The sequence below is a fragment of the Anguilla anguilla genome, chromosome 11 (genome assembly GCF_013347855.1).
Source record: "Anguilla anguilla isolate fAngAng1 chromosome 11, fAngAng1.pri, whole genome shotgun sequence".
Classification (NCBI taxonomy): Eukaryota; Metazoa; Chordata; class Actinopteri; order Anguilliformes; family Anguillidae; genus Anguilla; species Anguilla anguilla.
Window position 1 is genome coordinate 43697045 of NC_049211.1, and position 144179 is coordinate 43841223.

General features: G+C 44.1%; 1 protein-coding gene across 1 annotated transcript; it reads left to right on the forward strand.

The window, feature by feature from the left end:
- Positions 1 to 57928: 57928 nt before the first annotated feature.
- LOC118208066 (extensin-like) lies at positions 57929 to 114981 on the forward strand. Its single transcript, XM_035382334.1, has 3 exons — positions 57929 to 58145; positions 110191 to 110744; positions 114976 to 114981. The coding sequence occupies exons 1-3, from the start codon at positions 57929 to 57931 to the stop codon at positions 114979 to 114981; spliced, it is 777 nt and encodes a 258-aa protein (XP_035238225.1).
- The last annotated feature ends 29198 nt before the right edge of the window (positions 114982 to 144179 follow it).

The following is a 144179-nucleotide window of genomic DNA, read 5'->3' on the forward strand; positions in this document are numbered from 1 at the left end:
ACCTTTTCAAATGACAAAGTTTCTAATGTTTTATGCACCAATATCACTGTTATTGTTTGCGTTTGGTTTAAGTGGCCAGAGGATAGGTCTTGGATATGGTTCAAAGTCAATCCACAGCAGGGTACAATGGAATAAGTGTGATTGAATCAAGGTGCCAGTGTACTGTATAGCATAAAAGGTGAGAAATGAGTGCAGAGTACAAAAAGGGTTATGTGCATAGAACGAATACAAAAGGTACCCTTGTTGTTGTATAGCGTCATTTACAAACAAGTTGTCACACATTCAGTTGGTCTGGCAACCACAGTAGTTTTTAGGACAACATTAATTCAACAATATTCCTTACAAGAACAAAAATCCCTCAAGTAAGGTATAGATTTGGACTATAGGGGACAGGTGTTAAACGAAAAGCCAAAGAGGTAACTTGGAGTCTTTAAATCTAGACTCTGAAATTGCCTTTTTAGCCCCTTTCAACACCTGTCCCCTACGATCAAAATCTGTGCACCACTGGAGACGGTTCTGCTTCACACAGGCCGTGGGGAAGGCTAAGGCAAGACTGTGGAGTCCTGACTAAATGAAATGAATGGAGGTGTGCACAGAACAGTCACCCATTGAAACGACAATACTGGCCTCTTTTCACAAGGAAAATAGGCTACATTTGATTAGTTTGTGAAGGAGACACGCTGTGCGCATTTCCATTAAAGTATTACGCTCTCGCGTTTGCATTTTCAGACACTTGACGTGCGTAATCCTGTGCGGTGCAGGTAGAGAAGAGAGGAGAGCACACGCTCGGAGGTGATTGGCCAGGGTTTCCTGATGGCTCATGGGAGCCTGCAGGCCTAATTTCCTGCCTCCTGCCGTACTTTTCAAACCTTCGTCCCACGCGGCCGGCGCCGTTCGGCCGCGGCGGGCCCCGCTCCTCGCCGGGGACCCCGGATGAATGGGGACCCGGCCGCAGTGAGGCCGCGCGACCCCTCGGCTTTGTTCAGCTCCCGAAGGCCTGCTGTTCCCCTGGAGTTCCCACAATGCACAGGAACACTAGCGGCGCTGCGGGGGATGTCTGTACAATACAGCAAAACAAAAAATTATTATTATTACTGCCTCCAGCACGTTCTCTCTCGCATTTTTAAAAAATCGAAATTATATTAATAACAATATCTGCCTGCCGCCAGTGCACATAGGCGGTCTCGTATATTTCTGCCAGCCATCTCGAAATGGAGTGCAGCAGGATCAGGAGCGACTTCATGTCTGGTGTGTCTCATGCAGGGACAACAGTTACATAGGCATCAGAAACATGGCAAACGGAACGTCATTTTATGGTCTGCATAGAAAACATATGGAAGGAAAAGTACTTTCTTGCTCTAGATAATTTAATTGTTGAAACCTGACAACAGTCATCGATTGCAAGGAGTCGCATGAAGTGAGAAATCTGTCTTCGGGGGAACCGTCTGGAGCCCTGGATCAGATATTTCATTTTAAATCTTCACCATTTAGACACGAGCAGAACTGCTGCATGTTATTCTGATAGTTTCATTAATTTTCACCAATTTTTAGAACACAGGTCTTCTTTCATATATTGTATTTGGTAACATGTTGTTGGGTCTGCAGAAGTGTTTTCAAATTTTACCAGCATAAAAAAACATGCACTTTCTGCTCCTGAAAGAAAAACCATGCTCAGTGTTTTGGGGTAGACACTTAAAATCAAAGCACACTTAAATCAGAGCATACTAGTCTTCTTTTGCTAAATATCTACCCTCCACCCACCATCTAAGCACCGCCCGCTGCTAACCAGTAGCCGCAGGTGAACAGCCCTGTTGCAGCTATTGGGCCCGGTCGTGTTTACCTACCATGGGCTCTGAATTGCAGCTGAGCAAGCTATGGAACCGGGCCACCTCTCCCCTACTGAATCTCAGTAGAGTAAGCTATGGAACTGGGCCACCTCTCCCCTACTGAATCACAGTAGAGTAAGCTATGGAACTGGGCCACCTCTCCTCTACTGAATCACAGTAGAGTAAGCTATGGAACTGGGCCACCTCTCCTCTACTGAATCACAGTAGAGTAAGCTATGGAACCAGGCCATCTCTCCTCTACTGAATCACAGCAGAGTAAGCTATGGAACTGGGCCACCTCTCCCCTACTGAATCACAGTAGAGTAAGCTATGGAACGGGGCCATCTCTCCTCTACCGAATCACAGCAGAGTAAGCTATGGAACCGGGCCACCTCTCCCCTACTGAATCACAGTAGAGTAAGCTATGGAACCGGGCCATCTCTCCCCTACTGAATCACAGCAGAGTAAGCTATGGAACCGGGCCACCTCTCCCCTACTGAATCACAGTAGAGTAAGCTATGGAACCCAGCCACCTCTCCCCTACTGAATCACAGTAGAGTAAGCTATGGAACCAGGCCATCTCTCCTCTACTGAATCACAGCAGAGTAAGCTATGGAACTGGGCCACCTCTCCCCTACTGAATCACAGTAGAGTAAGCTATGGAACCGGGCCATCTCTCCTCTACTGAATCACAGTAGAGTAAGCTATGGAACCGGGCCACCTCTCCCCTACTGAATCACAGTAGAGTAAGCTATGGAACCAGGCCATCTCTCCTCTACTGAATCACAGCAGAGTAAGCTATGGAACTGGGCCAGCTCTCCCCTACTGAATCACAGTAGAGTAAGCTATGGAACCCAGCCACCTCTCCCCTACTGAATCACAGCAGAGTAAGCTATGGAACTGGGCCAGCTCTCCCCTACTGAATCACAGTAGAGTAAGCTATGGAACCCAGCCACCTCTCCCCTACTGAATCACAGTAGAGTAAGCTATGGAACCGGGCCACCTCTCCCCTACTGAATCACAGTAGAGTAAGCTATGGAACCAGGCCATCTCTCCTCTACCGAATCACAGTAGAGTAAGCTATGGAACTGGGCCACCTCTCCCCTACTGAATCACAGTAGAGTAAGCTATGGAACTGGGCCACCTCTCCCCTACTGAATCACAGTAGAGTAAGCTATGGAACCGGGCCATCTCTCCTCTACTGAATCACAGTAGAGTAAGCTATGGAACCAGGCCATCTCTCCTCTACTGAATCACAGTAGAGTAAGCTATGGAACCGGGCCATCTCTCTCCTACTGAATCACAGTAGAGTAAGCTATGGAACCGGGCCATCTCTCCTCTACTGAATCACAGTAGAGTAAGCTATGGAACCGGGCCACCTCTCCCCTACTGAATCACAGTAGGGTAAGCTATGGAACCAGGCCATCTCTCCTCTACTGAATCACAGTAGAGTAAGCTATGGAACCGGGCCACCTCTCCCCTACTGAATCACAGTAGAGTAAGCTATGGAACTGGGCCACCTCTCCCCTACTGAATCACAGTAGAGTATCCAATGGACTGGGCCATCTCTCCCCTACTGAATCACAGTAGAGTAAGCTATGGAACTGGGCCACCTCTCCCCTACTGAATCACAGTAGAGTAAGCTATGGAACCGGGCCATCTCTCCCCTACTGAATCACAGTAGAGTAAGCTATGGAACCGGGCCTTCTCTCCTCTACTGAATCACAGTAGAGTAAGCTATGGAACCGGGCCATCTCTCCTCTACTGAATCACAGTAGAGTAAGCTATGGAATCGGGCCACCTCTCCTCTACTGAATCACAGTAGAGTAAGCTATGGAACTGGGCCACCTCTCCCCTACTGAATCACAGTAGAGTAAGCTATGGAACCCAGCCATCTCTCCTCTACTGAATCACAGTAGAGTAAGCTATGGAACCCAGCCACTTCTCCCCTCTCACAGCCTCCTCCTGCCTTGGTGTCACAACCCCATATCTGCACACCAGAGCTCTTCAGCTTAATGTACAGTCACTGGTGCTGAGCGGTGTTCTGGGGGAAATAACCACAGTAAATGAATCAGTCATGGGTTGAGCAGCACACACCGGCTGCTTGTGTGATTTGATTCTTTAAGGTTGACTTATTCTTTGTCTTTCTCCAAGTGGACCAATCGAAGAATCTGCTGCATTTGCAAGACCAAGTAAAGACGCTGGTTTCTACTCTTTGGTTTCCACTGGTTTGATTTAGTAGTGTTCAATGATTTTTTTCTTTCCCGCCATTGCTGACTGATTTGTAGTATTGGTGAGTTTTTCACTCATTTTGGAGATTCCAGTCTCTCTTTGCAGACATTGAGTCACACACTTTCCTCAGCTACTTTATCATTTTCATGTCTCCTCACGTTTCATATCTCCTCGTGTTCTCAGCTGAATAATGAATGAATAATCTTGTAGGGGAAGACAGATGTTCCATTCACACATCTGTTTTAGGCTAATAATTGTGATGTTGTAAGAACTGGCAAAAGATGAAGCATTTCATTAGAGAGAAAGATATGTTTTCTGCAGGATAGTGAATTACAACAATTAATTATACAGTAGGAAGGGAAAAAGACGTTTCATATTGACCTTTAAGAAAATGTAATTATTTTAAGCAATGTTTAGTTTTGTATGCATGGAAAAGTACGTCAAGCATACAAAAGTAAATGTCATTGGAAATGTATGAAGTAACATCTTCAACACCATTTACACATTTTAGAATCTACTTTAATTTTACACACACATGCACACACACGCACACACATGCACAAACACTCACCAAACATATCAGGTGAGGTATACTTTTACTCAGCTGTGCAACAGCCTGGGAAAACCTCATGTGTCCAAATCAGATGCTGAACTTTTGCTCTAAGGAAAGCAACCTTTGACCTTACAAGTACAAATCATTGTCTCCTGCAGTGTCTATCTAACAACCAATGGCACATCACCTAGTTTCTTGGTTACTGGGACTTAACATACCTGTGGTGCCTGCACTGGCCAGGCTGCAGACCTGTGTGACACACTGAGGCCCCATGTTCTCCTGGTGTGACACACTGAGGCCCCATGTTCTCCTGGTGTGACACACTGAGGCCCCATGTTCTCCTGGTGTGACACACTGAGGCCCCATGTTCTCCTGGTGTGACACACTGAGACCCCATGTTCTCCTGGTGCGAACGCGCTGAGGCCCCATGTTCTCCTGGTGCGAACGCGCTGAGGCCCCATGTTCTCCTGGTGTGAACACACTGAGGCCCCATGTTCTCCTGGTGTGACACACTGACGCCCCATGTTCTCCTGGTGTGACACACTGAGGCCCCATGTTCTCCTGGTGTGACACACTGAGGCCCCATGTTCTCCTGGTGTGACACACTGAGGTCCCATGTTCTCCTGGTGTGACACACTGACGCCCCATGTTCTCCTGGTGTGACACACTGAGACCCCATGTTCTCCTGGTGCGAACGCGCTGAGGCCCCATGTTCTCCTGGTGTGACACACTGAGGCCCCATGTTCTCCTGGTGTGACACACTGAGACCACATGTTCTCCTGGTGCGAACGCGCTGAGGCCCCATGTTCTCCTGGTGTGACACACTGAGGCCCCATGTTCTCCTGGTGTGAACACACTGAGGCCCCATGTTCTCCTGGTGTGAACACACTGAGGCCCCATGTTCTCCTGGTGTGAACACACTGAGACCCCATGTTCTCCTGGTGTGACACACTGAGACCCCATGTTCTCCTGGTGCGAACGCGCTGAGGCCCCATGTTCTCCTGGTGTGACACACTGAGGCCCCATGTTCTCCTGGTGTGACACACTGAGGCCCCATGTTCTCCTGGTGTGACACACTGAGACCACATGTTCTCCTGGTGCGAACGCGCTGAGGCCCCATGTTCTCCTGGTGTGACACACTGAGGCCCCATGTTCTCCTGGTGTGACACACTGAGGCCCCATGTTCTCCTGGTGTGACACACTGAGGCCCCATGTTCTCCTGGTGTGACACACTGAGACCCCATGTTCTCCTGGTGTGAACACACTGAGACCCCATGTTCTCCTGGTGTGAACACACTGAGGCCCCATGTTCTCCTGGTGTGACACACTGAGACCCCATGTTCCCCCCTTCGATTATTTCCATCGGCTTTCGTCCGTTTCATTTACCCCTTTGGAATATTTCTTTTCACTGAAAAAGCTAAAAAAAAAAAAACTGGTATTAATAGAGATGACATTTCGAAAAAATATGGTTCTGTTTCAAAGTGCGCTTCTAAGATGTCAATGTTGGCCGTCAGTGATATTTTTTGAACAATCAAAAGTAAGATGTCTTCTCCTTCCCTGTCATATTGACACATATCTACTATGGATTTTACATTTAGAGTGTGCATTTTTGCCTTTGGTGAGGCTTGTTTAATATAGTAGTCTTTCAGGAAAAAATCCATTGCAAACCTTTCAGTAATGTCATGCAAGGACAGATTTATAATGATGTGAAGGATGGATGTTTTCTCACTTGAATCTGCACAGAGTAGCAACATGACGGCGAGGATAAGGTGCCAGGATAGCACTCAAAAGGACGCGAGTTGTTCAGTGGGCCGTCCTGTCGATCACAGCGACTGCCCTGAACTTCAGTAAATGTCTGGAATGCACTAACTCCCTCCCCCATCGTCTCAGCTGACGTTTGCAGAGCGTTCTGACAAAACGGTGTCACGACCCAGCTCGCTGGCCGTGACAAGGAGGGGAGACCAAACGTCAGAATCAAGTATAACAAAAGATATCATTTAACTAAGGTAAATAATACTTACAAAAAGTAATGATGAAGTGTGTACGTCAGTAATCAGTGGGGTGAGTGAGGGGATGCATGTATAGTATGAATGAGGGATGTTGTAAGGTGCGAAAACAAAATGCCACAAAGGTTAACAAGACATTACATTACATTACATTACAGGCATTTAGCAGACGCTCTTATCCAGAGTGACGTACAACAAGTGCATTAGTTCAAGGTGCAGAGGTGCAAAAGAAACACACTAGAGTGAAGTAAAGAACGTAGTGCCAGAAGTGACCACATAGATCAGGACTCCAACCCTGTAGAGTAACCTGTTCAGCAAACAACAATCCTGCCAAGTACAAACTAGCACTGAAATCACATTTGCCTAATCAGAATCAGACAAAAACAAAAACAATCCGGCCAAATAAAAACTAACGTAATCGTATTGGCCTAACTAGGTACATTGAGCTAAACTATAGGCTAGGGAGGGGTGGGGAGAGGTGCAGCCTGAAGAGATGAGTCTTTAGTCTGCGTTTGAAGGTAGTCAGCGGACTAAACAGAAGTGTCCACATGGAGAGAGGTCTCTGGGGGAATGGGGAGCGCATGTTCTTACAGCCGACCGGCCAGGTGTAGGCAGTTAGTCTGATGAGCTGTTCGGCCCGCCCACAACTCTCCTGCAGAAGGAAACAGACACAGAACAGGAAGGAGCCTGAGCAGACCGTCACAATGGCCACTGTACATCGTCCAGCTGGGCGCTACACATTTTAGTGTTGGGAAGTAAGATTCATAAAAATGAATCAGCACATTTGAGTCGTTTGAGACATTTTTGCGTACTTCACCATTAATAAAACACTCACTTGCCGAATATAGTATTCACATTCTAGTCCTCCCTCTAACTAAAATTATACAATTACAGCACCTACATTTTGGTTCTCACAACAATGCAGCATAACAGATTGGAGAAACTATTTTTCTTTTCTCCTGCCTAGATACTACTAGTTCAAGATGCCTCTTTATTAGAACATATGCCGTTTAATACTAGAATAGGTGATGCGAGCTGCGAAATCATTTGCAACCAACAAAGGATTGATTATAACAATATAATCAAAAGGCTATTTTGTTAAAAGATCACACTATTTAGCAGAGTGGGACAATTTCAAATGGATGCGTAGCTTCATTGGTACAGAATCCGTTGGGAAATGCATACCGAAACCACACTCTTTCATTTGCGTTTTATTTTGGCTACGTAATATCATGCAGTTAAAGAGCTGGGTTAAGTTGTAAACCATTGCTTTCAATTTTACGCAGGCAAGTGTTTGTCATTGCAATACAAAGACGTTTGGGTGAGGGATAGTGGTGGGGACCCAAGCAACAGCGTAGCTAGCTCATTGCAGATCCGGTTCCTTCACGTATTATTTCTTCAACATTGCTGGAGCTTTCAGTTTAAGGACTGTTGTTTCTGATCACACAGACGGGCGGGGCTCGGAGAGCACACCCTGCTCAAGCGGATCAATGCTGTCATTGGATAACCGCTAGCACACAGCCCAATGGTGAAAAGGGTTAAATAGGAGTATACGCAGCTTCAGCAAACGGTAAGTTTGCAACTTATTGAGAGCTGATCCAAATGAAAGAATCTTTACCTGGAGATGAGTCAGTACGATTCGTTCACCAAAAAATTGGTGGTAGCAGAGGTGAGACCTCACCCCCGTCACAATAAAGCTATTGCAGATCATTATATGGAAGGTGTGAAAAAAAATACTGCAGTAAAACTGAAATGTATTATCGTTGTTAATATTGATATTGTTGTTATTACTGTGGTTGTAGTGGTAGTATTAATAGTTGTTATGTGTCTTGACGGCAATGACCATGATGATGATACAGTTTTAATAATTCAAAAGATATTTTAATAATTTAGAAGATACGACTGAAAATATTTCAAAATCCTGGCTATGAAGCCTCTTGGCAACGCAGCAGGCCTAGTGAGTTGGTATTGGCCCAGCTTGAATTCAGGATTTGAATTAGTGTGGAGATTATACTGAGGCACTGAGAGCATTTAAGCTGCACTCTTTGGCTCTTTGTACCTTCCCTGTCTCTTTAGCAAAAACAATAATGCATATTTCATTTGGGGAAATGACTGTTACTTTCTCCTTTCAAGTGAAGTAGTTAATAGAATAATGGAATTGTGTGAATCTAATGAAGGAGTGAGATGAATTGATTATTTTCAGGAGTAATACAGAGAAATTGAGGTATTTTGCACCATTCCCCTGGTGGCCATGGTGAATAACAGTGTTATTGGATGCTGTAAGCACTTTGCACTGTATTCATATAATGAATCCTATAATGTGTTTACCACATGCTCACAAACCAGCCCTGACAGGCCAGTGCGACGCTCGGTTCGAGAGACGGTCTGTGGCTCGGCCGATTGGCCAATCACAGCAAAGGACAGCGAGCTTCAACTCTCCCACGCCCGGCGTGTTATCAGGCGTTACGCTTCACGTGCAACTTTTTCTTTTTTTTCACGAGCGAAAGGTCAGGTGAAGGTGTGTGGTAAATTGAAGTCTCACGCAGGAAGTCCCTGGATCAACATCCTGCTTTCATCTGCGATCAAAGTCATGAGCTAAAATATACATGGAAACCACGGCACTGTGGACACGCACCCGCCTGCGCCAGAGCAAAGCCGGGCTCGCTGTACTCTGGCTGCGGGAGGGATGGAGATGGGATCAGGTACGATATGTGCCTGGGTATTGCTAAATTAAAGCATCCGCCCTCCCCTATTGAGTTCAACAAGCCTAGCCATGCCACTGCATCAATACAAAAACAAAAGGGAATTATTTTTTTGTATTAGTCTGAGATTTGTTTATTTATTTATTTATCTCTTGGGTTTGTTTTTGTCCTGTGGATTTCATTGAGCCATCGGAGGGCTATAGCTCATGAGAGGGCTGCTGGTTAATTACACAGACCGCATACCTGCAGCTATTACAAAAACAAAAAGCCAAAAACACAAGTCTGATACAGAGTCCATTTAACCTCCCATCTGAGAACAACCATTTGTCAGCGATGCAAGTCATCGGCAGGGAATCGATTTTGCTTTGGTGAGAAAAGCAGGAAGTGCTGGTAAAGGTCGTTGTTTTTGCCTGTGGCCAAAGTGACTTAGAACAGTGTTTTTTGCATGATAAGCAGACAAAACGAGAAATGTGCATAGAAATGTGTGTGTGTGTATGGGGAGGATGAAGCACAAGAACAAACATGGGATTTGTATGGTGCTTTTTCGTTCTTTTTGCTATTTTCCCCTATAGTCTGCTGGTGCATGTGATTATTGTCAGTATATGTTCCTGTTGGACGCTGGTGTTGTCTTTCTCTTTTGGACCTCCTTCTCTTCCTGTATATTCCAGGTTCCTCGTATCTGTTTTGATGACAAACAACAAAGGGGGAGGGAGTCCCAGCAGGCGTGCAGCTGAAGCGGAACAATAGACAGGGCCCAGCGGAGCTCCTGGGAAACGCTCACAGCTGCCAGCGTATCTTCAAAGGGGTAGACAGAGCCCCTCTCCACTGCCACACACCTCCCCCAGTCTGCACTGTGGGACCCTCTCCCCTCTCCACTGCCACACACCTCCCCCAGTCTGCACTGTGGGCCCCTCCCCTCTCCACTACCACACACCTCCCCCAGTCTGCACTGTGAGCCCCTCTCCTCTCTCCACTGCCACACACCTCCCCCAGTCTGCACTGTGGGCCCCTCTCCACTGCCACACACCTCCCCCAGTCTGCACTGTGAACCCCTCTCCCCTCTCCATTGCCACACACCTCCCCCAGTCTGCACTGTGAGCTCCTCTCCCCTCTCCACTGCCACACACCTCCCCCAGTCTGCACTGTGGGCCCCTCTCCACTGCCACACACCTCCCCCAGTCTGCACTGTGAACCCCTCTCCCCTCTCCATTGCCACACACCTCCCCCAGTCTGCACTGTGAGCTCCTCTCCCCTCTCCACTGCCACACACCTCCCCCAGTCTGCACTGTGAGCCCCTCTCCACTGCCACACACCTCCCCCAGTCTGCACTGTGGGACCCTCTCCCCTCTCCACTGCCACACACCTCCCCCAATCTGCACTGTGAGCCACTCTCCACTGCCACACACCTCCCCCAGTCTGCACTGTGGGCCCCTCTCCCCTCTCCACTGCCACACACCTCCCCCAGTCTGCACTGTGGGCCCCTCCCCTCTCCACTACCACACACCTCCCCCAGTCTGCACTGTGAGCCCCTCTCCTCTCTCCACTGCCACACACCTCCCCCAGTCTGCACTGTGGGCCCCTCTCCACTGCCACACACCTCCCCCAGTCTGCACTGTGAGCTCCTCTCCCCTCTCCACTGCCACACACCTCCCCCAGTCTGCACTGTGGGCCCCTCCCCTCTCTCCACTGCCACACACCTCCCCCAGTCTGCACTGTGGGCCCCTCTCCACTGCCACACACCTCCCCCAGTCTGCACTGTGAGCCCCTCTCCACTGCCACACACCTCCCCCAGTCTGCACTGTGAGCCCCTCTCCCCTCTCCATTGCCACACACCTCCCCCAGTCTGCACTGTGAGCTCCTCTCCCCTCTCCACTGCCACACACCTCCCCCAGTCTGCACTGTGGGCCCCTCCCCTCTCTCCACTGCCACACACCTCCCCCAGTCTGCACTGTGGGCCCCTCCCCTCTCTCCACTGCCACACACCTCCCCCAGTCTGCACTGTGAGCCCCTCTCCACTGCCACACACCTCCCCCAGTCTGCACTGTGAGCCCCTCTCCCCTCTCCACTGCCACACACCTCCCCCAGTCTGCACTGTGGGCCCCTCTCCACTGCCACACACCTCCCCCAGTCTGCACTGTGAGCCCCTCTCCACTGCCACACACCTCCCCCAGTCTGCACTGTGAGCCCCTCTCCCCTCTCCACTGCCACACACCTCCCCCAATCTGCACTGTGAGCCCCTCTCCACTGCCACACACCTCCCCCAGTCTGCACTGTGAGCCCCTCCCCTCTCCACTGCCACACACCTCCCCCAGTCTGCACTGTGAGCCCCTCCCCTCTCCACTGCCACACACCTCCCCCAGTCTGCACTGTGAGCCCCTCCCCTCTCCACTGCCACACACCTCCCCCAGTCTGCACTGTGAGCCCCTCTCCACTGCCACACACCTCCCCCAGTCTGCACTGTGAGCTCCTCTCCCCTCTCCACTGCCACACACCTCCCCCAGTCTGCACTGTGAGCCCCTCTCCCCTCTCCACTGCCACACACCTCCCCCAGTCTGCACTGTGGGCCCCTCTCCCCTCTCCCCTGCCACACACCTCCCCCAATCTGCACTGTGGGCCCCTCTCCACTGCCACACAACTCCCCCAATCTGCACTGTGGGCCCCTCTCCAATCACTGCCATGCAATCCAAGAGGGACGCTCACTGGAGATCGCAAAAAGGGGGGGGGGGGGGGGTTAGGGTTAGGGTGGGACTGCTGACTGAAATGAGGATCGCTCAAAGCACGTTCTGTCAGGAAACTCAAAAATCCCAGCCGACCAATCAAACCGCATACTTTCCACAATCATCCAATTGCATACACACAACACTCTTCTATTATCCATCCAATCACAGGCACACATCACACATTTTTAAACCAACAGTCGGACCTCTCAGTGCTGCCACTTGCCTGCGCTGCTTTTGCATGCTTCTCTGCTACTGCTCAGAATTGCGCTCACCCTCCACCACCCCAGCACCACCTGTTGTTTGGATCTGCTTCTAGATACTGGTGGGTTTACTGGTATTCCTCCTGTTTAGTAGGGGAGATGTATAGTACTCTGTGTTAGATAGAGTACTGGTGCGTGCACTAATACCTGAAGCAGATCCATTCTGCGCCAAACCAAAAATAAGTATTTACATATCCATGTAAATATTTAAATACGTGAGTTTTCCTGAATGAAAATGCTGTGGTTGAGGAGGGGACCGGGGCGAGAGGCCACTCAAACAGGGGCCCCAGGGTCCTGAGTGCAGTCGCCCCGGCGGCTTGTTCTACCCGAGCGGACTGCATCACATAGGCCCGCCTCCACCAAGTCATTTACAGTCAGAACTGCTGCCGTCCTCTGCCACGTCTTCCAGGCTAAACGGCATTCAAAAACAGGAGACCTTTTTCTTTAGACTGAGCGGGCACAGAGTTCATATAGGGCCTCGGCACCACTGCCGAGATGTAGCAGTGCTGCTTAACAGTTTGACATTTCAATGCCGGGTGACTCATGTATGCACAAACAAAGGGTCTTCGAAACATAAAGCGTAAATGAGAAAGCGATGTATGCTAATTACATGCACAGTATTGTCTCAAAACCATTGCCTTTTTTTAAAGGTTCGCATAGTGACCCAGCTTATTCATGTCCCTCACACACCTCCAGATCAGATCCCTGTAAAGCACTTAATGACTTTTAGAATATATTTTTAAAACTGACGCCTAATGCTTGCATCGACAGAGACAGGAAAACATTCTGAAAACACAAGGTGGAGTGAGTGTACGTTAAGAGTTATGAATGAATATGGATTCACCTTAGAAACTCCATAGCAACAGCACTCTGCAGAGAGACCTTTAAATACCATAGACCCCAATAAAGCATAATCATACTACTTTGAGCATATATTTCCTGAGATGATGTAGAACAAACACAAAATGACCAATTTCACATGGCTTTCTGTTCCTGATATGGCTTACCTGTCCTTGTACCTGTTTATGAATCCTTGTGAGGATATCCATTCATTGATTTCATTTATGTTTTGTGTGCATGTGTTTGCACATGCGAGCACACGTGTGTGTCTGTGTGTACATGCGCTTGTGCATGCCTGCGAGCGCGTATGTATGTGTGCGAGTGTGTGTAAAAATAATGTGATTATTCTTTATCAGCTTGATCTTAGGTTGATGTAATCTTTCTCCTATTTTGTATGTCACTCTAGGTAAGAGCATTTACTAAATTAATGTAATTTAGTCGGCTAGTTTTAACTGTCAGGTAACTTAGTTCTTGTTAGCCAAAACTTGTTTTTTTTTATTTTTTATTACTGGTATGTTGACTGATTGCCTTGAACCTGGATCACAATGACAGAATAGCTAGCTGCTATGTTAGCTAGACAGACACAGAGGCGAATATCCATTCAAGTGGTATGATGGCATCTTATAGTGAGCACTTAGCAGCTTAAGTCATACTGGAATGGCATGAACACCAGACCAAAATGCAGGTCAGACAATGTAGCTAACATAGCTTGCTTGCTAGCCTGCCAGCCCAGATGTGTTATTCTCAGTTCAGAAGGCCTAACATTAGATGACTACAACAGGAACACAAATGATGAGAGAAAACGAGCATCCAATTTTAGCTAACATTACTGATTCTAACAGTTACCCAAAACTGGAGGAACTGGCTTCACCATGCGATGCTGTGTGTAGTCTGCTGTCTTACAATAGAGAGGATTCAGGGAATAAATTACGAAACAGTATCTGCATACAAATGACCAAAAAAGGTCAGTACAATATTATCTTGCCCATTTATATCATTGTCTTTTATAACTGATCTGAGCTGGAGCCATCTGTTTTGCAAATTAATTAGCCATGTAATGTTAGTGGTGAGCAGTCTTGTGTTTGCAGAGAATGCCTTTCTACAGGCAAATACACGAATGGGAAATGAGCGCACTAAATCAACAAACATGACTCTTTTTAATTTCTTCCAAAAATAAGGTGGACAGGAAAAAATCCTTTAAAAACTGTCACAGTTAAGACATAAAAAAACCTTTCTCTGCTGTTGCTGAACGTATTGCCCTCGTGTTTTGAGTCAGCTTTAAGGACCTGGGGCACTTGCTGACCTAGATGTCCCACTGCTGATAAACACCCTTCCCGCTCAAGGTGAATGATTTTGTACAGTGTACATGATTCTTCCCCCTCCACCGTGTATTTCTTGTTGTTCTAACCTGTGTGACCATAGCCCACTAGCATTGCTTGTGTTGGCCTAAACGTGAGCTGTAACTCAACCGTGTAAGAACAATGCTTCCATTGGCACGTGTCCTGTTTTGTTGATGAGGTACAGCTTTTGTGATCATGTGAAGCTTGTGTGTCAATGCATGTGTATATGTGTGCGTGTGTGAGTGTGTGTGTGTGTGTGTGAGAGAGTGCGTGTGTGTGTGTGAGTGCGTGTGTGAGTGTGTGTGTGTGTATGTGAATGTCTGTGAGTGCGTGTGTATGAGTGAGTGTGTGTGTGTTTGTGTGTCTGATAGGTATTTGTAGTAGGGAGTATTTCACTGACACACCTGTAGATTTCTTGGTTGATTTGTCTCACATGACCAGTGTGTATCTGACCTCGTTTTTCCTCCTTGCACTTACGTCGTATCTGCAAAATCCAGAAAAGCCGTCCACTCCGACCACACCACAACCCTCAATAGACAGCAATATCTGCCAAAAGCTAGCAGTTCTTAAACTTTTTCTCTCCTTGGCTGGAATCGGCATCTGGAAGTTGACTGCAGTTATAATAGGCCATGATGTGTATTATGTGAATTGTGGTTCTCAAAGGGCAGGCAGCTCTCTGATGGTACTGCTACAACACCACCGCGAGTTTGTGAAATGAACGACCGTACCGCCGTTCAGTTCTCCATTAACATTGACCGTAACTTCCTGTACTTCAGACAAATTAGTCCCGTAGAGGATTTCCTCTGTCCTTTCATTTTGTTGAATGAATTGGTAAGTTTGGTTAAGTGTGAACTGGTTGATTGATGTATTGATTGGTTTGTTGGTTGATTGAAAAGGCCTCATCTTTCAAAAGAGACTATTCTTTCCTTTTGGGCTACAGTGGAGTTTTTATGCCACTGTTTGAATTTTTCTTCTTCCCACAGGGGAGTTTACCTCACTTGCTGGAATTTTTGGGTTTGAAGCTGTTTTGACATTTCATAGAAACGTCTTTGTGGCAGTGTCTCTGTAAAAAGGGTTATGCAAATAAAACTGAATTGAGGCCACAGCTAAAACCAAAACAGGACCTTACAGTTCCGAATGCATGCATTTTAAGTTTTCTTTGTTAATGTACATTAGATATTGTTACAACCTGTAACTCACCTGCATTACAATATCCAGGTGTATGCTATCGAACATAACACAAAGCCACCTACACAAAAATAACCACAACCCGAAAGAAGACCCAGTTAAGTACAAAGTGATATATAAAAGGCAAGCAGGCATTTATTATGCAGCAAAGCTGGGACTTAGATCTATTTGTCCTAAAGGTGTTCTAAGCATATATACAGGTTCAGTGCTTGCAGGATCTCACCAGTCAGGTAGATGTAACACACGCCAGAGTTGAAGATGGTCCTCTTTTCTAAAAGTCCATCCTCCAGTTGTTTCGAGTTAGAAACTGGGGTAATCACTGGCTATCCTGACAATCTGGCGGGCGGACACGGTGGCACAGTGGTTAGCACTGTCGCCTCACAGCAAGAAGGTTGTGGGTTCGAATCTCTGCCTTTCTGTGCGGAGTTTGCATGTTCTCCCCGTGTTCGCGTGGGTTTACTCCGGGTACTCCGGTTTCCTCCCACACTCAAAGACATGCATGTTAGGTGCGCTCCTGCGGGTGCCCTTGACCAAGGCACTGGCCTCAGAACTGGAGTTGGTCCCCGGGCGCAGCACAAGAGAGGCAGCCGCCCACTGCTCCTAGGTAAGTAAGGATGGGTCAAATGCAGAGGACAAATTACCCCACGGGGTTCAATAAAGTATATCTTCTTCTTCTGCAACCTTATCTAAAATAACTTTCTGTTACTAAAAGGTAACACGAAGGCTAATATTCAGACAAAAACATTTATTTCTTGATTTGTCTCTGTACTCCCCAATTTCAGATTTGAAATCAAACAATTCAATTTTTGGCCTCCACACTTTGTTCTTACCATCACTCTGATACAAGTGAATCTTGGTCTCATTTGTCCACAAGACCTTTTTCCAGAACTCTGCAGGCTCTTTTAGGTACTTCTTAGCAAACTGTAACCTGGCCATCCTGTTTTTGCAGCTAGTGGTTTGCATCTTGTAGTGCAGCATCTACAGTTCTGTTTGTGAAGTGTTCTGCCTACAAAAGTCACTGACACATTCATGCCTGCCTCCTGAAGACCATTTCTGTTCTGTAGGACAGGGGCTTTTCTTCATCATGGTGAGAATTCTTCAGTCATCAACTGTAGAGGTCTTCCTTGGCCTACCAGGCCGATTATTGTGATTACTGAGATCACCAGTGCTGTCTTTATTCTTAATGATGTTCCAAATGGCTTATTTTGGTTAGCCTAAGGTCTGACCTATGTCTCTGACCGTTTTTGTTTTCTTATTTCTCATAATGGCTTCCCTGACTTTCACTGGCACAACTCAACTGGTCCTCATGCAAGGAAATGCCTATAACCAACTATAACTCCAAAGGCAATCAAAAGCCTAGAATCAATCTTATACTTGCACTAAAGAAGCAATCTGGAACACCTGTGAAGCCATGTGTCCCAAACATTATGGTGCCTGAAACTGGGGATACTGTGTATGAAAGTGCTGTACATGTGAATTTCTGGATTGCAAATCTAAAATGGTGGTGTACAGAGCCAAATCAAGGAAAACTATGTCTTTGTCCCAAATGTTATGCAGGGTACTATATATGTTTATATTTTCATTTAAATTGATTTATTGTGAGTTATTGTCAATGCATGCTGTCTCCTGAACTGGATATTAGTGGTTGATATGGTGTTTGTGGTAGACCTTCACAGTCAACATTTATGCTCTTTCCTAATCTCTGATATTTACTTTTAGTGTTTGCTTGTGCAGTGGGTGTATTTGAAACCTTGTATTTGAAGCCTTTGAAGAGGTTTGTTCCACATCTACAAATATTAGTCACCCAAATGTATTTTATAGTATTTAAAGTATTGATTATTTTTCATGTATGGACATGCTGATGTCCCTGAAGCTGAATTGTTTCAGGTAAGTACAGACAAATTGGAGGTCATATTCACGTCAAAAGCCAAAGCAAAGCCCATTTCTCTTCATTTTCACAGCTTGGGGTTTGAAGATAGTTTGCTTCATCAGCTTCTTGGCTAAAACTGCTTTGTTTATATTGGTGATCCATCAAAGAAAATGCTAACAAAGCAGCACTCTAAGTGAAATAATTGAATCCAGTCATAAAATTAAAAGTAAGTATTCAGAATATGGTCCAACACCCTCCCTCCATTTATCTCCAGAAGGGTCATTGTTACGAAGTTCTCTATTTTCACAAACAAAAGTTTTGGTTTTTCTTGATTTTAGAAGTGTTTAAGAAAAATGATATGAGGCACGAGGGAAAATTGGGGCCAACAATGGCACCCCAAAGAAAATCCATCTTAGACATCCTTTCCTTAACAATAAAGAGAAGTTTTTGACAAAGAGACAGCAAATATAGCGCAGGTGATGTATTCAGTGGTGATATTGACTTCTGAAACCCTCCAATGAGTCAGCAAAGTTACATATCTGAGTGTTTTCTTTAACCTCGTCTGTTTCTAATGATTTCAGGTTCCCCTTTTCCCATATGAAAGCCATTGATTTTGCAGTGCCTGGACAGTATACCAGATTCAATATGAGTTCCCTTTGCCAGCTTCTGAAAAATAGGCAGCTTAGGCCTTTTCAGCCTTCTCTGGTTGTGGGTGTTTTATAAAAAAAGATTCTGACAACCAATGATATATTACAACAACAGTTAAAATCGTGCCTGACATACTAAAATCCCATGGCAGCCACAGAAGGAACGCAAGAAATCCGTTCAGCTCAGTTTCACGATTTAGAGAGATGCATACGAAAATCTTAGATGCTAAAGAACCGAAGCAGACAATATCTGCTTTACATTGATTTAATCCCACAGCTTTAAATCTTATGGGACCCATTTTGACACACATTTAAGGCTTTTACTAATCAAAATCCCTTGGTCACATTCATTTTTTGTCCCGGGTTCAGAGTATGCAACATATTGTAGCAACCCAGCAGCTCCATACAGGAGAGACTAGCCTCATACAGGAGAGACCAGCCCCATACAGGAGAGACCAGCCTCATACAGGAGAGACCAGCCCCATACAGGAGAGACCAGCCTCATACAGGAGAGACCAGCCTCATACAAGAGAGACCAGCCTCATACAGGAGAGACCAGCCCCATACAGGAGAGACTATGGCAGCTCCATACAGGAGAGACCAGCCCCATAGAGGAGAGGCTATGGCCGCTCTATACAGGAGATACTAGTCTCTTACAGGAGAGACCAGCCTCATACAGGAGAGACCAGCCCCATACAGGAGAGACTATGGCAGCTCCATACAGGAGAGACCAGCCTCATACAGGAGAGACTATGGCAGCTCCATACAGGAGAGACCAGCCTCATAGAGGAGAGACTATGGCAGCTCCATACAGGAGAGACCAGCCTCATAGAGGAGAGACTATGGCAGCTCCATACAGGAGAGACCAGCCTCATACAGGAGAGACTATGGCAGCCCAATACAGGAGAGACCAGCCTCATAGAGGAGAGACTATGGCAGCTCCATACAGGAGAGACCAGCCTCATAGAGGAGAGACTATGGCAGCTCCATACAGGAGAGACCAGCCTCATACAGGAGAGACTATGGCAGCCCAATACAGGAGAGACCAGCCCAATACAGGAGAGACTATGGCAGCTCCATACAGGAGAGACCAGCCCAATACAGGAGAGACCAGCCTCATACAGGAGAGACCAGCCCCATACAGGAGAGACCGCAGTGAGAGGGATTTGGTTAGTAGAGGGAGGAGGGGTTGCCTGTAGTTTAGCTGTCATTGGTAGATAGATGCTTCTTGAATTCAGCCCAGTTAGTTGAAGAAGTTTCCAGACACGTCTCATGCCTGTCTGGACCGCTATCGGTATGCTAGAGTTAGCTAGCCTCTTTGTTGTTTTGAGCAGACTCCCAGCCCAGTTCTAACCTATATTGAAAGGGCAATACAGTCTGTAATCGCAAATAACTTGAATTGCCATCTCCTTGTCCTTCTGCACAGTGGACTCAAAGCTTAAGCTGCAAGCAGAGCTGCTAACATCACAGTATTAATGCTGCAGTCATTCCTGGCAAATGATAAGTGCTAATGATTTTTTAAAAATGGATATACTCACCATGCACATTAATTGAGAAATAGATGATTGATTTTATGATTTAAAATATTTGTATTGGTATTAATACTTTTTACAAGTTTACACACAGAATCTTTTAATTCATATATGTATACAAACTTACATTGGGCTACATGCTTTGCACATATTTATCAAGTCAAAATTCTTGATGTATTTGTGGATTTGCGCTGGAAAGAAATGTGCAGAAACAATATGACGACATTGAACTGTTGCTTCTGATGTACTGCCTAACAGTTACTGTTTAGTATGCAGGTTTAGGGTTCAGCTGAACTATGAAAAAGGCATATCTGCAAAAGCTACTTGGGGGTGTGAACGGATTCCCTGCAGTGATGGTTTTTCTTGGAAACTCTTCTCCACATTAACATAAAACTTTAAACTTGCATTGTACATTCAGCCGGTTCCACACTCGTACTGTTATGGATGTAAGGTGTAAGCCATGACAGCTGGTTCATTTAAATGAACTGCACAGCTGTGGTGTGGTGTGGTCCCAAAGTGTAGTGGAGGGGCTGTTTGACAAAATATTACTTGTTAAAAAAGCAAATTCTCACACACAAGTTCATTTGAATGACAATTTTTTGACAATTTTTGTGTTCATTTTTGTGTTCATTTTTGTGTTTGTTTTGTACAGACTTTTTGTTCATATCAAATGTGCCTATATGGATGTATGGCACATTTGTGATCTGCTCACCAGTAATGTGTTTATGTCATTTTCAACCACACAAAATCCTCCTTATCACGCTCTGACTTTAGGCTAACTGCTGTGTAAACAACATCGGAAACGACTTCAAAAGCCTACATGTAATCCTACCCCTGCATGGCCAGCGTAGTGCAGTCCCACATTTACTTCGCAGTATTTCTGCACAATCACCCCATTAGACTGTTGAACACACTTGAGACCATTAAGCATGAAAATAATAACGCTGCCACTGACAGTCGCCTTGCCGAGAGCAATGTTCAACGTCCACTGCGATTGGGCGAGGAATGGGAGCGGCGAAATGCAACAACGCAACCAATCTGTCTGGGCGGCGAATCTCTGCCTCCGTTTTAATCTTGCAGATTGCTGTTCGGACTGCCCTCATTCCTGAAACGAAAGAGCGATGTCAGTCTTTCTCTGCCCATAATCAAACGCATAAAGTATTAAACGCTAATTCGTCTGATTCATCGGTTTGTCATCAGTTTTGTTTGGAACAAGTAATTCCATCTGAGATAATCAAAATGAGAAAAACAACTCAACCCTCTCCCCACCCCCTTTTGTTGCTCTCTCAGTCAGAATAAATCTCACGTGCGTATTGCCCTTAATAGAGGAAACCAGCGCAAACACATAGATGCCCGAAGCAAAGAAAACCATCACACGGCTGCTCTTAAGCATTTGCGACTGAAAAACATTCCGCACTACAATTTAAATCTTTCACTGTGATGTCTTAACTGCTTGAATTTGATTTAGGGAACGGCGCTCTTGTGTGGAGGGGCCAGGCTATTTGTGTACCTGCGCGTAATGATCTCTGTCTTCCATACTCACTGCTTACGGCAAACTGAAACGAAACTGGCTTGCCACTTTTACTCACTTCGCCCATTTTGTTAGATATCTGTGCATAAACAGTCTCTGTATGTGTTTCTCTGCGTCAAGCCGTTTTTCTTGTTTATGTTGAATTTGGCGTTTTTGGGTACGTATGCGCCCGTGTCTCGTGATTTGTATGAAAAGGTGCCATTTGATTTGTTACCTTCCTTGTTGCTGGTCGTAGGCAGAAAATGGCGTTCAGCGACGGCAGACATTTTCTTGGCCTCCTGTGACACTGTGGGGTTCTGTCTTCAGCCGTGCCTCGCTGGGTCTGAGTTTGACCCGGCCCGGTTTCCCCCGTCTGCTGACTGGCGCTGCAGGGGCAGGGACTCGTCTCCGGCGGTTCATCCGCTTTCTCCTCGCGGGTGACGGCCGTGCGGATAGGACCCCTCCCGCTGCGGGTGACGGCCGTGCGGATAGGACTCCTCCCGCTGCGGGTGACGGCCGTGCGGATAGGACCCCTCCCGCTGCGGGTGACGGCCGTGTGGATAGGACCCCTCCCGCTGCGGGTAACGGGCGGATAGGACCCCTCCCGCTGCGGGTGACGGGCGGATAGGACCCCTCCCGCTGGGGGTAACGGGCGTGTGGATAGGACCCCTCCCGCTGCGGGTAACGGGCGTGTGGATAGGACCCCTCCCGCTGCGGGTGACGTGCGGATAGGACCCCTCCCGCTGCGGGTAACGGCCGTGCGGATAGGACCCCTCCCGCTGGGGGTAACGGGCGTGCGGATAGGACCCCTCCCGCTGCGGGTAGGGGGCGCGCGGATAGGACTCCTCCCGCTGCGTCCCGTTCGCGGGTACGGCCTCCTGGTGAGCTTTCGGGAAATCGATCACGTGACATTTACCCCCCCCCGGCGCCCGCTGCCAAACGCAACGGCAGCAGCTGCTGGCGGAGACGCACGAAAGGCGGCGGGCAGCCCGGGCCGTCGGAGTATCGGAAATAGCGCAGCCCAACGAGCCTCATTCACAGCGGCGTCGGATTGCAGTCGGGGAGAATCACACTCCAGCGAGCCCTTTCAGACTTTGGATGGATGACGGCGCGCTCATTCACAGCTCTCATTCACTCTTCTATTACTCTTTCATTGATCTGACAGACGCTGAATGGCCAATGGCCAAGACTTTTCAGTCCGGGAAACTTAGCGGGGCCTGAAACACAATCACAGGTGTGTAAAGGTGATACGGAAGGGGGAGGCGTCTGAAGATTAAATAATGAGGCCGGCGTTGGGGCGAAGGGCGGCCCGAGTCTTGGCTTGGCTGAGGTCCCTCGAGGCCAGTCTACGCGGGCAAGGCCCCAACAAGGCCGTTCTCAGGGCGGGGGGGGACGTTTGGGCTGGGCGGCGCAGTCGACTGGTGCCAGGCGGAGCGACTTCAGGGCCCTTACGTCTGACGCATCTTGGAGCAGGGGTGCTGATCTTGGTCTCTTGGACAGGCTTCCTCAGTCCTCAGTCCACATCATGTCTTATTCTCTTTTTAAATAAAAGCTGAAATGGAGCAGCTCTCATCTTCTGAGGTAATAAATATGGGCTGTGATCAACCGTCATGTCCAAAAGTTACTTATTTTATTTTATTTTATTTATTTATTTATTTTCTTCTTTGGGGTGTGCTAGGGGTCTGGTTTGTTTTTTCAGGGTGTTAATTTAGGTAATTTGCTTATTGGGATGGCAGGTATGTTTACGGCTTGGTGTGTTAGCATGCCCCGTACCTATACAGCACCGAGAGTTTGGCACTTTTCTGGGTTCCCGACAGAAATAACCACAGAAATGACCGCAGACTCTCAGCCCTTAAAAACATTAACCACATTGAATGACCACATTCTCTTCAGATGGTAAGATGAACAACACAGGACCAATTTACTTGAAATAATTTAGGAAACACTGGGCAGCAGCATTGCTTTGAATACAGCTTGTTTAATTTGTGTGAGCTAAGGTAGCCAATATTGTTTGTTGTAACTTCGCCTCATTTGATATCAATGCTTTCAATGGCAAGGCTAGATTCAGCTAGTTTTAATTAATAATTTATAGACAGTGCGTTATACAGTATGCCTGAGTAACGGCATTTTTTTACATGTTTTTACATGTGGTTTTGTTGTGATGCCTTCATACCTATACCTGGATATACCAAGCTATGCAGGCTTGCAAGATGAACCCATGAATTATGTGTTTATTTTAATACATTTGTGGATTACTAGTTAATATATAAATGTCTCCAGGTGATTTTTTTATTTGAAAAAGGCAAATTAACTCTTGCTCCTCAGTTTCCAAAGGTAGGTGAGTTACCGTCTTGCGTTGGATTTGACCACGATACCGTAGACCCATCCAGATCCACAGATCCATTCTCCCAGTACCATTGCGCAGCCTGTCTGTAGTAATATTGCTGTCATGCTTTACAGTGGATGCTATGGGACTGGGACTCTGTTTAATTACGCATTCATCTCAGGACTGATTCGTTCCCAGAGCCAGGGGTAAACGGATCACGTTTAGACTTTGTCACAAAAGAAAGCTACAGGTAGGGGGCGCTGTGCACTCCACTCAGTTTCTGCATACCAGTGGCATGTGTGGATCTGTGACTGGACTGTGCAGAAGGCTGTAAAATTTCGAGGCTATTAAGTTTGAAAGTATGAAAAAGTCCCAAACTAACCCCCCCTTGCCACCCCCCCCAACCCCCCGTCTGTGTGAATGGGTTCTTCACCCACACTTATTTCAACACTGGAGATGGGCTCCACGATGGCTTCATGCGTTAGAGACAGGGTTGAGCCGCAGACAGTGTCAGCCCAGCTTTCTGACAATACCAGGTGGTCCGGTGGGAGTGGACTTTGTCCCTAAAATCTTTTCCTCTCTTTTTTTTTGGAAAGAAGTTCCACTTCAAGCAAGATTATACTTGTTCACATCAAAACGCTTTCCTGTTTCTGGCTGTGGGCTGACCTCGCTCCTGACATATTTAAACTGTCACTCTGCAGTCATTTGCTGTCTCTCATAGTATCGTGTGGCTCAATGAACACACTGTCTGGAAACTCTGTTGTACCGTTGGCGTCCGCTCATAAATCACAATCGATGGTCTGTACTGGGGACATTGATGTATACAGGGCGCGCCTAAAAACTATGAGAGTCAGGCTTGCTTCTTTCTGTCAGAGAGAACTTTTCACAAGCAAATCGAAATGCCACGGAGCAGCATCTTGGGGTAATATTGTGGAAGTCACGTCTCCGTTATGTTCCACAGGCCCTAATCTACCCTAGAAATACGACCGCGTTCCCTAATAAACTGTCTCAGGTGTAGATACAACCCAACCCCTTTCCTTTATTGTGGCTCAAGGTTGAAAGAGCGGTTTATACGACCTTCCAAAGTCACAGCATTCACACTGCGTGCCCATACATTATAAAGATGAGCGCTCTGTGTGCTGTTACTATCGAAAAGTACATTGTTTTCGTGAAATATTGAGTCATTATTATTTTTATTTTTTTTTGTATTTATTTAAACCCAATTATTAATCTTTGGTCGTTCTCTTCTCCCGTCTCGTTTAAAGGACTGTGTGTCTGGCGAGTGACGCACGGACCGCTTCACCCGAGAGCGCGTTAAACACGCCCACCCGAGCGTCCGATGAGCCGCTCCGAGCGTCCGATGAGCCGCCCCAGCGTCCGATGAGCCGCCCCAGCGTCCGATGAGCCGCTCCAAGCACACGCCCCTCTATTGGGCTGTGATTTATCCGCACGCGCGCGCGGTCGGGAAAAAGGATGCAGCTCTGTGACTCCGGATTTGTGAGGGATCATTTTACACTCGGCGGTTTGATATGGTTGAATCTCACCCCCCCCCCGCCCCCCCTACACTGTGCTGCTGTGCCTAGATGGGGAGGGTCGTGTGAAATTTCAACATGAACCCCCCCCATACCCCCCCATTAACACTGCGTTAGCAGAACTTTCTGGGGTAAAGAGGCAATCTATTTGACGGTTCTGAACCAAGACATTGATCTCTATCTAAAGCTAATATAGAAACTGCAAAGGGAAGCGCCCTCCTCAGTCATGACTACAAACCCACTATGTACCTCTCTTTTTTCTGTGCTCCTGTCTGTACATAGAGTACACAGCACAACACCTGCCGCTGATTGAGCCCCCTGTGTTCAAAATGAAGCCCCCCTTTATGCCACACCCAACCTCCCGCCCCCCCCCCCCACCCCTCCCCTCCCCTTCTCACCTGGCCATGACACTATGTCTGGTCAAAAGGCGCACAGCGCACAAACAACCAAAAGGTCTAGTGCTCCAGTGCCACGACATTCCTTGATTATTTTCCAAATGTCAGTTCCTCTCTTTCTCACCCTGCCGCTTGCTTTGTTTAGAGACGATATAAACGGGTTCATGCCGAGAGCGGCCGCTTCCTCTCTTCCTTTTCATCCTTTTCTTTTTCTTCCACCACAATGCAGCGCATGCGACACGAAGCACGGGGCCCGATCGGCCATCTTTGTTTTCAGCGTGGGAAAATACCGATCCACAGCCTCTTTCTCCCAAGAAGTCCAAAGACAACCAAGATCAAGGTTAAAAAACCAAAGGACAGCTGAATATTCCAAAAAGCCATCTAAAAATAACAGATGAGCAGTAAAACAAAAACATCAGACACTGCACACACCACATACCAAGAAGCACAAGGTCCGGATTCAAGGTTCAGATGGCAACAGCAGATACAACCCTCGATTGTCCACCGTAACAGATGTTAACTGGATAAGTTAAATGCCCCAGAAATCTGGCCTCAGCAAAGAAAAGTCCGCATTTTAAGCTGTTCTATGAGGGAGGGGGATGGTTGAGAGAGAGAGGGGGGCAACATGGCTGACTGGCTGAGGTGACGAATGATGGAAGGGTGGAGATGTGATAGCAGTCTGATCTGAAAGCTGACATGTGGTTTGAAGCAGGGCTAAGCACTATGATATTAGTATCAAAAAATTCATTGTCTCACAGTCTTTATTACGAGACCAAACATGAATATGTTATCAGGTAATGTAGCTCAGCTAAAACAAAAACATGGACATTTATTGGACCTATTTCAACAAAAGAGGTGAAATCTGTAGACAAACAATTGTCAAAGACAGCCAGTCTTTCCATTTTCAGGTGAACTATTTTCCATGTAACAAATAGAATGCCCTGAAAATATAAATTCCTATGCTCAGGCCTCCACAACCCATATCTATACAGACAATACAATTTTAACTGATTTTTATTAAATATCTCAGATTGCATTCAAATTTCCGATCACAAGGAACATTCTTGTGCTGCATTCTTTAGTCATGCACTGGGCATCTGGCCCACAATGGCAATAAAGTAATAAAATTTTCAAGGAAGCAAATTCTAGAGCATTATATATATATTTGAGAGACCTTGTCGTCACCCCAACTGCCTCAAAGACATTCCTTTGGTGTTTGTGAAGGGGAGGGGGGTACAGTGATAGAAAATGGGTAACATTCCTGTAATCACGCAAAGAGTGTTTGCCAAATCAAATTATATTGTCTGTTCCTTAAACGCAGTAATCTAAAACTAGATGTCCGACATTGTGTGTATGTGTGTGTCACCTGTTGTGTGAATATTTTATAGCATCATGCTGATAACCTATATTCAAATTAAAATTCAGTTTGATTTTATTATCACTACAGCCACAGCTCTCAGTGCATTTTCCACTTAAAGTTGCAGAAATTGAGTTTTTGGGGTTTGAAGCGCACAGATAAGGGAAGTCTGACAGCATGTTTGCATGGCTAATGACAAAGCTGCCTAACTGAAATAAACTCCCAACTGAAACGGACTGCCTGCCTGCCACGTACCAGCCTCGCTCGCTGCCATTGGTTGAGCCTAGGGGTAGGCGTGGCTCAGTCTGCTATTGGCTGAGCCGCGGAGTGGGTGTGACTCAGAGGGCAGTGGGGCATCGTGTGCAGTAATGCATGGATAAGAGCGCCTGTTCTGCGCCACATCTTCCCCGTCTCTTCTAAAAGGTTTGTTTTATTTCCCTATCTGCCTCTTTCCACTGTGTCCCCATCCCTCAAAAAATATAAATAAATAAATAGAAGGCGTAATGCACGTATGCGTGCCAGTAACCTACATTTGAAGTGTTTCATTTCTCTCTCTCCCTGTTGTCTCGGCGCTGGGCCCTCTCTCAGGAGGCCGAGCTGGCCTGCTATCCCACACTTTGATGTGAGCGCAGAGCTGAGAGAGAACGGCGGTTAATGATGCCAGCCATTTTAAAAAAGTAGGTCTGGGGCAGAGATTACACCTCCAAACTGGGTCGCAGGCAAAAAAGAAAAAAAAAAAGGATGGTCACAGTCTTTGTTTTTGTCAGCCTGGATAGTGGCCAGTGGTCTGTTAACCGTTTTGTTTCCCAGAACTCTATGAACACTATGGGAATAATCTTAAGGGGTTTGGTGGGGTGGGTGAGGGGGGGTGGGGGGGGGTGGGTGAGGGGGGGGTGGGGGAGGACACACCATCCCGACGCCCGGATCCCAGCTGTGGCCAGCTTGACTGCTCGTGGCTGAGCGGTCCTCCTTGGGCTCCAGGGTGACTGATAACTTAAACTGAAACACTCAGTCACCTTGTTCTGAAGAATCCATAGTATGAATGAGTTGCATTGTTCGGCATCTGCTGCCTGCATATGAGAAGTAGTTAAAAAACAAAAAAATGAAGTGTATCTACAGCATATCTACAACGTAGTAAAGAGCAGTTCTTCAGACATTAGCTTTTGTTATAATAGTATCCACTTAGCAGATGCCTTTACCCAGAGCAACTTACACTGCATATGTTTATACATATTTTTCATTTACACAGCTGGATAAAAAACAGCTGGACTGTTTCCCTAGGATTTGCGCCCACAGTTCCCGAACTACACATGTACAAGTTACCCCTGCGAACATTACACTGCCAAGCCAGTGACCAGTAACCAAGTCTCTGGGAAGATTATGATGTACATTTTAAGCAGTTTCCTTTAAACAGTGTTTGTTTTTTTTGGGGGTGTTACTGTTATTCCACCAAAGATGAAGCCCTATGTCACACAGGGGTGCTCTCTGATGTCATCTTGGTCTGAAAACCTCCATCTCTCCCCTGTTCGGTGGCGCAGACCGGTAGGAACCGCTAACGCTAATCAGCGTCCCGAGCCTTTTTTCCGGGGGGGGGGGGGGGGGGGGCTGAACTCTTTCACGAGGAACGGCGTTCATTAAGCGCGCTCATTACCGCCAGTGATTAATTACTCAGACGGAGCCGCGCGCGTATATAGACCGCCTCTGTCCGCTCAATTTGGCTTTAATTAAAGCGCCGCTCGCGGTGACGCTCCGGCTTTCGCCTCCGTGAGTGCGGACCACGGGAGGGGCGCAAGGGCGAGGGGGGCTGGGCGTAATCTCCCAGAATCCCTCGGGGCTGCCGGAGACGGAATCGTTCCTTTGGTGTTTGATTAGGCGAGGAGACGGGGGTGGCAGCCGGGGCTGGCTCTCTAATGGATGCCCCACTGTTTCATTTTTGCAGTTTTGTTGCTGCGGTGTTCAGCGTTTGCTCAGGGTCCCAGGGGTTTCCCCCCTCCCTCTCAATCACAGCACATCAAACAGTCACACTGCCAGTGTGGAGGAGACCAGAGACCCACATGACATGGCATTATATCCAGGCTGATGAAAGGCTTAGCTTTTTATCATATATTACACAGATCAGACATCACATATGACCTTGGTGCAAATCAGATTCTCTTCATGCATTGCAAATCAGTGTCATTTTGTAATTTAATGTCTGCGGAAACATGTTTTTTTCATATGTTGAGTTGGCTCAGTTGTTTTAATGTGTCGCATTAAAATTCTATGGACTGTAAAAGATTCGCTGCATGTCATTCTCTGCAGTTGATATTTTTGCTAGTACATGCATATCATGAATGAGCTTAAAATATTTACTTGTATGCATTCATGGACTAAGATGTTGGATGATACGGCCGAAAATGCCATTAAATCTTAACCGAGTTTGATAGAGCAGAGTTTCTGCGGTAAAAACAATGAAAACTCTCCGGAGTCCATATGGAACTGGTCAAAAAGAGGTTTGATTTATTATTAATGCACATTTTTACCAATTTGAGTTATGACTGTTTCCTGATGGCAGTGTCAACACCAGTAATACAAGGCAATGTTAAACCTTATAATACTAAAACCCAGCAGGCAACACCTTTTTTTTTTTTTTGCAAATTGCTATTCGCTTTTTGACCCAGTTCATTTGGAGATAAATGTTACGTAGGATGGAATTTTTTATTTGTGGCATTATTCTAAATTAAGCAAAATTTATTTTTTTTGTTAAAATTTTTTTTTTTGTACTATTTGTTAGAATATTGTAAATAGTTTTGTGTATACACGCATGCACACACACACATAGTCAGACACACACACACACATACACACACAGGTACCATGTATGAAAAGGGCTGTGATTTCTACATGGATGACCCGATATGGATGTGAATACCCTCATATTAAAGCTGACTTCATATTCATTGTTTTATTTCTAACCTCACTGGCTTCCTCATTGTTTTATTTCAAATCAAATTCAGATTCATTTATGGTACAGATGACGGAATAACATGTTAACACACACTTACAGTAAAGTGGTGTCAGTGGAAGAATACCTGGTGACTGTATCTGAGGTTGTGTAGGCCATTCCTTCAGACAAGCAGGGGCCATTGAGAGTGTCTGATGATTAATGGTCTAATTAAGGCACCATTCATGCATTTTAAGCAGTATTAATGTTGTCTGTTAAGGCTTTTTGTCTTTCTGAATATGCATGTCATACCACCTGTGGCCAGCCTTTTAAACCAGCACACCACAGTGGGTAAATTATATTCTTTTGTGTTTAACTGCAGGCCTGTCCTATCTCCCCTCCTCTCTCAGCCAGTCTGGGGGAGCACGTGCTGTGATAGGCCCTGTGTGTGCTCAGATAATGCAGTCCACCAGCTGAGCAATTATTGCATCTGAGGACGGTGGAATTATGGGATGAATGGGATTACTGAGGCCGCTGGTACTGGAGGAATGTATTTAATTACTTTACGTCTATAATGCAGTTGATCAACTGAGAACTTGTTTCTCCTTTGCAGTGACAGCCAAGGGAATAAAATTTGGTGGGGAATGCAATGCAAGGGATTATACTGGCAGGTGAAGGGGGGGGGGGGGGGGGGGGGGGGGGGGGGGGGGGGGGGGATTGCGTGGGCAGATGTAGGTGGATTTTTTTGTGTGAATTTGACCAGGACACTTCCTGTTTCTTCTCTTTTAAAAAGTGCTAGGGGATCTTTAGGTGCGACATCACAAATCTGTGATTGGATCATTCTTAACCGAACGTTCTAATGTAACAATCACTACTGGGAATTGAAAATAGTGGAATTCTAGAACACAGGCTTGTGCATTTTTCTGGCGTAGCCTGGATAATTTAAATTCCAATCTTGGAAACCTCCACAGCGATTACTTGTGTGGAAATTAAGGGTTTCAACTGATATTGTCAGCTGGATGTCAGATTGCTCTTTTGTTTTATTTTATTACAGTGTGAGAATGTTAAAAGTGACTGGCAGGAATGACCCGGCAGAGATCTAGCCCCGCACCAGGCCCTCCTTATCTTAATCGAGTCGCGCTCTGATGTTTGCAGAGAGAGATGATGAAAGCCTCCTGTCAGAGTGGTTGTCAGGAACACCCTGCATTTGTTTATCTATGAGGGCCTCAGCACATCTCTTAATTGGCCAAGGAATTTGCTTTGATGATTGAGGATGTCAGAGAGAGAGAGAGCAACAGGAGCATGTTGGTCGCCAGGTCAACAGAACAGGCCATTTTGTTGCTATATAATATTTCACCTGAACAGATTACCCATATCAAAGCACGTTGTCCCTGTCTCATGTGCCGTATTCTTACCTGAAAAAATTTACAAATGGTGCAGACACTGAGTTAAAACTAATTTTTCATCAAGGAGGATAGTTTCATCAATCTTTTAATAAAGACAATAATTTCAATCATTATTACTGAAGAACAATTTTTTTCTTTGGAATAAATATAAACCAATGTGCATATAGTTGTTTCTTGCGTTATTTTTGTTTACTAAAGGTTTAGTTAAACGGCTGCTTTCTTTGAATAATCTTGAAATCCTAGAGCAGAATACTACCATTGGTTTCTGTTGGGTTATAAATAATTTCACATCGCAATAATGGGCAAACAAACGTGTACACACAATATTAGGACAATATGATATGTCAGTGTACACACACCCACACACACTTTGTTAGATTCCCCCCCCCCCCCAACCAAAAAAAATACACTTGACACCAAAACTCAGCTCAGGTGCAGAGGTGTTCCATAACTGAGAAGGAGCTCAGAAATCCAAAGATGATGGCTCCTGATTGGTTTCTTTCTGGCAGAACTGGCATCCCCAGTGGCTTGGCTGGTGATGGCTCCTGATTGGTTTCTTTCTGGCAGAACTGGCATCCCCAGTGGCTTGGCTGGTGATGTCAGCATTGTGCTCTTGCAGCCCAGGTGTGTGGTATTGTTTGGTTTCAAGGTTCAGGTGAGATTTCATATGCCGTAATTGAGTCACAAGTAAAGCATACAGGTGCCACCCTAACCTCCGTTAGTCAAACGTGAAAAAGGTGGGCAAAATGGGAAAGGGATCTTCGCCTCTACCTGACTAAGTTTGTCATTGCCCAAACGATGTAGCCTATCTGCTAAAGAAGTCAAACTGATTTCATTACTCAGCATTCTTCAGTCTAAAAATCTTCAAAGCTTCCAACTGGTTTGTTATAACAAATAAATCATTAAGGAAATGAAAATAACCTGATTTATTCCAAGGAATGAGTCTGTCTTGTCATTATAACTAAAACCGTTTGTTTTTATTTTGTTAACACGATTTTAGGGAGAATTAAAGCCGAAAATCCAGTTGGATTTTCTGACCCACAAGTGGCTGTGAAACTGGTGGTGATTGGGCCGAATTGGCTGAAAGAGGCACAGCTGGCGGCTCTGCCCGCTAACTGCAGCCAATCATCAATCAGGGCTGATCCGCCACAGGAAAGAAAAGAGGAGTGCTGTGTTCTGTGTTCCCATTGGCCGAAAGGACCAGCCTGTTAGATGAGTTTGTGCCTAAACTGCTTCCCAAAGGCCCGTTTGCTAGCGCGCTGTAGTTCCTGGGAGGTGTGGACTTTACGATGAATCCCTCCCAAACATTGCACCCCCTTGGCATTGACATCATACTCCCTTTGGAAAGATGATCACAAATGTTTTCATTTTGGTCACATGCTAACAGTAATTAACACTGCCCTTTCTGTCTCTTTATGTTGTTGGCTACAAAAGGAAAACTTTTTCTCACCTGTGGCAAATGTACAGCGCTCAGCCAGATGTCTTATAATTTGTAAACTAATGTTCATTACTGACTACATCGGCTTTCATGCTCGTACAGCAAAACACCAGAAAGGGAGAATGCATCACCGTAGTTCCACATTTGTGCTACAATGGGTAATATTTAGGAAACCTGGTGTAAACCTGTAAAAACTAGCTGCATTTCTGCACAATGCATGGTCCCTTTTCCTTTGTGAAAAGGTTGAGAAGCGGATGACTTGGTTCTTTATCAACACCAGAGCAGGACTAAGGCATGCTGGCTGGTTTTTCATGTAGTCCCTCTTCCCTGTCGAGGATAAGCCAAGTGTGAAGTATTCAGGTTCTCTAATTAACGAGAGAGAGATGCTGGGGGAATTCAGTCCAGTAATTAGCAAAGGAATTCAAAATCCCAGTTTAAATAAATAAATTAACAGGAGGTGCATTTTTTTTCTGTCCTGGACTTTGTCAGATGCCCACAAGATTAAATAAAATCTCAGCAGACAGTGCTTATCTCTGTTTCTCTTTTTGTGGAAAAAATAAAATAGAATATGAAGTTGAATTGCAGTGGAAATACAGTGATTAAGCACATCCCCCCCCCCCCCCCACACACACACCACCCCACCATTCAAAAGAGACAATCAATGTTCGTGCAAACAGTGCAGAATTGATGAGGAAAGCATTTTCATTCATGCATACACAATGCTTCCTCTGAAATTTATATATATATATAAATGAGGGTCCATGAATGTTGTAATCGTGCAACAGATTGTCTGTTATCAGCTGTTTATTCAGATAAATCCGCAACAGTGTGATTTACTGGCTAATTATATGACAGAATATAGATAGATTATTATAAAAAAATTGCCCAAGATATGACCCACTGAACTCTGAAGGAGATGGAATGCTCCTGAGGAATACAAGGCTTAGCTGGGGGTGTCGGGGGGGGAGGGCTAATCCTGCAAGCCATAGCAATACCTCCTCACGCTCACCATGTACACCAATTTTAAGATGCAAGCAAAAGGACACTCTTTTGAGATACTCTGTGTTAGTATTCAAACCGGATACTTTGCAATCTCTCAGGTTTTGGTAGTTGGCCCTCCTGAAGGAATTCTCCAGCTCACAAATTTCTTAACACAAGTTTTCATCAACTTAAAGGAACGCATGTTGTTACGAGCTGGTTAACACCAAAACAGTAGGCCACCAGCCATTGATGAGATTGGCCTGTTCCTTAAACATGTGAACTATTTCGGGACAGAAATAAGCTTGTCCCGGGACTCCAGACAGCTGATTGGCCCAGCTGGTGAGCAACCGGTGCATCGTACCGGAAAGCTCTGCTAAAGTTTACTAAATTGTGATCTTGTGAGGGTCCATTACGGATGTGTGGCATTGTTCTCGATGTTAGCCATGATTCTATTAAAGTTCTTCTTCCTCACTAAATTATGCTTGTTTCAGATTTCTTTACCTTGTATAATATTATTTCATGCCTTTTTTAATTGAAATATTTAGGGCTTCATTTGAAGTGTGTGTGTGTGTGTGTGCGTGTAGGTGTGTGTGGTGTGTGTGTGTGTATGTGTTTGCGTGTGTGTGTGGTGTGTATGTGTCCATGTGTGTGTATGCGTATGTCTGTGTGTGTGTGGTGTGTATGTGTCCATGTGTGTGTATGCGTATGTGTGTGTGTGTGTCAGTGTGTGTGTGTCTGTGTACGTGTGTGCGTGTATGTGTACGTGTATGTGTGTGTGAGCGGTTGATGCATAGGTACTCCTTGTTGCTGCCTCTCCTGGACGCTCTACACAGTGGGGTCTCTGTTCTGCAGCCCAGATCTGTGCTCCTGCAATAATGTCATCACTGGCAGGAGGAGGAGCTCTCCTGTACCGCTCCAGCCTAAGGGGGGGGGGGGGGGGGGGGGGGGGGGTATGGGGGGTCGGGCAGAGCAGGGGGGTAGGGGGGGGAGTGCGAGGTCTGTCAGATCTGTATTGCCTGTAACCATGTGGAACAGAGATGAAAGTGCAATTCAAAGATTCATCTCATGCCCGGTGTCCCGGAGATGTCACATCACCTTGAACTGTGTCATTTCCTGTCGCTGGGAGTTTTTTTTCCCATGACACTCTGTGAAGCGCCGTGCCCGCCGGCCCGCCCTCGCCCTCTCCTCTCGCCGGCGTCAAGGACGTTCGGCGGAACCCGCGCGGCTCTGGAACGTCGCTGCGGGCGGGGCGGGGGGCGAGCGCGGCATTGGCTCACGTTTGGGGCGCGCGCAGGAAATAGCATTAGCATTCAGCCGTCGCTTTGAACAGGTCCCCCACGGACCCAGTAATAACCGGTCTGCTTTCTGAGGGAAGGACTGCGTCTCTCTCTGGAGCAGCGAGGGAAGGACACGCGTCTCTCTCTGGAGCAGCGAGGGAAGGACACGCGTCTCTCTCTGGAACAGTGAGGGAAAGCATGCGTCTCTGGAGCAGCGAGGGAAGGACTGCGTCTCTCTCTGGAGCAGTGAGGGAAGGGCATGCGTCTCTCTCTGGAGCAGTGAGGGAAGGACATGTGTCTCTCTCTGGAGCAGTGAGGGAAGGTATGTGTCTCTCTCTGGAGCAGTGAGGGGAGGACACGCGTCTCTCTCTGGAGCAGCGAGGGAAGGTATGTGTCTCTCTCTGGAGCAGTGAGGGAAGGGCACGCGTCTCTCTCTGGAGCAGCAAGGGAAGGGCACGCGTCTCTCTCTGGAGCAGCAAGGGAAGGGCACGCGTCTCTCTCTGGAGCAGCGAGGGAAGGACACGCGTCTCTCTCTGGAACAGCGAGGGAAGGGCACGCGTCTCTCTCTGGAGCAGCGAGGGATGGACACGAGTCTCTCTCTGGAGCAGCGAGGGAAGGACACGCGTCTCTCTCTGGAGCAGTGAGGGATGGACACGCGTCTCTCTCTGGAGCAGTGAGGGAAGGACACGCATCTCTCTCTGGAGCAGTGAGGGAAGGCATGCGTCTCTGGAGCAGTGAGGGAAGGACTACGTCTCTCTGGAGCAGCGAGGGATGGACTGCGTCTCTGTTCTTCGCTACCTCGCTGTTCAGAGATACCTGCTCAGCGCTCAGACATACACAGGGTGTCAGGCTGAAGGTTGCGTTTCGGAGATTGATCTGATGAATAAATAACAACCCAAACTTTTGACGCTTCTCTCAGTTGGAGGAGGCGAAAGCATGATGCAATGATCCATCTTAGAAAGCAACCGCTGGAATGTTTTTTGTGAGTTGTCTGTCTTTTAGTCAGGCCAGGGAAGACCTTAAAGAACTCATTAATTCCTCTAGCTACAGTATGATGAATTTTAAAGATGGGTTTCAAAAAAACAAGAACAAGCACAGAATACAAGTCTGAGACATATCAGAAATGCCACTGCAGTTTTAAAAATCGACACGTGTGTGTCTTAATAGTGATCCATTCTTTTGTATCTGTTCCTCTCATGATTTCCATTTATGTCATTTATACAATGAAAAGATGAGGTCCTCCTTTTCTATTTAGTCCAAGACATCTTCAATGATTTGATTAATATATCGGTACCTATGCCCTTGGCTCCTGTTGCCACGTCTGTTTCCAGAGGCTGCACATTTAAGCCTGCAGGCTGCGACGATGTGATGCTTTCATGCCTCAGTCACTTTGTCGTAAGTGGCTTTGCGTTCATCCTTTAGTGCAGGCCATTGTCTACCCTCTGCCTTTCCCTAAGTCAGCAAACTGCATTTCAGTGTCTAACCGACGGCTTCAAAGTTTAATGTCCCATTGCTCTTTGTTTGAAAGGATGGGTAGGAAGGGAAGTTCTCCTAGCAGTAACTTTGCATTCTGATATCATGATTAATAATTGATGAATGGAAATTTCTATGGAAATGGCCAAATGCGTTATTCCAATGTGTGTACACTTAGTCAGAGCGGAATGTGCCTTCAGAAACATTTTAAACTGCAAAGAGGCTTTTAAATGGCTCCTCTTCTTCTTCTGTAAACACATTAGTACCTGAGGATTGTGTCTCTGGATCGTTTATCATTTATTTCATTTCAACATTTTTGAAACCAGCCTGTTTACTTTTGGCTTGTTGAAAGCTTTTTAAATGATCTCCCTAATTTGCAGAGAGCAATGGAAAAAAAAAGTATTTTTGGCATTGTATTCTTTTGGCATCACGGAAAAGATGGCACTGAGAACTTGTGAAATGATTAAATGGGCACTGCAAATGCTGACCTAATGTGTGCGGATGATCACTACAGATGATAAAAGCATTTTCGCGGTGCCAAGATTCTGTTAGGTTGTTGTACCTCAGTAATCACACAGCTGAATTAATGAGTGAGCAGTCAATCAGTAGAGTGGCAGCAAACCAGATAGTGTCTCTGCTTTTGAAAGAAAAAAAAATCCAATATTTTAAACAGGTGTGTTATATATATAGTCCATTCCTGTAATACTCACAGAAATTGTAATACAGACAACTAGTTAAAAGTAAAGTATCTCACAGTGCTGCAATAGAGTTTGTATGGGGGAATTGGCAGTGAATTGTATAGTCTGTGTAATCCTATTGGCTAATCTCTGAGGCTTGGACTTGTACTAATTTGTATTAGTGTGAGCAGTAGTGGACCTCTCTGGAGCTGCGTATGTACGATCTCAGGTGTGAACTCCTGCAATCTGAATGGGCATAAGTGCCTCACCGAGTGCGAATGTCGCCTTTACTTACATTACATTACATTACATTTACTTGGCAGACGCTTTTATCCAAAGCGACGTACAAAAAGTGCATTTCATGGTCATAGACAACTGCTGAACACAGGTTCAGTAAGGTACAATACTTATTTTGTACAGCTATTTCTAGCCAAAATTAAAAATACTTAAAACTATCAAATGAAGGCAATGGACACTGCATTGCTTAAATGGCAGGCATGTAGAACAGCATTGTTCCCACCTGTGCCTGGCTGGTTTGGTGAGGCTTTTTACCATCCACTTTGTACAGAGAAGAACTATAGGTATCCCGTTAGTGTGCTTACGAATACATATGTGCTTATTTATTGGATTTTTCTTCCAAACGCTAATTTCTATTTGTCTTTCAAATTGGCCAACATTTAGTTTTGATGCATAAAGTACATTCTCTTTACCTTTTATCCTCTGTCAGCTCACTTCTATTATCTTAATATTTGTTGATTGTTCAGTTTTCAGAGTCGGCAGTAGTGTGATTGTCTTTTTGTGATTTGGTATAATGAGTAGGGAGGTCCCGAGGCAAGGATCTGCCATTTTGAGCTGGGTATCATTATAAAGTCTGAATTTCCTTCAAGAAGCAAGTGGAGTACATGGGTAAAATGTAGAAATGTAAGCTACACAATTCTCCCAGGAGAAAGAATCACAGCTGAGCAAATGCTACAGTTGCTTGAATAACACGGTTGGTTTGTTTTAGAGCTTTTCATTCACATTTGTTGTTGAGTATAAGCATGTTTTTCTTGCTCAATTTCCAAAAATGATTTCAGCTGAAGTGTTCATTTGCATACTGTGAGTAAACACTAAAATCCATTTGGCTACTTAACATCTGCTCTTAAGAATGCCTGTGCTTATATGGCCTTGTGGTGGCCAGCTTGTAACATGCAAATTGATCATTAATAGAATAGTAATGAGGACAACTGAAACTCTGTCTTGCCAGATGGTTTTAGGCCAATCAGTACGTTTCTTCTTGAATGCCCTTTAGTGCTTTGTGTTGAAAACGGGATGGTGAAAAACATTTGGTGGCTGTTTGGACACATTTTGGAACAGATCATACTGATATTAGATGCACTGTTGGGGAATCTTCCCCTCTGCAGAAACTCAAAACCATACAATATCATGCATGACCAATAGTATCTGTGCAGCTGCCAAAACATCTGACCTACCGATGCTTAGTTCTGTGAGCACATAAAACTCAAACTTAATGATACTTAGCTGTTGCCAAGTTTAATTAAAGTATTTTTATTTGCATCTTAAGTGCTTTTGTAAACTGGCTTGGGATAGCCGTATTGTTTGACAAAGACAGACTTGTAGTTAACACAGAGGAGCTCAAACATCACATGTGCCAAAGGCTACGTAAAACAGCCAGGTCATCACAGAAACATTTCTGAATGTTTTCATTTTGTAAAATTGCTTTATATCAGTGATTTTATTGTCATTTGTGTGTTGTGTAATGGACTGTAGGAGCCTGAGGCAAAAGGAACACAGCAATGGCCGTGTGCGTCATCCGTCAAGATGAACTTTAAATGAGGGGAACGTTGCATCGACACACCGGCTTGCTCAACCGAGGAGGACCAACTACCTGCGTATGCATGAGTGAAATCGCAGAGAGCATGACAATGTATCGGTTTCATAATAAACAGGGGCAGAGGTCCTTCCCAGTGACATCATCGGGAAGAATTAGGCCTTTTGGGAAAACTGTCTTCTAAAGCAGAGCCTGGCAGGTGCTGCGCTCTGGGTGGGATGACAGGTGAGCTTTCAGGGTCAGGCCTGGTTTCCAAGGTGACACCGATGGCCCCTCCGTTGGAAGCGAAGCCGTGGGAGAGCGCCTGACAGCCAGGGGCCTGTCAATGAATAATGGATGCTGTATTCATAAATCAATGCCCGTCACTCAGCCGACACGTCCAGTGTTGTGAATGAGCAATGTGCCGGTGCAGTCGCGTCTCAACACGATCGGCGCTTACCGGCAAATTGACTGCACATCTCTTATTTTCATACAAACAGCCAGAATGTAGCTCGCCCGATACTGAGCTTTGACAAGGCTACAAAAAGGACCAGCAAAGAATGAACTGGAGGAAAGTATATTTGTTCTCCATATCATTACTGAATTTTGGAAACTTTTTTTTAGGCCTATAAAGGAACACATTACACAGTAAGTCACTTAGCAGACACTATTCAGCACAGTGACCTGCAAAAAACATGCAAGGATGTTTGGGGAATAGCAAGCGTCAATGCGCAAACCTACAACGTAACGACATGCCATGGGAGGTGCAAGGGAGAGTGGGAACATTTAGCAGCGACAAGTACTGTAACTCAGTGGATTTGAGGGTTCATTTTAAATGTAGCCAAGTTATGTCCAGGAGCATTGAGCACAGTGGAAAGGGGCGTGGCTTAGTAACAGGGAGGAGTCAGAGTTTGTTGAGGCGAGACGAGTTTAAGAGATTATGCAGGTGTTTTTTCCAGTGTGCACCAGACGGACAGTCACTCTGCTGTCCCCTAGCAGTTTCATTACATCATTCCTCTCCTCTTTGTATTCAACCCTTTGAAGAGTGGGCTTTTTGGAATTTTCTTTTTTTCAAAATTCCAAGACGGTGTTCTAGAACTCCATTGATTACAGTTACCAGCAGTGATTGTGACATCAGCATTATGTTCAGTTCAGAACATTCCAATCGCATATTTGTGATCGTACACCTTTAAGGTTTAGTGGGTGAATTATCTGTGGTGACATTGTTTGAGCTGCACATTGGTAGCGTGCATGTGGAACGTGATAAAATCATTTAGGAAATTCATTTTTTCATAATTCCTGTCCCCTGTTCATGAGTCACTTGCGTGTTCATTATGGCCTTTTTCAGGCGATTGACTGTTCAGTTCTATTTCTCAATTAAACACATCCAGTTAAAGAGAATCTAATATATTACCCTTCTCAGTTATTGTGTGTCATGCTTGAGCACTCATTTTGTAAGGAAATCTGATGCATATTTCTAAAGAATGTAGAATATAACGCAGCAGCAAAAAGCATACATGAATGGAACCAAGTTAAAGTTCAAAAATCAAAATTTTATTTATAAATATTTATTATTTTGTAAAAAAGTGAGATTAAAACAAAAGAGTCTTTGAAAGACAATGAAGTGATTTAAAAGTGCAGCATTTAACTTTTGTTTTCAGCAAAGAACTAGTGCAAGTTTAATTATTAATTGATTAATTAATTGCTTTCCAGAGGAATGTAAACGTGTGAGAGAAAATGCAGATAACGGCAAACTGAGCAAATTTGGAAGTGAGGTATACATCTTTGCATGGCCTGTGCTTCACATCGACTAACAACTATAAAAGCAACAGTTAGTCTTTTTTTTCTTCACAAATACAGTTTGGACTGTTTAGCAATCACTGAAGGTAACTTGAAAAACTGTAAAAAAAAAAAAAAAAGGAAAAAAAGGTTGTTTTTACTTGTAAATCAAAGGTCAAATGTTCATTGAACACTAGCCTGGAGTTTGTAAGGATTTTGTATTTACAGCACATACTTTATTATTATTTGTTTTCAATAATTCAGTTTCTTAGCTGACAGCACTCCTCAGTGTCCTTTCTCATTTATTTAGGATATTTACTGTAGCAATTTGGTTTACCTGGCAAGCATCTTGCTAATGAGTAACAGAACGGTGTCTCACCTGCCAACCCAACCTGAGACATCCAGGTAACTGCTCTGGGAGCACGGTACCTTACCCATTACACTCGTCTACCTTCAGAAAACCTCAAGCCAGCATAAAAAATCAGACCAAAGCTTTACTGACAAAGAAAAGTAATGCTCAGCTTATTGTGTTGTTTAAAAGAGCCATCATTCACCATCATTCGCCAAAAATATGTTTGGTCCAAAAGGCTCAAGAGAAGATTGCTGACGCTCTCAGTAAGGTACTGTTCCCTTATTATGGAAAGAGAATGTGATTAAGACAAAGTAATTATTTCCTTAATTAAAATTCCTGACAGCTAATTAGGAGTTAAGCATTTGTCAGACTGTGGAGGGAGGTGCAATTGGCAAAACTGCATAAGTGTGACTTTCCAAACCGAAACTTGTCATCCCAGATTGGAGAACGGCACTCTCTCATCCAAAACTTGCCTTCCTAGACCATGAGACTGCCTCCGAAGCCTGGCTTCCCAGACCAGGAAACCGCAATCTTGTGTAATATGCGGGTGGAGACTGCTTCAGCAGGCAGGACGCCACAGTCCAAGGCGGCCTCGCTACCATTCAGTGTCTGTGAAACCAGAGCAAAGCGAGGCCAAACTCACCAGACTCAAATGTGATGGCTAACGAGACAAGCGAATTCTGGTGTGAATTATAATGGCAAAGTCTTGCAGTGGAACGAAGCAACTGCTAATAAACTCAGTCAGCGGGCAAAAAAAAAAAAAAAAAACGGGATGGGATGGGATGGCTCCCATTAAACATAACACTGGCCAGTGTAATGAAAACTGGCAACTTCATTACAAAATCTACAAGGCCTCCATATTGCAATTAATGGTCCCATTCCAGTCGCACAGTCTGATCGCAGGCCACCTGACACAATGACTTGGGCTATCGGCAAACAGAGGATGTGCTATTGCATGTTGACAAATGCAAGCTGACTGGATGCGATGTCTGTCTGTTAAGGGAACTTTTGCCGGTATTGCTATCAACTAGCAAAGGATCCTCCTGTCAGTGACCAATGCATATTTGTTTATCAATTTCTTTTTACATTTTTAATTCGACAGGTTGAAATAAGTGTTTTGACATTTTATTGACAAATTACTTATTAATGACATTGGAACGTTGCAGTGGAACAAATATGACAAATTGTTTGTTTTCTGTTTATTTGTTCAAAACATGATGTTGCAAGTCAGTATCACATGCCTTTTGAGTGAGGTTTGCTGTGCTGACTTTTTTTTTTCAGCCGGGCAATCCTATAATCCATGCAGTCTGCAATTTGATTGATTTAAATCCATTCCCTGGGAAACGCAATATGTTACCTGTCAATCACACCAAAGCAACTTGGCTATCGTTCCAGCATCACCCCCACCCCCCGCACCACCCCCCCCCCCACCGCCCCGCCCCCCCCCCCCCCCCAGCACGGCCACGTTGTTCCCTGTCAAACAGAAATATGCTGAAATGCAGTGCCGAAGCCAAAAACGACTTTCTTTGTGCCGAATCGGGAGAATGTGCTCTATCTGCACGTAAAAAGACAGACACGGAATTTAATAAGACACAGGCAACCTCAGCAACTGAATTGATTGATGCTATTTTTTTTTTTTTTTTTATTTTGGGGGGGGGGGGGGTAGTATTAAACCGATGTTTTCAACTTTAATAACAAATGGTATATTGTTGTACCCCATTAAAAATGGACGTGTGGAAATTTGAATGGCCTCCTGTGGTGTGCCGTTATTATCTGACCATGTGAGTAAACAGACGGAGTGACCTTGTTCATGGAAGATACTGCTGAAAGGGCTGTGATGTGATTTGAGACCCTAACCCTACCCGGTTCCACTGAATGCTCCTCTTAGGGGGTAATTTTTGTTTTGTTTGAATTCAGCAAAGAATGCTCATTTCCTCTGCTCCTTGAGCTGCTCTTTTCCATGTCCAAAGCAATCCTGACATGAGCACGTTCCCAGCCTTCCCCCCCTTCTGCCGATCACATCACAGCCCTCTCTCCCCTTCTCCAATCACATCACAGCCCTCTATCCCCTTCTCCAATAGCATCACAGCCCTCTCTGCCCTTCTCCAATAGCATCACAGCCCTCTCTGCCCTTCTCCAATCACATCACAGCCCTCTCTCCCCTTCTCCAATAGCATCACAGCCCTCTCTGCTCTTCTCCAATCACATCGCAGCCCTCTCTCCCCTTCTCCAATCACATCACAGCCCTCTCTCCTCTTCTCCAATCAAATTACAGCCCTCTCTCCCCTTCTCCAATCACATCACAGCCCTCTCTCCCTTTCTCCAATCACATCACAGCCCTCTCTCCCCTTCTCCAATAGCATCACAGCCCTCTCTGCCCTTCTCCAATCATATCACAGCCCTCTCTCCCCTTCTCTAATCACATCACAGCCCTCTCTCCTCTTCTCCAATCAAATCACAGCCCTCTCTCCCCTTCTCCAATCACATCACAGCCCTCTCTCCTCTTATCCAATCACATCACAGCCCTCTCCCCCCTTCTCCAATCACATCACAGCCCTCTCTCCCCTTCTCCAATCACATCACAGCCCTCTCCTCCCTTCTCCAATCACATCACAGCCCTCTCTCCCCTTCTCCAATCACATCACAGCCCTCTCTCCCCTTCTCCAATAGCATCACAGCCCTCTCTGCCGTTCTCCAATCATATCACAGCCCTCTCTCCCCTTCTCCAATCACATCACATCCCTCTCCTCCCTTCTCCAATCACATCACATCCCTCTCCTCCCTTCTCCAATCACATCACAGCCCTCTCCCTCAGCCCTGCCATATCCTGGAGCTCAATTTCGACTAAAGTGTCTGAGGCAGAACAATTGGAAGCAAATTGCTACTGAAAAACAAATCATTAAATTATGACTAGATAGATATGTTCCATCGGGGCCAAAGACACAATTCACAGGAAGAATAAAGAAGAAAAAAAAGGCGACAGATTCAAAACCTTCAATCGATTCTCTGTTTTTTTTTTGCAATTATTTTAAATGTCTTTTTCTCTAGACAGGATGCCATGCTAAGGGATAGGAGATTGGTGTCGTGACTGTGGCTGCAGCTATAGCTTTAGACACACTGATTATCACATCAATAAGCTGTTACAGAGTAATAGTTCCCTCCTGATCTGCTCAGCTTTGGCTCTGGCTATGAGGACCGTTTGGCTCTGATGACCTGCTCAGTCCTTATGAGGACCGAGCTTTGGCTCTGAAGTCCTGCTCAGTCCTTATGATGACCGATCTTTGGCTCTGATGACCTGCTCAGTCCTTATGTGGACCGAGCTTTGGCTCTGAAGGCCTGTTCAGTCCTTATGAGGACCGAGCTTTGGCTCTGAAGGCCTGTTCAGTCCTTATGAGGACCGAGCTTTGGCTCTGAGGACCTGCGCAGTCGTTATGAGGACTGAGCTTTGGCTCTGATGACCTGCTCAGTCTTTATGAGGACCGAGCTTTGGCTCTGAAGTCCTGCTCAGTCTTTATGAGGACCGAGCTTTGGCTCTGAAGTCCTGCTCAGTCTTTATGAGGACCGAGCTTTGGCTCTGAAGGCCTGTTCAGTCCTTATGAGGACTGAGCTTTGGCTCTGAGGACCTGCGCAGTCCTTATGATGACCGAGCTTTGGCTCTGAAGGCCTGTTCAGTCCTTATGAGGACTGAGCTTTGGCTCTGAAGTCCTGCTCAGTCCTTATGTGGACCGAGCTTTGGCTCTGAAGGCCTGTTCAGTCCTTATGAGGACCGAGCTTTGGCTCTGAAGGCCTGTTCAGTCCTTATGAGGACCGAGCTTTGGCTCTGAGGACCTGCGCAGTCGTTATGAGGACTGAGCTTTGGCTCTGATGACCTGCTCAGTCTTTATGAGGACCGAGCTTTGGCTCTGAAGTCCTGCTCAGTCTTTATGAGGACCGAGCTTTGGCTCTGAAGTCCTGCTCAGTCTTTATGAGGACCGAGCTTTGGCTCTGAAGGCCTGTTCAGTCCTTATGAGGACCGAGCTTTGGCTCTGAGGACCTGCGCAGTCCTTATGAGGACTGAGCTTTGGCTCTGATGACATGCTCAGTCCTTATGAGGACCGAGCTTTGGCTCTGATGACCTGTTCAGTCCTTATGAGGACCGAGCTTTGGCTCTGAGGACCTGCGCAGTCGTTATGAGGACCAAAAAAAGGAGGCCCCAAACAAATGTGCCGACGGATTTGTTTCATGGTGGAATAGCTTTGCATTTTCTATACCCCATCTATTATCTATACCTGTTTATTCCTGGTCAGGGTCATGGGAGGTGCTGGAGCCTATCCCAGAGTGCATTGGGTGAGAGACAGGAATACCCCCTGGGCAGTTCACTAGTCCATCACAGGGCGCACACACCATTCATTCACACACTCATACTTAGGGACAATATAGACTCTCCAATTAACCTAACCTGCATGTCTTTGAACTGTGGGAGGAATACCCAGAGGAAACTCACACGGACACGGGGAGAACATGCATACTCCGCACAGAAAGGCCCAGGCCAGGATTCAAACTTGGTCTGAGGGTAAATGTGGAAAGGTGTCATTTGTGACCCATTCCCTGCTACACTATGTCCTGGTGGTGCTCACAAGATTTGCATTGGGTTTCTGGGTCCTCATCCAAGTTTTAATTATGCCCTTGGAGTTGATTGGTGACTTGAATGAGCTGTTGGTGCTGTTGGTGTGGCTGGCAGTCAGCAGCTGGTTGAAATGCATCTGTACAACTCTCCAAGAACTAGAGTGGAGCACACACTGCTGTTCTTTCATTGGTCAAGTAATCATCCAACAGGAATGATTGATGAAAATGGTGAATAGTATTTGAAATGGGGAAAAAGAAAAGGGCAAAAATAGAAAAAATTACAAAGAGGTTGGACCAAATATGTGTCTATCTGTATTTTATATATATATATATATATATATAGTATGATCAAATGTATTTGGACATCCTAGATGATTCTGTGCTTCCAACTTTTTTGCAACAGTTTAAGGAAGGCCCGTTTCAGCATGACAATGCCCTTGAGCACACAGTGAAGTCCATATAGAAATGGTTTTGTTGAGATTGGAGCGGAATAACTTGACTGGCCTGCACAGAGCCCTGACTTTAACCACATCCAACATTGTTGGGATCAGCTGGAAAGCCAACTGTGAGCCAGGCCTAATTGCCCAACCAGTTCCTGACCTCACTAATGTACTTCTGGCTGAATGGAAGCAAATATCTGCCGCAATGCACCAACATCTAGTACAAAGCCTTTCCTGAAGAGTGGAGGCTGTTATAGCAGAAAAGGGTGGACCAGCTCCACATTAATGGCCATAATTTTTGATGAGATGTTGGATGTCAGGTGTCCACATACATATATATGTGTGCGTGTGTGTGTGTGTGTGTGTATGTATATATTCATTGTACTATATTATACTGTGTATATAAATACATATATATCATTGCTTTGAGTGCTGCATATTGCATGTTGATACACAGTGTGAGTCGGTATAAAAAAGAGATTTAAAGATTTAAAGAGATCAGACAACGATCAGACGCGTTGGCGACATTCACCCGCCAGTCATTCCAGCCGATGCGAGAATGTGAGAATAACTGAACGGAGTGACTTTTAATGCTTTTTTTAGTTCATACTGCCTGCCACCGAGGATGGATAGCACCTGGCCTGAAGGCCGAAATGGGCTGGCGGGAGAGGCGGTTTGTAATCACGGTTTGGGAGCGGTCCCCTACACCGGGCTGCTCAGAAATGAAAGCAATTCTTCAACCTAATGGCTTCTGACCTCTGTTACCGCATGAACAGAGCGATACATGCTCCTTCATCATGGTGCTCAGCTCATTAAAGTGACCCAACATGGCGTTGCAACTTTAGCTGGTGTCAGGGACAGCAGAGGGATTGTGGGAAAAGATTTTCATTGGCGCTGTTCTCCCTGTGGTTTTCAGACCTTTAGGTATTGACCATGGAGCGAATGTCTGGCCATTATCTTTAATTTGGCTTTAACTCAACATTGGCACTTAAATAACTCACAAAACAAGTGTGATTGAGGGTCACAATACAGGGTTTGGTGGCAGTAACACAGCTGGACAACATGGATGTCTGAGTTTACTGAAAAAAATCACAGATTATTTTGGGGGGTTTTTTCCTGAGGGAAAACTGGCCAGTACTGGCCCAACAAGACCACTTCCAGCAGAAACTTTCTTTTCCCAAAGGACTCCCATCCAAGCCCAGCCCTGCTTAACTTTAGCCATTCAGCCACAGCAGGGTGCATGATGGTCTAGCTGCGGGCCGGAAGCACAGAGGACAGGGGTAATGTGGGAGCTGAGCTCCTGGTGAGTCTGGAGAATCTGATTCTGTTTCACTGGTGGATCATTTGATCTCCTCCTTTTTGTCCTGATGCTGAAGAAAGGTGTCACTCGCCTGGAAAGACGTTGCCTGGTATGTCATTAATCACCTGCCCTGCCTCGCCTGTCACCTATATAACACCTGCCTCAGTGTCATTGAAATGACTTCCCAGAGGACAGGATAACCGCCTCTTAGGTATACTGTTTCTTTAGCTTCTTCCCTCCAAAAGGAGGTCCAGACTGAGCCATGTCATGAGAAAGTGCAGTTGAGTTATGGAGTGGGCTAGTCACCCAAACAGGCTATGCCTTTTCAAGCCCCATATTATACTGTACATAGATTATCTTTGTTAATATCGTTGATGCAAAGAAATTAACATTAAATGTAAATGACTCATTTTCCACTGAGAGAAATACGGGAAATACATCTCTCCCTCTGTGACTGCATGATCTGAAATCAAGTTGGGAACAGGTTTCTAAGGAAGTGGCCCAATAAAATGAAAACCACAGTACCTTCGACTGTACAATAAAACACGTCTTTTTATGCTTATGTCGACATGTTTACAGATTTGTTTATTGATCATTAACAGAGCTAGAAACAGTTTGAGTTGAGCTAGGTCTTCAGAAGCTGCCTATTCAGTTGATGGCTTATTTTCATGTTTTTTTTTTTAACATAATTATCATCAAAAAAAAAAAAAACACAGATTAAAGAATGATGATTATTTATCTATTTCTGCAAAAAAATACGTACAAGTATATTATGTCATGCATAGAAAACTATATACAGAAATAAGCTTTTTCCTTGCTTTTATGTATTGCTCTAATGGGGACTTCTGGGCTGACATTACTCTTTAAAACATGGGCTCAAAAATGACGCCCCGCCCACCCACCCCCCTCCAACACCCCCACATTGCCCTTGCTTTTACTGTGAGAAAGTTTAGGCTTTAGGCCTTTTTGTTCTCAAGACTTTCTGTCTTGTTCACTAGGACAGGAAATCCCGGATGGCTGAAATATATTTAACAAAGTTTCTTTATAGAAATGACTAGAAGTGAGATGCGCTAGAGGCAGGTCAGCAGTACAGCCCTGGCTTGCTTAGGGCGTGTCCGTCAGGAAAGCAGGCTATTTCAGCCGGAGGGTGGGGGTGTGTCCGTCAGGAAAGCAGGCTGTTTCAGCCGGAGGGTGGTGGGGGCGTGTCCGTAGGGAAAGCAGGCTGTTTCAGCCGGAGGGTGGAGGGGGCGTGTCCATAGGGAAAGCAGGCTGTTTCTGCCGGAGGGTGGAGGGGGCGTGTCCATCAGGAAAGCAGGCTGTTTCAGCCGGAGGGTGGGGGCGTGTCCGTAGGGAAAGCAGGCTGTTTCAGTCAGAGGGTGGAGGGGGCGTGTCCATCAGGAAAGCAGGCTGTTTCAGCCGGAGGGTGGGGACGTGTCCGTAGGGAAAGCAGGCTGTTTCAGGAGGGTGGTGGGGGCGTGTCCGTCAGGATAGCAGGCTGTTTCAGGAGGGTGGTGGGGGCGTGTCCGTAGGGAAAGCAGGCTGTTTCAGTCGGAGGGTGGTGGGGGCGTGTCTCTCAGGATAGCAGGCTGTTTCAGCCGGAGGGTGGTGGGGGCGTGTCCGTAGGGAAAGCAGGCTGTTTCAGGAGGGTGGTGTGGGGGCGTGTCCGTAGGGAAAGCAGGCTGTTTCAGCTGGAGGATGGTGGGGGTATGTCCGTAAGGAAAGCAGGCTGTTTCAGGAGGGTGGTGGGGGGTGGGGTGTGTCCGTAGGGAAAGCAGGCTGCATGTTCTAAATTCACATGTGGTGCTCTGCAGTTCTACCCTTGCGTCAGATGCTTTGCCTGAACTGCTTCTGTAAAAATACACATCTCTGTGTAATGGACTGTGTGTAGAAATGTACGCTGTGTGAGTTACTCTGGACAGGGGCATCTTCTAAGCAAAATGAACGGTGTAATGTGAAAACTATGACCTGGGGTATTGGGGAGGAGGGGGGAACAGGAGCTGGACAGAGTGCAGGGATGGGGAGCGTAATTTGCCAAAGCCATAGGAAGATGGTAAATGGTAATGGACTGCATTTATATAACGCTTTTATCCAAAGCACTTTACAATTGATGCCTCTCATTCGCCAGAGCAGTTAGGGGTTAGGGGTTAGGTGTCTTGCTCAAGGACACTTCGACATTCCCAGGGTGGGGAAGAGAAGGCTGGGAGGTGATTTAGAGCCGAAACTAAAGTCACTCTTTTAAACAGTTGCACAGGCAACACTGTGTTCTTTTACCCTGTTGAAGAAAGAAATTGACATGGTGTATAAGGGTTTCTGAAAAATGTTACTTATTTAACTTCAGCCATTACCGACATCTATGGTATCAGCAGAACTTTAGAGAATCCAAACTTTTGTTCCAGTCTTCACCCAAAGTCTATAAAGGTCTGCTTTCACCACTAGTGAAATAAATCTGAAGGTATTCTAAAGCCAAAGGCTCAAATTTCCACGATGCGTCCTGTGTTTGGTTTAGATCTTAACCGCCGCTCTGCGATTAGAAATTCTGCTCACAGAATTCAATATCTGATTTAATGAGCTGTGAAGTGCACATGCACTGATGTTCTACAGTGAAAAAAAGTCTACTGCCTTCTATAAATAGAGCAGTAAAAATAGCTACGGGATTGAAAAATCTTCGATGGATCAAAATCAATTCATATTCACGGCAGGCTGTCATGGATCCTGTCTGAGACTTAACATATATATAACACACAGAGCATCTTCTCTGTCACATCTCAACAATAACACATGCAGAACACTGCACTGTTGAGTGCTGTTGATGGCAATCATGCTGCTGTAAGTAATAATGGGTAATAAGGGGTACCGCCCCATATCTTCGTTACGTCTCCTTTAATGGTTTATGGATTTGTGCTTTGGCATTGCATGATTGCCGTGGGCTCAACGGAGGTGCAGGTTTGAGAAAATGGATCGTCTAAGTGTGGCAGGGCATGGCGTGCATGTGAGCTAGCACACCAACGCGTGACATTGGGGCACGCTCTAAAAATAACTTTCGTAATTGCTTTGACGCTTAATCAGGATTAAAAAACTGAGCAATTAGTGGCCAAGGTGAACTTTATGCCTGCATGCATAGCAATGGGTTTTTTTATTTTTTATTTACTCATTTTTTTTACCTGTGCTGGGAAGAATGTTTATGAGTGTAAATTGTCATACAAGCCCTAGCAAATTTATGATTACAGCCACCCTTGACCTGCTTGGCTGTGACAGCACTTGATTGCAGGTTGCTGGAAAACTTTTAATTTTCTGAATTCACAGTCCTTACACATTAATTACAGATCTTAGATTAGACGGTCACTCTGAGTCACATTAATAGTGTTCGGTAATTGAAAGGAGTTTCTGTCGGCAGCGTATGTCTGCCAGTGCTAGCTACAGAGGACAAGGCCCAATCTGTTAATGGAGTAGGTTTGCAATTTAGCGTGCTAATAATAGAGGTGGTAACGTATAGGCACCAGCACTATCTACAATTTTATTCTGTGTTGCCAGTGAAGGACTGTGCTCGGGTATTGACTGCAGTTTATTCATAAGGTGAAGTGATACACTCCAGTCAATGTGTCATTCAATGGCGTGGTTCACAGATTGTTGTGACAAAGGTGAAAGTGATCACTAGAGTAAATATTTTCGCATTAGCCTTTTATGACTGCTGCCCTGTCCTGTACTTGCACTCCGTGTATGCGCATATGTCTGACCAATTATACGTTCCAACTTTTCTGTGAAAATTAAACTGTAAGAACAGCAGTGCTGCAGGATAATGCCCCAACTCTGATCTCAGGGGATCGGTCTAATGGCAGCAATAATGGAAGCAAAACTTTGTAACAGTCATCCTGAAGATCCAGACTCATGCCCAATCCAATCATTTTTTGGGGCACTTACGGACACTAGAACAGTGTGGAAATGATGTAGCTGCAAAAATGCTATTTGCCAAACGTGTGAATTCTGAACGGTTGACCTGGGATAAGGGAAGGGACCCTCTTACCTGAGATAAGGGGAGGGACCCGCTTGTCTGGGATAAGGGGAGGGACCCTCTTGCCTTGGATCTCTCTCCGTCTTGGTGGAAATTAAAAATGATGTGTCAGTCAGGGTGGACTCTCTGTTCCTGAACCTCCCCTGTTGATGGGCGGTGTCCTCTGATATGCCCCACTCAGACACACTGAGACTAAAACCCCTCAGACACACTGAGACTAAAGCCCCTCAGACACACTGAGACTAAAGCCCCTCAGACCACACTGAGACTAAAGCCCCTCAGACCACACTGAGACTAAAACCCCTCAGACCACACTGAGACTAAAGCCCCTCAGACACACTGAGACTAAAGCAGCTCAGACCACACTGAGACTAAAGCCCCTCAGACCACACTGAGACTAAAGCCCCTCAGACCACACTGAGACTAAAGCCCCTCAGACCACACTGAGACTAAAGCCCCTCAGACACACTGAGACTAAAGCCCCTCAGACCACACTGAGACTAAAGCCCCTCAGACCACACTGAGACTAAAGCCCCTCAGACCACACTGAAACTAAAGCCCCTCAGACCACACTGAGACTAAAGCCCCTCAGACCACACTGAGACTAAAGCCCCTCAGACCACACTGAGACTAAAGCCCCTCAGACACACTGAGACTAAAGCCCCTCAGACCACACTGAGACTAAAGCCCCTCAGACACACTGAGACTAAAGCCCCTCAGACCACACTGAGACTAAAGCCCCTCAGACCACACTGAGACTAAAGCCCCTCAGACCACACTGAGACTAAAGCCCCTCAGACACACTGAGACTAAAGCCCCTCAGACCACACTGAGACTAAAGCCCCTCAGACACACTGAGACTAAAGCCCCTCAGACCACACTGAGACTAAAGCCCCTCAGACCACACTGAGACTAAAGCCCATGACGGGATGGGACCAGGAAGCCGCCGTGCTGTAGGTGTTCAGTGGGGAGAGGCAAGCCCTCCAGTGCACAAACCCTCCATGTCTTCCTCTTCCAGATCACCTCCCCAGACTGACCGTAATCACTCTAATACAGGGCCCAGATTCAGCATGCAACAGGCTTCGCACCTGAATGCTTTTTAAACCCATTTTCATTCATTTGTAATCACTTTGGAACAAAAAGCTATTTATTCATCTTAGGACAATATTTGGAAGTACAGCATTTAAAATAAAAGCTACATATTAATCATCAGCGTTGTTTGAATTCTGTAAATAAACAGAAATTCACTCAATTGAACTAATCTCAATTGATAAAACTAAAGTGCAATAGCTCCCAGCTATATTTTTTTTCTGCTATGGTGCATGATGATGGCTTGGCCCCGGAATAATTTGCTGGTAACAGAATGACAGGCTTGTGGAGAGGAACACAGGCAATGCTCAGACTCCAGCCACTGCAACAGGAGACCTTTTTTATGTCGGATAAGAAAGGAATTGTCAGGGTTTGGGTTTGTTATCAGAGCTGCGGTTGTCAAGTCACCACGAGCAATGTCTGGAATGCTGGTACATGCCCAAACCTCCATTAATTTTAATGAAGAGGCACTGATCCCTACCGTCTAGTCAGGAGCCTATTTTAAGCCTATTCGACTGGCCACAGAAACATATTGCCCTGTTTCATAATGATTATTATTAGTACAGTTAATCTCAATGAAAGCTTGATTGACAGGCTGCATTGGGAGTAACATGCCTGCCCTGCGAATATGTATGCATAGCATGACCACAGTTTGCTTTCTGTCACACACTGTTAGAGGAACAGGCATCAAAGGGCTTTTAACTGAAAGACTGCAGGCCCCAGGTGTGTACTGCTGTCCTAGCCTTGAGCAGGGTGCTTTACCTGAGCTGCTTTGCTAATATATCCACCAGTAAGAAACAATAAATAAAATAATTTGATCATCCGCAATAGCATATTGTTAAGTAGATAAAAACATTTTTTAAAAAGCAAGAAAAATATTATACATATATATTTTACCAGTGCTGCAAAGCCTTAGAGGTCTCAGTTTGAAATAGAAAAAGTAGGATAGGCACTTTGATTTTGTGGCTGTGTGTTATAGATGCTCCCAAAGATGTCCATAGGCTAACTATCTTGTCAATTGTTAAGATAGGGGCACCTACTCACTTTAAACACACGTTTTGTTTATATTTTGTTTCTTTGATTTGGCACGCACTGCGTTATTAACAACACACAGCAGTCCGTCCCCTCACCAGGAAGTTTAAAAGACCATCCAACAGGAAGGGGCGGAGATAGTAGATAGAGTTTGTCCAAACAGATAGAGTTGAGGAGGCGTATACGATTGTGCAATTCGGAAAGAATAGGCGTTGTTATTTGGAGACCTACAGTCAGGTTTGTGTACCTGAATTCTAGCTTCACATTTAGTTAAAATAGCTGTTTCTGTCTGTTGGAAGGACTCTGGGGAACACCTGCCAACCCTCTTCTCCATTGGTGTGCTGCCTCGCCCTTGCGTACGTTTTGTTTGTTTGTTTTGTTTTGTTTATTTGTCTGACATGCCTTTTGTTCCACTAAACTAAAATGAGAAACCAGGCATAACAACGCAGACCAAGAGGCCTGGAGGCAGTGCTGGTCCAGCCCTACATGGACATCTTCCCCTCAGCCGGTAAGGGGGGGGTGGGGCGGGGGGGCGGCTGGCATGGTAGACATGCTGCATTTTGCTTCTTTTTTTGTTTGCTTGGTTTATACATACCTTTACACCACACAACATACACTAGGTTAGGCTACAAATCTTAAGCCACAAGAGTCTAGCTTTAGTCGTAGGTCTAGCTTTTAGATTATAGCTGGGCAGCTAGGTGGCTGTTTACTTGGCACATGTAGATTTGTAACTCGTAACTCAAGTTTGCGGACTGCAGTACAAATCGCCACATCGTTCTGCTATCCCCAGTTTGATAACACTTCATTTGAAGGGGTATACATAAGGCATACATGACACCTACATAAGCACTACATGACAAGTGACATAAACATGCATAACCATTCATAAATGTTTGTTCCACCTGGTGTCAACTGTCATAAAGGGTTATTATGTCACTTTCAATGTCAAATTGACATCAAACTCTATGTCAAGTGACATAGTTGTAGTTGACATATACTGTCATACTGATATGTTATGATACTTTCAGCATCAAAACAACATAGCACTTTATGACAATTGACATTGTCGTTCTGCGTGTTCCTCATTAAGTCATAATGACATAATGATTTAAATGAAGTGACATAGCTGGCCAACCTAGACAGGTTGGAAAATTAATATTTAAAAACAAAGGGCAGTATTCTGTCCTGACATTGACTGTCATGACACCAGCATGCCACTGCTATGTAGGATTTTTAGGACCCTCAAATTAAGTGATATCTATTTCTCTATTCTATTCATTGTCATAGTTTTTCATATCAATCTTATGAATAGATACACCAGGTGGAACAAACATTTATGAATGGTTATGTATGTTTATGTTAGGTGTCATGTAGTGCTTATGTAGGTGTCATGTATGCCTTATGTATACCCCTTCAAATGAAGTGTTACCCCAAGTTTTTTAAACTGTATTCTGCTCTGGCTTTGATGTGTGGTCACACTGCCTTCTCTGTAATTAAATTAAGTCATTGACTCATTACATTTAAACACAGAAATCAATAGTGACAATAAGAAAAGCAGCTCCACAGGTGAACCTATGCAAACACATTCTGGACAGGATAGGAGCCAGTTTTGTGGGCAAAATATTTTATCCTCTGTGGCCTGGGGGAGGAATGTAAACTGTTCTATATGAAGGGGAAAACAAACCGGGTCAAATGTGCTCAAACACATTTTAGATGTTGCTCAAATTTGAAAATACTCCTACAGACCCGAAATTTTTCAACATGAAACATGAAAGAATCACTTTGCTCTGAGTATTGTTGAGAATTGCCATTTATTAACGGTTAATCTGAGGGTGTTCTTCTGATGTCTCAGTTGATAAAATATATTGCGGACAAAGTATCCAGGTCTGGACTGGTACACGAGCCACTGAAGCGCAGCAGGTTTTTCTTACCATGTTTTCTATGTCACAGCCCGACGTTTGCACAGGCGTGGGGTGCCCCCCCCCTCTCCACAAGTGGAGGAAAATTTAAAAAAACTTCTGCCAAGGTGCATCCGGTGGGGTCCCCCCACCCGCCCCCCCTCCCCTGTCAGAGGCCAGACAGAGAGAAAGACGTCGGTGGCAGAATCATGCATTAATAATTGACCCCCTGGACGTCTATGGGGATTCCGCCATCATGAATTATGCAGCCTCCATCATCTCTAATATTGTACTATTCGCTCAGCATTCTGGGAGCAGGGGGAGGGGCTAGGAGGCTGCTTATTAGAGCTGGAAGTAACGCCCAGAGCTCTGGTGTTGAGAGGCCAGACTGCTACAGCACGAGCGACCGTCAGAGAGTCCCATGACCTTCAGAGAGTCCCACAACCTTCAGAGAGTCCCACGACCTTCAGAGAGTCCCATGACCTTCAGAGAGTCCCACGACCTTCAGAGAGTCCCATGACCTTCAGAGAGTCCCACGACCTTCAGAGAGTCCCATGACCGTCAGAGAGTCCCACGACCTTCAGAGAGTCCCACGACCTTCAGAGAGTCCCACGACCTTCAGAGAGTCCCATGACCTTCAGAGAGTCCCACAACTTTAAGAGAGTCCCATTGAAACGTTGGAAACGTTGCATGTTCGCCTCAGAATTCCCTCGCTTCTGCTTCCTGGTGGCGATGGGGTTCAGTCCTGATAATGTCACCTTCCAGGGTTTGAGGTCAATTTCACTTCAATTCAGTCAGTTTCAGGAAATTAAAAACTCTGTTCAGGAATCGGAAAATCATGCCCACAATGTTCTTGTACGTATTTTGGACAAATTCAATAAAAATAATGAACTGAATTGTCATTAATTTCCTGAATTGACTAAAATGAAATGGACCCCACCATCTTTCCCTTGTTTAACAACTGGTGAATCGGAACAGTGAAGAATGTCAAGGAGACACTCTGTTCAGGAGCTTTGTCCTTGTTCATTTGTGTTTGCTCCACATGAAAGAGAAAGCACCACTATCTCTGATTGAATAGATCCCCACAGTGCCACTTTAAGTCTGTATTCAAGCTAAACGGCTGTATGGCTCTTCAGTGTGCAGGCAGAATGGCAGCCCCCGTGTTTGCTCGAGGGAGTTTAACCATCAGGAGCGAACGTGTGAGTGGCCTGCTGCTTTCCTCGCTGCACAAGATTGTGTAGGAGTGTGTTCGGGATGTAAGGAATGTGGAGTGTGCTTGAAAAGCTTTTCAGAGCTTGCTTATGACAAATATGACAACACGTGTCCAACCAGCCAGGGGAGATTTTTTGTTGTTGTTGTCATTCTATGTCGTCCGGATTTATGGAAGAAATTACCTTGGAACATTACCTTGAGCTGTTATTTTTTTCTTTAGAAATTGCCAGAAAATCATATGGAAATTAACTGAGACCTCGACTTATCTTGACATGATAATTCTATTATTCTTTTCCACTCATCCATTGGCCCCTTTTTACCAAAGTAAATAACATGAACACACGCACAGACACATGTACAAACAAACCACACACACCACACACACACAAACACACACACGCACGCTAATGCGCACGCGTACTCAGACACATGCACAGATACACACACACATATACACACTCACAAACACACACAGACACACACACGCAAACACACTACACACGCACACAGAAACATGCACACACACACACACACACACATGCACAGATACATACACACACACATACATTAATGTATCACATCACTATGTATGAACAATGTTCAAAAGGTTCTTTGAAGCACTCTATTTGAAGATGATTTATTGGTGCACTCAAATCCCAATTTACCTGTCACGATTTGATATGCAATGGATTTCTCTGTCCGCAGAGAAGAGAATATTTTAGAGGATGACTTTCAAACACTGAAAATCAATAATTTAATGTGTGGTTCCTTACCTTTTGCAACAGTTGACTTCTACATTTAAAAACTCTTAATATGTTTCAATGACTAACAACACAAGCTAATCAGAAATCCTTTATGGGGTTTAACCAACCTCAGATCGGCTAACCCTATACTAATCCCAGAATACAACACCCATCCTGTCAGTGTAAAGTACATTAGGAAACTGCAGTGTGTTGGTCTTATTCTGATTTTGTTTTATGTATAAATTGGATTTACCTTGAGTTAAGCTCTATCTATAATCTACTATTTCTTATGCTAAACTGGGTTGTGGGGTTTGAATTAATATCAATTTTTTTAGCGCATTTGTAGTCCTGTATTAACTTACAGAGATGCTAACAGCTTTTAGTACACTCTCAGGAGCGGAGGCAAAGAAGAGCAGAGAGGGGAAATTGTGAAGCGTGTCCTTGTCCTTCGTCTTCGTCACATGAAGCCCATGCTCTTCACATGAAGCCCATGCTCTTCACCATGAAGCCCATGTTCGTCACCATGAAGCCCATGTTCGTCACCATGAAGCCCGTGTTCGTCACCATGAAGCCCATGTTCTTCACCATGAAGCCCGTGTTCTTCACCATGAAGCCCATGTTCTTCACCATGAAGCCCGTGTTCTTCACATGAAGCCCGTGCTCTTCACCATGAAGCCCATGTTCGTCACCATGAAGCCCATGTTCTTCACCATGAAGCCCGTGTTCTTCACCATGAAGCCCATGATCTTCACCATGAAGCCCGTGTTCTTCACCATGAAGCCCATGTTCGTCACCATGAAGCCCATGTTCTTCACCATGAAGCCCGTGTTCGTCACCATGAAGCCCATGTTCTTCACCATGAAGTGTAGAGCATGTGCTGGTAACCGATTAATAGAAGCTATCAGTGGGCAAAGAATCCATGGCCCTGGCCCTGCACGTCAGTTAATCACTCAATTAGTGGTCTGTCAGGTAGTATGCATATTCAGACATAATGATGTACAGTCATATATATATATATATATATATATATATATATCACATTGAACCTTTTGATTTTCCTGTCATAACTGAAAAAAAAAATAGATTACATGTAAGCTTTCATGTAAGCTTGTAGTTTCGTAATGGTCACTAGCATTTTACATAGAATTTATTATGAGATGGTTGGAAGAAGCACTTAAAACAGTTACATCATTTTAATTGCACGGATATAAATGCACTCTGAGATTTATGAGATTTATAATTGATGAATGCAATTTTTTACTTTTGGAGTTTTCAAAGTCTAGAGGAATATGATGAAAGGTTTTTATTTAGCATGGAGTCATGACATTTGATCCACTGAAATCTAGTGTGCTGCCACCTCTTCAACATCCATTGCAGGTATTCAGCTAATTTACCTGGGGTAAATAAACTAAAGAGGCAATATAACATCTGTAACCCAAGATTGACTCTTAGCCAAATGAGAAAATGAAACAAGCTTTTATTTGGTTAATCTTGAGCATAAACGTTTCAGAACACATAAAGAGGAGAACCATCCATCTTGTGCTTGTCATTTACCTATGGTCTAGAGCAGGGGGGTCAAACTCAAGTCCTCAAAAGCTTGCTGGATTTTGTAGTTTTCTTTCGAAGAGCAGTCAGTTTAGACCTTGGAGAATAGGTGTCGGGAATCTAAACTGGTTACTTATTAATCACCTGGGAACTGAAATGGACTGAACATCTGCAGACCCCAAGGGTCAGCACTTCTGCTACGCAACCTGGCAAGCTACTCTAAGCCCAACCGACAACCAACCCCTTGTTCTGCTGACAAAACTCAACCTGAAAAATACTTTGTAGTCAGTTGTAAAGATGTGAACGTATGGTGAGGGTTGGTCTTGGATTGTCAATGTCATGTGACCAAAATTCCTTGTTTGTTTCAGCTGCTTCATCAGCGTAAGTTCATCTCATCCATCAAACGTCAAGGAAACGGTATTATTTGATGTTACCATTTTCAGGCGCAAGTGAAATGATGGATGGTTTATTTTGCACACCCGAAGTGTAACTTCTCTTCAATAACTGTCTGCAGGACACATTTATTCCGATGTAACAAAATGGCCCATCTGGGCACTGTAGGCCCCCCACACAGTCACTCCATGTGCGCTGGTATGTCAGCTTAGTCTTTAATAACAGGTTTCTCAAATACATCTCCAAGGTCTGATAAGAAATCAGATTTCATCTTTTATCCAATTTCTGGAAATAGGCTTCGTTCCTGAAATCAGATTTCCGTGTGCAAGAGCGACTCGATTGCAGAAATTGATTGCCCGCAAATAGGTCAGGAATGTCGTTCTAGCTGTGGGTCTGGATCTCAAATTTTTGATAAAAAAGGAAATGGTAAATTTGCTATGTTCACGGAGTGAGCCCTGCATTTCTATGCCACTTCTGGACTGGGTGAACTGAAGGCTGAGATTGCCAACAGAACTGTCTGTGCACCTCCCTGATCACAACGTACCATGACTTTTAATCAAGTAAAAGTTCACTGCCTACTCTTTAAAACTTTTAAATGACTTTTGACTATTTCACATACATTTTACTACCAGTTTCTCCTGTTTGCCTCCAATAATCAACCTAAAAAGGCCACCTTTCCTACAATTATATTGTGGAATGAAAAAATGTAATGGACTAATTGTTGGCTTTGTCTTAATTTATAATCCTGCATCTTGTAAGTTTTACACAACTTGTATTTCAAGTGGAATTTCATGTTCAAACAGGCTTCATGTGATCATTCCACCCCTTCATTGGTTGAGGTCATTATCCAATCACAGTCTGTCCTAAATTGTGGTGGATTTGCTGTGTTTTGATCTGTGTGGAGTACAGTGCTGCGCTATGGGGATGGAGTTCAGTGCTGCGCTATGGGGATGGAGTTCAGTGCTGCGCTATGGGGATGGAGTTCAGTGCTGCACTATGGGGATGGAGTTCAGTGCTGCGCTATGGGGATGGAGTTCAGTGCTGCACTGTGGGGATGGAGTTCATGGCTACTGGTGATACTGCATGGTGAATAGATGAGCCGGAATGGCGGGGGGATGTTCTTTACTGTCTCAGACACAGGGATCCCAGCTGTGGAACTGGCCACTGGCTGATGGCTACTGAAGGCCAGAGCACTGGACCTGGAGTAAAATGTGACTTTATTAGACCCACTGTATGGGTTGACTCGGTAGAAAGAAAACAAATGATGGCAAATGATTTCCTTCCAAAGAGGAAATGATTGCAGATCATATTTTGTATTGTTTATATTAAAGGAAAGGTCATAATTGACATAATTAATTTTTTGTGTTATCATCAGCATATAAATTACAAGCAGTCTGGTGGCAAAACTATAGTGTGGTCAGTTTTTTGCTCAGCTCTGAAAATACAAAAAAAAAACTAATGAATGAAAATAAGGGACTTGATGCTCGCTGACAAGTCTCAGCAACATCCATTTGTTTTCATAAAGATTGCTCATTTAGTTTACACACGAAACATGTCTGCAGAATCAATAGTATGGGCAGTGACTTACTTTCCCCTGTGACGCATCACTCTCCCTGGTGTGATGAATCACTCTCCCTGGTGTGTAGCTCTGGTGTGGGAGAGGATTAGACCTGGCCCAGGGCCTGAGAGCGGCAGATGATTTAAAGACAGAATGCTTAACTTCCTCTGCCCTTCAGCTACCAATTACAGCTTCGGAAAATCAAGAATGGACGATATACTTTGTGTGCAGCTCCTCCCCCTTAGAAGAACTACATTTCCCAGGGTCTCACTGGAGATGTGTCAGTCACTGTGGGACATAAACTCCAATTGTCCAACGGTTAAACCCACTGCATTATATTTTCATATATGGAAAACAGTGGTGTCTGCAATTTCCTTTTCAAACCAAAACTCTTGGAATAACCATTTCAAAGCACATTCCTTAATTTATTTTCCAATATTCTCTTCAATCTGTTTTTTATTACTCCAGAGAAAATAATTCTCTGGTGCTACCCGCCAATGCCTGTGTTCATTCCTCATTTCACTTCTTTAAGGTAATTCATTTTCAGTCTTTTGCTTGCTGGTAAGAGAACTGCTGCTAATATTTATTCTTGGTCCTCGTATTTTGTGGAGGACACTTATCAGATACATTTGGGAGATTTTTCTCATTACTGTCCCTGTGCTGGAGTTCCCCATGGACATGCTTTAGGACACCTTCAGGATTATCTGTGCAGATTGTTTATGATAATCACATTGTTTTCATGGGGCAATGTGCAGTTACTCATTTTTTCCTTTTTCATCTTTCTAATTTTCTGGTGGATTCTGTCCAGTCTCTAGGGCTTCTCGTCCCGGACGTCCATCCTAAGGGTGTGCAAAGACAGCACTATCTGTCTCTGTGTCTCCTCCACCGACAAAATGATCTGTGTCTGCATTTGGAAGTAGGGGCATGACAAACTGTTAACCGGGGGGTATCTGTTTGTCTAGCACAGTTATTTCATGAATGCATCTGTCAAATTCTCAATAAATGCATTAAGACCAGCATTTTATTGTGTGCAACAAATCATCATTGTCATTTTCCGTTTAATGCTCACTTTCCCGCTAATCTTGTTTTCTAATATCTTCGGAATATCATCAGTCATCTTCAGGAAGAAAAAAGATCTGTGCACCCGGCTTTTCTCTGTGCCCTTCAGAACGGGGTATTTCGGCTCAGACCCGCCTGGTGCGTACACCAACTTGGAGCCTAATTTTAATTCATTTGTCCTTTTTTCCCCCTCGTCCTTCCCTTCTGGTGACCTCATCACCGCTCTCCAAGCCCCGTTGATTTCTGCCATTCCCCTTTGTGCATTTTGGAGATAATTTTAGACTCCCCGTGATGCCCCTCTGAGCGGTCGACTGCTTTGATTTACTCTTTTGGCTTTTTTATGCACTTCTGAAAAAAACATTCACTTTCTAGCACATTATTCCACAGAACTGCCCGTCCACGCCTTCACCATTCATCAGTTTTACTGTCACAATTCTCCCTTTTTTGCCTCGCAGTCGTGCATAGAAAATGTGCTTCAGTTATTACAGTTCTGTTCAGCTTGCCTCTCGCCTGCTAATTTAGCTCATTTAAACAATGATGCTCCACTTAATCATCCATTCATCATTTTATATGCGCGCTTGATTTAATGCTCTGATCACCATCTACACGCCGACTATCGGTTCCATCTCTTTATCCATTTCTAGCTGGGCCTTTCTCCCTCTCTGCCCGCCATTATTAAAGTGACATCAGATGGGTTAACCCCGTTTAAATGCCGCTGTAATATCTTCCCTTCCGGGTTAGTTGCTGCCCATTGCCTGGTCGGCTATAAGATCTGGTGATGACAGAAAGATAGAAGGAGTTTTCCCCACCACTTTAAGTTTGAGATCTAGAGATGAAATGCGTTGTGTCATTGTAGTCCAACGTCCGTCAGCAACACTCACCACTGTCTTGTACCGCCTTTAGTAGTCAGCACCGATTGACCAGGCCTCCATAAGCAATACTTACATTCTTCTGCTCTCTAGTCTCTCGTAGTCATTGATGGCACATTTAATACTCAAAATTGCATTTTTCCCAGAAGAGCTTTTGTCTTCCAATAACCAGTGATTCTTACGAATGCCCTACCAAATATTGCTCATCTACTTATTTTTAACCTCAGCCTCATTAAAGTGTTTGCATATTAGCATATTTTAAATGAATTAATTTCCATTTTAAAGTGTTTAGTACATTCTTGATTTAATCAGATATGTGTTATCTTATTTTCTGTTGGCTGGATTAATGATTGGTGTGGCATTTGTTATTGTTATGCCTTATTGTAATTGTCTCATGTATTTAATGTCACCATGGATAATGGAATTTGCTAAAAAGACAACAACAACCATGAATCACATAACCTTTAAAAGAATGACTTCTAAATTTTAATTTATCACTTCACACATATCTTAATTCACAGCTTCTTGCTATAACACTTGGAAGTGTTCTTTTCTCAAATCTAATAAGACACCCATATGTATACATATTTTATGTACATTCTTTTTCAATTAATGTTAAATCCCTGACTGAGAGGGATTTAACAGTTAAGTTATGCATTTTCTCTGTTGTGATAAACCTTTTAAAATGATGACTAATTTCCTTCCTTCATTCTCTGGTCATGTTTAAATAATATTGATGTACACATGATAATTGGACCACACAAAATTATTTATGGGATCTGAGAAAAATGTTGGTCCAACACATTTATAGAGGTACGGGACACATTACAGTACTGATCTGGAAGCAAACGGAAGTCACTTTAGATGACAGATGTGTTTTTTTTGCCCCCATAGAAACCAGGGTAAGTATGATTCCATGCTAAATATAGAGCAGCAGAGGGAGATGAAGAACAGGAGGTGGAGCAGTGGCACGCACTGTTAGCCAAATGCATGGAGGTGGAGCAGTCACATGCACCGTTAGCCAATAGCATGTAGGTGGAGCAGTCACATGTACTGTTAGCCAATGGCATGTAGGTAGAGCAGTCACATGCACCCTTAGCCAATGGCATGTAGGTGGAGCAGTCACATGCACCGTTAGCCAATGGCATGTAGGTGGAGCAGTCACATGCACCATTAGCCAATGGCATGTAGGTGGAGCAGTCACACGCACCGTTAGCCAGTAGCATGGAGGTGGAAAAGTCACACGCACCATTAGCCAATGGCATGTAGGTGGAGCAGTCACATGCACCGTTAGCCAATAGCATGGAGGTGGAGCAGTCACATGCACTGTTAGCCAATAGCATGGAGGTGGAGCAGTCACATGCACCGTTAGCCAATAGCATGTAGGTGGGGCAGTCACATGCACCATTAGCCAAAGGCATGGAGGTGCCCTAAGCGTTCTCCAGCCACTGAAGGCTTGGCTGGAGTCCAGCAGACACTGTGCAGCTGGCGCTGTCTACGCGGGGTCACCAGGTGTGAAAGCTGCCGGGGCCAAAGATGGCCGAGCCTCGCGGCTCACTGACATTGCGGTGTACACGATCTTTCAGTTCCATCTTCCCCACTGACGCTGGCCCTACGCCAGATCTGATGGGCTCCCTCCAGGGTTTTTGGAGCTCTCAGTGGAAGATGACTCCAACAGGGCACTGCTTCCAAAAGCCATTTTCAACTGGCCTCAGTTAAACGTCTTGCTGTTTCTTATAGCTGGCTGGTCAAGGCTAGTTGCGTAAAAGAATAAAAGAATGACAACACTTTACTTGAACTTCGTAAAATAAGCGTGACATGACCAGACATAACCAATAACCATCCATGACAGACTATTACATGCTGTTAATGACAAATGCCCTAACACTGTCATAATGTGCCCTCTCAGAAACAGAGGTACAGTGGAGGTATTTTTGTTCTTTAAGGAATGTAAGGGTTTAACATTAGTGTCCTGCCGATCACATTGATCCAGACACCAAACTGTAAGGATTTCAAATTAGTGACAGGGACTAAAAGACCAAGTGATTAAGAAGTTTATTTAGATGTGTTTTGCAATGAGGAAAACTGAGTTTATCTGACTTTATAAATATGTAATGTGGATGTTTGTGTGAATACGGGTTTGCGTATACATGTATTGACTGAGGTGTGCTGAAATAGTGGGTGGCAAGACTGGTACCTCAGAGAGCAAGACTATCTACTGCTGCCAGGCATTCATCTAATTGTTCTCTGACACTAAGACCATCTATCCTGGCAGGTAAAGGTGCTACTCATCCTAGAATCTTGCAAATAATGTCATGCCATGAATGGTGACTTTAACCTGTAAAATATGCTTGTCCGGGTACTAAAATTAGCATCTATCTCAGGGAGCCCTAACTGAGGTTACTCCATCTGGTTAGTGAAACTATCTAAATATCCCGGACTATGACCCAATTAATATTTATGTAAAATACTACTAGGATCCATCTGGACACTGAAACTAACATCTGTCCAGGTGCAGCTGCAATTCCGGTCAGTGAAACTATCACTATGCCCAGTGAGTAACCCGAATACGGTGTTACCCCTAAACCGTATATAAGGTCAATGCATTGACTGGTCCTTGCAGAGATGCACACCCTATTCAGCGTATATGCAAACCACGTATGTTTGATGCACTGAAAAGGAAAAACAGTTTATAATGAGTATGACAGTTGACATTAACCTCGGGTAGGCAGGTTCAATGATGCTAAATGGTAAATATTGCATAAACAAAACAAGACAAATAGACAGCTAATCTATAAGGAAAGACATACACAGACAAATAAAAAGAACACAAAGAGATGAATGATGCATGCACAAATGATAAAATACTCATACGAGTAGACTATGATATCAGGAGAACTGACAAGCAGATTCACCTTTGACAGTGGTACCAGGAGAATTGTTAAGCAGATTCTCCTTGAATGTTTCTTTGGACTTCCCTTAAATGCAATCCTGAGCAAGCCTTCCACTTTACACACTTCCCTTCGTATGCCTAAATAAGGTCTGGACAGGAACACCCTCCACACCACCAAGAGACCCCTAGCCCCTACTGCTTTCCTCAAGGGAGCATACTCCCCCTCCCCTGTAGACACAGGAGAACCATTAAAAATCTAGTGACAGTTATCAGATACTTTGTACGATGGAACGTGACCAAATGCTTTTATCTGTCTCAAAGATACTTTTCTATAGAGGTCTAAGGTAGTGGTCTTTCTATAACCCAAACACTTATATACATACCTGGGATAAATCAATTTATAACAACTCATTGCACCTGTTTGGACATACATATCCCCTGCATTACAAATGATATTATTCACAGTCCACCACATTTATCACACTATTCCCAATAATTTACATGCACGTACATATAACACTTTCAACAGTCCATACCATGGGTAATGGTCAACCAGGGTCCTGTCTGACCCAACGGTGCCTGTGGGTGCTTTTACGACATGAAAACAGACACCATCCGTTTATCTGGGTTCCTGCAGGCCACAAGGGTTGGTGGGGTAAAAAGGTCGCAAAATTGTCCCACGGCAATCTCCAGATTGCGGGACAATTGTGTTTGCAGCCTTCTGATCTTTACAACCCCAATCCTGGAATTTTGGCTAGGGCAGCCAAAATTTTACCTTACAGGAACAAATTTCCAAAATGTATCCCTTTGTGTCAGGGTCTGGGGGAGGACTCAAAAACAGACCAGATGTCCAGTGAAAAAACGTGGAGATTTATTTCCAGGGTACAGGATAAGCAACAGTCTCGTAGTCAAAATACAGGCGCAGGTCAAAAATCCAGAAATCCAAACACAAACAGGCAAAGGCACAGAATCAGGAGCAGAGACCAGGTCGATGGAAACAGGCGGAAGTCAATAATCAGAAGCTAGAATAACAAAGTCGGCAGGCTAGAAACGTAGTCGAAAAACAAGCAAAGTTCAAAAACCGGGAATACACAAAGATACAGAGATAAGGCTTGAACGGCACTGACAAAAACAGAGGCACGATCTGGCCAAGAAAAAAGGTGCACACAGAAACTAAATAGCAACGCCAAAGAGTGAAGATGGGATGCAGGTGAGGAGGGTAAGTGGAGGCTTGATTGCAGATGCGGAAACCGGTGGAACAGGGGCGGGGCGTGGGCGTGGACAGGAACCAGGAACCTAAGGGGGAAAAATAATAACAAACGCACACCCAAGCACACGAACACAGAAAACACAACCGCAAGCGAAAACAAGTAAACTGAAAATAAAAATAAATACACACTAGACAATAAATAAAAAAATAAAAAATAAACAAAACTAAAACGGAACACAAGGAGAATCAGGCAGGATTCCTGACACTTTGGGTACTAATAAGCACCTTTTACAAGCAAAAAAGGTACAAATGAATTATTAAACCCATGGCTTGTGATTTTATGTACCAAAATTACCAAATCCCCTGATCATATGGGAGTCTCACTCGGTAAACATACATATTTATTCTGAAGAACAACAAAGAAATACAAAACATCATTTATTTTTATTCTGGTGTGATGATATGTAGGGGAGAGTGGGGGAAAATATAATGTGGGGTAAAATGTAACACTGACTTTTTAGGTAGATGAATTAAGCTTGAACGACATATTTCAGGTTAAACATGCAGAATAATCATCTCTTTGTCTCCAACAAACAGAGAGAGAGTTCAATAAATATTTCGGGAGATATTGCCTAAAGTCTGTTTTAGCTATATGCAAGTGAATTTTTTTACTGGAAGTGTTTTGATAATATATTTTTGAACAAATAAATTTGTTCAAAAAGAATGAATCGTTCACAAACGACACACCACTAATCAGTACAAGCAAAGCAGTATAAATATATCACATCTGCAATGTTCTTTTTCATGGAAACGAGGTGTACATCTTCTAGGTAAGTAATAAAATGAATGTTTATTGTTTCAGATGTAAATGTACAACGTGGCTTTCCTTTGAGTAATGGAGGGGAGATTTCCTTTGAATTCCCCATTTAAATTACAGTGATTTGGCGCTTCCTCATTGTACAAATTCAAAGTCCTCTTGCATCCCTTTCTTTCTGTTTTCTCTTATATTGCTTTAGTGAAATCAGACACTGGTTCTCTATCTGATTTTGGGAATATGTGAAATGCCTTGTTTGTGTAGCGCACACATCGTGTATGCTTCCCACATTTTCTTTTGCATCTACATGCATTGCTTGGCAAATTAGACACTAGGCACACAGACCCATTCCCCAGGCACTGCAGGTCACGTCTTGAAGAAAACAAAATGTGTCAAGGATTCAATTAAAATTCTCGTCTGCCACTAATACCATTAAGGTCAGATTCCGCACCCTTTGCTTATCAAAGATTCAGAATGACGTTCTGAACAAGGTCGCCAAACAGATAATATGGGGACTAAAAACAATTCTGCACCTCCAGCAGTATTCACTAGCACTGAGTTGAATGAAAAAGATCATTTCTGCACGTTTGCATTTTCTTATGTTTACATTTTGTGGATAATTGTTCAATATCTGTCAAGGTCAGCATAGCATGGATAGTTCTGCCAAGTTTTTTTTATACAGGGCGGCTGTGGATTCAAAGGTAAAGTCTTAAAGTTAAGCAGTTAGCATAGCATCCACACTCAATCACACCCGTGTTCAGAGTGAACACCCTCAGTGGTCATATAAAATCCACACCAGCTCATGCTTCCTGTTCGCTGTGCTGAAGGAGGGCTGATGCTGCTCTGAAACATTCATACGAGCTCAGTGGAGTTGAGCATCAAACGCAGTTGCTTTGCCAGCCGTTCTTCTTCAGATTGCAAATCTCTGTCCCCAGGAGATGGGAATGAACTGTGGGAATGAACACGACCCCTCGTTGTCTCTGTGTAAGCAGTCCACGTGGCCTGCCGCACTGGGGGCAGGGGCGTTTGTTTTCATTGAGATTTACATTAAGTCGGGGGGGGGGGGGGGCAGAACCCTATTCCTGGAGGGCTGTGTCTATTGCTGGTTTTTGTTTCCAATAATTACCCTGACTCAACTTGCTAATTGGTTGTACACACAAATGCAAGTTCATTTGCAGATTAGTAAACCTTTCAAACGGGCTCACCAGCTGTTATTCATGAGCTTGTCAATGAATGTAGCCAAAATGCCAGATCAGAGGTGGACTGGGCTAATTAAATATTTGAAGACAGAAGTTGGCATTTGAAAACAGGAACAGCCCTCCACAAATGGGGTGCCGCAGCCCCGGTAAAAGCAGTCTGTCTGTCCGACAGGCCGTGTTTTCCGTGTGCTGGGTCCTCCATAGGCTCTGTGTCCCCTCAGAGAAAGCCACAGCTCTCCCTATTAGAAGAGCTGAGAGTTAGGTGGGAGAACAGAGCCATAATTTCCCCTGCTTCACCCTCCTTATGCTTAGCTCCAGAACACAAATGTAGCTAATGAACCTCCGCTAGCCTCACTACATAATTTTTCAATCAGGTCAGTGCCTGCAGAGCTACCGCAGTAAGTGCACAGTCATTTCTGGACAAACAAAGAAAACCCAGTGTCTTAATAAGGATCAAGGTGAGCATCAAAGGGAAGACCTTACACACAAAGGACAGATCCAGAAATTAAACTCTGTCTTCTTTACAAATAAGCAGCACGATAGCTAAAGGTAATCACGTTTGATTTACTTGTGAAGCTTTTACACGTCTAGGAAGACGTCAGTAAGTCTGTGTGGCAGAAACAATTGTATTGTGCATGTCTCTGACCCAAGACACAATGGTTATTAAGTTGTGAATTCTGAACAGATGTTCTTTTTTTAAAAGGAATGGAATAATCAAATGTACAATCTGTTCCCTTGATGTTTGTTTGTTCTGCTGCAAGCTGCACGAGGAACAGCGGCTCATATATGGAAGAGAACTGTTTGGGTACGTTCACAGGGCTGTTTCTACCTTATCGGCACTGCTGTAATGTGCTGTTCGTATCCATTTCCCAGTCTCTGACGGGTCTTGTGGGGTCAGCAGCACATTTCCTTAAGGGGCCTTGGGGCCTTCACAGTCACAGCACTGCAAATTGGAAATATCACAACAGCAATCACAAGCACAGTTATTTTCTGCACATCGTCCTTAGGTAGAATGGGGAAAGGATAGGTCATACTGTAAGCAAACCTGAGCTTGTGTTTGATGCTTGGCAGTTTCAGTTAGTGGACTGACTGGCGTTTTGATCCAGTAACACCTCTGCCCCAGGGTGTGTGTGTTATTGTAGTCTGTACTGCACACCACTGTTGGGAACAGGGTAATTGTAGCCCTGGGTCAGGAACCCTGACACACATGGCCCTTTGGGGTGGGGGGGGTGGGGGGGGGGGTGGGGGAATGGGGGTGGGGGGGGCTGGCAGGCGGGGACCGGGGGCGGGAGGGCAGGTCGAGGGGCAGGCAGGCTGTCCAGCACCAGAACATCAGTAACACTGGGGAGTGATGATGATGATGATGACAACCAAAGCAAAATAATAATAATAATAATAATAGTAATAATAATAATAATAATAATAATAATAACTGAACTCTGACAGGGAAGAAACTCACCTCATCCTCAATCTATAGCTCTGTGTACTTCCTCCTTTTGCATCGGAAAACAAAATGTTTAGGAATTATTAAAGGCAGAGTTGATGTTCTCAAAGGTTTTTTTTGTTTTATTTTTACTAAATATTGTTTCCAGTTTAATGTATGTTTTTGTTTGGCCCAGACTGTTTTTGTGCTTAACTTGGAGTGGATGTGGGTTGAATGAGCTGTTGGTGTGGCTGGCAGTCAGCAGCTGGTTGAAATGCATCTGCAAAACTCTCCAAGACCTAGAGTGGACCACACACTGCTGCTCTTTCATTGGTCAAGAGCCGATCTGACATTGAGGTCTGGGTTTTTTTTTTTTTTTTAACACAAGGTTGATAAGGAAATGAATACATGAAAACCATAAGTAATGACTGAAATTGTAAAGAAACTGGCAAAAGGAAAATAAATATTTGGCATCACTATACCAAGGTTTTTTGTTAAAGGGATAGGTTTTTAATAAACCCCAGAATAATATTTAAGTTTTAATGTATGGTTATGCTATACTCAAATCTCGTTTTTGTTTCTGCAATGAAGGGTATTTCACAGATTTACTGTAGTTTGGATTATTAATTAAACCGCAATCCGTGTGGCTACAGTGTCCTCTGATTGGTTGCTGGTGGCAGTTACCATGGGAATGAGGCGGTGAAGGTGCGCCAGCGGTAATGGAAGGCAGGGGAACACAGACAGGACCCCCAGGGGCCACAGTGGAGCCAGCGCAATCGCACCGCTGGCAGTCACAGGGCCTTGTAAACATCCCTGCTCCTGTACTGCTCTTCTCATATTCGCAGCGAGACCACCTGTATTTATTTGAGAAGTTGTTTATCGAAAAGAAATACGGGCCGTATATCGCCTATAAAAAGCAGAGGTCTGCCTCTGGGCTGGGCGTTGGACAGCAGCAATGGCCATAAAGCAAACGCTGAAGCGCAGGCAGGAGTGAACGAGTAAAAGGCACATATGAGGTGGGCACCAGTGCTACGGAAGCATCGACAGCTCACAAAATGACTTACAGCGGGAACATTACAATGCCGCCAGTTTCCGTACCTTTCTTTAAGGGCTGTTTTGGGGAATCGCTCCACAATACATCACGCCCAACTTGTTTGAGCTCTCTCTGCCTTCATTAAAATTTAACAGCCTCGCTGCCATTTTTCACTTTTCGTTTTTGCAAGCATCTTTCACAGGGAGGGTCAGAGAAGCTTCATTTTGGTTGTAGCATTTTCCATTACATTTATTTTTGGTGAGAGCGAACGGCGCGTTGTGCAGACTGCATGGCAGCTGCTGGTTCGGCCGGTCTCATTAACTCGCATATTGGGTGAAATTGAAATGAGCAGAACATCGAAATGGCAGAGAGGGACGGCCTAACGGTTTTTGTTTCCGCAGACAGCAGAGACGTGTTGGGGTCTGAAGAGGCGACGAACGAAGCGATGTGGGTTTGCTCATGTGAAGATGCCTCTCCTCGCCACGCAGGGTCTCTGAGGAAGCTGGCTGTGGAAGGGAGGCTTTCACACATGAACTCGGCATGCAAATACAGAGAATAATCCGCCTCACTTCATGAACTTTCAAAAAGTATCACATGACTGGTATTGACCTTCCGCCATCAGACCTTCATCAGGTATTTCTTTAAAGTGATAAAAGCGTGATCTTGTTAAAGTATTCCACCCGTCTAATACCCCATGTGACTAGGCTGAACCACCTCGATGCTCCACCATTGACAATACTCAACCACACACTTGGCACAATCACATCCATTGCCTTGGAAAATTACATTCCTGTGATAAATGCGTGATGACATCCGTCCTGTAGGTCAAGGGTGCCCACGTTTTTTTTGCTGTGCAATCTACTTTTCCAATGGCCAGCACAACGTGATCTACCAGCCAGCATACAGTATTGGTGATACTGGTTCATATAGAGTCCACCGATTTGGGCCGGAGTCAGGTTAGGGGGGTTTCTGCCTTGGAACAGATGTCAGACCAGAGAGTTATTGCCACACAAATTCATTACAAACAAATTTCTCCTTTAAAATACTTGGACCGGACATTATCTATACTAGTTTATTAGCCCATAGTTTGCTAATAAACTAGTATAGATATATGGCACACTGAATATGTGACGGGTGCTGGAGAAAAGGTCCGCAAGTCGCAAATCTTGAAATCGCGCTAGGAGGCAAAAAAGGTTTTTAAACTTTTTTTCATATTACGAAAGTTAAAGTGTTGAAGAAGTCACTCAATAGAATAAACAACATTTTTAGGGTCACTAAATACTTATAATTTGTCAGCAAAGTCGGCTTGTTTTAGTGATTCTTACAGCCGGGTTTTGGAGGCGTGATGGGGATGCAGTTTAATTAGCATGTTTGATTTCGTTGGCTATTGTCACTTTGTTTCGGTCAAGCCACCGCCCATAAATAAAGCCGTGTGGTAGTAGCATATGTTTGTTTACTGTGTGAGGTTGCTAAAATGGCGGACGCTCAATCAGTAGGTGAGAGTATAAGCTTTCTAACGATGTATAACATGTCTAATTTTTCTTTTGGAATAGCGTTCTATAGGTTAGCATAACCGAACATTTTCTTACCATGGCATTCGCTCTATATGGTAACATTAAAAGACGTTGCACCTAACGAAACGTTGTCAAAGATTTTTCGTAATTCCTTGGAAAATAACATTATTATTGAGGACTTCTGGGCATAGCTAAGCCATATGTTTGCTGATAGACCTATCTGACATCGTTTTCTGGAGCAAAATAGAAGCGGATATAACTGTCATTGATTTACTGTCTCTGTCTCCATCTACTGAACATAGATAAGATTTCATCATTGCTATGTAAGTATTACTGCTCAAAATATTTCGGTTATTACGTTATTTTAGAAATTGAGTGTCTTTAAATAGGTTAGTGGTATTATGTAATGTGGATATTTCACACTGTAATGTAAGCGTTAGTTAGTAGTGTAATGGTTTTTGTGACGCATACAACAGTGATGAGGAGAGTGTTGAAACATTGCCAAAACGTGTTGAATGGCTGAAAAATGTTTTTATATCGTCCCATTCCCATACAAGAAAACATAGGAGTGTACAGAGTACAGAAATAGGCTACATACAAGAGTTAATTATTACACATTTAGGTACTGTGCAGCATTGTGTGACTATATGTTTGCATTATGTTTAAATTATATCTATGTTTCATCTTAAACCTTCATAAGGGGCTCATATGCTTTACAATGGACAAAAAGCATTATATTCCTTTTTGGAGAGATTTTGGATTTGTTTCTGGACCCTTAGCTATTTTAGACCAGTGCTAATAATTTAGACATTGTTGGTAGATTTGGAGATGCTGGGTACACTGCTTAGTTTTTGCTTCATAGATCTTTAGTAGTTCTACATATCCACCCTTAGATTTTATGAACTTGTGGTAAAGAAGTTTTTGATCCAGGACATGTATACTTTAACCCGCAATCTCCCAGTATTTCATTGCGAACTAAAAAAGGAGCAAATTCATTTTAGATTTTTTGCCTTGACCATTGCATTTGTGGCACTTTATTTCTTACAAAATTATGAATATAAAGTAATCTAAGCTAGTATTATAAATGGTACAAATGTATTGCTTCATTTAAGACATTTTTCTAGTCTCTGTGGTATTCACATCTGGAGTTTTAAAGCGTTAAATAGGGTAACCCCTAAATGGGCAAGGATTTACAGGTACTCAAGTGGGGGAGTGGTTGGGGTGGAGTTAACTAGCTATTGTTCCCACCCATTATCTCCCTGTGAGAAGTGTGAAAAGTTCAAGATCTTTCAAGGGGATTTTCTCTGCTACTTGATTTTAGGAGTACCAACATTCAAATAAGCATATCTTCTTCAACTATTTTCAGATTTCAATGTATGACACATCATTTGAAAGTTTATAATCTGCACTTTCGTAATCTGTAAAAAACTGAAAAATGACCTTGCCCTACTTGCGGACCAAAACACCAGCACCTGTCACATATAGCTTCTCACTATGTTGTATGACATTTCAAAAAAGTAAAATGTTGGACAGTGGTTGTACGCAGTATTATTAACCAGGCTATGACAAACTTATTAGGTCGAAGACGTCACATAGTTAATTCCGTGCGACCGCTGTCCATACTTTTATTAAGTAAATCTAACCTTTTTTTTTACTCTGGTCCAGGGTATGACCACATGTACTCTGTTAGAGTTGAATGAACACTGGATATTTTCCTGTGTATTCATTCAGTAAATCCAACGGTTTCTTAGTAGTAGTGTTCTATATGATCTGCCAGCATGGCCTCTGCAATCGACTGGTCGATTTTGATCAACGTATTGGGCACCCCGCCATTTTCATAAACATGTGTAGAAAGTTTAACCCAACAAAGACAGTTTTACATAATTCATGTATTCATCTACACTAGTTGTTACCAACTCTGTTCCTGGAGATCAAACGTCCCTTATTTGGCACATGACCCTACAAATTAGCAGCTTAAAAAGATCTTGAGCTGTTGAATGAGGTGTGCTTTGTTAGAGTTAGAGTGAACACCAACAGGATGGTAGATCTCCAGGAACAGGGTTGGTTACTACTTACAGCATAACTATTAATTAAGCTCAACATTTTTCTTTAGTTATCAGACATTAAAGAGATGACACCCCGGTAACAGAAATTAGATTTTTTGTGCACCACCCAGGGCAGGAATCCATAAATCAGCATGAGTTTCATATAAAGTGACACATTAATTGTCATAATTCACTGCATAGTATGGGGATGTTTTCAGCAGGGAGTTAAAGTGCAGAATGAAAACAAAGGGAGGCTTTCAGACGAAGCCATCCACCTGCAGAGTTTGGCTGCTGGAAGCATGGCCGTCAGTGGGATATACTGGGCTGTGGGCGGGTCCCTATTCATCCAATAGCATCGGGAGGAGGGATCTCAGGATCTTTCAGTCCTCACATAAACATATGTGTTCTTGAATTACTTGTTCAGGTCAGTTTAGGCAATTTTATGCAGTAATTTGGTATTTTAAATTATTGTGGGTTTATCCATCCATCATCTAACTTGCTTATTCTTGGTCAGGGCGAGAGGCAGGAACACACCCTGGACAGGTCACCAATCCATCGCAGGGCACACACGCCATTCACTCACACATTCATGCCTATGGCCAGTGTACACTCTCCAATTAGCCTGGCCTGTATGTCTTCGGACTGTGGGAGGAAACTTGAGCACCCGGAGGAAACCCACCCACCCACCCACCCACCCGCTCACGCGGACATGGGTAGAACATGCAAACTCCACACAGAAAGTGTGAGGCGACAGTGCTATGCAATGCACCATTGCAATGCACCACCCATTAGGGATTTAACTAATCTACATTTTTTCAGTGAATAAGCATTGTTTTCTTTTGGTTAATGTAACTATGTTTCCACAGTTGGTTAATTAAAAAGAGAAATCATTCAGACTACGCAATTAGCAGAGATGTTTATTTGCCAGTACATTGTTCGACACAAAAATTATGTTCATTCTTCTGCCTCCAGGCTACAATAAATCAATGAACAAACACATCCCATCCAGGGCGACCCACAAACAAAACCTCTTTCCCAGCAATATTTCTCACATACAATTATTATAAAACATTCTGAATGATTAAACTAATGATGCACGTTGAATGGAAGAAAATTAGTTTTATTAACAAAAGCTGACCGTGGCCAGCATAATTAATTCAAGTAAAAAACTATCTTATAAATTGAGTTGTATGAAAAATGTTTAAAAAAAAATTAAACTTGTATTTTGTTTGTATTTGTTGTTATTTGTAACTTAAATGAAAAAAAAAACTTAGAGAGTTGAATGTGATCCAAATGCTACCTTTGTGTTTGTTCATGTTTGTGTGTGTATACTGTCTTTGTGTCCATCATAATTAAATAAACATGACTGACAAAAGAATAACTCAACCTGAATAACAAGTTCAAACCAGTTCGGAGCTGACATTGCAAAGCATTACCTTGTTGAACGCATGTCAAGCCAGCAATTACAATTCTTAGCATCTGAATTGAATGTTTTTATAATAAAATGAGATTCTACATGTTTTCACTACTTTTCCTGAAATAAATCTCATAAATAATACCAATTAATAAATAATAATTAGTAAGCAATTCATTGCATTTATATAGCACTTTTCAGTGATGAGGAGGAAACTTGCCTCAGCCATGACCAATGTGTAGCACCCACATACTGTAGGTCAGGGGTCCTCAATCTTATCCAGAAAGGGCCAGGGTGGGTGCAGGTTTTCGTTCCAACCAAGCAGCTACACAGCTGATCCTACTAATCAAGGCCCTTAGCAATGACTATCGTGGTTGATTAGTAGAATCAGGTGTGTAACTGCTTAGTTGGAACGAAAGCCTGCACCCACACCGGCCCTTTCTGGGTAAGATTGAGGACCCCTGCTGTAGGTGATGCACGGCAGCCATTTTGTTCCAGAACGCTCATCACACATCAGCTGAAGTGAAGAGGGAGAGAACAATTTTTTTGCCAATTAAATCAGGGATTGATCAGGTGGTAGGTTGGGAATTCAGCCAGGACACTTTTAAGTTTCAAAAAGATAAAATGTTTGAAGATACATCATCCCTTGATGCAGCCTGGAGCTCCAGATCCATCACCCAGCTCCTCTAAACTGCACTATACTGAACTATACCATTTTATTATTCTTCTATTATTCCTGTTAGCCTTCACCTCAGCTATAACCTGCTTAACCCATTCTATTTGCTGTGATAGATCCCTTGTAGCATTTCTGCCACATTCCATTTTACTGCTACTTTACACCTGGCTGGCCAGTGGAGGAAGGGCTCCCCCTCTATAGCCGGGTTCCTCTCGAGATTTCTTCCCATTGGGGAGTTTTTTCTCACCACCGTTTGAAGGTTTTCTCCCAACTGGGAGTTTTTTTTTACCTTATGTACTTGCTATTTGGGGATTCAGGTCTGGTGTTTGCTCTGTTTGCTCTTTTTGCTCTGTCTCTTGCCTTGCTTCTCTGTAAAGTGTCTTTGTGACAGTTCTCTGTAAAAAGTGCTATACAAATAAAATTGAATTGAATTAATTTTTTTGGCATGCATTGTTCCACATTGACCTATCATTAAATTACGAAGAAGAAGCATTCAAGTTCCAATTTCAATAGTGACTGGAATGAAGGGAGAGCTTTTGCTGAGATTGCCCACAATGCATTTCCCTAGCACGGTGCTCTCATGTACCTGGTTAACGGTGAAACAGTGTTTCACCAGCAGACATCAATTTTGATTGGACTGTCACTGGAAATAAAGTGATGGACCATCCATTGTCTTGAAAGCGATTTCTGCAGCCATGAACACTGCCACTGCACCTTAATGGTGAAGGTTCCTCAGTAGCATCGAGACTCTCCATGTTTGAATACCTGCACACATTGTACCATATCAGTAGCACCTTGTGTGCTTTACAGTTCACGGTGCTCGCTCTACACGAAAATTAGGTGAGAAGAGAGAAAGAATAGGTTTGTTCGTGCCTGAACAAAATGACCCATCCGAAATGCATTTTACAGGCACGCAGGATCAAACCTAGGTTCTAAACATGAATCCTGATACAACCAGCTCAATAATATAGCATGCACACAATAAAATAAATGCACGCACAACCTGCATTTCACATATGAGATATTGACGTTGCTCAGATACCTACGTGCATCAGCCAATAAGAACACCATCATCTTTTCGTTGGCATGGAGCCCAAAGTTCCATTTAATTTCCCAAGTTATCATTTGTGTGGACCGGCAGGATAATGGACACATCTAAAGACACTCAGAAAGAGGCATGGCATGGTCAGGCATGTGCTTGTTGTAAACCTAAAAAAGCTTACAGTGTCTGCCGCCGAACATCTGTGTAACTGTTCTCCTGTTCATAGAAGGGGGTGCTAGATGAAAAAGCAGAAACCATATGAATGTGAAATGTAAAAGATGAGAAGATGGAGTAGGTATGGGTGTGAAGTTTGTGCACTGGGTCCCTGACTCCTTGCATCTTCATTATAAAAGAGAATGAGAAAGGCACACACCTCAAATGAGAGTGTGTGCCTTTGAAGATTTTGGCTGGCCACAAATGTAATTTCCTCAAACTTTGAGCTGGTGGTTGGCGTGTGCCTCTCCGGTGGAATATGCACTGCCTTCAGGTTTAATATACTCCTGCTGTAGGTTTGAATTCCCTCTATCCCTGTCGAGCCGAACGCTCCCTGCATGAACGACTGTTGCTTTTTCGCCATTCCGATGACACTCCTCGGCGCGGAACACCTAATGTGATCAGCTTCCATGTGAGTCATAAATACATAATGCACTTTCATATTTAATTTGCGCTTCACTTTTTTATGTGTGTGTGTGCATTCCTGCTCCTCTGTCCCCCTGCTCGCTGAATGAAATCAGAGAGGTAGATTACTCATGTAATGTTATAATCCCAGTTCGGCAAGTCCTCAGAAAGCCAACCAACCCCCCCCCCCACCCCCCCCCATTTGCAGCGGACACGTTTATGGAGTGGCTGAAATTTCCACGGTGTCAGATTGAGTTACTGCGTGACAGGCCGAGCCTGCAGACCCTCGTTTTTCTCTCTCCGTCTTCTTCTCTCGTGCCCCACCTTACGCTTCTGAAAAAAACTCCTTTCCTGGGGGGGTCAAAGAATTGGCCTGGATGAAATGTGGATGAAACCCGGATGAGACGATTGGTAGAGCAGCCGGGGGAGAGAGCGCAGTGATGAAAGAGGTGCGCCCCCCCCCCCCCCCCGAGTCATTAGCGAATGAATACGATCTGCCGCCACTACAGCGGTCTTAATTAAACGGGAGGCGGACGCGTGTGGCGTACTGATAGCGGGGGGGGGGGGGGGGGGTTAAACCGGGAGCTCGTCGTCTCTGCGTGATGATGTCACTGGCGCCCGGGCGCAAAGCCAGGGCGGCGGTGGCGGGGGAATTGTTTTGCACGTCTGCACCGTTTAAAGCCACTGCCAGCGGCCTTAGATACGCGCCCACGTGTGACAGGACTAGGCCGGGACGCCGAAGAGTAGCTGTGTGAAGCGCGAGGCAGGTACGCAGGAGTGAAACTGCACCCCAGGCCCTTAGCGCAGCGAAGCACACGCGCGCGTGTGTTCACAGAGACTGAAACAGTGCACGGAATAATGAACCATCATGTTATTTTCTGTTGTACATCTTTGTTGTCCAGTAAAGCATTCGCTGAGGGGGGAGAACAGATGGAACATTTGCTTTGGCGGTACTTCAAGCTGAACACTATTCTTTCATCTGTCAAATTACATCTAGTAACTAAAAACTGAGGCATGTATGGTGTATCTATGGAAATGCCCAAAGCCCACAATTGTTTGTTCTCAGAACATTCTCAATGTGAAAACTTTTCAGACACACTCACAGAAATTGTTTGTAATAATACATAAACTATTGAGATAGTTTGGTGAATGCTCTTGTCATGACAAAATCAGTTGAGAATGATTGACAGTTTTTGGGACACTGTGGCCATTTCTAAACTTCAATTTAGAGTACCAGAACCCTGCAGTGAAACTCATTCAAAATTGTTATTTTATTTTATTGTTATTTTAATTATTATTATTTATGTTTTTGTGTGCCTATGTGGGCTAGTCAGTTACAGTTAATGGTAAAGATAGAGCCAAGGTAAACCTTATTGGTGGTGGCTAAAATCATATTTATTAGAGAGAATGAATATATTAATGTGGGTAGAGTTTGCATAACACTTTTCAATGAATTACTTTGATCTGTTCAAACCTTCAGATTCCATGAAGCTGCATGTCCAAACTAGTTGAAATGTAGAGCATCTAACTAAACTAACAGAATGTTTCAGATACTTTTCCAGGTTATGTAGGCTTGCTAACAAGTAATATTCAAGATCTTTTAGTTTCAAACATGAATTACAAAAAAATGCTATTCTCAGCACCTGCCCGCAATTTGGTTTGTTCACATTTAATGTATTTCAAACTTATCTCTCTTGGCAGAAAGTAATAGGCTGCTTCAGCTGTAGGAATAAAGAGCAGTCTTCCCTGACCTTGGCAATGCCATGTACAGGGGAATTAAGCTTACATTGGAAATGTAATTTAGCATCCTTAACAAGGTCTGCATTATTGAGAGCTTTCTACTGCACACGTTTGCAGTTAAACATGTCTGGGTAGGTGTTTCTTATAATCTTCAGACAAGTCCAATTGACAGCATGAGATAAAACCAGTTTCTGTGTTCAGTTTTGTGCACTGACCTCCGACTTTTACCCTGCATTGCTGAGATGTCTCTAAAAAAGTTCAAATGCAAAAACGTCATTATCTCCAGGCTGTTCAGTCGATCGGTCTTTATTATAGTGCCTTTTAGAGGCAGGCTGTCGCACAGTGCTTAATAAGAGAGGGAATGAAAAAAGAAAATGAAAAATAACTGTTGAGCCACTTTGGAAACCCTGGAAAATAACTGTGCAATTGAGCTGAGCTCCTGAAAAATTATGAGATTCAGAAAAAATGTTCAGTTTATTAATGCTAAAGATAAGCAGTCTGATGCTGTATCAGATGGGATTCCTGAATGTGGTATAATGACCTCAGAAGGGTGTTCCTCAGCAGCCTGGTAGGCTGGACCTCATCCCTCCAAAATCCAGGACAGTTCAGGAACTTGTGAGAAATAAACCAGAATTCTCATGAACTGCAGCAGTCATAAAGACACGCTATGCAGGATTTTTAGCCTTTCTGTGGTCCTGTGTTTACAATCAAAGAAGTCTCCTCCGTCCTTAACCCCACTCACTCATCTCTGTTTTTACATATTATATTCATTTTTATACCATTTTTGTTTTTATATCTCTGTCTTTTGATAGCTGTTGCCATTGAGGTAAAGCAATTCCAAGGCTGATTATAGTTTTTGAATGACCCCTCTCGGCTTGTCGCTTCGCTTCACAGTACATGTGCTTCTTTACCTCTGTCATTGCAGTAGCCAGCTAGCTACAACCTGACCCCACCCCTCAGCTCTGTAGCCACGCCCACCCCTCCCCACACAGAACAGTGTGCCACGCCCTGGAAAATGTTCAAAACACACTTTAAAATAAATACAGGCAGAGGAGGATGGACTTGGCAGGACAGAGATCGCCAGTACATTATAGATCTGACTGAGCATGGTTGTTTTATTATTTTTCCAAGGTAACAATTCTGCCGAGCACGCCTTTAAAAACCCGTAGTAAATAATTCCACCTTTCTTCATTCTCTGAATCTGTTCAGACATTGGAATGAAGTTGCATACACTGGATCTTATTAATGATCAATTATTCGTACAAGGAAATAAATAGGGACTGTTTTACATAAATGCTGTAATAGAGGCAGTGTAATACTGTAACCAAGAATCAAAGTGCAAATCTCACTTCTTGCTTCTTGTCCTTTTTCAAACTGCTTACCTGTACCTGTTTTCTCTGAATGAATGAATTATTCTGGGGCTTTGCTTACAGCTGGTGGAGCAGGTGTTGTGTGTGTTCTGTCACCTCCGTTTTGTCTAAGCTGTTAGTACTGTATGTTGGCTTTGAACAGGAAATCTGAAGATGGAAATGTGGTAATCTGCCAACTTTGATTATGGGAACGGAAGGCAGCACATCAAATTATTTTGTTCACTTTTGTATGTATTACTGCTCAGAATGCTCAGCAATTAAATGTTTGAAAGTAAAATCGACCTTGTGTGGGACAGTCCTACTTTCTGACCTTTTGTCCAGCTTCTTGCAAGGACGCAGGAGGTTGTGCTTTTGAAATGACACAATGTCCTTTCATTCTTTTGTGCAGTGAGCATTCATAATGGCCATTGCACTAGGCCAATAGCACCCCTCTTGTTGTGCATTCTGCACAAATCTAGTAGTCTTTAATAGCATGCCATTCTAACATGTTTATATGTGCCACGCCACTTTTGAATACCCTTCATTGGCTTCTGGTGGCTGGTCGCATTCAGTTCAAATCTGTTGCCCTGGCATAGCATACTGTGAATAGAACTACCCCTTCTTATCGTCAAACAATGGTTATACCATACAACCTAACCAAACCTCTCCATTCAGCGTCTTTTCACCTGACGGCTGTTCTCTGTCTTTGAGCGCCTTGAAGCTGCTCCTCGTGGACCTGGGTCTTCTCTACCCTCACCCCCCGATGGTGGAACGACTTTCTCTGAGAAATCACGAAAGCCGATTGGCCAGCTGTCTTCCACAGAGGTCTAAAAAGCGTCCTTTTCAAGACGCGTTTACGAGTTTCTCAAAGTTTCCGTTTCATTAAAAAATCAACCCTTCGGTCTCTTTAGCTTGCAGATCTTGGGGCATGCACCTTGACTGTGGCTCTTATATGATTGTAAGTCTGTGTATAATTAGCTCCTGTGGTGTTTGCTTACCCTGTGAAATGCCCTTTTGCAAGTCACTTTGGCTAAATGCATCTGCTAAATGGCTGAATTAGAAATGCTGTATTTTTCAGTGACAATGACAGTGTAATTATCTCCAAGCCCAAACCTACCTACCCAATCCCAGTTTGCAGGTTTTGGGGGTTTTCCTTGTATTCAGTGGCCAGTTTCAGATTGGGGAAAAGAGAGATTTCACATAAACCGTCTGAAATTGCTGTTTGTCAGGGCTGAAATGTGGCACCCATAGCAGACACACCCTCATTGTCACACTCACTCCAATCATTATGAAGTGTCGATTATGACTTATTTGCCTATAAAAAATTGTATATTCTATTTGTATATTCTAATTCTATTCTAATTCTATATTGAATTTTAAATTCATGTGGTTTCCCGTCTTTATTTATATATGAAAGATCTGATGATACAAAAAATAATCTTTTCTCAGACTCGGATTCTTTGTTATGACTTTGCATGAACCCTCAAAAGCAGATTTGTCCTAATTACCATCCTAAATACCCTCATGTGTGTTACCCAGGGGGTGCACAGAGTTGGGAAGTATTTTTAAGACACAGCGCCTGAGGGCACTGCTGTGGGCACAGAGCAATGCCAGGAAGGGAGGGCAAATTAAAAGGTGCTTTTTTCTCTGAGAGGCTGGCAGGCTCATTATCTTCCAGTGATACCCGTTAGCTGTTGAGAGATTGTACTTCTGGGCTGGGCGATGTCTTTAAAAACAATATCACGATACCTTCATGAAAAATGGTGAAATACAATACTACAAAACATTTTTTAAAATAAATTAACTGTTTTTGAAATTTCATTTTAAAATTTGTTGGACCCATGTTATGATACAATATTGAGCTTATAGCTTATTGCAACTGATCCTCATAATATTCTTCTAGTCTCTGTCATAGTGTGGTCATGCAAATCTGTGATGTATTCTTATTATCAGCAGGCCATAGCAATTACAGTAGTTTCCCGTTTTTACATAGTTTCTGAAGCCTATAAGGCCCATTGTCCGTGTTAGAGGCTGTATCAGCACCATTGCGATTAATACGCATGCAGTGGTCATTAAACTAATTATCCACATTTGTGCAGGGATTAGACAAAACTAAAACATCTTTTAAATTACTTCAGGAATAGGTGATGTTGGAAAAGTCCAAAAACACCTAAATAATGAGATATGAGTGAACAAAACAACAAATGAAGATGTTCTGGTCTTTTCGACAACATGCTCTGACATTGCAAAATGCATCCCTCTTACCTTTATATCCACGCCTAACCTGCGCAAGTTTGTTTATGTTGAACAGGTGTACATTAGACACTATGTTCTTTCAAGGTACAGCATCTGCAGGTGGAAGCAAGCATAGCGAAGCAAACTTAGCCGAGTAGACATCGTCTGTAAATCATGACATCCAGCTCCCATTGTCACAGCTGTCAACCATTGTCGATATCCGATACTCATACTCAGTCATCATATTTCCCAGCCCTATTGCACTTGGAAAAACTTATTTTCTTCCCTATTTTTAGTGAAGATGGCAGTAAGAATGGTCTAATGTGTGCTTAAAGATTTCCACTGGTCACTTATTTGCTCAAGCGTACCTTTATAATTACCTTGGCAACCAGCTCAGTTCATGCTCTTCAGTGTGTCAATGACTTTGTGTGCAATCGCATAACTAAGCCTCTACACTCTTTTGATGCTGACTAAATTAATTTCTATGAAGGTGCATGTGCAGAAATCTCCAGAGTCCTAGTCATTTACTGAGAGAGAGAGAGAGAGACAGAAACTGAGACAGAGAGAGAGAACGAGAGAAAGAGAGAGAGAAACTGAAACAATGAGAGAGAGAGAGAGAGAGACAGAAACTGAAACAATGAGAGAGAGAGAGAGAGAGAGAGAGAAACTGAGAGAATGTGTGACTCACTGAGGGAATCGCAGCTCTGGCGGTGCATGAGAGAAGTGAAACGCCAGCTGTGGTTCTGATCGCTGGCCAGACGCAGTTTAATTAATGTCACTGGGTAATTAAAAACGGCACACGGAGCAGGGCTGCCTGCCCTGACATCATTGTTTATGAGTGCTCAGGAGCTCTTATGGCCGGTAGCCTCCCTGTGCTCACAGACAAAGGGACTGCGGAGGGGAGACTCACGCTAATCGCCTATTAATGGTTTTAATGATCTAATGATCTTGTTTGTTCCTTTGTCTTTCTCGTTGAATACACCCACACCCCTATATTAACTGACTTTGCCATCCAGGGACTCTTACATTAAGAAAACCTTTTTTTGAAATGGGCAACCTGCTAACGTTATTTGGTTTTATTAATACAGTGAATGAACGTGAACATGCGCTGTGGAACAGGAGCACATTCCACAGTGCTGTACTCGGTGAGCTGAATTGTGGTGTAAATTGGTCCTCTGATTAAGAGTTTATTAATGGAACGATGTTACAGCTCCAGGGTCAGGGGTCTGACCGGCCGAGGTCACAGCTTCTTGATTTCACTTAATTCATCTCCGAGGACATAATTGGAGTGATGGTCAAACTAATTATTTCCTCTTTCCACATGCAGTCATATTTGCATAGTGTTGGCCCTTGTGGCAGGGGTTACACTCAGAGGGTTTAGCGCCCCCTAGCTGTAGGCAAGAGACCCGTTTGTGGCTTATGCTTAGCCAGGTACCAGATGATCACGCTGAAGACCAATGATGCTAATGACCGCAGCATTTAGAACAAAAACAAAACCCTGCTGCTTAACATAACATAGCACGACGTAACATAACAACATAACATGACATAACATAACAACATAACACAATGTAACCATGTAAAATAACATGACATAACATAATGTAACATTATATTACATACCATAACGTAACGTAACATAACATGATGTGACAACAACAAAACACAACATGACATAACATAACAACGTAATGTAACATGACATAACAAAACATGACATGAAACAAAACGTAACAACATGAAAAACAACATAACACAACATAATGATGAGATGGGGCCATTCAGCCCAGCAATGCTCGCCATTTTCCATTTTCCTGCGACTAAGGGTACCTAGCGCCTGCTAACGGGCATCTAGTGTGGCCGAGTCAGACCAAGACTCATTCTCCTGTAGCACCTAACAACATTACAGGGTGGATTTGTCTTCAGTGACTACACACAGCGCTAAATCTGCAGAAGCTGTGTTTCCATAGTCAGGTTTGTCAAGTTGAGCCAAAAGGTTGCGCAGGTGTGTGTGGAAAGCCTTATGTATGCCCGATGAGGACGAAGCGGCTTGAGACACAGAGAAGGTGAGTCTGAAGCACCGGCGAAGCCTGGAAGCAGCTGTGGAAGAGCAAGAAGCGCCAATATGCACTAGCTTACCCGCCGTTAGCCTGGCTGTAGACATATAGCTGATTACAGCTGGCGCTACCAGAACAGTGATGCGATATAAGCCATGTCTGTCAGCATCCACGATCCTGAGGCTATACAGTCAGGCAATGAATACAGCATCTTTGGAGGGTAGAAAAGCTGCAATGTTAGTCAATCCTCAAAGTCACTATAAATGAGGACAATCAGACGATGATCGCCAGTGATTTCTGCCGTGCGTGGGAAGGCATTTGTAAGAGCAGGTGTGTTATGAGGTGGGAAGTGAACGACCTGTGAAGGGTCAGGGCAGGGTCGTCGGCCGATCGCCCTCGCCCACGGGCGCTGTCCCCCCCGCCACGCTTCAGCTTTCCGATCGGGGTGTGAGAATGTTCGCGGCTCGGTATGGCCACGCCCTCTCATGAGTGGCGGGACCTCCAGTACGGAGTGGTTAGGGGTCGCTCGCTCTGAAACGCGAATGACCCGAGCAGGAAGGGTGCGTTACATTTGCTCTGCCCGGGGCGCTCGGACTGATGACAGGTTTACACCCTCTCACCCGGCTCTCACTCTCCCTCGTTCACCTGGAATGATTTCCCTGGTTTATCCTCTCGTCTTCTCCAGATGAGGCTTTGGCACATTAAGAAAGGCTCAATTTCAGCGTCTAGCATTACGTGAACTTACTCTGGTTTCCGCCTTCAAGGAACTGAGCTGAAATACAAGCAGGGCTGCACAGTACAACCAAAAAATCTTAATAGGTTCCCCTACATTGATCATGATCCACCTGTCAAAGCTGTATTAAAATGTTTGGAATTGATGTCAGTGGTACTTTATATATCTTTCATCTTTTTCCTGGGCGGGGATGACACAGGTATGGTCAGTGGTTAATATTCTGTTAAGCAGAACATAAATCACGCTTGTGGCTCTGCTCTGACTGTGGCCTGAGGCCAGGCCATTAATCTAACTGCTGACGGATCCTATAAGACTGCTATCTTTTCTCTGCCATGTCCACTTGCACTGCGTCCTCCCAGCAAACGCCCACATGCGTATCAGTTGGAATCATTCCCACTGGTCGGAGAGGCGATGCCCTCTATGGTACTTGTGTAGGACGCACAGGGCCTCAGATGATCGCTGCTCAAAGTGGGCAGCAGTGTAGTATAATGGGTAAGGAACTGGTCTCGTAACCTGAAGGTCACAGGTTCGATGTCTGGGTACCCTGTAGCACCCTACTCAAGGATTCAACAGCAGTGCACTTAACCTGCATTGCTTCAGTATATATCCAGCTGCATGAATGTGTGCAATGTAAATGCTATGAAAAAAAGTTGAGGAAGTCGCTTTGGATAAGAGTGTCAGTTTAATGTCTGTAAAGGTGTTTTTGTTTTTGTGGTGATCCTGTTGTGCAGGATGTGGCCACAATGCTCCCTGGTGCATACTGTGTACCTGTATATGGAGCTGCTGTGGTCACTCTGACCTTTGACCCTGCAGTGTGGTAGTTTTGATTGGATCCCTGTGATGCAAACATAAGAATTCATGACCTTGTTTTGCATCAGGATGGATCTGCTCAGAACTCTGGAGACAATGGGACTTAGGAAAACAATGCTGTAGCAGTTTCATTTGCGGTCGATGATGCTTGACATCTCTTCATCGTAGTTGATGTGTGGTGAACATTTGGGTGCAAAATGGATGCCACACATGCCATCAATATTGCAGGTAATGGCCACACATTTCCCCCACACACACACACAGCTCCGTAATGACCACACATCTCCACACACACAGCTCCATAATGGCCACACATCTCCCCCACACACACAGCTGTCTGTGGACCACAGTCTAGAAGCAGAGCATCAGCTCTGAGCACACGCTCCCCTTTCTCCTGTTTCAATATACACAGCCCCCCGCTTTCCCCCCATCAATGCAGTCTACTCTAAAATATACTCGCATTCTTAATAAATCAATTTAATCTTTGCACCACTGACGCATGGAAGACTTTGAAACTGTGCGGTAAGCATTTATGAATTGTTGTATCATTGCACATTTTTGCAGAAGTACAAGAAGGAAAAACTATTGTGATACATATGAATGTAATCTGCTGCAGAATTCTCAGTCATGGACGATGAAACATTGCACCAGGCCCCAGTGGGACTTCATCTTAAAAACAGGCACGTGAACTCAGAACTCAGAATGCAGTTCTGTGCTTATGTCACACTGCTGAAACACTGCTTGCATAAATAAAGAAGAATAAAATAAATTAGTTGATATTCCTGAAATGAAGGAAGCGCAGAGCATAGAAGTAAAAAAAGGAGCCCAGACCTCAGCTCTGTATCGGCCTGTTCTTGACTTTGACCTGAATCTCACTCTAGAGAAGGTGACCGGCTCAGTTTGAAAGGCTCTATAATTGACACTCTTTTGAAATTCAAAACCAGATATATCTAAGCCTGTATTTCTCCCGTGAGACATTTTTGTACATGAAAGCTTACCCCAAAGTGCAAAGAGAAAGATAAACAGAAAAGAAAATAAATCATGAAAAACAATGAGGAAGATGTGGAATAGCTAATCAAAAGCAGAGCAGACGGTACAGACAGAGAGAGAGGGCAGATCCACGGCTCATTCAGTGTCTGTTTCAAATCCCTCACCTGCTACGCTCATTACGGGCACGATATTCACAAAGCTAGCGCTCTGTTAATAGGTCTGGTACTGTTTAAAACATGGATGAGAAAAAATAAGCACCTTTTAAGTAAGTGAAGACAGTTCTGTGTTAGATAGCGTGCTTAGAGTACAGTACAGTGTGAGGTAATATTGGATGTGTTTCACAATGATATCGATATTGAAGTATATTTTTTAAATCCCATTTATTTGTTTTCCTTTGGAATCTGCAAGCTAGTCTAGTAGTTTCTGTTATGTACACATTGTTTTATGCATAGGCAATTAAAAAAATTATTGTATAAAAAAAGGATTACTTCTGATCCAAGGGTACAACAGGCAAGCTGTAGGAGTATGTCATGATCACAAGTAGTAAAGTTGCGTGATGTGTAATTGTGCATTATTTCCTATGTCGTAGGCTAGTACTGTATTTATTCATTGAATAGCGCGGATTCAGAAAATCTGAATTTGGATTTATTTATTGCTGAACAGGTGTGTTGGTCAAGAAGCTGTAACATGCTGAATTATTGTAAAAAAAAAAAAGCCTGTTGAAAATGCAGATGTTAAATCCCCACTTTAAATAATACAACTACACTGTGATGTCTGCACATACTTTAGCAGTCTATGATGCATGTTACTCGCTATTTCCATCTACAGAGCTGTACAGCTCAGTCGCAGAGAGGATAACCATCTCAAGTCATCCCCCCCACCCCCTATAGCCCACCACAAAGAGACATAGCTTCCTGTTTTGGGTAACTTTTCTGACCTATTGTTACTAGGCCAGAGAAGTGCATTAAAGGTGTTCCCTGGCTAGGGAGACAGACTTGGGCACAATGGTAATGGAGAAGCCGTGTTTTGCCCCCCCTCCCTTCAGCCCAAGCCCCTCGCCTCCCCCCATTCTCCAGTGGTCCCGAGACGTCGGCTACCGCGGCCACATCTCCAGGTTTAGGTGAGAAAAGGGAACGGGTTCTTCCATCTCCGTATCAAGGTCAGCGCACAAAATGGCTTCTCGAACCCCCCACAGTCGGATAACCACGAATCATGAGCATCTCTTCTACTCCTTACCCAAAAGCCTGCATTCATGATTGGGCCTAATTGATAAATCTTTTAACTCCTTGAACCTGGATTATACCAACTGCCATCATAAAACACTCCCTTTAATCTCTGTTGAAAAAAACGTATTTTTTCTGAATTTCGTTTTCTTTTTGTGTTATGCAGTGGAGAATTGCGACTCTCAAATATGTTGAATTGACAGACAATAAAACCAGATTTGCGTTTGAAAACTACATAATAAAGTACATTTGGCTAAATGTTGGTATTTAATACTTCAGGAACTTTCCTGAGAAACAAACATCAGTAGAACTGCCACTTCATGCCAAACTTCATTGTATAGGTTCAGGAGGTGAAGTGAAAAGTGCACTTTCTGGGGATGAGGAGGTTTATTTTTGTGAAGGACGACATGAAGGAGGACAAAGTGTTGTACTTTGTACTCACCTGATATTTTTATACCTTATAAAGCAATGATACGTCCTATTGACATGGCTCTATGATATAGTTACTCCATACAACATATTCTTGTAATGTAAGACGATATACCTGAGCTGACATTTTCGGTTTTGGATATATACTCAAGTGAACACATTGTTTTGTAAACGAAAATGATTTTTTTTTTCCTCCTATAATAGGGCATACCAACGAATCCATATCATTCCCAGGCCTAAGAGGTGTTATCTATTGGATAAAGCTGTTTAATCTGTAAGAAACTGAGGGTAGAGGAAAAAAACGTCAAAATCACCTCAGGGTTCAGTGAGTTAATACAAAACAATGGATAAAAGGGTGCAGCACCAGGGGCTGAGATCCTGGTTGTTCGGCGATAAGAAACAAATTTATTTGCGGGTGATTTGAGAGGAGGAGCGGGACCCCGTAGCGCCAGGTGACTCTGTGTGTCACCGCCTGGGCCCTTCCTGGCTCCCAGAATGCCTTTCAGCGAGGCGCTCCTCTCCCCCGGAGCGGTGACTCAGAGGCACGGCGCGGCGGGTGTCGGGGCCCGTCGCGGGCCCCGCTCGGGCAGATGCGTGGGGACAGCCCATTTGCTGGCTGTCGGTTCGCATACCGCCAGCGACGCGCCGCCGGACCTGCCGCCCGAGCCGCCGCCGGAGCCGCCCGCGGCTGTCACGAGCGTTTCTCGTCGCTCGGTTTCCATCTGGAGCTCGCCGCTGAACTCCTGCATTTATTCTGACGCTCGTCCAGGGACCTCAGTGTCACAGCCTGGCCGGCCTGCTCTCCTCCTATTCGCTGCCCCGGTGTCTGCACAGGAGGCTCCAGCGATGAACCAGCTGGGCTACAACCAAACCGTCTCAGGGGAAATTACAACTTAATGATATATGCTTTAGTGTATGCCACACTCTAAAAAAAGCCTCTTATAAATACAGGAGAAGAATGATCAAAATTTACTATTAAAAAGAATGTATTTATATTGTGTTTATACGCCAAATGCATATTGGAAATAACTTGTCATATTGGAAATTTAATTCATTATGAAGGCAATAATTGTTGCAGAATTACATAACCTATTACCACATGCATTTCTCAATCTCTAAGTTCGATATGTGGCATTCAAACCACATTTGACTACTGCATTTGAATTATGTATGTACTTGAAACTAATCAGGCCTCTGAATTAAGATTTTAGAAGCACAGTCTTTGGTCCTTGATCCTTGATTCCGTTGGACAAAATGCTTTTTTGTTTCTTTTTCCCTTTTTTTTCGCAAGTCAAAATGACTTGTCCAAAATGCACACAGTATAAGTCAGATACAATGACAGCAATAAATGACTGATCAATTGGGAGATATGATATTTATTTGATTTATTTATGACATATACAGCATATGTATTGAAATCCTTTGCATTACTATAGCTGCTCTTTAAGAAATTTTCTGAAAAAGGTAAATTCCATACAGACATTAGAAAGAATTTTTTCACGCAGAGAGTAGACAATGCGTGGAACAGCCTGCCAGGTCACGTAGTAGAGGCAGAAACTCTGGGGATTTTCAAGACTAGGCTTGATACAGTGTTAGATACTAGTCTGTAGGTAATCAGAGCACTAATTTAGTCAGGAAAATGGCAAACATTGTTGGGATGAATGGCCTGTTCTCGTCATTCTGTTATGTTATGTTATGTCATGTTATGATATGTTATGTTAACTTATTACAATGAAACGGACACAACATAGTTTCATGTCAAAATACTCCCTTTTTATAACGCATACACCCAGTTACACCGGCAACATCTTCAGCAGAAGCGACATGATCAATTAGCCAACATCTTTTATTTACAACCATTTGGTTACAGTGAATTATCTTCCAGTTCATTTCATTTCAATCGAGTTATCCCCTTTTTTTTAGTATGCACAAAACGCTGCAGTGAATTCATAGCTCAAACAATCTTTCAGACAGCATTGCAATCCTCAGTGCAACTTCCACTTACATGGAGACAAATTAGGGTTCATTCATTATATTGTTCTGAACTGTGAAAAGTTTCCACACCAAAAAAATCTTCCATAGATGACAACATTTTATTCCTTGCACAATGTAACAGCAGTCTGCTGCAGCCAGAATGTCTGCCAAATTGATCCAGGCATTTCACACAATGTGAACCATTTATTTTTCAGAAAAGGAATATGGCTTGGCACCATCCAAAAACAAGCATAAATACATATATACTGGAGCTGTGCACATATATATGACCCCTGCTCATTTAACAAATTTAACCAACAGAACACACAAATATAGAATGCAGGATCTGGCATTTAGCTCAATCACACTTTCTGCAGAGCACAGGCTGACAGGTGACAATGATCCTCACTCACATATGCAAGCTGGCTCTCTCCTTCTCATAGGCTGTGATTCATACACATTACCAGATCAGTTAAATCATTTAAAAAATATAGTTCACTGAAATGCAGGTGTACAGGACTATCTTGTCTGATGAACATTTTGTCATGAAGTTAACATAGAAAAGAACAAATTGATAAATATTGTTTACTTATCTTGAGTGTAATATGCTGTAAGTGCATTCGCTACTAGAACCCCCCCCCCCATCCTGCGTGGTGTCTTTAAAAACTGAGGTCGTGTGCCAGGTCCTACACATTTCAAAACACATTTACATGCTTATCTTCACATTTCAAGGAAAAGCTGCAAATGCACTATTATATATTTTTCGCAGCATCGGGATGATGGTGCCGGTTCATTTTTTGAGCGCATATCATCAAATTGGCAGGTATGTGGGAAGATGGGAGAATATATTGTACATTTTCATTTCATGGCTGTTTAATGTGCTTCACCATTGTTCTAGATTTAGGCTCTTCGCTGTAGTCTTTGTCTGTGCCCATTCTAGATCTGTTGCACTGAACTGAACAAGTGCATCATGGAGAGCCGGTAGAAAATTCTGAAATACAGTGTCGCAGAACTGAGATGGCAGGTTATTTCATTCACAGGTTTGAAAGATTGAAATAAAGACCGTTTCCACAGGACCTTCCAGACCGGAGTGATAAATTCTCCAAAGTTTGTGAAACGGCCGGTCATGGCCCCCATCACGGAGCCAAGTCCCCCCCCCCCGGAAATCGCTCTGTCTTCGGAGCTCCTCAAATTGAATCCGGCTCTCTGTTCACATGACAAATATGCCTCGCTGTTCTTCGCCCGCTGAAGCGAAGACACGCTAAGAACCAAAGTTGTTGTGAAACTGCGCATCTCAACATTAAGCGTGGAAGCCACCATGACGCAAGCGGCCATTTCAGCCCGGCAACCAACACAGCGGGAAGCGTCTAACGAGCAGGCTGCAATGTGCTTGATCACATCATCATGCTGTAGCTTTCTACTGTGTATCACGAGTGTAAGTATCGCACTGTTATGTCGATGATCGCATTTCAGAGGCTGAAGGTAGGTTTGTGCCTGATGTACAGGAATAAAGACATACTCAGGACACTATACCTCAGGGCAGTCATGAAAGCTGTTGAAGCTGCATGACTTCGTGTGAAATATTTCCAGGGCATTTCTGGAAGGACAGCGTTGAGCTCGGCCCTTGTGATGAGGCTTTTTGAAATCAAATTCATGCCAGATTTTTTTTTTTTTCATTTCTTCCATCCAGTGAAATTCTCATACATTTTAAAGCTGCCTTGATGGTTTTTGCCAAATATATAATCATTTATTTGGGATAACCACTGTCTGGTCTACAAGCTTCTAGGCTTGCATGTTACCTGCAGGAATTGCATCAGAAATCTAGAATCAGAGTTTTCTGGGTGGCTCATTCTATTAAGACCCAGTGTGTGGGTGGGCCCAGTGGTCTGGTATATGATCTGGACCAATGACAGTGCTGGCTTTGGTCAGCAGCCCCACGGGGAACGCGTAATTGGCCTTGCCATCACCCAGGAAAAGGATTTCAGTTGGTTGGACGACTTTATCTCAACATGTACCAGCGCCACCCTGTGGTCAGTCTGGTGTACGCAGTCTGCCTGCTCAAGCTGCACATGAACTGTCCTCCTCTGACTGCGTGCGTGCAGCCTTTACCAGTGAACCGCCAAGTGGCCGGACGCCGTGAGCTTCAGACGAGGATGCGTGCTTGTTTCACTCCCTCCCGCGCGAATGTCAGGCAGTCGCATCAAGAAACTAGTGCGTTCTTGGGCTCCACAATCCAGCAGCCACTGAAATACAGTGAACGCTGCAGCGATGCAAAGCTATTTAAACACACCCTGTGATCTCAATCATACTGTTTACATTTCCCTTCGCTATTTATATCTGTAAGCAAGCTTGACAGCAGGGCTAAATAGCTCCTTAATAAAACCAAAGCTGTTGAAGTGCAGTCCCCAGGGGATAGTTTACTGGCTCAGACATGGCTGTGTGAGTCATAAGGGTGAGATCGCCATAAAATTCACTTATAATTTCATATTCCTGTGTTTAAGGCAATTGAGGTTGGCAAAGGGTAGTAGCAGGGGCAGTTATTGGGGCAAAAGGCCTTGAAGCGTCTTGTGGGTGGTATATGGTGTATGTAAATTTTCTATCATCCCTAGTGAAACTATTTTATTATTTTTACTGCCTGCACTGTTATGTGTGCTGTTTGTATTGAGGTGTAGCAAAAAAACTAATTTCTGTACAATGGATACAGTTTTGTCTAAATCTGATCTAATGTTGTACCTCTATAGGCAGAAAGGAAAAGGACTCATGGAACGCCCACTCGTGTTTGGCACCTTCTGCACCCCTAAGAGACATTTAGTCCGTCTTCTCCCTTACAGAAATACAACATGCTGAAAATGTATTGAAATATATTTTCAAGATGCTTCACTCTATATTGGTAAGCAAACAAATTGCCGGAATAACTTTCAGATATTGCAATATATTTTAACATTAATAATTTCAGTTTATTCTATTGGCATAAGCACTTGGCCTGTTGTAAAACCTATTACTGTTCTTTTAGTGAAATGTAAAGTGTAGGGTAATGTGTGTTCTGAGAGCTTGTTACACGAGCTTATCATATAGAAAAGGAAAAAGCTGCAATCATTTTTGCTTTGAACTCTCACCCCCTTTATCGCCTATCCCATGTGGCTCTTGCAGTACTCCACCACCTGTCACTCATTAGGGAGGTCATAACTGTCAAGCCAATCCCAGAGGTCAACGCAGTAGTGTGAGAGGAGCCAACAACAGGACCGAATGCAGCAACATGAAAAACGATGCGCAAATTCTGCCGAGATTTTTCCTGGGTTTTTTCGCTGTAGCTGATGATGTCAGGACTGCCTTATCTGCGGCAGCAGGCTAATCCTTTGTGCCAAGGTGAAATGGATGAAGCCGCCGTTCGCCCGTGAGATGTTTGAAAGTAATGGGAAAACGTGAGGCCATCAGGCAGCTGGGAGGTTGATTCTTCCTCATCCACACTTGCTGTGTGACGCTAGAGATGGGTACTGGCCCCCTGAAATCAGGAGCCAGTGGGACATCAGAATCTCCCAGCAGCATGACCTTGGACAAATGGCGCATGTCCCAGGAACTGCTGGGAGCTGACAGCCTATCAGAGTGGACTCCTCTCACCGCCCCGCTGAAAATACCAGCTAAGCCCCAATAGGATTCTAAACTGCTTTAAGCTGTGTTTTTCACACTAGCTGGTCACAGCTGATCCGTGACTGGTAAAAGCTGATCTGTGGCTGGTCAAAGCTGATCTGTGGCTGGTCAAAGCTGGTCTGTGGCTGGTTAGAGCTGGTCCGTGGCTGGTCAAAGCTGGTCTGTGGCTGGTCAGAGCTAGTCTGTGGCTGGTCAAAGCTGGTTTGTGGCTGGTTAGAGCTGGTCTGTGGCTGGTCACAGCTGGTCCGTGGCTGGTCAAAGCTGGTCTGTGGCTGGTCTAATCTGGTCTGTGGCAGGTCAAAGCTGGTCTGTGGCTGATCACAGCTGGTCCGTGGTTGGTCAAAGCTGGTCTGTGCCTGATCAAAGCTGGTCCATGGCTGGTCAAAGCTGGTCTGTGGCTGGTCAGAGCTGGTCTGTGGCTGATCAAAGCTGATCTGTGGCTGGTCACAGCTGGTTAGTGGTTGGTCAAAGCTGGTCTGTGGCTGGTCAAAGCTGGTCCATGGCTGGTCACAGCTGGTCTGTGGCTGGTCTAATCTGGTCTGTGGCAGGTCAAAGCTGGTCTGTGGCTGGTCAAAGCTGGTCTGTGGCTGATCACAGCTGGTCCGTGGTTGGTCAAAGCTGGTCTGTGGCTGATCAAAGCTGGTCTGTGGCTGGTCAGACCTGGTCTGTGGCTGATCAAAGCTGGTCTGTGGCTGGTCAGACCTGGTCTGTGGCTGGTCAAAGCTGGTCTGTGGCTGGTCAGAGGTGGTCTGTGGCTGATCAAAGCTGATCTGTGGCTGGTCACAGCTGGTTAGTGGTTGGTCAAAGCTGGTCTGTGGCTGGTCAGAGATGTTCTGTGGCTGGTTCGAGGTGGTCTTTGGATGGATAAATCTGATTAAACTGGTCAGCTGGTGAACAGCTGGTCGACTGGGTAAAAGTGTTGAAAATGTAGCTTAAACCACCTTGACCAGCTTGATTTAAACTGGAATTCTTAGCAGGGTATACTGCCTCCCTATGAAAGCGAATAGCAGGGCGAAGCAACGGAGGGCAGGCATGCTGTAATCTTCCATTTTCACTCAAGTAATGGCCTGAATCCTTGTGTAATATCACACATGGTCACATGGTCAGTCTGGATTATCACTGTGACACAAAATTTAAAAATGCAAGCACTGCACATTTTTCCTACTGTGGCTTCTGTCAAGGCATTATTTTAAGTGGGAAATGAAAACAAGGTCACTTATGTTTAAAATCATGCTAAAATGAAAATGAAACCCCTCAGTATTGTATATAAACTTTGGTACTTTTACTGTATTCATGTATTTACTTTACAAGTTTATGTTGAATGGAATTACTTAAAATAATATTTGTCTAGGTAGCAGACATATGTACAGTAATTATGGGGTGAGTACACAATAATTAAGTATTGTCCACAGTTGTAACAAAGAAAAGTGATACTTAACGGATACTAACTGGATCCAGAAACGGATTACTAAATAAGAATTCTTCTCCAATATTTGCACAGACAAAAGCACTTCAATACACCCGGGATTCATTAGTTTTTCTCCTTTTCATTGTTTTAATGTGCTTATTCAAAAATATTATTTTCTTACTTAGTTGTATTTTTGAATGAATGTAAACAACATATTACCAAATAACCCCTTTGCGTACATGCCAAATCTGCCAAATCTTTGCCCATTTAAGGGGTACCTTATTTAAAGCTTTATAACTCCAGATGTGAGCATCACAAAGACTATATTATATAGTCTATGTAATTCTGGAAGAAATAAAGTGCCACAATTGCAATTGTCTAGACAAAAATGATTTTGCTCTTTTTCAGTTTTCAATGAAATATTAAGAGATCCCATATATAAAAGAGGTTAAACTATACATGTCCTGGATCAAAACTCCTTGACCACAGGTCCATACAATGTAAGGGTGTATATGTAGACCTACAAAAGATCTATATAGCAACAAGTAAGCAGTGTCTCCAAATCTATCCAATACGTCTAAATTATGCATTGCTGTAAATGACAACATAATCATGTATTTCACTACAAATCATCTGTTCTGACTCAAGAAACTCATCATTTTCAAGTGGGAATTACAAGCTTTCCATCACTACAGTGGTCCAAAATATCTAGGGGTCTAGAAACATATCCAAAATCTCTCCAAAAATAAATAAAATGCTCTTTGTCCATTATAAAGGATATAACTGAGCCCCTTATGAAGGTTTAGGATGAAACATTGAAATCAGATTAAAAAATTGTGCAAAAAACATTGTCGCTCAATGTGGTACAGTAAATAAATGTGTAATCATTAACTCTAGTATGTTTTTCTGTACTCTACAGTATTTTTTCTTGTATGGGGATGGGACAACATTAAAACAATATTCAACCATCCACCACAATTTGGCGATGTCCCAGCTTTCACGTCAAATCCGGTGCATGAAACACAAACACTACTGAGCTACCAGAGAACGCTAATTACAGTGTGAAATATCCTCATTAGAAAATGCCACTAACCTATTTAAAGACACTGAATTTAAAAAATAACATATATAACTGAAATATTTTGAGCAGTAATACTTACATAGCAATGATGAAATCTTATCTGTGTTCAGTAGATAGTGACAGAGACAGTAAATCAATGACACAGTTCTCTCTGCTTCTGTTTTACTCTAGAAAACGATGTCAGCTAGGTCTATCAGAAAACATGTGCCTTAGCTACGCTACGTCCTCAAAAATAATAATATTTTACAAAATAACACAAAACTAATCGATAACGTTTAGCGTCCATGACTGCTACCACAGAGTTAATGCGTAAGGCGGCGATGATGATTCACAACTTCCGGTTACGCTGAGCTATAAAACGCTATTCCAAAAGTTAAATTAGACGCGTTATGCATCGTTAGGAAGCTTATACTGTGACCTATTGGATAGATTTAGCCAGATTGCACTACAAAGGACGACAACGCCATAAACAGCATGTGTGGTATAACGCACAGCTATTTTGGAAGGTTCCCATGCGTCACAAATGAGCGTGTATTTCGCAAATGGATTGTCCAAGACAATACCACTCAGTCTTGAGAAGGACATCTCTACACGTAAAACCAATGGTAAGGTTGTATATTTATTCCATATTTAGTCCCAGATATTGGCAGTTGAATGACATGGTATAATTTTAGAAAAACTTCTAAAAAAAATTGTTTATTTCATTATTCACTGAGCAGAGTTTTCACTGCTTTATTGGCATACAGTATCTTAGGGCTATTGTTGGGTTTATCTTGTTGCTATGATGGACTGCAATATTTTGGGGTGAAAGAATGTTTTTATGAAGATAGACAGATAGCCCAGATATACGCTATTGTCCAGTGTGTCATGGGTGGGGGGGAGGTGGGGGTTGTTGCAGATGAGACTACAGGGAAGTGGTTAACAGACTAGATGGAAGCTTAGTGAGTATCTCAAATCTCTTTTAACCTCACTTACTAAACATATTGGTTTAGTAGCGAGCTCTCAAACAGCTTAAGACTGTTATTGTCCTCTGTGCATCTGTGTGACAGCCCACACACTGTGATCATGACTGAAAGGTAACATTGTAGTGTTATTATCGAGGTAATGCTACTTTCATGCCAAAATTCTTTCCTAAAAAAATATTGTACATCTATCCTGTAAAAAAGAACAGTTGATTTATTACTGAACATGAAAGGAACTTAAGCTTGCTCAGACAACATTAAGGCCAAAACGAGCATTTGGAAAGAGGAAATATCACTGATCCTGTCACGTAAATTATAATTAACTTTCGGTGGATGTTACTACACTTGCCTTCTTCAAACAAAAAATATATTAATCAAGCCATTCCATTTTCCTGTTGTTTATTGAGTATTCTAGAGGCTGCGTCCTAAGAAATGTGAAGAAAACGTGTTGAGCTATAGCCCAGATTATACACAAGTAACCACATTTCCATCATCAGTCTGCCTGTGCTCTGCCAAAAAGACCATTATGGTGGAGATTGAATATGCAAACTTGATTACAGGCTCTTTGTGCAGAATCCTGTGCTCCCCCAATACCCCCCCCCCCCCCCCCCCAATGTAAAATAATGGGCCTTATTTTCTGGTTTTGCAGCTAGATCCATCTCCAGAGTTTAGGCCGTAGGTAAAGTTTATAAGTCCTGGGAAACATTTCAGCACAGGGTGATCCATAATGCCCCATTATGACTGGAGGAATGTAATGGATGGCTGATATGGAGGTAATGAGTCAAGATGGCTGACGTTCACGGTGCCAAAACCATTCGCTCAAACCTGAGGGGCCATTCAGGGCCAAGCATTTCCTTTTATAAATGAAGGGCAAAACTTCCCTCTATCTTCATATCAATTCGTAAGCAGTTAGTTAGCCACATTCACCTGCAAATATAAATCAATAATGACACTGATATGAAGCGTATTTGTTTCTGTTTTTTTTACTCAAAATTCAATTTGGAAAGAAATACAAAGTTTTGGGGAAGAGTTTCAAAAGTTCTCTGGGTACTAGTCATTTGTCCATGGACAGTGACACCTGTATTTGCATATTAATAAACAAAACAGGTATTTCATCATTTTAATTCATGGGTATAAAGAAAAATTATACATTTGTCAAAAATCCTGACTAAGAGGATGCTCAGATAATGCATAATTTTCACTCTAAACAGGCCTGGGGGTTGCACTACGAAGGAAGCTTAACATACCCAAGGTTTCTTTGCGTTAGCTGGCTTCACAAAACCTAACAGCCACGATCAGTTTAAACTGCTATGAAGAAGGTGGTTATCAACTTGTTAAGTGGACATAGCCTTTGTTAATCAAGCTCTGTGCGTGTTCCCATAGAAGTGGTGGGGTTGGCAAAAATGAGCCTGCAGAAAACAGATCGATATGGACGGATGTAATAGATGGATAAGAAGAACACAGAACGCTCGTAATGGAAAAAAGTAACGCTGTAGCAGGTGAGGACTGGAAAATAAATACCTAAAGTAAAGTTTGTTCATTAATACAGTGCCTTGAAAAATATTTTCTCCTTCCTCTATTATTGCATATTTGGCACACTGAATGGTTTCAGATCTTTACACAAATTATAACATAAGACAAAGAGAACCTGAGTAAACATAAAACACATTTTGAAAAATAATTTCATTTTCTTAATGAAAAAAGTTATCAAACACCCATATTACCCACGTGCTCCCTTAAAATTAGCTGGTTGCACCACCATAGCAGCAATAACAGTAACCAAACAATTCCTAATAATAATAATAATAATAATTTGATATCAGTCTTTCATATTGCTATGGAGGACTTTTAGACCACTCTTTTTTTTCAACTAATTTAATTCAGATAAATTATTTTTTTGTTTTCAAGCATGAACTGCTTTTTTCAGGTCCTGCCACAACATCTCTACTGACTGGTCCACTCCAGAACTTTAATTCAATTTCTTGTCAGCCATTCAGATGTGGACTTGCTTTTGCGTTTTGGGTCATTGTCTTGCTGCATAACCCAATTACGCTTCAGCTTCAGCTCATGGACAGATGACCGGACATTCTCAATAAGCATTTTCTGACACAGCAGAATTCATGGTTCCTGTAGTAATGGCAAATTGTCCAGATCCCAAGGCAGCCAAGCATCCCCCACCATCACACTACCACCACCATGTTTTACTGTTGGTGTGATGTTCTTACTGTGAAATTCTGCTTTACTTTCTTTACGCCAGACATAATGAGACCTGTTTCGTCCTAAAAGTTTTACTTTTGACCAATCTGTCCATAGAAGATCTTTTTTTTTTTTTGGAAATATGAGCATTGATGTTTTTTCTTGGTTAGCAATGGTGTCCGCCTTGCTACTCTACTACCAATCCCATTATTGTAGAGTCACTTTCTCATTGTGGAGTCATGAACATTAACCTTAGCTGAAACAAGAGAGGTCTACAGTTCTTTGCATGTTCTTCTGGGATCTTTTGTGACTTCCTTGATAAGTTGTCGTCGTGCCCTTAGAAAAAGTTTGGCAATCCGGCCACTCTTGGGAAGATTCACCACTGTTGAAGTGTTCTCCATTTGGAGATAATGGCTCTCACTGTGGTTCGGTGGAGTCCCAGAGCCTTTCCAGACTGATATTTTTTTCATATCTTATCTGGAACTTCCTTTGATTGTGGCTCAGTGTGCTTGCTGAAACTTTGTGGTGACTACTTCACTGTGATGGTATGATTCAATATGAGTGAGGTTTAGACTCAACAGGGCTGGCTGCAATCAAGCCTGGATGTGTTCTATCAGCTGAATCTATCAATCAAATTTGTTTAATCGGTTGATTGAGTAACAGTTACTTTTTCACATGGGTGATGTGAGTGTTTGATAACTTTCTTCATTAAATAAATGAAATAATAATTGTTAAACATTATTTTCTGTTTACTCTGTTTCCCTTACTCTAATATTACTTCTTGTCTAAAGTTCTGAAACCATTCATTGTTATAAATACGTAATAATAGTGGAAATAGAGGGAAAATATTTCTCATTGCACTGTAATATATTTACCTTACCACTACTAACAAATAAATCTACACACACTAATTGTCCTACAGTTTCTAATGTGACAACAGCTCATTCTAGTGCTCCTAAACCTTAAACTTGATAGGACTTGATATGGGATATTTAAAATGTTGCATGAAGTCCCACATTAATATAATAAACTCAAGAATTATGGGATTCAGGCTACTGAAGTAAATTATGGGATTCAGGCTATTTAGAAGTAAATATGGATGCATAGGGTTCAAGAAGCTTGATATGTACTGCTTTCCCTCTGTTGAGAATCTGCAGTATATATTTCGTATAGTGCATACTCAGAGAAGACCAGGGTATTAATTTGATCTCTAAATAATCTCCACCATTCAAAAACACCCCTTAGCTTTATGGAAACCTGCCTCGGATCAGGTAAACTGTGCAGCATAATTTACTATGGCAATGTACCCCAATTTAAAGTCAGTAAGCTTTGTGCTAGGGAAAACCCAGGGTTAAAGATTACATTAGCTCGCTAACCCCGTAGTCCCACTTCATACACCGCTCTGGCTTCCTAGTCACTTTGATTCTAACATAGGTGTCCCATTACCTGTGTAGTATGTGCTTACACATCTGACCAATTCTGGAAACGTCTCAGTGAGATATTGTTGAAGCTGTCCAGTCTATTGTTGCCCACTCAAGAGAAAGGGAAGTCATGTGATGGGCATCATGCTGTAAAAGAAAGAACTCCCACTTTATTTTCTCTGAAAATAATGTTCCTGCGGCCAGCAGCAAAATAATCTGACATTGAATCCATATTTTAATGCATATTGCGATTATATTACTCTACCAGTGTTGGATTTAATGAATATTGAGATTATATTACTCTATCAGTGTTGGATTTACCAACATGAAGCGTAGCTTCAGTTACACTACATGGCCAAAAGTATGTGGACACCTGACATCCAACATCTCAACCAAAATTATGGGCATTAAAATGGAGTTGTCCCTCCCTTTGCTGCTATAACAACCTCCACTCTTCTGGGAGGGCTTTATACTAGACGTTGGAGCATTGCTATAGGGATTTGCTTCTATTCAGCCAAAAGAGCATTAGTGTGGTTGTTTGATTAGACCTGGCTCCCAGTTGGCTATCCAACTGATCCCAAAGGTGTTGGATGGGGTTGAGGTCAGGGCCCTGAAAAAAACATTTCTATAAGGACCTCACTGTATGCTTGGGGGCATTGTCATGAAACAAGAAAGGGCCTTCCCCGAATTGTGGGGGAAGCACAGAATCGTCTAGAATGTGATTGCATGCTGTAGCATTAAGATTTGCCTTCACTGGAACTAAGGGGCCTAGCCCAAACCATGAAAAAAAAAAACCCAACCACGGGGTGTCCTGATACTTTTGGTCATATAGTGTATTTTGAAAGGTACTGATCAGTAATGGTATACAATAAAATATTCTATGTTAATTAAACTAACAGAGTATGTACTCTGTAAGAGTTGATTTATAACACTGAACATTTTACTGAGTATTATGTAAATGTTAAAGATAAGAGATCATTATAAGCACTCTTTGAGAGCAGAGCATTGGAAAACATTGAACCTAACTTGATATAATCTTTTTCAAGGTTTCTTTCCAGGGAAGACTTTTTTCCTCTCAAAACATTCAGTCTCTTCTCTACTCTCATCAACGCTTTAGTTTTTACTAAAATTACTATTCAGTTTTTCATTTCTGTCCTTGGTAGTCTGTCTCATATTCATTAAGTGTAAACCTCTCAGGCTGTAGTTCCAAAGTGAGCTGGGTGCTTAATGTGTGGTCTGGGGTCAACGGGCACAGTTCAGCTTCCACAATTCTTGTTATTTCAATTATTTCCTGAATCCTTCAGATTTTCTTCACAAGCTCCTGGGGTCATCCGTGGACTAGCTCCAGCCTTAACTATCTCATCTCTTAACCCCTAATATCCCACCATCACACCAGATGCAGGATTCTGGCCTGTAAACTATAACTATTTCATATGAAGTCTTAAATTTGCTTATAGTACAAGCCTTATCTTGTCTGGAACATTTTGCCAGGGTCCAGCAGAGACTTGGATTCAGGAGCCCTGTAAGTCAGCACCCCAAATTGCTCAGCCTGTGCAGGTGTGCAGACAATGGCAGCTCGAGCCTTTCCTGTGACAGGTGCTAAGGCTTTTCTCACCAGGACGAGGGAGGATCTACATCAAGCGGCCAGAACCAGGCTTCGGTTTTGAAGCTCACTTCCTGGTCTTGTTGAGAGATGTTGCTCACTCCAGCATACTGTAGGCGTAACAGTCACTTGTAAGTCAATGGTAACAATACAGTCAAAAGTCGATAATTTGTTCCCATTACTACAAAAAATGTAGTTGAAATATGTGTTTTTTCTTTGTCTAATGTCTCCCCATATACCAATTTTTAAAGTTATTTTCTTAGTTGGACAAGAAGGTAGTATTTTGTGAGCGAATCAGGGACAGTTTGCATCACTGCCGAGTCACTGTAACTCATGCGCTTAGAGGACAACCATGCCCGTATAAGGGTCCCCCTTTTCCCTACTGAGAAGTCTCTGCCTCCAGTTTGTACAAGCCCATGGGGAGTTAATGGGTGAGGTCACAGTGACCTGGTCCGTATTTTTTCTACAGCCCATGGCCTACGTTCAGCAGGATTCTTCACCCAAAGATGTGCTGGGTGCTTTCTGGCTAGCAGTCGTCAAAGACAGGCACAAACAAACTTTCAGTGCATTGTGCAGCCTGGAGGCAGAGGAGCAATCTCTGAGAGGTTACCAACCATTTTAGCTGAAGTTTCAAAAATAATAACTTCCCTGCAAAAATATAGATGCCTCAATATGATCAGCCAGCTTGTTACAGGAAATCTGAAATGAACGGTACTCTTCTAAGACCTTGGAGAGAGCAAAAATGGGTTGGTCCACTTCATTTGGACATCCAGTAAATTGTGAAAGTAAGGATGAATAGAAATCTATTTCAAAGTGCCTTATTGCTGTTTTAAAGTGAATTTAATTAAAGGGGCCATGTGTTTCTCTCTGATAATTCTTTAGAATTATTTGACATAGCCCCCTGATAAGAAGTTTAATTTGTATGCAGCAGTTCACCCATTGATTTCTCCTTGCCTCTTGTTCCAATCTCTGTTATAGAGTCACAATATTGTTTTTTTAATTGAACTATTTTGTTTTGGTCGTGCTTAAAAAAAAACTGCCTTTGCACCATGTGTTTGAGTGGAGGAAATTAATTGCATCAGGCATTTTGTGAAGAAAGATTTGCCCTTCACAAGAATTCATATTCTTAACAGTAAGTTATTTCTTTTTAGTATTCATCCTCATTTATGGTGCAGAAAATAATTGAGACATTCATGAAACCCATGTCAGTTATTCAGTGGAAGAGGAGGAAAAAGCTTAATGGTTCTGGCTTACTTTGTCCCCACTGAATCGAATCAAAGTTGGCTCAGATGACTCATTGTGAGGGGTTGAGGGCATTTTCATAAAACAAGGTTTATTGTTCTTCGTAATAATCCTTTGGAAAATAAACTCCACAAAATTATATTCAATATTCACATAATATTCACTAAAGATGCACAATAGTATAGTTAAAGTTACTCAGTGCTGTCATACAAATGTTATTAAAAATAATTTTTTATTATAAAAACATTATTTAAATCATAACTTTGCAGAATGTGATTATTAAACAAGTCAAGCTCCATATCTAGTCTTTGCTCTGAACTTCTTCTTTTTTTTGTTGTTGCAAGAATAGCATAACCAGTACAAGTTGCACAGTATTGATAGTAAATCTGAGCTATTCATACCCACGTATAATGACTTGAAATTTGTATCTTTTATCCCGTTAGGTGTGAAATTATTTCTCATATTTTATGAATAATTGCCATATTAACATGCAATCGTATCAAAGCCAAGCACACTATAGGTCCCCTGAGGTTTCACAGAGTACCAGGAAGCGTCGATCTCATTTTAATTGCTGGTGTCTTAACATGCAAGCTGATATTCAGGGTCTTCCTGGGAGAACAGGGTCCTGCCATGCGTAGAAGAGTCCTTCTCCAAATGAACACTGAGCTGCTCCAGGTTAAATACTGTCACAGCACGCTCACCCCTGTGGCCATAGACCTGAAATCTCCTGCATCAGCCGGCCGTTCAGTGACTTAGATGGCTGGTGCATTTCAAAATTGGAATTATGCAAAATTGTTGCATCATTGATGAGCACTTGTAGCCCCTCCTTCCATACGCGTGTTCATGAATCGCAACGCAGTTGTGACAAAACCACAACCCCCAGATGTGACAAGATTCCAGGACACAGTGAATCGATTTAATCGGATACCGTATCGCGCAGTGCGATCGATGATTGGACAGCTTTTTGTTACTTCAGTTACTGTTGCCGCAACTCTGTCTACAATACTGCTGTTTGTCTGCAAGCGTCTTTTTTTCAAGGTACCGTCTTCTTTGGTTGTGTTAATCAAAGCATAGGCAACTAACATGTTGACAAGGCTGATAGGTTAAAGCATGTAGGTACAATATTTTTTCCCCAAATGGTTGTGTCTCCATTGATAAAACTTAAAAATGAAGCTGCTGCCCAAGCCGTTATTGACTGTTCCAAGGCCTGGACGTAATACTAGTAAGAAATGAAAGCCTATACCGTAGCCACAGCCTGAATGTTCGTGCTTACATGTAAATAACATTGATGGCACGAATGGCATATACGCATATCTCAGCTTACTATAACTCAAGCCCCCAGAAAACATTTCTACTATATGTCACCCCCTGGCATATGGCAAAATGGAGATAGCAGGCTGCAGTGGAGTGCAGCTCATACAGGCAGGCACCCTGTCTAACAATAAAGTGTCATCCTGAAGAATGTACAACTCTTTAAATTAGTACACGTATCAGTAGACAAGTATATTTATTTTCTGAAATATAACTATGTACCGGCACTTAAGAAAGCAATTTACCACGCTTGGCTAATCAGAAATACCTGCGCAGCAATTTGTCCCGAACATTATGGTGCCCTGAAATAGGGGGAATGTGTATAACAGTGCTGTCATTTCTATGACTTGCCTGTTTCTGTAAAAAGAAACAGTATCGTAACTGTGGAACATTAATATTAAACTGACTTCTTTATAATTAATTAACCTAATAGCTATTCACATTTTCCAATTTCCTCGTCTTGTTGAGGAAATATCAAGTTCGACAGCATAGTTAGTGTTTCTCTGCTGTTGACGAACTGTCCAATCAACGCTCTCGTCTGTGCGAATGAACGTTGTCCAATGAAACTACTTTGCAGAGGCTTAGAACTGTCAGCAACAGCTAAGGGGCGTGGTTATGGCAGAAGTCGGCTGGGGGAAAAAAAATCACGCCTCCCATACTGGTTGTGACTTTACCTGCTGCAGAATCAGATACACAGTATCTCGGTCCATAAACACACACCTGGTACACTGCACGTGAACGCACACACTCACACCCATGCGCACTTGGCACACAAGCACTCACATAGCACACATAAAAATAAAGGTTGTTGGGTGTGAGTTTTGGAGGGTGTGGTGTGAGGTTGGGGAGGGTGTGGTGTGAGGTTGTTTGGTAAGGGGTTGGGGAGGGTATGGTGTGAGGTTGTTGGGTTTTAGTTGGGAGGGGGTCGTGTGAGGTTATTAGGTTTAAGTTCTGGAGGGTGTGGTGTGAGGTTGTTGAGTGTGAGTTGGGTAAGTTGTGGTGTGAGGTTGTTTACATCTAGATTGGGAACAATATTTTAAAGGGCACTTTGGATGGGTAGCAGGTATGTGTGTTCTCAATTCAAGCATAATACTTGGGCCTCATCCCGTGGCTCAATATGTACCAACCATGCTGTTCTGTTTTACAATGAAAAAGGCATTAACCTTGTACTTGTTCTCCTTGTCAAAGTATCATTTTCTCACTTTTATTTCAAATAACAGAAACAGAATTGGCTGAGTTGCCCTACTTTTTTATTGAATCGGTTAGCTTCTAGGCGATCAATATGTTCTACAAGCCCAAGTGTTCTGTATCAGAAAGCACATTAAAGCCTGAGTCTGCACTCTGAAATCTGTCAGCTAAGGTTATGCTCTTGTCAAAATAGATTCAACTTTTGGTACTGCTCGCTCGTTACTTGTTTAAAGGGATGAGATGATTGCGTGAGGTATAAATGGTGGACAGGCAGAAATAGCTTTGAATAATCCACACACACGCAATGGTTCATGTCAGCTTTCGAAACCTGTGAGAGATTAATCAATAATTTACCTAATATTTCAGTCTCATTAAAACAGCCGTTGAAGACTGCACACATTCATTCTAGTTGAGATTTCATGAGGGTTACGAAAGGAGTAGATGTGTAGTCTCCACATTCCAGGGAAGCTAAGGCTCATCTGGTAAATTCCGCAGGCATTGCGGGAATGAAGTATAAATGAAATATATTGTGAGGAAAATGGATGCCCTCACAGTGCTTTAACTGCTGATAAACCGGTTTACCATAATGAGTGGACTTTGCATTGTTATCCACATTCAACAGATCAACAGAGTTATGGCCTTGAATGGAAACCATGCACCCCACTCTGTAATAGGCTCATCTAAGAATGTGGCCCAGAGAATATGCCCCTTAGCGCCCCTTGAGCGGAGTGTGCTATCACAAGATAGGCTCTGAAACAGAAACTGGACAGTGGGCCCTCTATCAAGCAGCAAGCTGCTTTCCACCTAAGTGTCCCCGAATGTTTTATTTGCGAATGCTGATGCGGCTGGAACACATTTCCAGGCTCATGAGAAGGTGGCCACCTATTCGTCCCTCTTTAAAGAATGATGAGCACCAACTTTTTTCATGTCCAGATAAAATCTCAGATTCTACCTGCCCTTTCATCCGGATCCTGATAGTGCTAACCTGTCAGAAACCCTTGAGTTTAATGGAAATTTTAACTGAGAAACGCTCAGCTGGAAGAAGTTTTCCTCTCTTGAAGAAAACTTCATGGCACTTTTACCCAGACCTGCACAGCGCTCGTCCTCTTAGCAATGCTGTTAGATCTTCCTTTTCCTTCGCTTCATTCTAACTGAATTTAGAAAATGAGAAAGAAGATGCAATGCTGGTCCAGCCTTCTCTCTGTTCGTTAGTCCCCTAATGATGTGCAGTGCTCAGGAGAAAGTACAGAAGGAGCAATGTTGTTGACACAGGCAGGAGGGGTGGTTTTAAATTCTTTGTGGCTGAGTTTTCAATCCCTTTCTCTCTGAGTGTTGAGAGACTACACTACTGTCAGTACACAGAAAAGGCCTTTCCCTTCCGACAAAGTGAACGAACCAGGACTACCTATGCTTCCCTATTAAGCGAAACATTCATGTGTGAAATTGGGATCAATTTCCCTAATAAGAAAGGCACTCCATTGGCAGGGGTTGTTATGTGCATCTCCCTTGTTGTTTTCAGAGATTCAGAACACACAAGCACCTGTTTATTAAATGCTGGGTGAAAGAAAGCATCCCCATCATCCCCATGAGGAAGAGTATACCAGGGAAGACAGGCAGCCACACAGCACATCTTGACCCTAAAAACACGGGGGACACCGACAAAGCCAGGCCCGGACATGAACATGGACCAGCTGTCCATTTGTAATGCATCTAGTGCCCATGTATGGTGTTAGTTACACAAGCCTGCATTGGGAAGCCGGATAGCAAAATTACTCTGGCCCAAATATGGCCCAAACCAGACTGAAGATCTGTAACAAATCTAGCAAACGGACTTGGCCCAGCCTATTTTTGCACAGTAGGCCAATACCAGCGTAGATCCGTTTGGCGGGTCTGGTGTGAGTTAAGGACAAAACTGGTCCAGCTGAACCTTGAATTTCAATATAACCAGTCCAGATCCGGCACCGATGCGTGACACATTTTCATGTCTGGTTCAAATGTGGCGCAGACTCTGCTATAGTTAGACTGACAGCCCCAGTTCCACCCCAGCATCCACCCCAGCCCCGCCCCAGCCTCCACCCCAGCCTCGCCCCAGCCCCGCCCCAGCCCCACCCCAGCATCCACCTCAGCCTCCACCCCAGCCCCGCCCCAGCCCCGCCCCAGCATCCACCTCAGCCTCCACCCCAGCTCCGCCTCTGCCTCCACCTCAGCCTCCACCCCAGCTCCGCCCCTGCCTCCACCTCAGCCTCCACCTCAGCCTCCACCCCAGCTCTGCCCCTGCCTCCACCTCAGCCTCCACCCCAGCTCCGCCCCTGCCTCCACCCCAGCATCCACCTCAGCCTCCACCCCAGCATCCACCTCAGCCTCCACTCCAGCCTCCACCCCAGCTCCGCCCCTGCCTCCACCTCAGCCTCCACCCCAGCCTCCACCTCAGCCTCCACCCCAGCTCCGCCCCTGCCTCCACCCCAGCCTCGCCCCAGCCCTAGCCCCAGCCTCGCCCCAGCCCCACCCCAGCCTCCGCCCCAGCCCCAGCCCCAGCCTCAGCTGCCTCCACCCCAGCCAGTAATGTATTTATTTCCCTCCAGAAAGTGGCTTTCTTTACAGTTTAACAGTGGCTTAGTCTATTGTCGTAAGACCCTCCACTGCGTTTAGTTACAGATTTGAACCACTGCTTCAACATATACAAATTACAGGCTGCAGTAAAATTAAAGAAATTATATTTATTTAGGTTTGACAACATGTATCATACAAAGAAAGGACGACAATGCTGACAGGAGCAATACTAACAAAACAAAAACACATTAGTCAACTTGCTGATGCCAAAATAAGATCACTAAAGAAATTCACTGATTTGCTTCTAACATTGTTCTTTAGAGGGAATCATATGTTTTCTAATTATATAAAAGCATTTCTAATGCATTGTGTTCAGATTCAGTTATATCAGTTTACACACTATTCCCCCAGATCTGCAGAGACCTGAAAATAGCTGTGCAGCAATGCTCCCCATCTAACCTGACAGAGCTTGAGAGGATCTGCAGAGAAGAATGGGAGAAATACCCCAAATACAGGAGTGCCACGCTTGTAGCGTCATACCCAAGAAGACTCGAGGCTGTAATCGCTGCCAAAGGTGCCACAACAAAGTACTGAGAAAAGGGTCTGAATACTTATGTAAATGTCATATTTTAGTTTTTTAAAATATTTTTATAAATGAGCAAAAAATTTCTAAATCTGTTTTCACTTTGTCATTATGGGGTAGTGTGTGTAGATTGATGAGAATAAAAATGAATTTAATGCATTTTATAATAAGGCTGTAACGTAATAAAATGTGGAAAAAGTGGAAAAGGAGTCTGAATACCTTCGGAAGGCACTGTATCTGCCTAATCAACAAAAGCGCATTTGTATTCCACATGTGGCTCAAATGCATACTGAATCAAGGTGACATTCTCCCATCGTTCCGCGGGCCGCTTCTGGCGCACATGCACGGAACGGGTGTGACTCCTGCGCGGATTTGCCGAGAAGCGGGGTCAGGGACCCAAAATGGACGGGCTGCTGGGTGGCTTAAGGCTCTGTTTTGGCATGCGGATGGATTCCAATTTGGGGTATTGAATCTGGACACTGGTCAGCATCACCACGCACCATTGGCACTAGCTGTTGTTATTGTGCGATAGGGACTTGGTGCCACACTGTTCGGCCTCCTCTGACTCCCGTCCTTGCGAACCTGACTTGTGAACTGCAGTGGACAGCCGATGCTTGTCCGTGATCTCCTGAATCCATAGTGGAGGTTGTGGCAGAGAGTGCTGAGAGGTATACAGTAATTGGGTATTGAAATTGGGAGTAAGGGGGAGGGGTATTAAAACACAAAGCAAAACAGACTCTAAATGTGACCTTTGTGAATGCAGAAAGCATGAATTGGCCTTAAACCTCCTTGCCACCCTAAACAAATCATTAATGTAAACATTTTTATATTCACGCCTGTGAATGGAATTTGTTCAATTAGCGTAGATTAATTGTTGTTCTTTCTTAAAATTTATTTGGACCGGTTGCCTGTTCTTACCCGTTCTGTGTTGATTTTTAATGTGTCCACTCTTCCCTCTTTCCTTAATTGTCTTTGCAAATTATTTTGAATGATGCCATCTGTTTAACATCCGGAGGGTGCCAGATTATTATGATATTGCTCAGTTCATATTACATTATCAGTGCTCTGTTTGATATCACTTGTTATGAAGGGCTCGGTGTGTACAGTCCTGATGTTTAATCGGCTGTAGTGCTTTAATTATATCAGTTATCCTGTCTTATGTGTAATAACAGTCCTGATTAAGTGCAATCTGGGAACGCTTAAGCAAATCAACTGCTTGCGAGGAACGTTTCTGTGAATAGTGAAATGTGGTATAAGGGAGCGACTGGTTTGTGTTATTGTATTCGACCCGGCCTCTGATCTTCCCCTGGTTCCTGGAGCAAATGAAATGCTGAAGAAAAGCTTTGCCGGTTCTGTTCCTTTCCTGATCATTCACCCGCTTTACAAGGCTGCGTGATTACAGAGCCTGTCAAAGTTGATACAGGCAGGTCCCTTGGTGTATTTGCATGTTTGTCAGATTTAGCCTCGCTGATGCAGTCACTGTATTCATTGTCATCTCCTAGGAGTGAAACCACAGTGATTTTCTCTGCAGTCTGCGCCATTCAAAAAGCCTTTGCATGCCTGAAATCTATTTAAATCTTTTCTTTTACACCGCCTGCTGTGCATTCCTTTTAGTGCTCTTCCTCTGCTTTGTTCTCCCTCTGTGGATTTGTAGTGTTAACATTTAGCAGGTGTTTATTCTCTGCTGACTGTTATTGGTCTGATCAAAATTCATGAACTAAATATAGCAGATGTTACACTGAAGGCTGGCAAAAGAGTGTTTAAAAAAAACCAATCACAGAATGTCTTGTTGAAACCTCACAAATGCTTTCCCTTGCTGTTGCCATTAAGAATTTATAATCGGGGGCTGAAATGAAAGGAGAAGGCGTGTGGAACCAGGGAAAGGGTTTGGTGAGCACACACAGAGTGATCTGAACCAGGGAAAGGGTTTGGTGAGCACACACAGAGTGATCTGAACCAGGGAAAGGGTTTGGTGAGCACACACAGAGTGATCTGAACCAGGGAAAGGGTTTGGTGAGCACACACAGAGTGATCTGAACCAGGGAAAGGGTTTGGTGAGCACACACAGAGTGATCTGAACCAGGGAAAGGGTTTGGTGAGCACACACAGAGTGATCTGAACCAGGGAAAGGGTTTGGTGAGCACACACAGAGTGATCTGAACCAGGGAAAGGGTTTGGTGAGCACACACAGAGTGATCTGAACCAGGGAAAGGGTTTGGTGAGCACACACAGAGTGATCTGAACCAGGGAAAGGGTTTGGTGAGCACACACAGAGTGATCTGAACCAGGGAAAGGGTTTGGTGAGCATACACAGAGTGATCTGAACCAGGGAAAGGGTTTGGTGAGCACACACAGAGTGATCTGAACTTTCTGGGTTTCGTCACACATTTTTTAAACACCACCGAGTGCTCTTGTAAAATTGCACATCTGTAGAATACATGGGCAATTTGACACTTCAGGACTTCCTCCAGCAGTGATTTTGTGAAACAGGCTTTGCTTGTATGCTTTCTAGATACAGCACTTCCAGAATAAAAGTGGGGCTCAAACCCTGTGGGACTAGATCTCGGGAATCATTTTGATGAGGTGAATGAATCGAGACTTTGCTCTTGGATTCTGTTAACTTGATTTTGCTACACATAATCAGTTTTTTTTTTTTTTTAACGGAAGACCCGTCTTCTTTGGGAATACAGAATTCCATTTTACAGAGGAAGGAACCCCCCTGGGGCATACTTTACAATAAGTTCCATTAATTAAACATGCTTTCAGTTTTGAATATGGCAGCCTGTGAATAAATGATGAGCTCATCAGGCTGAAGAGATGCGAAGGGAGAGAGGGAAAAAGAGTGAGAGGGAGCAGAGAGGGCAGCGGTGAGGTAGCCAGGCTGGTGGGATCTAATCTTGGCCCGAGTTCATGGTTATTACAGTCCGCCAGCCATTAGGCTCCAGGGCCTCCGCTCGTCCGGCACACGGGTGATACCGGAGTGCTGGTCTCTCCGAATGACCGGAGTCTCCCTTCGTTGCCACGGAAACGTGGCGACCAATCATCCTCTGTGGCCATGGCGATGTCTGGCCAGAGGAATTGGCTTGCTGGCTCGCCAGTATAGCCTCCTCATTACTGCAGTGAAGTGCTCCCATTGGATGTGTGCAAACATGACTCAGCATCTCATTTAACCCCCATATAGAAAGATATTTGTCTATATTCTTGCCAGTAGCTACTTTGTTCAGCTGGCTTTGCTCACAATGTTCAGCTGGCCTGCTCAGTGAAGTCCAGAGTAGACTCATATAAACTATGTTAGAGTTGAATTAACACTGGACAGTTTCACTGTGCAGGCCAAGTGAATGGTAAGTCACTGAAGACAATACCATCATATTCTTGTATAATGAAATTTGAAATTAAATGGTTTTTTTTTTCTTGTGTATGGTATTTTAAGTCTGTTCAAGCACTTTGGTCCACTGTGGTTGTTGTAAATGTGCTATATAAATAAACTTTGACTTGGCTATGCTGAGACTCTGTTTTTCTGAGTCAACAAAACAACATTATTTATTGTATTTCACAATTTAATTAATTGGTTACGCCGTGACACAGTTACACTGACGCTTGTAAAGGCTGTGTCTGAGTGTACAGTTTGTGATCTCTTGGGCGCTGGTGTCTGTGCAGATGTAGTTTCAGAGGTGAGTGCGTTCACCCGCCAGGTGGAATGTCTCCCGCACTGCTCATCGAGTGACTTAGCGGTCCATCAGCCGCGACTGCACCGAGGTCTCTGGGCTTGACAGGGCACCATTTAATGTCCTCTCCATGGCCCTTGCTCTTTTTGGAATATATTGCACTCAGATTCAAAACTGTACCAATCGTTTCACTCCATATATATGGACAAATGCACTCTGGTGTGACAGCATGATGGACAGGCATCATTCCTTTAGACTGTGACTGAAGTGTCTTTCTGTGGGAGATGCTATAAACTGGGGTTAACTGGGGTCCCGTCTTTCTGTGCAGTTCGGGTTGCACTGAAATTGATCTAGCATCAGATGAACGGGGTGTGCAGCCCATACCTCCCCAGTACATTACTTGATATTGCCCTCGCATACATCATTCATGAGACACGCACACACGCGTGTGATATTCAATCAGTGTTCCTCGCACACGGAATAAATCCTGCTGGAGGCATGTTATATGCCACCTCCTTTAATTATTTACTGGGGCCCCACTGAAATAAAGGGGAGCAGGGTGCAGAGCAGAGAACTAATTCTGTACGGTTCTGTTTGTTGCCTTCTGGTGAGTAAACAGAAACCTTGAGGAAAAGGGTTTTATCAACCCTGTCATTGATTTGCAGTGTGGATATGCACTGTACATATACACGGAGAATCAGTGAGAGAGCGCGAGCTACGCTGCGCTCATTTCTGTTCCAATGAATTTTATTTTTATGCAGGGTGCCTTTCAGAGAGACACAGTCACCAAGTCCCTTTACAGGAAACCGAGAGAGCAGGAAGTGCTAGGAGGAAGCCGTCCTGGATTGGCTGGCTTGTGTCAGCGTCAGTGACGGTTAGGCTAAACGATCATAGGGAGATAATGGGTAATCTACTGGGAAAATAAATGCAGTAATTAACCCAGGGTATTAGGCTAGATAATAAAAAAAGATCTGCATATTTATAGGCAAGTCAGGTCAGAAGAGAAGATGATCATTTAGGCCTCCAGCTAGCATTGCACTTTAAAAGTGTACTTGTTTAAAGAGTGTACTCACAAATGATTGATAGGAAGTTCTTTTTTTTTAGATTTTAGATTTTTTAGATTAGATTAGATTAGATGTTGGTCACCTGTAAAATCCTTTAGACTCTCTATGTTTGATGGCTTCTGTTTTATTGTGACACTGTGCTGTATCTTTATTTATGATTCTGTGATTGTTTGATCAGGGTGCCCCACAAAAATAGATTTCTATTTTAAAGGAACTGTCTGGGACGAACAAGAAGAAAGGAAAAGATATTCAAAAATAGAAAATCAAATGCATGTATATTTATGTTCCAAAGCTCCTGGGCTGTATGCTGTATAAATTGCTGAACCATAAGTTGCATGTTGAAATCCCAGGATGAGTCATGGAGAGAACTCACCTGAACTGTATATGTGCAGCTGCATAAATGTGGTTATATATGAAAATATGAGCCATCTATGGCTACCAGGGTAACGTGCCTTTGCTCAGAAAATAATTATTCTGAATTTAAAAAATAATATATAGGTGTAAGCAACAGGAAGCAGGGGCCATGCGTAGTAAAAAAGCTCCTATGAGAAAAATACGCTAAAAAAATATTCAGATTTTTAAATCTTATCGTGTAACATGCTGTATGCAGAGGTCAGTTTCTTGTGATTGACAATAGAGATGGCAGTTGAAAGAATAAATAAAAGTGAAAATTACAGGGTGCTTACACATCGCAGGCAGCTGGACCCTTCAACAACGCTGCGTATGCACATTTCAGTCACAAGTCAGAAAGATTTGTGACAAATATTCTTTGTTTTTTACACTAAGGGAAGTTATACAATGTCTACATATTTGTGTCTGGAAACAGAATCTGTCATAGCCATTGTTGTTCGCCTTTAACACTGGGTTGCTTTATTAACTCAATGCGTTTTTGCTCAATGTATTTCTCTGGGTGATCTGGGTTTCGCCCTGCTGGCCTTTCGAGCCCCGTGCAAGCGGCAGAGTCCACAGCAGCGTTTAAAATACCGTTTCATCAACAGCCAAGACTCCCAGCACAACGCTGGCACTCGCTAATGACTTCATCAGTATGCTCCCAGAGACGGGCTCTGATCACAGGTCAATAATTCATTAGCGTGTTCGTAGAATATGTTTGAACCGCTGAATTAGGGCCGTGAAGCGTTGGAAAACGCTCTCGGTTGTGATCCTGAAAATGCTGCTTTCATTAGGGACCGTGAGGAAGGATCACGGACTTACTGGCACTGGCACACATCATCATTAGGAGATCGTTTTTTGCTTCTGTGAAGGATATTTCGCGCGACTTTGTTGCACCGCGAGGACATTCTCAGCCGACGGGGCTTTGGTGATTTAGGACCCAAATTGGCTCTTGTGAGGGAGAGTGGGTTAAACCAAGCGTGGCCTTGTCTTTGGACTGATGTTCATGAGTAAAGTAAAGGAAGAAAGCACCGTTCCTATAACCAGGATTTAATGAGATATTTGCCTCATCTGGGACTGGTAAGGCCAGCAGTGGCTGAGACAGTATGAGAGGCTATCAATTAAATTACCACGTGTTGGTTTACAGATGAAGACAGAACTGGCTTGGATTTCTTTTTCGGACTCCGCCTGGGAATCTCAGTCCCCCTTTATTGCAATACACTTTATTAATATACAAACATAATGGAAAGGTACTGAACCTTAACACCTTCCACACTATTTAACTACCTACAGAATCTGAGATAGCATTAAAGTTCTGTTTTCTTTCTGCATTTGGTAGTGACCCACTTCCAGTTCACTATGGATACAGTAAGAAAAATGAATACAAATAAATGCAATGGTTCCCTTTGAATTTAATATGAATGTTGCATTGATGTCAGTTCTTCAGCAAGAATTTGAGCTCAAAATTAATCTTTTGTAGGTCTCACTTGCTGGGGGGGTAGTAATCAGTAATGTAGTGAACATCAAACCCTCTACGTAGGAGCTGGTTGGCTCTTTCTAAAATCAGTAACCCAGGACAACGACACTGTGAGCGAATGAGACTAATGGGAGGAGTTAAGGCACTCAGTCGCTCCTTTCAGCGAATCACCACCACCGTGATGCTACATCCTGCCGCAGGGTAAACCACCTCCACCACCACCGTGATGCTACATCCTGCCGCAGGGTAAATCACCTCCACCACCACCGTGATGCTACGTCCTGCCGCAGGGTAAACCCCCTCCACCACCACCGTGATGCTACGTCCTGCCGCAGGGTAAACCACCTCCACCACCACCGTGATGCTACATCCTGCCGCAGGGTAAACCACCTCCACCACCACCGTGATGCTACATCCTGCCGCAGGGTAAACCACCTCCACCACCACCGTGATGCTACATCCTGCCGCAGGGTAAACCACCTCCACCACCACCGTGATGCTACATCCTGCCGCAGGGTAAACCACCTCCACCACCACCGTGATGCTACATCCTGCCGCAGGGTAAACCACCTCCACCACCACCGTGATGCTACATCCTGCCGCAGCGTAAACCCCCTCCACCACCACCGTGATGCTACATCCTGCCGCAGCGTAAACCCCCTCCACCACCACCGTGATGCTACATCCTGCCGCAGGGTAAACCACCTCCACCACCACCGTGATGCTACATCCTGCCGCAGGGTAAACCACCTCCACCACCACCGTGATGCTACATCCTGCCGCAGGGTAAACCACCTCCACCACCACCGTGATGCTACATCCTGCCGCAGGGTAAACCACCTCCACCACCACCGTGATGCTACATCCTGCCGCAGGGTAAACCACCTCCACCACCACCGTGATGCTACGTCCTGCCGCAGGGTAAACCACCTCCACCACCACCGTGATGCTACGTCCTGCCGCAGGGTAAACCACCTCCACCACCACCGTGATGCTACGTCCTGCCGCAGGGTAAACCACCTCCACCACCACCGTGATGCTACATCCTGCCGCAGGGTAAACCACCTCCACCACCACCGTGATGCTACATCCTGCCGCAGGGTAAACCACCTCCACCACCACCGTGATGCTACATCCTGCCGCAGGGTAAACCACCTCCACCACCACCGTGATGCTACGTCCTGCCGCAGGGTAAACCACCTCCACCACCACTTAGTGTCGCTAATCGCTGCTGAGGGGTAATGAGAACCATCTGCTGTGCATTTAGACGTGGACGCTTGCCCACAGAGCTTCAGTAAAGCAGATTCCAGGCAAATTAAATGCATGCAAATTGGTTTAAATGACAAAAACAGACCTTGACTTTGAACTTGGGTTTGGAGTCTGGGGACAGATTTGGATCTAGCCGAGAGATGGGGAAGGTGAGGAATACCAGAAATGGCTGATGTGCTCAGGTGAAGTTGTGTGGTGTTTTTAAACTTGTACAGCAAATCGCTTCTTCACGCCAAGGTAATGCAATAATGGGTTGTCTGTGTAAATTTCTCTCACAAATTGTTTTAAAATGGTAATATTCGTTATTTGTTATTACAGAGTGTTGTATTTTCCAGAACTTCATTGCTTTCAGTTGAATGCACTTGTTTTGATTGTTGGATCAGCATTAGAATGTTCAGTTAAGAACATTCTAATCACATGTTTGTGACCTCACACCTTAAAGGCTTAATGCGATCTTCAGGTCCTTCTGTTAGGAAGCCTGGTGATTTATTGGTTTACTGTTGGCCTTGCAGCTCCTGATGGTCTGAGCTTCTCCAGCGTTGGTGGTGGCGAAGCGTGATGCTTCTAATGAAACGGATCAAAGCGAGCGGCTCCAGGCTTTTAATGAGCAGCTCGGAGCTGGACGCCAGCACGTGAAAAGTGGGCCATGCGCTGCCTGTGCACGCTTGTCACATGACAGTCCCCTCCCCGAGGATGACATCATCCCCTCAAGCAAAGAAAGCAGTCTTGGAAAAAAAAAACACCCAATGCTGCAAACATCAGAAAAGGAGAGAAAAGGCCGGACAACAGCTTGGAACTGGAACGCAGAAGGTGTTAACGGCCATATTCAAAAACCCCAAAGGTGGGCCAAGTACATATTTTATTACTTTAGCTCATTAGGTCAGGGGTCTTGAGCTCGAATCCTGGAAGTCTCTGCAGGTTTCTGTGGATTTCCGCTTTAGATCTTGGAAAAGGGTGCATGGACTCTACCAATCAATGACTTAAATTAAACATGTGAAGCAGAAAAGCATTCTGAAACAGAAAAAACCCACAAGCGACGTGAAACTACAGAATCTCAGGTTAGGATGCTGGTACAGAAGCTGATTAAATGTTGAAATCTCTCACGCAAATCCCTGACAATGTGTTGCCAAGTAAAACATGCAGTCATGAAAGAAGAATTTTCTTCTCAATACTGATGAAAACAGAGGTTCCTTTATAGATAATGTTCCTTTTACAGATCATACTTCTAAAGGGTTCAAGTTATTATTCGACCCACATCACTCTGTGCCTCACCGCTGTTGTTTGGAAGCAGAGCGTTTTCCGCATTGTCCTCAGGCATTTCTGCCAGTTCCTGAATGATAATTGTCAAGAAAGTTATCTACAATATGTGATCTTGTGAAAGTGAAAATAAGATAATGTATTTTCATACATATATATGTGAAACACAGTTGAACTACAAACTTTAATGTAGTCCTCCTAAAGTCCTAATAGGGACTTAAGCAGCATTCCCAGCACTAATGTGTAGATTAACATGGCTGTGTAGTCCCCAGCCACACCTCTCACCCCTCACCCCAATCAGCCGAGCCAGTGAGGAACAGGTGCCGCCTTGCTGGATTTTCCACACAAACTAAAACAATGTGCAGAGGAGGTAGTATTTTGGTTTGAATGGCGTCAGGGAAATTACAATATAGCCTTACACGGGGCACACTGATGTAGGGAATATTGTAATGTTACATACATTCATTCCGTTTAAGTGTTCCTAGCACCTTCTATAGGCCATTAAGTGAATGTTACTTATTCCTGTTATTTTAGATGTTTGCATTCTCATTGGTTGTTTAAAGTCACATTGATTGTTAGTCACATGATAAGAGCAGCCATTTTCCCATTTTCCCTGTAAAACAAGCTAGAGAACAGCATGATTCAAGACCTCCTTTACTCTTGTTCCATCTGCCTGTGTGATCCTTGGAGAAGCTTTGTTTGTGAGTAGATTAATTCATCTATGTTTTTAGAAATTATTTCTGCTCATACTTCATTGTATTTCATAATATTTGTTTACATTATTTCATAGTCACTTTTGTATTGTTTGCAGTTTCACACTACAACAACTTGACCACATGAAAGTGCTGTATCTTCATTAAACGGACGTACAAGTGCACGTTGATAACTTTATGCTCCTTCAGCATTGAAGCTACCTAGGGATGCTTCAGTCAAGTCAGTTAAGAGTGTTTAGCTATCTGGTGATGTGTGCCTCGCTACGCGCTCAGGTTCCAGAATAAATATACTTCTGTATTCTCACATTGGGCACCACTTATGTTGACGTAGCGGTCTAACCTCACAATTAAAAATCAGTCTTATAAAATTACTGCTATCTAGACTATCCGATCATAAATTTGGAACTTCACTCAATAATCAAAATGTATATGCTGAATATGGAAGGTAGGAGGGTGTGTGTGTCCAGGTGCCCATTTGTCAGTGGACGAAAGGGGGAAGAGTGGTGGGTTGGTCGCGTTTGTGTGGGATACGTATGTATGTGTGTGTGTGTGTGTGTGTGTGTGTGTGTGTGTGTGTGTGTAGTGTAACCAGTGTGACTTAATAACTTAACTCATCTACTAATGAGTATCACTCCTGGTAGTGCTGGAGAGTGAAGCGTAACATCAGTTCTTAAGGGATACATGCAACCAAGCCAGTTGTCCACCCGTGACCGACTATACTGTGAGCCTGGTGTCATTAAAGTTGGGAAGTTAGTCAGGGAGAGGAAGAGAGAGAGAGACCACGTGTGTGGTTGTACTCTATTGGATACATTGCCAGCACAAATAATTTTAAAGGACAAAATGGGAACACACAATATCACATTAAACTCAATACAGCCTAAGCTAAACAGCTATTGCCCGGGATGTATAGTCAGTCTTACTGATATTCTGCCATGCATGTTGTTGTCTCCAGTGGTCGTGGTTGGGTCCTGGAGAGCATGGTCTTGGCGTGGTGAATTTGTTGAGGTTTCCAGGCGTGAGGTGTGAAATCCGAGCCCTTGTTCCTTAGCAGCAGCGATGTTGTCCCCCCCCCGGTTGGTCATCAAAAAGGTTCTTCTTCCAGTAGCTTGTCATGGTTAGCCGGCACAGTGCCGGGCACCTGCTGGTTTCCACGCTGGATGGACTAGGCATAGTCGCTGCTGGCAAGCTAAGTTGGCAGAACCTGGTTACTGCATACAGCAACTTTATCTGTGCGTTTAGATTGTTGTCCCTCACTTTTATACCGGGGGGGGGGTCTTCACACTGATGGTGTGTTACAAAGATCCAGAATGCTGCGCGCACAGATGATGTCATCAAATGCGCTTTGTTTTATTTTTAAAAATTCATTTTCATTTGGATGGTACAGACTGACTGTGTACATACAATGGACATCACTGGGATTTTATCCAGCTTTGTCACCAGTGAGCTATTTTGTTCACAAACTGATGCTCTTGTTTTTTTTTAATAAAAAATAATTGAGTAGTAATGCTTAGGCAGTCAAGCATGCATCCTTGTGGTGTCTTGTGGTCTAGCCTATAAAGCACCGTCCACATGCTTGTTGTGAGTGATGTTGATGGTTCGAATTTAGCCACGTGACCTTTGCCACCTGTCTTTCCCTCTCTCTCACTCCCCATTCTTCTGGTCTCTCTATACTGCCCTGTTGAAAAAAGGCCAAAAAAATATATTTAAAAAAAGAAAACATCCTTATGAAAATGCAAATGTGACAATAAGTCAGTTTTGTGAAAAATTATTTAATATGATACTGCCCCCATTCTACAATGTGCATCATCATACATATTTATGAAATAAATACTTTTGACATTTGTTTGGGAAGTTTCTTTGCATGAATAACTTGATGAATTTGCCCATGCATTCACGTTTTCTTAAATTTCACACATCCGCACAATAAAGCCCCTAACTTTTTTTGTTTTTTACTTCCTCTACTTCTTCTTTTTCCTGCCTTACATCATCACAAATGCTCCAAGCCCACAAACAATGTGTCTCCCCATTGGACATTTAGCTACTCCAGCCAACCAAAACATCACATACACATGCAAAATGGGCATATATTTTTCCACCAAGAAAATTCAGTCAATGCAGTTACTTTGTTGGTGGCTCACTGGCATGTCCTTGCCTTAGGCTCAGGCAAATCTTAAATGTCTTACGAATGCTTATTTGCTCACAAATAATTTCCTATTACTTTTAAACTATTGCTTTTGCATCTACAATTCTTCTGGATCCTTGTGGACCAAATCTAGTCAGTCTTTCATTGAACGTATAGACTGTATTATGCGTATACACTGTACTGGTTATACGGCTACATTTGGTTGCAATGTGAAAGGATACGGCCAGGCCATATGGAATAAAAGCAAAGCTGAACTGTGCTTACTGGGCTGCTTTCTTTAAAAGCATGAGCAAATCACAGCATTAAAGAATGTCTTATTTGTGCAAAGCTGTTCATGCCCATTTAACTAAGTAGGTGTTTATAACTTTATGCTGTAATACAATGGTAGCAAATGTTTTTGCTACCATTGTAACTACTCCTCCGGTGGCTAGTTGGTAACGTGCTTGCCTGTGGGATAGTCGGGGCTTGGGATTGAATTGAACTAGTGTTAGCTAAGATAGCCAATATTGTTTATTGTAACTTGGCCTAATTTCGATATCACTACTTTTAATGGCAAGCCTAGTTTGCTGATTTATGTTTTGATAGCATTCAGTGTTTTATAAAAAAAACTCTCTGAAACAAGCCTCTTTTTGCTTGTCCCCACCCTGGTGCCAGCCAAGAAAACAGGGTTTGGCTGCACCAACTTTCACCCAGACACATAAGCAAACTGCAGGAAACTTTTCCAACAGTTGCGCTCTAAAATATTTTGTATTAACAACCACCGGTTTTACTTGATGAGAACTGACATGTCTCATTTGAATTTGTGGTATCAGTTAACCCATATGCATAGTGGAATGAACACCCATATGTCTCTACTGTTTCTTTAGCATCTAAGACCCATATAACAGTTGTACTGTGTGGCAAATAGTGATAACCTAACCCGTCTCATATTCTGTTATTATTTGTGTGGGTAAACGGTGACATTGGGTGATAACTGTTCCCCATAAATAAACCTTCTTTGTTTGAAGTGTCTGTTTGCTGCCTGGCCTGTGGCACATTAACGGGGAGGAGCCCCAGTGATGTGTGTTCATTTATGCATTCGTGCTGTGATGTGCTGTTCCACCTCCCTCACGCTGTCTGTCCACGTACGACCTTTCCCCCGACCATTGCTTTGGGTCTCCCTGTCTTGGCTCCACGAGGCCGATGCACCTGTAATTAAAGCTCTGTCCTGGATCGCAGGTTTGGGGGTTTGGGGCGTAGCAGAGCTGTGAATGGTGGGCGGTGCCCAGACAGGGTTTTGAGTGGCGCGCTGGAGAGGGGTACAGAGCTGCGCTGGAGAGGGGTACGGAGCTGAGGGGTACAGAGCTGGGCTGGAGAGGAGTACAGAGCTGAGCTGGAGAGGGGTACGGAGCTGAGGGGTACAGAGCTGGGCTGGAGAGGGGTATGGAGCTGAGCTGGAGAGGGGTACAGGTTTGAGCTGGAGAGGGGTACAGAGCTGAGCTGGAGAGGGGTACGGAGTTGGGCTGGAGAGGGGTACAGAGTTGGGCTGGAGAGGGGTACAGAGCTGAGCTGGAGAGGGGTACGGAGCTGAGCTGGAGAGGGGCACGGAGTTGGGCTGGAGAGGGGTACAGAGTTGGGCTGGAGAGGGGTACGGAGCTCAGCTGGAGAGGGGTACAGATTTGAGCTGGAGAGGGGTACGGAGCTGAGGGGTACGGACCTGGGGGGTACGGAGCTGAGCTGGAGAGGGGTACGGAGCTGGGCTGGAGAGGGGTACGGAGCTGGGCTGGAGAGGAGTACGGAGCTGAGGGGTACAGAGCTGAGCTGGAGAGGGGTACGGAGCTGAGCTGGAGAGGGGTACGGAGTTGGGCTGGAGAGGGGTACAGAGTTGGGCTGGAGAGGGGTACGGAGCTCAGCTGGAGAGGGGTACAGAGTTGGGCTGGAGAGGGCTAAGGAGCTGGGCTGGAGAGGGGTACGGAGCTGAGCTGGAGAGGGGTACGGAGCTGGGCTGGAGAGGGGTACGGAGTTGGGCTGGAGAGGGGTACGGAGTTGGGCTGGAGAGGGGTACGGAACTCAGCTGGAGAGGGGTACGGAGTTGGGCTGGAGAGGGGTACGGAGTTGGGCTGGAGAGGGGTACGGAGCTCAGCTGGAGAGGGGTACGAAGTTGGGCTGGAGAGGGGTACGGAGTTGGGCTGGAGAGGGGTACGGAGCTGAGGGGTACGGAGCTGGGCTGGAGAGGGGTACGGATTTGGGCTGGAGAGGGGTACGGAGCTGAGCTGGAGAGGGGTACAGAGCTGAGCTGGAGAGGGGTACAGAGCTGGGCTGGAGAGGGGTATGGAGCTGGGCTGGAGAGGGGTATGGAGCTGAGCTGGAGAGGGGTACAGAGCTGAGCTGGAGAGGGGTACAAAGCTGAGGAGTACGGACCTGGGGGGTACGGAGCTGAGCTGGAGAGGGGTACGGAGCTGGGCTGGAGAGGGGTACGGAGCTGAGCTGGAGAGGAGTACAGAGCTGGGCTGGAGAGGGGTATGGAGCTGGGCTGGAGAGGGGTACGGAGCTGGGCTGGAGAGGGGTACAGAGCTGGGCTGGAGAGGGGTACGGAGCTGGGCTGGAGAGGGGTACAGAGCTGGGCTGGAGAGGGGTACAGAGCTGGGCTGGAGAGGGGTACGGAGCTGAGCTGGAGAGGGGTACGGAGTTGGGCTGGAGAGGGGTACGGAGCTGGGCTGGAGAGGGGTACGGAGCTCAGCTGGAGAGGGGTACGGAGTTGGGCTGGAGAGGGGTACGGAGTTGGGCTGGAGAGGGGTACGGAGCTGAGCTGGAGAGGGGTACGAAGTTGGGCTGGAGAGGGGTACGGAGCTGGGCTGGAGAGGGGTACGGAGCTCAGCTGGAGAGGGGTACGGAGTTGGGCTGGAGAGGGGTACGGAGTTGGGCTGGAGAGGGGTACGGAGCTGAGGGGTACGGAGCTGGGCTGGAGAGGGGTACGGATTTGGGCTGGAGAGGGGTACGGAGCTGAGCTGGAGAGGGGTACAGAGCTGAGCTGGAGAGGGGTACAGAGCTGGGCTGGAGAGGGGTATGGAGCTGGGCTGGAGAGGGGTATGGAGCTGAGCTGGAGAGGGGTACAAAGCTGAGGAGTACGGACCTGGGGGGTACGGAGCTGAGCTGGAGAGGGGTACAGAGCTGAGCTAGAGAGGGGTACAGATTTGGGCTGGAGAGGGGTACGGAGTTGGGCTGGAGAGGGGTACAGAGCTGAGCTGGAGAGGGGTATGGAGCTGAGCTGGAGAGGGGTACGGAGCTGGGCTGGAGAGGGGTACGGAGCTGAGCTGGAAAGGGGTACAGAGCTGAGCTGTAGAGGGGTACAGAGCTGGGCTGGAGAGGGGTACGGAGCTGAGCAAACTGTGTCGACAGCACAGTGTAGTGATCAGGGAGCTTGGCTGGTAAACCACAGGTTACAGATTAGTCTCCACACCATAGCCCTACGCTTGAAGAAGGGTATTTTACGTGAATTAAATCAGTACATCAGTAACTATCCAGCTATTAATTTAAATGTGCATAAATCAAACAAACAGTAAAATAAATCCAAGTCACTCTGAGTATTAGGGCCTGCTGAGTGCATGAATGTATTCAAACCCAGTGCTCTAGTAAAGAAAAAGCTTTTAGAAGGTGTTTCCTGCTGTGCCTCGAGAAGTGCACTAATGGCAGGAGGCCCCTGAAGTGACTCTGGGGCAGAAGGAAGGCTGGAAGCCGAGTGAGAGACTGAGCTCAGGGCCAGCTGGAGTCTGTGAGAGAGACTGAGCTCAGGGCCAGCTGGAGGCTGTATGGCAGACTGAGCTCAGGGCCAGCTGGAGGCTGTGAGAGAGGCTGAGCTCAGGGCCAGCTGGAGGCTGTATGGGAGGCTGAGCTCAGGGCCAGCTGGAGGCTGTGTGAGAGGCTGAGCGTCTGAGCTCAGGGCCAGCTGGAGTCTGTGTGAGAGGCTGAGCGTCTGAGCTCAGGGCCAGCTGGAGTCTGTGAGAGAGACTGAGCTCAGGGCCAGCTGGAGTATGTGAGAGAGACTGAGCTCAGGGCCAGCTGGAGACTGTGAGAGAGACTGAGAGACTGAGCTCTGAGCCAGCTGGAGTCTGTGAGAGAGACTGAGCTCTGAGCCAGCTGGAGTCTGTGAGAGAGACTGAGAGACTGAGCTCTGAGCCAGCTGGAGTCTGTGAGAGAGACTGAGAGACTGAGCTCAGGGCCAGCTGGAGGCTGTATGAGAGACTGAGCTCAGGGCCAGCTGGAGACTGTAAGAGAGACTGAGCTCAGGGCCAGCTGGAGGCTGTGAGAGAGACTGAGCTCAGGGCCAGCTGGAGGCTGTGAGAGAGGCTGAGTTTCCGAGCTCAGGGCCAGCTGGAGTCTGTGAGAGAGACTGAGCGTCCGAGCTCAGGGCCAGCTGGGAGTTCAGCTGATCTTGGATCCCCCACCAGCCATGTCCACACATGATAATGTCATGTCACTTTATAAGAAATATTTACAATCATAACTCCGGTGGCACGTCTGGTGAAGTATGGTAGTAATGGAGAGCATTAGTTCCATATATCCAACATAGTTCCAGAACGGCTCCATCAGAATGATTGTTCTGCCTGTTTATTTAATTTCATTTGATTTCTGCCTCTTTATTTGGGTCACCCTGTTGGCATAGCAGCGAGACACCTTTGCTAGTGGTGTAGCCAGGATTGTGAGTGGACGACGATACTTCACTTCCTGGAGTTCACGCTGCTTCCTGTGGTGTCACTTCCTGTCGTACTTGCGTGCTTGTTTCGATGTGTTTTGTTTGAGAAGAATGGCTATTTTTATTATCCGTGGACATTGCAATGTTCCTGTACATCATCGAAATGATTTTTAATTTCGTGAAATGCCCGAGCACTGGACACGAAATTGAAGAACATGTTATAGTCTGTTCTTTTTTGAAAGTGACTCTGGAGTGAAGCGGTCAGTGAAAGATGGCGATTACAACTAAAAAGCAGGCAGAGGAATTAGAAGAGATTAAAAAATCCCTCAATTTTATGTCTGAGGAGATCAGCAAAGTGGTAAAACAGCAAGTTAACCTCATGGGTCTAATGGAGGAGGTCCATGAGCTGAGGGTTACAATCAACCAAAGGGACCAGAGGATCGAACTGCTGGAACAAAGGATTGACGACTTGGAGCAGTACTCGCGTGCGGATGACCTTATCATCACTGGGCTGGATACCAAACATCGCAGCTATGCCAGGGCTGCAGCCGGTGACCGACAAGGTGAGGACGCACCACTTGAGGAGCTGCACACTTTAGAGCAACAAGTGGTTCAATTCCTGAGCAGTAAGAACATTCAGCTAGAGAGACAGCAAATTTCAGCCTGTAACATTCTCCCACGCAAGGATAAAAAAAACAAGCCTACGATTGTTGTCCGGTTTGTAAATCGAAAGTATAAGGTTGAAGTGTTGAGACAGTCCAAAAAACTTAAGGATACCGGGGTGTATGTAAATGAGCACCTGGCGAAGAAAAATGTTGAAATTGCTATGAATGGCCGTATCCTCAGAAAGCAAAACAAAATACAAGCAACATGGACAAGGAATGGAAAAGTGTTTATAAAGTTAAATGGACCACCAGAGCAAGCGAAGGTTGTTGTGGTACGGAATCTGAGAGATTTGGATCAATATAAGTGACAATGTTTATAGATGGGGTCGGGTTGCAACGGAAATATTTGCAAATTGTATTTCTAAACCACTTTTTTTCTTCATAAAATGTATGTGATGATCCTAATCAGGCCTACGATGAATTTTTGTTGACATTCATAGAGTTATATAACAAACATTGTCCTATTAGAAAGTGCTGGTTGAAGGATAAATATAAAGGAAAGCCATGGATGACAAAAAGTCTGCAAAGGGCATGCAAAAAGGAAAATGTACTTCATAAGAAATATTTACAATTGAGAACCAGTGAAAGTGAAGAAAAATATAAGTTGTATAAGAATAAATTGATTCCCATTATGAGATTACAGAAGAAGGAATACTACAATAAAATATTAGAGGAGAGTAAAAACAACATTCAAAGGACTTGGAAAGTAATTAATCATATTATTCGGAATAGATCTTATAAATCTGAATTTCCAAGTTATTTTTTAAATAGCTCTGATGCTACAGTGGACAATATAAAAAGCATTGTTGATGATTTCAATGACTATTTTGTGGGTGTTGGCACTACTTTGGCCAGCAAAATTGTTGTGCCTGATGATAAAAAAGATATCAGTTCTATGTTCCTTTATGGGGTAAATGAAACTGATATAACTGAAATTGTAAGAAAATTCTAAAACAAAACATCAACTGATATAAATTCCATTGACATGGTAATTATTAAAGAAGTAATTGATTTTATTGTAAGACCTCTGACCTATATATGTAATCTGTCTTTTCAAAGAGGTGTTTTTCCTAATAATATGAAATCAGCAAAGGTAATACCAATATTTAAAAATGGAGATAAGCACTACATGGATACTTATAGACCAGTGTCCCTTCTTCCTCAATTTTCAAAAATATTAGAGAAATTATTTGTGAAACAATTGGATCTCTTCATTGGTAAATATGAATTATTGAGTGAACACCAGTATGGATTTAGGGAAAATAGAACTACTACATATGCAGTAATGGAGATGGTAGAAGAAATAACAAAGGCAGTTGAAAATGATGAGTGTTCTATTGGTATTTATATTGACCTACAGAAGGCATTTGATACTATAGATCACAGCCAATTATTGAGAAAATTAGAGAAGTATGGAATAAGAGGTATAGCTTACTCTTGGCTGGAAAGCTACTTGGAAAATAGACAGCAATGTGTGCAAATCAATGAGACTGTGTCAGGATTTAGGAAGGTCACCTGTGGGGTACCCCAGGGGTCGGTGATTGGTCCAAAACGTTTCTTACTTTATATTAATGATGTTTGCAATGTTACTGAAAGGTTAAAATGTGTAATTTTTGCAGATGATACAAATCTATTTTGCTCTGGGAAAAATTTAAAGGAACTTTTGTATGCTATTGAAAGGGAGCTGGAAATTCTCAAAACTTGGTTTGATGTTAATAAATTGTCTCTCAATATTAAGAAAACTAAATTCATGGTTTTTGGTAATAAAAAAGAAATTGATGGGGATATTGAATTAAAAATCTGTGATGTTGAAATTGAAAGAGTTTTTGAAACAAAATTCTTAGGGGTTGTGATTGATCATAAATTAACATGGAAACAACATATTGACTATATAAAAGGAAAGATTTCAAAGTCAATAGCAATCCTGTATAAATCTAGGGATATATTAAATTACAAGGCCTTGTATATAATTTATTGCTCACTTATACTTCCTTATATATCTTACTGTGTGGAATTGTGGGGGTCGACCTTTAAAACGACTATAAATTCAATAGTCATACTACAAAAACGAGCCATACGTATTATTAATAAGGCTGGTTACTATGATCACTCTAATCCAATGTTTATAAAATCCCATGTTATGAAATTTAATGATTTGGTATATTATAAAATAATGCAAATCATGTTTAGAGCTAAAACAAAGTCACTCCCAGACTGTGTACAAAGGTTTTTTTCAATACAGGAGTGCAAATATGATTTGAGATATGTTTGTAAGTTTACTGTACAAAAAGCTAAAAAAGGGATTAAAAGGAGATGTATTTCTATTGTTGGGGTTAAATTATGGAATAATGCTAATATAAATGTAAGAATGTGTAATTCGCTTTTGGTTTTCAAAAGAATGATTTATAAAGTTATTTTTGAGGGTTACAATTGTGAATGATTTTTATTTTGTTATTATGTTTATTTTTGGAGGGTAGCTTGAATTGAAAAGAATGTAGGATAGGCATATATAAGCATTATGCTTCTGCCTGTGCCTTTTCAGTCACTACCTAATACATAGATTGTTGAATTGTTTATACTGTCTAGACTGTTTATATTTATTGTATTGTGTGTGATGACTCAATAAAAAATATTACTACTACTACTACTACCCTTTGTTTTTGAAGGGTGACCCCAACCTGTGCATGCTGTGTGACCCAGTGGAACACAGTTTTTCCCCTGTGGGGAGGTGTGCCCTGTGGAGCACTGGTTTCTCCTGTGGGGAGGTGTGTCCTGTGGAGCACTGGTTTCTCCTGTGGGGAGGTGTGCCCTGTGGAGCACTGGTTTCCCCTGTGGGGAGGTGTGTCCTGTGGAGCACTGGTTTCCCCTGTGGGGAGGTGTGTCCTGTGGAGCACTGGTTTCCCCTGTGGGGAGGTGTGCCCTGTGGAGCACAGTTTCAGACGATAAGTCTGCTCGGTTAGCAAGCCAACTTGAAGCTCAAATGGTGTCGGCAAAGCATCATGCATGAAGCGGCGTGGTAACGAGTGGTTGCCTGGATACCGGATATAAGCCCGCACTCCCCCTCGCTGTTTGTGGTCGGTTATCTTGCGCGAGGATGATCTTGGGTTTCATGCATCCCTGCCAATCCCGCTACGGTGGTAATCATCCCCCTCTCTGAGTCCTGCATATCTAAACGGATGTCTGACATTTGAAGGCCCACTGCTAACGTTGGGGGCAGTTGTGGAGTTTGGTAACTGATACAGGGCGTAGAAATTAAGACAAAAAGGTTTGCATATTCATGCCCCCCCCACACTCCATTTTAAATGTTTTAATCCCAAGGTCGAAATAAACAGCCTGGGTGATGAAGATTACAATTTCGCGTTTGAGCCCTTACGTCCGACACAGTCATTCTGCACAGTTAACTTCCTCCACTAACGGTAAGGGAAAAACAGACTGTTCATTTTTCAGAGATAAAAGCCAAAGGCATTCTCTCGTTCTCTCTCAGTGTCTGTGAAGAAGAAAGGGGTTGCTTTCTTTATGCACCGAGCAGAGAGCAGTTTGTCCTGACGGAGAGCTTTATACAGGCGGGTACGCACGCGTGTGTTTACGTTTCGGCGCGGACGAACCCCTTCCGGGCCGCGGCGTGCTTGCGGCTTTCTCATCACGGGTGAGGAGGATGAAAACATTGTGAATCAACCTGACAACAGATAAGTAATTAACCCGTCTCGCCGCAGACTCCGCGCTTGCCTCAAAGGGGGAAGCTTTGAATAATACAGCACCCAGCGAGGCCGCTCCATCAATTAGTCTGCGTTTCTGCGTTCTGAGGCAAGCAGAGCCGCTGGCCGCTCTGGGTTTTGGCCATGGCTGAGACTGGCAGAGTGACTGCACGGCGGCGGACTGTCGCAGAAAAAGCTCTAGCCTACTTTCCAAAGTGTGTCTCGAGTGGAATATGCCATATAAACTGTAGCTGTGTTGCTACATCCCGAAAGTTCACTGAGTACCTCAGTAGAATTGAAAGTGGCTGCTTTAGACCGATATAGGCAAAACTTTTTAATTTACATCTTTTGACGGACACAAAACAGAAATGTTTGTTCAAAAGAAAACCATAAAATTATACCTATACGGCATTACAGTATCATTATACCTGTAGACTGCTATTGTATAATTAGAACTACAGAGCACTACATTATCATTAACCCTGTGCAGCGCTGCAGTATAATTATACCTGTATGGAATTACAGTATCAATACACATACTCTTACACTACTCCAGTATTGTACACCTATCCAGCGCGCAATATCATTATACTTGTACACAGCTACAGTATCATATCTGTGCTGTACTGGAGTACCATTATAGTACCGTGTACAGCATTACAGTACCATTATTCCTGTATACATCTGCTCTGCTGTGTCCATCCTGCTCATATTATTATAACTGTATAGGACTGTATTCAGGGTGAGAGATTAACACCAGCCATCAGCTAATGCTGGTGAAATGTATCTGTGGCTGGTGAGTTTGTCTGCTCTAAGAGCCACTTTGGCAGTGAACCACCAAATATCCAGTTGTCTGGTGAGACAGTGAAATTGGCTGGTGAATTTTGCGATGCAGCAGCCACTGTGGCCAGTGGATGAGAAGGTTAGTTTTGCGCCCTGATTATTATATCTGTGGCCCCCCTGTTATCATTACTCATCTACAGCTTACATCCCTCCATCGCTGTCACAAGTAATCCCATAACTGCTGTAGAGTCACAGTAATGCAGAGCAAGGCCGCAATGGGACCGCTATGTGAGGATAAAGGGAACATGGTCTCCTGCTCAGAGCTGTTCCTTACGACCCTCCTGCATCCTGCTCAGAGCTGTTCCTTACCACCCTCCTGCATCCTGCTCAGCGCTGTTCCTTATGTCCCTCCTGCACCCTGCTGAGAGCTGTTCCTTATGACCCTCCTGCATCCTGCTCAGAGCTGTTCCTCACGACCCTCCTGCATCCTGCTCAGAGCTGTTCCTTATGTCCCTCCTGCACCCTGCTGAGAGCTGTTCCTTATGACCCTCCTGCATCCTGCTCAGAGCTGTTCCTCACGACCCTCCTGCATCCTGCTCAGAGCTGTTCCTTACCACCCTCCTGCATCCTGCTCAGAGCTGTTCCATATGTCCCTCCTGCATCCTGCTCAGAGCTGTTCCTTACCACCCTCCTGCAGCTGGGGTTGGGGCCCCAGTAGTCTTTGTTTGAGATCAAGGATAGACCATGGGTCAACTATGCATCTGAAGAGTCACCTCATTTTCAACAAGAACATGTTACTAGGGAAAGTTACTGATGTCTAAAGGGTTCAAGCATTTTAAATGAAGTGTTTTCCCCAGTTCTGCTTATGTATCTGGACACCCCTTGGCCTGGGGCTGTTTTTCATGGTTTGAGTGAGGCCCCTTAATTCCACTGAAGGCAAATCTTAATTATACATCATATAAACACGTTCTAGACGATTCTGTGCTTCCCTAACAGTTTGAGGAAGGCCTTTTCCTGCTTCAGCATGACAATGCCCCCAGGCACACAGCGAGCTCCATATAGAAAGAGCTCCATATAGAAATGGTTTTGTCGAGAATGGTGTGGAAGAACTTGACCACGTGGGGCGTTAGCGAGTGTGCTCTGAGCACCGAATCACCTAGCGGGGGTGGCTAGGGGGCGGCGAGACACAAATCCCTGCTGACGAAACCCATCACGGCCCCGGGAGACACCACCGCCATTTACGTATCACCCTGCCAGGCTGCTGGGCACAGGTGGCACTGGCACCGGCACGGCAGGATGCCATGCCGGACCACGGGGTCAATCCATGCACGAGAACAATGCTATACCAGGGTGAGCCACCAAGCAAGCCCCAAAAACACTGCTTTTAGCAGCCAAGTCAATGTCACGGTCGACATTCCAGTGTGTTAACTGCCAGGTGACTTGAAACAATTTAGGAAACATTTGGTAGCATTGCTTTGAAATACAGCTTCTTTAATTTTGGTGAGGCGAGATAGCCTATATTGTTTGTAGTATTGTTTGGCATCATTTTGATATCAATACTTTTAATGGAAGGCCTAGATTTTGCCAGTTTGAATGAATGAGTTATAGACAATGCTTTGTATGTGTGAGTAACTTGCCATTTTTGTACATTGAAAATGTGTTTTTTATGAGATTTAACTTTCCTTGTACAGGAATACCTACAAGCTGCAAGTAGGAGAATACATATGAATCTGCCCTTCAGTAATGATTTTTTAATTTGGACCTGTCTAGCACATGAATATTAATGGGTCAAATAGATGAAATACTATGTATCAAAAAAGCAAATGTTCGAGCTCAGCAAAATGCATTGTTGCAAATTTTAAAACAAGCATTGGATGCATTGCTGTACAAACACAAACATTTTGAGTTAAGTGAAGCATTAAGTGTAGCCAATGGCTAATTTCCAACACTTACCCCAAAATGAAATAAAATGTGTCTGATGCTAAGAAAAAGAAGCACATGCATAAAGACATTAAAAACTACATCTTTACGCAGAAAAAAAATAGCAATTACTTTAACAAAATAGACCCCAAGCAGCCATAAAATATGTGAGGCCACCACAGACATTAAAGTAATTCAAATATTATTTCTCCATTATACCACAGTTAAAAAGCTATTGTTGTCAACTGAAATTGGGGGAATAAAAGTTATTATTATGCCTGAAACTCAAAGCAAAACGAATGTGATATATCTTAATAACTAATTTATCTGCTTGGACATCTGTGTATAAATCATGTCAGGCCACCAACACGAAACAAATCAATAAATCCATATCACACACAGACTTATTCCAGCTGACATTCTCTCTCTCTCTCTCTCTCTCTCTCTCATGTCAGACATACGGTTTGTGATGCTTACTTTACAGCTGGGAGTTCTGAAGGAGACAAATCCCTGTAAACACTATTACAGGTACTCCATAAACACCATACATCATGTATCTTTACAACCTCTAGCTCGCTTAAACTTGCCTGCAATCGAGTAAAAATCCCTTTCGGTGCGTGAGTCTGTTTTGTTTTACACTGTTGGTACAAAGCATTCACATGAATATTTTTTTTTAATTGTTGTAAATACACAGCACAGTCTTCTGATGGAAAGTTCAGTCCACTGCTTTCCTTCCAAGTGAAGACAGGAAACGTTATTGTTTTTGTGTGATCTGAGCCTCCCTGTTTTTTAATCGAAGTGTAACTGAAGGAAAGGATTATAAAAAGACGAATTGGACTCTTCATTCCTTATGCATGTGCTTAACATGCATGTGCTCTGCCTTTGTAATGATTTTAATTAAAAAATCCCAGATAATTGAAATCATTAGTAGAACTGGAATTGACCTGCCACTCATGTGGAATGCGCCCCTTGCACTTGCTCTTATCTTGAATTATTTCCGTGCTTGCTGCTCAACGCTCTGCTGTTCCTTTTTTCACTAGCCAAAAATAGCTTCAGAAGAAAAAATAAACTAAAAAATGCCAGTGATGGGTAAGTTCAGAGGTAAAAGAGTGGGTTCAGTGTCACACAGGCGGCATCGCTAATTGACTTTTGTTTTTGGAGTTGGACAACATTCACTCATTTCATGGCCATTGGCCTCAGACCCTCAGCCCAAAATCTGCGTGCCTTGTTCTCCTGGGCTGGAATGGCGAACGCAGCTGGTGTGCGATGGCTTGGAATTCCTCACGAGAGCGAACAAAGAGCCTCCAAGGAAACCAGATCAAAGAACCCCGGAGCTATAAATACAGTGATGCGATTTCTTATTGACTCATTGCTTTAGTTGGATCGCACTCCAGCACACACTCTAACAACTATCTACAAAATAAAAGCATTAATAACTATGTTATTAACCAATAGTAAACTACATTTATTGCCCGCATTTAGTCAAACTTGTATATATGCCATTAAAAAGAGAAGGGCAGTTTGAGAAAAACATTATATGCAATTCTAACAAAATGCAGACTGATGAAGACCAACTTTTAGCATCCTGATCACCTTTGACCATCGGCATGAGAACAATACACAAGAGAGAGAGAGAAAGAGAGGGGGGGGAAGAGGGATGAGAGAGAGAGGATGAGAGAGATGGAGGCAGTACCCTTTCAGACATCGTGCATAGAAAGATCTGACGCAAACTCCAAAATCTTCATTAAAGAATAAAATGGATTTTCAGTCTCATTACAGTTTGGCTCCTTTATTTATATGCTTGTCATATTTAATTTATGGACCTTGATTAGTTAATAAGAGGGGACAGGAGGGAGAAATTAATCTAATCAAAACTGAAAAAAGATAAAAGTCCATACTCTGATTAATCTCTTTTTGTGAAGTCGCAAACACTTTGGTCGTGACTCTCGAAATTAATCCGATCGCTCTTATTTCTGAGCTGTCAGTCAGAGCAGAAATGTCTGTTTGGCCAGTTGTCATTGCCCCTCCCATTCACAGGCGTATACCTGCAGTTTGTGTCTAAATATTTACAGAGCAGCTTCCATAAAGGTGTTCAGGCTGCATTGCACTTTGCAATGAAATGTGCTCTCTGGATCTAATACGCTCCAAGAACACAAATCCCTTGCCATCTGTCAATCAATCACACAGTCACTTAATCAATAATTCATGGCCCGTTGGCCCAAATACTGGGCTGTGGCAGGCATGGAAAATATTCCGTGATCAATGGTCATTTTGTGTGCCAAATTTACTCTGTGACGTTGTAGGTACTACAGAGTATATAAAAAACAGGCATTTCTTTTCATTTGGTACTTACGATCGTATTCTTAGTATTGCTCTTGATAGGCTACCCGGGTGGAGGAGGCATTTCTGTAAAAGAGCATGCGTGCTCAGTCAACCTACCTTGTATAAATAAATAAATAAATATGACCGTACATTTTCATACTATCCTGTTTTTCTGATGTAAATGGGTTCGCCACTTTAAGCGAATACACCCATACTTCGAAAATTACTCTTCAAATCTTTTAATAACTACAATAATTTAATGAGGCTGTGACATTCATTGGCTTTTGATACAGGGGGTTTGGAGAACTCCAGGTAGAGAACGCTACTCTCCTTCGTTTGCAGTCTCTGTTCTACTGACCTTACCTGAATGACACCTGAGGACGTTCTGAGATTGACCTCTTCCATTTCCCCCTCATTGCTCCAGCTGCTGTGGCCCCCTGTAGGGGGCGATGAGATCACGCTCAGTACCTGTAAATCGCTGTGTTTCCAGCAGCTTCTCTACGGGCAGCACACGGACCCTTCCTACCGCTCATGATAACAGCAGCACCTCACGTCTCTCATCACGGATCCCTTCTTCTCCAGAGCGACGTGGATGCCCCACATTGAACATATTGCCCGCATAACATCAGGTTAACTTCTTTGCTCAAGGGTGCAGTGGCTGTGCCCCATCTGGGATTTAAACCTGCAGCCATCTGGTTGCGAGTCGGTAGCCCAGAGCCCAGTTGTCTTTGCGTCTAAGTTGGCCGGTGAAACACACACACACACTGAGCATGCTGCTCGAGCTGAAGCTTCCTGAACCCAGCATGTGCTCTCCTGGCTGTTTCAGTTTTTTTTCTCTTCACTTAGCAGATGTTCTTTTCTAGCGCGCATTACTGTGAGTAAAAGCCCGGATATTATTCTGTCGCAATTTAGTTCTGAGCACAACGGTCCTGCAGCTGTGTGCCATCTGGGATCTGGAATGAGCACATTCTAGTCCCGACGGGTCAAATTGCTCAGCCTTCACAGCACACATGTACGCACGCACTGTAGATGAAACAGCACTGCTCTGCTGTTACTGTCTGAAAGGGCTTCACACTTAAATGTTTCTTACATATTCTTGAAAAGTGTGAAGAGTCACAGTATTCATATTTTTTTCCAGATGTTACTTTCAGCAAATATGAATGAATAGTCATTCTTAATTGATGCCTTGTGAGGTTTTACCACAAGGTAATGTAGTGTCATGATTATGCATTTTTGTCATTATTCAAAAATATTCACAAAAAATGCTTCCTGTGCGGCAAGATTTTCAGGGATGAAGCAGCTCTAAGGGTTTCTGTGAGCCCAGTGGGGACCTGATGTGTTCTTTCAGACACGGCTGATTTACCACTTCCCTCAGCACTTCTCATTGTAGTGCGTACGTGTGAGTTTTCCGTGAGTGGAGTTATGGGAACAGAAATCATGCAGCACAGCATGGATTACAGTATGATGAGACTGCAATGGAGATCCCTCCTTTCTCCAGTGCCCCACCAGCCCCCACCAGCCCCCCCATAGCGGTTCTCCTTCCTCAAGAGCAGGGGTCTCAAAGTCCTGTCCTGGAGGGCCAGGTGTGTCTGCTTGTTTCCTGTGTGTTTCAGCACTAACCGAAGTCATTGATTGGTGACAGAGTCCTCTGATTTAAGCATCTGAAACAAAAACCTCCAGGACTGCAGTTCAACCTGCAGACACTGCGGCCCTCCAGGACTGGAGTTCAACCTGCAGACACTGCGGCCCTCCAGGACTGGAGTTCAACCTGAAGACACTGTGGCCCTCCAGGACTGGAGTTCAACCTGCAGACACTGTGGCCCTCCAGGCCTGGAGTTCAACCTGCAGACACTGCGGCCCTCCAGGACTGGAGTTCAACCTGAAGACACTGTGGCCCTCCAGGACTGGAGTTCAACCTGAAGACACTGTGGCCCTCCAGGACTGGAGTTCAACCTGCAGACACTGTGGCCCTCCAGGACTGGAGTTCAACCTGCAGACACTGCGGCCCTCCAGGCCTGGAGCTCAACCTGCAGACACTGCGGCCCTCCAGGACTGGAGTTCAACCTGCAGACACTGTGGCCCTCCAGGACTGGAGTTCAACCTGCAGACACTGCTGCCCTCCAGGACTGGAGTTAAACCTGCAGACACTACGGCCCTCCAGGACTGGAGTTCAACCTGCAGACACTGCGGCCCTCCAGGCCTGGAGTTCAACCTGCAGACACTGCTGCCCTCCAGGACTGGAGTTAAACCTGCAGACACTACGGTCCTCCAGGACTGGAGTTCATCCTGCAGACACTGCGGCCCTCCAGGACTGGAGTTAAACCTGCAGGCACTGCCCCCCTCCCAGAGTGAAGTTCAAAATCCCAGCTTAGATCCTACAAGTGATTTATCCCTGACTACCTGAAAGTAGGACTGTCTTTTCAGCACATAAAAATCTTACACAAACAAAATAAAAAAACACAAACGAAAGAAGACACGTAATTTCATAGTGATATTTTGCTGATGAAATCACTGAAAACTTGAATTTAGAATTTGGTATCAGCTTGTAGTTCTGTCAATAGTGTTTGAGCATTGAGCAGTTTGAATATCATAACAAGCATTTCATGAGGTGTCACAAGAATTGACTGAACAGGCGTTGTCCACATTAACTTGGTTACCATTCTTTTGTGTGAATATGATGTCATATTCACACAATTGTTTTACACCACCCCACGATAAATGTACCAATAATTAAATTGTGTCTAAAATATTTTTGATATCATTACTTTAACACCTTCTTGTCCAGAACCCTTCCATCTCATAACCTTAACTTGAATTCCAGGCTTCAGCACCTCCTCAATGTATCCGTTTAACTGCACGTTTCTTCATAACAAGCTTGAGAGAGAAGTTTCATAGTTCCTCACATTTGTGTATTGATGGGGGAAAAATGATCCAATAAAATGTCTGCCATTGTTAACAACTACCCTTTCACCTCAAAACAGTTTAAGCGATGTTTTAACAATGAAGTTATTACTGTATGTCAGCTAGTCCACATTCTGACAACCCTTGACTAATATGCATGTCTTTCCACTGCTACTGTAACAACTGCCTGCTGATGGGACTTTTCCACTACATTCTCACAGGCCACAATACTGTAAGTTGGCCACACTGTGTGTGCTCATGACTGTGAAAGATGGTGTTTTGTATTTCACTGAGTCCCTGCTGGTACAACTGACCCCAGAGCCATTTTGCCCATCAGCGATTAGCGATTAGCCCCTCCCTTCACTAGCCACCGCTGCATGGCATTGGTTACATTACATTACAGGCATTTAGCAGACGCTCTTATCCAGAGCGACTTACACAACTTTTTTTTTTACATAGCACTTTACATTGTATCCATTTATACAGCTGGGTATATACTGAAGCAATGCAGGTTAAGTACCTTGCTCAAGGGTACAACGGCAGTGTCCTTACCCGGGAATCGAACCTGCGACCTTTCGGTTACAAGCCCAGTTCCTTACCCACTGCGCCACACTCCGTCCATGGTTAAAACACCCAGCTATGTTTGCCAAACTATTCTGTGAGTGGGCAAGTGTGACAGGGCTCAAATGGTCCGTACAATTCTGGGAACAATTTTATTCGTCGTTCTTCTAAGTTCTGATTTATTTATTTTTTCTGACATCTTACAAGATTCATCACAGGTAAACGGGGTTATCAAGACCTTTTTCTATGCTTCTGTAATTGTATCAATTGTCTTATCTGTGATGGCAGAATTGTGCATGGAAGAAATGGAAGGCAAAAGAAGTGTCTTTGTAATGCATGAACATACATGCTGTTTTATATCCTTTCGTGTGTTAAAAGCACTGAAAACTAACAAACTGAATTTGTTTCTATACAGATTGAAGGGTTGAAGAGCTTTTAATCATTTGTCGGAGTACAAGTCCGGAAAGATTTTTATTCAACTCTGTATTTCTCCTTGTGCCCTAAATAAATCATGCTTTTCTGCTTTTTAAATGTTCTTCGAAAGCTATTAAGATTTCCGTTTCCCATACAGGTGTTTTTGTCTAATTTTGCTCTGGCTGGACTAATACTGCCATGTTGATAGTGGGCACGTGTGCTTTCCGCTACATTAAACTGCATATGTGAATTAATCCCCTGCACCCGCCACGCCCCATTACACAGCACTGCACCCCCCCACCCTGCCACCCACACCCCGCCACCCCCCACCCTGCCACCCACACCCCACTGCACAGCGCTGCACCCCCCCACCCTACCACCCACACCCCACTGCACAGCGCTGCACCCCGCCACCCCGCCACCCCCCACCCTGCCACCCCACCGCCCCACCCTGCCACCTCACCACCCCCCCACTCCCCCACTCCAGCTGTTTCTCAGAGCAAATGGAATCAGTCCCTGACTGAATCCTCACCTCCAGGGACGGCCGCAGGGCTGTTTCCCCCTCTGCGCCTGTAATGAGGTTTTCTGAATTCCAGGGCGCAGCCCGTCGGCGAGGTTGACTAAACTAATTGCCGCTGATAACGTACGTTCTGCGGGAAACATGGCCGCCGCAGGAAAAAAGAAAATCTTTTTCTGGACGTCAGATAAGAGGAAGCCACTTCTCTGTAAGAAATGAGCTGGGAGTCCTGGGCCTTTTGCTCGGGCAGTGAGAGGAGTTCAGGCAGTGAGAGGAGTTCAGGCAGTGAGAGGAGTTTGGGCAGTGAGAGGAGTTCAGGCAGTGAGAGGAGTTTGGGCAGTGAGAGGAGTTCAGGCAGTGAGAAGAGTTCAGGCAGTGAGAGGAGTTCGGGCAGTGAGAGGAGTTCGGGCAGTGAGAGGAGTTCGGGCAGTGAGAGGAGTTCGGGCAGTGAGAGGAGTTCAGGCAGTGAGAGGAGTTCGGGCAGTGAGAGGAGTTCGGGCAGTGAGAGGAGTTCGGGCAGTGAGAGGAGTCTGGGGCCAGGTAAGGGAAGGTCGTGCTCGCCGGGATCAGATGAACTGAGTTTTCCACCCGCTGTTTATTCAAGAACCTAATCATGCCCCGAGCTGCCTGCCTGACCTGAGGGCATGCTGTTCAAAGGGCCTTACTCTCGGGTTAAATTTGGAAAGTGGAAGGTTATTTCACACAAATAACAATCATTTTTACGTATCCAGATATGGTAAACCCAATACAGAAGTACTGAAGTACTTTAAGTAAATGGTGTTATGCAAAAATTGACGAAAAAAATATAGCTGCCGTCATTTGTCATTTGCTACATTAAGCTAGACTCATACTTTTATTCCCAAGCAATAAACGTGCAAAGTGATGTAAATATAATATATGTACATATATGTGTGTGTAAATATATGCTGTAAAATTTAACTGGTCAAGATAAATGTTACTAGTCTTGTTGAACTGGAGGTGGAAAAGCACTGTGCTGTGTAGCAGGGACCCTGCAGTCTGTGTGCTGTATAGCAGGGACCCTGCAGTCTGTGTGCTGTATAGCAGGGACCCTGCAGTCTGTGTGCTGTATAGCAGGGACCCTGCAGTCTGTGTGCTGTATAGCAGGGACCCTGCAGTCTGTGTGCTGTATAGCAGGGACCCTGCAGTCTGTGTGCTGTGTAGCAGGGACCCTGCAGTCTGTGTGCTGTATAGCAGGGACCCTGCAGTCTGTGTGCTGTATAGCAGGGACCCTGCAGTCTGTGTGCTGTATAGCAGGGACCCTGCAGTCTGTGTGCTGTATAGCAGGGACCCTGCAGTCTGTGTGCTGTATAGCAGGGACCCTGCAGTCTGTGTGCTGTATAGCAGGGACCCTGCAGTCTGTGTGCTGTATAGCAGGGACCCTGCAGTCTGTGTGCTGTATAGCAGGGACCCTGCAGTCTGTGTGCTGTATAGCAGGGACCCTGCAGTCTGTGTGCTGTATACCAGGGACCCTGCAGTCTGTGTGCTGTATACCAGGGACCCTAGAGTCTGCTGGGTTCTGTTTTCACCTTAAAATCAGAAAACCAATTTAGACCCAGGATACAAAAAATGCTAACTGTCTAATCAGCTGCTTTAATTGATCAATTAATTGCTGAGTAAAACAAAAATCTGCATGCCCTGCAGCTCACCAGGACCAAGGTTGAGCCCCCGCGCTACGCAGAATGCTGTCTGTGATCATTTCGGAAGGACTTGGACGGTGCGCTCATGTCCCCTTTGACGCAAATCAAAGGTGAACCCCACCCAAATGAACCAGAGCCCGCTTTTTAAGAAGCACGGCGAACGCAAGGCGGTCTGGACCGTAATCTCCGCAGGACAGATCGAAACGCACCTCTCCAAAGCCCCCACAAGGTCGCCGTGACAACGCAAAGTCCCTCGTTCGGTTATTCAAAGGCTCAGCAAGCCACCGGGAATGGGAATCAGACGGATATATCAATCCTAGAGCGAGAACAGGCAGCAGGGCCTGCTGGGAAGGGAAGTCAGCCTGGAGGAGGATTACCAATGACCCGCTTGATTAGGAGGGGCGCGTAAGAAAGACATCGCCTGGCGCTTCCTATTATCCTAACAAAACAAGGCTTAGAGAGAACAACACCGCATACACAAAACCCCCATACACAGGAACAGCTTCAGAAACGCACAACAGGGCAAACAGGAGGGCCAAGCTTATGCAGCCTCACCTCGTCTGTATCCATGTCAAATATTATGCAATGCTTTATTCTCTACTGAAAGAAAATTCACGCGATTTATAATGGCATAAGAAGGACGTCTTCTGAAAAATAAGGCCATTTTTCTTATTTACTCGTGTCAAAACAAAATAACCTCTAAATGGTGAAACCAACTATTTTTAAAGTGCATCTCTATAAAACTTAAATTTCTGCAGCTAAAATTGTTGACATT

Bases quoted from the DNA above. Each gene is read 5' to 3' on its own strand.
- LOC118208066 (XM_035382334.1), top strand. From the start codon at position 57,929: ATGAAGCCCGTGCTCTTCACCATGAAGCCCATGTTCGTCACCATGAAG. The intron at 58,146-110,190 runs GTAGAGCATGTG...AATGTGGCGCAG, and splicing joins CATGTTCTTCACCATGAAGT to ACTCTGCTATAGTTAGACTG.